General features: G+C 45.0%; 1 protein-coding gene and 1 pseudogene across 3 annotated transcripts; one reads left to right on the top strand and one right to left on the bottom strand.

The window, feature by feature from the left end:
* Positions 1-10,796: 10,796 nt before the first annotated feature.
* Positions 10,797-87,691, bottom strand: LOC118086970 (tetraspanin-15). Of its 3 annotated transcripts, none has more exons than XM_035119097.3 (9): positions 87,511-87,691; positions 85,966-86,013; positions 64,905-65,090; positions 52,685-52,759; positions 49,279-49,374; positions 37,156-37,269; positions 23,928-23,981; positions 22,795-22,911; positions 10,797-11,326 (listed from the first exon to the last, which is right to left on the bottom strand). In XM_035119097.3, the coding sequence occupies exons 1-9, from the start codon at positions 87,544-87,546 to the stop codon at positions 11,096-11,098; spliced, it is 957 nt and encodes a 318-aa protein (XP_034974988.1). In that variant the 5' UTR covers positions 87,547-87,691; the 3' UTR covers positions 10,797-11,095. The 3 variants fall into 3 exon arrangements, with proteins under 3 accessions (XP_034974988.1, XP_034974989.1, XP_088527571.1); XM_088671445.1 differs by lacking the exon at positions 10,797-11,326 and adding an exon at positions 20,526-21,136; XM_035119098.3 differs by lacking the exon at positions 52,685-52,759.
* LOC148685227 (importin subunit alpha-1-like) lies at positions 72,759-76,935 on the top strand (annotated as a pseudogene).
* Positions 87,692-131,094: the final 43,403 nt, after the last annotated feature.

The raw sequence follows: 131,094 nt of genomic DNA, 5'->3' as shown, positions 1-131,094 counted from the left end.
TTTGACACCCGTATCCTATTCCAAATGGGTGCCTGGAAACTTTTTATTCAGACAAGCTTTGGGTGTTTGTGTTTATTGTGTTCATTGAGATTGTGGTTTCTCCGCTGCTATTACTTGTTGTTCTTACCAAGATTTTGCATTACTACATGGTTTGTATTACTGCAAACACAACAGCAGCTTTTCCTGCACAGTCCCAAGGGCAACACTAGGGATACAGCAGGCACTTTCTCCGCCAACTTTTAAGTGCCTTCTGAAAACTATGCTATCCCATCAGTCTTATGCTGGCAATTAACAAGAAATCCTTCCACAGTATTTCCAATTTTAACTTTTTCATATGGTTTCCGATGTTTGGTATTACATACAGTTGTTGTGAACCACTTTGGATGGTTTCTTTGTGAATCCATGGTATATAGATATTATTATTATGCATTAATTATTAATTATTATTATTATTATTATTATTATTATTATTATTATTATGCATTTGTTGCAGTTATATCCCACCTTGCTTCAATGAGTTCTAGGTGGCATACAAAGGTCACCCAGTAAGCTTTGTGGCTGCGTAAGAATTTTTAAAATTAATAACAAACAAACAAACCTATCCACCAAATAGAGGGAAGAAGAGCTTTCATTCGGGTGCATTTACCTGGTCGTGGCAGCCCCAAATACCTAACAAAAAGTAAAGAAAAATCCTCCTGACTCCAGTCCAAACCAGCCACCACTTAGAAACTGTGCATTTACTCAAAAGCAATGCATCTAACTCTTCCTCTTTAAGGAGTTCAGCCCCTCTGCAGCAGCTAGAGCTGCTCCTTGAGCTCCTTGCTGCCTCAGCCTGGCTAAATGCAGCAGAGAAAAGCCACACCAACAGGAAAGCCATCTACACAGCAGTGGTGGATCTTGCGGTCTCAAATATCAGCGGCGCCCTGCACAACACCAAAATTCAGTGCCCCTCTGCCTCTAGCGCTCCACTATAAATCATAGTTGATAGTTGCAGTGTTCCCAGCGACATCCTCAAGGCTCTGCGCCCAGTGCGACTGAAATGGTTGGGCTCCCCAAAATCTGCCTCTGTGCACAGGCAGCACTCCTGGCCAGCTCACTTCATTTTGATGACTGGAGTTATGGTTATTTTGGGTATTTATTTCTCTGTAGAAGCAGGCTCTCCAGAAATCCACTGCCTATTAGTCATCATTCAGCTGTCATGCCCAGCCTACAGTGGGCTAATTTGTGAAAGGCCCAGTGATGTATATTCTAACCTTTCATGAACTTTTCCAACCAAAATTCTATTCTTGTTTCCCCAAAGGCACTTTCAAGCTTGCTGGGGTGCATTTGTGTTTACCGTTTTCCCCTCTTCATTCACTCTCCCTGTTTCTGAAGCTATTTCTTCTTGTGGCGATTGTGTAAGACGGAGCATCTTCACCATCTTGTAGGCAACTCAGCATCTTCTACCCATTCCTGCCCCAGTTCCAACCCCAAATCCTGTCTTAAAGACCTGATTCATGTAAGAACATAAGAAGATCCTGCTGGATCAGGCCAATGACTCGCCTAGTCCAGCATCCTGTTCTCACAGTGGCCAGTCAGATGCCCCCATGGGAAACCTGCAAACAGGAATTGAGCACAAGGAATGCTTCCCATCACACTCGGGGGCATTTCCAAGTGTGCAGAGTCTTGAATTCCCAAGACTCTGCAAATGAAGTTCAATCTGCCCCCCAGATGGAAATTAGTCTCCTGGCATGCCCCCTCCATGCACCACCATAGTGCTATGCATGTCCACAAATTCCAAACTACAGTGTTTGTACAATTAAACCTGGGTTGGGGGGGGGCTGTTTCAGCATTTGGCCACATTTCATGTGGCCCTAAGCATCATCCAGCTTCCTGGGACCACTCCTGCTCCTCTGGGCATCGCTTCCCCTGTGTGGGGAGCTTGGAATGCTGTAGATGTCCACCCAACATGGACTCTACCCTCCCCCAGCTCTGGGCTCTGCCCCATCTATTATGCTATCACCACTTGATTGTGGGCCAATGGCTCTTCATAGGGAAAACGTTCCCCACTCCTGAATTAAATAAAGTTCTGACTTCTAATCGGGTAATCAGCCCCAGAAAGAAAACACTAGAGACTGAGAATCTATTAACCCTGATTATAGAAGAGCTTTATGTTGCAGTCCTATATAGTTACCCATGTGAAAGTCTGCCCCACTGAATTCCTTGGGGCTTGCTTCTGATTATCTGGACACGCAAGGTATTTTATTCCATGTAACAGAATCAGGAGCTGTTTATTCTCTAGTCAACTACCTTCTGCCACCCCAAGCACCTCACCATCTCTTCATCCAACCAGTCCTTGAAAATACCTCAAGAACTGCCTCTCCCCATATGAACTGACCCGGACCCTGTGACAATCATCCAAGGCCCTTCTTCATGGGTTTCCTCTGCCAGAGGCCCAGAGGGTGGCAAGACAAGAACGGGCCTTTTCTGCGGTGCCTCCCCACTTGTGGAATGCTCTCCTCAGGGAGGCCTGTCTGGCTCCTTCATTAGATCTTTAGGCACCAGGAAAAAACATTTCTCTTCTCCCAGGCCTTTGGCTAAATAAGCAACCTATTTGTTATGAACTGACAGGACTTTGGAGAGGAGGAAGAGGATCCTGGCGAGGGGTGCAGCTGGGAGTGGGTCACACGGGAGCAAGCTGGGGGTGGGGAAGGAGAGGTTGTTGTAGACAATACTCACAGGGTGACGGAGGATAACGAGGGGCCAGGGGCCAGTGCACAGGAAGCCAAGCAGTAGGAGCCCTTGCCAGAGCCAGAGAGGCCCCCATTCCCACAAACACGGCGGGTCCTGAGATGTAGGGAACAGCAGGTGGGGAACTCTGGGAAACAGAGGCCAGGTGGGGAAGAAGGCATGTGATTCCCTTACCTGGGGAAAGCTGAGAGCAGGTGAGGGTCAGAGACCTCATCAAGCCCAGGTGCTGCAATCAGCAGGCAGAGTGTCAGAAGGCAGCAGAGCTGAGGGGCTGGGTCTGCTCAACTGCCCCATGTTGAGGAACCTCATTTTCAACACTCCTGGACCTCCACAAGTTTTACTTTGGGCATGACTCTAGACTGCATCCTGACTTTGGACTTGGAATGACCCTGAACCTCATTTCTTGACCTTCGACTTTGGATCTTGGACTGTGGACTTTGCAGATGCCGATTGACTCTCGGCTTTTGGACACGGTCTTGGCCCACTGTCTGTCTGGCCATGGGATCAGCGCACTATGGTCTTCTAAACCATGTGTGTGTTGTGGGGGATTGCTGGTTTTGTTTGTTACTATCGGTGCTCTCTCTCTCTCTCTCTCTCTCTCTCTCTCTCTCTCTCTCTCTCTCTCTCTCTAGAAAAAAAGGTGCTGGTACTCACCATAAAGTTGTTACAGTAAGTGCCACACTATTAACATTTGAAAAAAGGTGCCAGTACTGCGGACCCTTGAGTAACTCCAGAAAAAAGCACTGGTTACTATTATATGTATTTTTGGGTTTTTATATTGTAAACTACCCAGTGATCCTTGAAGGGCATTATAGAAATTTAATAACCTAATTTGATACTCAACCGGTTTCCCCCACCCTTGCACCTTATCTGGAGTTGTTTTCCACTCTTACAGTCTGCATTAGGCTCCTCCTAAACTGTTTCTTACCAGTTTTGGGGTTAGGCTGCACCCTTCCAAAGTGAAACTCACTGATAATAGGTTTTGCAGAATTCTGCCTTATCTGCCATTGGCTCTAATTTGAACTACTGTTGGCCTCCTAATTTTCTGCCCTTCCAGTCCCAATAGTCCCCAGCCAACACGCTCAGAGGGAATATCCAACTGTGTTCCACCCTGTTGTGCATTGACTGGTATTGCATGTGTATGGCTAACATGGTAGCAATACCAGGGCTGTCATGATTGGCGGCTGGCAAGAGAGAGTTGCCAGGGAGATTGTGGGCATGTCATCAGTTGCCCTGTTGCTTCTGCTAGTATTCTTCTGTTCTGCCTGGTCATGGTGATGGCTACCTTAGCTGGTCCCTAGCAGGGCTGCCTTAAGCCTATCCGGCGCCGTGGTTCAAAGATCCCTCCAGTGCCCCCCCTGTTTCCCAGAGTTGCTGACCTTTTTATACCACTGCTGGCGGCTTTGTGGGCTGGAGGAGGCGGGCAGCAGCTGGAGGGCGGCTCCTCTGGCGGGGATGAGGCGGAGGCTCCGGGCGCAGCACTGCTTCAGCGCGGCGGGCAAGGGCGTCGCGCCCAGCCTCCACCTCTTCCCTGGCGTCTGTACCGCGGTGGCCACAGCAGACAGAGGCTCTGGGCATGGCGCTGCTTTGGTGCAGCAGATGAGGGCAGTCCAGCCTCCGCCTTTTCCCAGGCACCCTCCAGAATTCAGCGCGAACTTGGCCCCCTGGTGCCCCGTGCCACTTGCCTCTATGGACAAGATGCCCCTGGTCCCTAGCCTTGTCCCTCCCACTGCTTCAGCCCAGCATTTAGATGAATGGGTCCAGCCTCACGTGTCAGAATCACTCCTGACTAGCTACCAGCAGTGCATTGCGGCAAAAGGGTGTCTTTATGGAGTTTGCCCTTGGATCATTGCTGAAATTCTGCCCTTTGCATTAATGGTTAGACATTACCATGCTTAGTATTAACCCAGAAATGGAAATACTCATTCAACCATCTGCCTTCGTCTCTCTAGCATTAGTGAAACCTGGCAGCTTAGTGGACAAAATATAAAACACTGTACTATAATTATCCTGTGCCATTTACAGAGTGGTATTTTTGCCTGGGGATGACAAATGCCTGCCATTTCTCAGCCAAACATGACACACAAATTAAAAGTGAAGGAGCAGTTTCCAACCTCAAAGACTGTAGAGTTTTGGAATGCAGAGGTTTGTGGAAGACAAAAGGGATTTTATTTCAGAGCCATCTGAATTTCTAGTCCCAGATCATAGCTCGTTTGCAAATGCATTCGTCCACCCTTGATTGCTGTTATTTTAAAGATGAAGCAAGGGTTGTTGAGGACAATCTGGTGAATCCACACAGGAGCTAAGAAGAGTAGGATTCAATTCCATGGTCTAAGAACAGACCTGGGTTCAATATGCTATTTGCAGATTGTTAATATTTTCTCTGAAGATATTCCAGAGGAGTAGCAGTGCTAGGCTATATTGCAGAAGAAGAAAAAACCCCAAAGAATTTTGCTGAATTGACTGGTGAATTTATTATGGCATGATCTGCAAAAGGTGATGCCATACTAAATTTGTTAAATATTTAAGGTTCCACAACTCTTTTTTTGTTTTCTCTGAAGAGCTTCACCTTGGGATTCTACAGGCTGAATTCATTCCTGTGCAGATTCATGTCCAGCTAGGTATGAAACGAGTGCTAAATGATTTATGCTGCTCTGCAACCATGCATTATACATCAAGGGGCCTGGCAATGGAGGAAATCAAAGCTCCATGAATGCTGATGTTTCAGCCTGACAAGGCAAAGCACCCACAGACGAGCCTTCATGCAAAACAAGGCGGAAACGACCAGTGGGAAACTGCCTCTGGAAATATCAGATGGAGAAAGGGTTGTGAATAAAAAGGAGGGTATTTTAAGAGCCCCTTTCATTTATTTATTTATTTTAAAAATAAAGTCTACTAAGGTGGAAGAAAGAGGATAGGACTTAATAATTTACATGTAAATCCATACACACCTATGCTTTAACATGTCTGCTTTACAGCCTTGTGTTTGCAATCCCAGAAAATCTACAATGTAGCTTAGTGGCTTGGTCTAAGACCCAGGGCTGTAGCTCAGTTGTTGTAATAATAATAATAATAATAATAAGAAGAAGAAGTAAAAAATATGGGATGCGGGTGGCGCTGTGGTCTAAACCAATGAGCCTCTTGGGCTTGCTGATTGGAAGGTCAGTGGTTCGAATCCCCACGACGGAGTGAGCTCCTGCTGCTCTGTCCCAGCTTCTGCCAACCTAGCAGTTTGAATGCATACCAATGCAAGTAGATAAATGGGTACCACTGTGGCAGGGAGGTAAATGGCATTTCTCTACGCTCTGGCTTCCATCATGGTGTTCCGTTGCGTCAGAAGCGGTTTATTCCTGCTGGCCACATGACCTGGAAAGCTGTCTGTGGACAAACGCTAGTTCCCTCAGCCTGAAATGAGATGCGCACTGCACCCCATAGTCACCTTGGACTGGACTTAACTGTCCAGGGGTCCTTTACCTTTTTAGTACTACTACTAATACATTGTTGTTGTTGTTAGAATTTATATACTGCCCTATACCCAGAGGTCTCAGAACAAAATCAAAATATAAAACCACAAGATATATAATCAAAATAAAAACAACCCAATAAGATCCCTCTAAAAGTTGTGTCGTTCTTTATCTCCTTGGCATCTGATGGTGGGTGGGTGCCACTACCGAGAAGGCCCTCTGCCTGGTTCCCTGTAACCTCGCATCTCACAGTGAGGGAACCACCAGAAGACCATTGGAGCTGGACCTCAGTGTCTGAGCTGAATGATGGGGGTGGGGACTCTCCTTCAGGTATACTGGGCCTCTGCTCTAGAGCATTTGTTGTACATGCACAAGATCCCATGTTTAGTTGCTGGCATATGTAGATAAAGGCCTTACCCCTCTGAAACCATGGAGAGCTGTTGCCAGTCATAATATAATAATTAATTATTTGTACCCCACCCATCTGGCTGGGTTTCTCCAGCCACTCTGGTCTGCTCCCAACAGAATATTAAAAATGCGATAAAACGTCAAACATTAAAAAAATTCTCGAAACAGGGCTACCTTCAGATGTCTTCTAACAGCAAGATACTTGTTTAATTCTTTGACATCAGATGGGAGGGTGTTCCACAGGGCGGGCACCACCACCAAGAAGGTCCTCTGCCTGGTTGCCTGTAACCTTACTTCTCGCAGTGAGGGAACTGCCAGAAGGCCCTCAGCGCTGGACCTCAGTCTGTAGACAATGCTGAGCTAGATGGACCAATGGCCTGATTTAATATGACCAGTGAGTGCCACTGCAGAGGTGGGATGAATCCAGAATTCCCCAGTCTGTGTTCAACTACTTACTCACTGGACCAGCATATAGCATCTGTTTAAAAGGGCCTATTTGCTTTATTGGGGGCTGATCAAATAACACCAGAGTGTTTGTTTAGCAGTGCTGTGTATGTTAGAACGTACCAGATGTTTTCCATAACTACAATAATTTGTTACTACAACTCGCTCAGAAAGCCCAAGGCAAAGCAGTTAGATCTGGGCAGGGATCCAAGATCTGGATCCAAGTGCAATTTAAATGAGCATTCCTGGTCTATTTAGACCCAGGGTTGTACTACTAGCCACCACTGCCCAGCCACTCATGCAGCTCCTGCTGCAACAAGGGAAGCTCCTCCTTTCTGTTCACTCCCATAGCCTGGTGGTTCTGAGGACTTCTAAGAATGTCAGGAGAACCCTGCTAGATTAGAACAAAGGTCCATCTAATCCTCCAGCCATTTCCGCAGATAATGCAAATAGATTCCCCAATGGGGAGCCCAAAGGCAGGGTGTGAGAGCGACTCTTGTGATTTCCAGAAACTGATATTCAGAGGCATACGGTTTCAAAATACAATGGTGCTTCGAGTTACAAACACTTCAGGTTATAAACGCTTCAGGTTTTAAACTCCGCTAACCTGTTAACCTCGAGTTGAGAACTTTGCCCCAGGATTAAACAAAAATCGTGTGCTGGTGGCGCAGCAGCAGCAAGAGGCCCCATTAGCGAAAGCACACCTCTAGTTAAGAACGGACGTCTGGAACAAATCAAGTTTGTAACTAGAGGTACCACGGTATGGCTGTAGAACATAGACCTATTTTCCAGGGATAGCCCCAGATTTATAGAAGCCATCCCATTTCTGATTTGTTCCCAGAATGTCCCTCTTTTCCTTAAGACGTACCTATTTTCATCATATAAATGTTGGAGGGTGTGGAGTTATGTGAACCCTGAACCAAGGAGATAAGTACTGTAACTATACAACCAGGGCTTTTTTTCACTGGAACTCAGTTCTGACATCTCTCAGCTGGGCTCCATTGTCATTATAAGAGAATGAAGGAAGTGTTCATGGTGATTTCTGGCATCTCTTTTTCTAGAAAAACAGCACTGTATACAACCTTTAGAAAACATCTGAAGGTGTTCCTGTAAAGGGAGGGTTTTTTAAAAAAAGTTTTTATATATGTTGGAAGCCAGAATGGCTGGGGCAGCATTTTATCATATAAATATTGGAGGGGGTACTGGTAGTCATTGCAGACCTACAGTAATCCTCTTGTGGAGCCATCGAAGTCTGTGACCATCACTACACCTTGTGGGAGCAAACTCCATCATTTAACTATGTGCTGTGTGAAGAAGGAGATCCTTTATGTCTGTTCTGAAGGCCCAACCGTGAAGGCAAACTCTTCCATTGCCTCCCAAGACAGATGGATGCGAATGTTCCAATAGTCAGCATCATTAGATAGCTCCGAATTCTAGTCATATGAGAGAATGAGAAAAACTGATTTCGACCCACTTTCCCCACACCATGCATATATTATGTGTCAAAGCTGTTACAGTTAGAGCTCCACAGCAGCCCATATCAATGCTAAACATAGATACACATTTGCCAACAACATTGCTGGTGGGTGGCAATATTCCTGGAAGGTGTACATCAGTGGTGGACTGGTTGTGGGTGAACAAATTTCAACTTGGTGCAGATGAGATGGAGCTGCTGATGCAAGGGGTCTCTCCACTCCACCAGCAAGCTGGAGAAATTCCTGCTCTGAATGAGGTCACACTCTCTTGTAAGGATGAGGTTTATAGTTCTGTTAGGTCTCGCCTTATATTATTATCAGGATATCTCTCTCTCATAAAATGGTAGAGTTGGAAGGGACCCCAAGGATTATCATGTTCAACCCCTTGCAAGGCAGGAATCCCTGACAGATGGCCACTGAACCTCTGCTTAGAAACCTCCAGTGAAGGAGAGGCCACCACCTTCTGAGGTAGCTCATTCCACTGTCAAGCAGCTCCTACCCTTGGAAAGTTCTTGTAATTTGAACCCATTAGTTTGGGTTATCGCATTATACATGATAAAGCTTTCTTCAGCTGGGCTGCATCAATAGGAGTATAGCGTCTAGATCAAGGGACGTAATAGTACCACTGTATTCTGCTCTGGTCAGACCTCACCTGGAGTACTGTGTCCAGTTCTGGGCACCACAGTTCTAGAAGGATACTGACAAGCTGGAACGTGTCCAGAAGAGGGCAACCCAAATGGTCAAAGGCCTGGAAACGATGCCTTATGAGGAACGGCTTAGGGAGCTGGGTATGTTTAGCCTGGAGAAGAGAAGGTTAAGGGGTGATATGATAGCCATGTTCAAATATATAAAAGGATGTCATATAGAGGAGGGTTGTTTTCTGCTGCTCCAGAGAAGCGGACATGGAGCAATGGATTCAAACTACAAGAAAGAAGATTCCACCTAAACATTAGGAAGAACTTCTTGACAGTAAGAGCTGTTCGACAGTGGAATTTGCTGCCAAGAAGTGTGGTGGAGTCTCCTTCTTTGGAGGTCTTTAAGCAGAGGCTTGACAGACATCTGTCAAGAATGCTTTGATGGTGTTTCCTGCTTGGCAGGGGGTTGGACTGGATGGCCCTTGTGGTCTCTTCCAACTCTATGATTCTATGAATCTCACCCCTTGCTTTTTCCTGCAAGACCAATTGCAGTACAGTCGTTAACAGTTGTCAACAGGTTCACCACTCCTATCAGCCAATCACCCATTCCTACCACCCTTCTGAGTAACACCCCTCCCCACCCTCTCACTATATATAAGGGTCTGGTAACTTCTGTTTCAGTGTATCTGAAGAAGTGTGCATGCACACGAAAGCTCATACCAAAATAAAAACTTAGTTGGTCTCTAAGGTGCTACTGGAAGGAATTTTTTTATCCATTAGTTTCCATTAGTTTGGGTCATACATACATATATATATATATATGATACACAAAATATATATGTGTACACAGTACACAGGTCAGATCTGTGCTTAATAGATAACTACTTTGCACCCATTTGGTGGTTTGGGAGTGTGCAGCTTGTGATTATTGCTGAGCTGAAACAGGGTCTTCGTTGCCAAGGCCGACACTCACCTTTTTGCAACACTTTGTTGTAGTGAAATTGCCGCAGTGCCACGAGGAAATGCCCTTGATGTTTTGGCAGCACAGTGACACCCATTTACATGAAGACATGCTTGTTCCTCAATGATGCCCACAAAGGCACACCTGACGACTAGACAGCTGTGGCACCATCATTATTCCCGGTTGACTGGGTTTATGTAGTGAAGATGAAAGAAGCCTTTAAAATGGTGTGAAGTTGGGGCTGCAGACAAATACAGTGGTACCTCGGTTAAAGAATGCCCTGCTTAACGAAATTTTCGCTTAACGAAAGGTTTTTTCTAGTGGAGGTTGCCTCGCTAGACGAATTCGTTTTACGAAAAATTCATCTAGCGAATCACAGTTTGCCATAGGAATGCATTGAAATTCAATTAATGCGTTCCTATGGGCAAAAAAAATTCCAAAAAAATTCAATGCATTCCTATGGGATTCGCTAGACGAATTTTTCGTTATAAGAAAAGACCTGTGGAACGAATTAAATTCATCTAGCGAGGCACCACTGTATAGGGGATTTCAGGGGACCAGATGCATCTGGGTGAGAAAAGAGGAGCATTTTGGTATTTTACATGGGATGCCAACATGTGCAACTTTCATGTTGTACCTGCTCCTACATTCTAGGATGCTTTCAGTGGAAGAGATCGGATGGAGGCAAGACCACATTTTATTTCCAAAAAAGACATACAAAAAATTTGTGGAAACATAAAATCATAAAAAATGCTATCTCAGGACACTCACTGAACCCAAATTAATCCACATTAACACCAACCAACCACACCCTTCTGAAGACTGTGTGGGATTTTAAAGATATAGCACCCTTTGTCATACCTACTTCTCGCTTTGCTAAATGAAACAAATCACAATGCTACCCTGCACCTACGGATGCACTAAGCCTTGACCAGGCTCTCTCAGAAGGCCGGTCTTTCAGACAGTCCCAGAATATAATCAAACTTTACTTTGGAAGATGTCATCATTTACTGTGTCATCCTCCTTGTCAAGGACTGGTAAGTAGCCACCTTCACGGGGCAAACACCAGCACCAGCCAGCACCAGTGAGGTCCAGAGAGGCAAAGTCGAAGTCAGTCATGTCTAGTGCCCTGAAATCCACAGTGTCCAGCCTGTAATGAATCTCGTTGAGCTTTTGCCAGTATAACCAGGTCATCACCAAACCTACTGCCTGCAAGAAAAGATGGAGACAAAATTACTTGTTAACATGCGTGCGCTTAAAATGCAATTATGATAGGGTATGTACGTGTATAGCCAGGGTTTCCCTAATACAACAGTGTGGGTATGCATAACCCAAGTGAAGCTGCTTTGATAGAAGAACCTGCAGGGAAAGTTCACAGCAAGTAAGAACCCTCCATCATCCAGCACAGCAGCCAACATGCAAAAGGCAATGGGTCCATTTGGGCTCTCTTGGAAGCTAACCTTATTAGCAGCAGAGGTACTTTTAGTCGGTCCATGCAAAAAAAACTAATGCAATTCTAGGCTGCATCAGCAGAAGTCAAGTGTCCAGGTCAAGGGAAGTCATGCTGTTGTTGTTGAGCCGTTTAGTCGTGTCCGACTCTTCGTGACCCCATGGACCAGAACATGCCAGGCACTCCTGTCTTCCACTGCCTCCTGCAGTTTGGTCAGACTCATGTTGGTGGCTTCGAGAACACTGTCCAACCATCTCGTCCTCTGTCATCCCCTTCTCCTTGTGCCCTCAATCTTTCCCAACATCAGGGTCTTTTCCAGGGACTCTTCTCTTCTCATGAGGTGGCCAAAGTATTGGAGCCTCAGCTTCAGGATCTGTCCTTCCAGTGAGCACTCAGGGCTGATTTCCTTAACAATGGATAGGTTTGATCTTCTTGCAGTCCATGGGACTCTCAAAAGTCTCCTCCAGCACCATAATTCAAAAGCATCAATTCTTCGGCGATCAGCCTTCTTTATGGTCCAGCTCTCACTTCCATACATCACTACTGGGAAAACCATAGCTTTAACTATACAGACCTTTGTAGGCAAGGTGATGTCTCTGCTTTTAAAGATGCTGTCTAGGTCTGTCATTGCTTTTCTCCCAAGAAGTCATAGTCCCACTCTATTATTCTGCCTTGGTCAGACCGCAACTGGAATACTGTGTCCAATTCTGGGCACCGCAATCTAAGGAGGATGTTGACAAGCTGGAACGTGTGCAGAGGAGGGCAACCAAGATGAGGAGGAACAGTTAAGGACTTTAAAAGTACAAACTTGAATGCCTGGTACAAGGGAGTGTGGTGTGTTGCCCTAGCAGAGAAAATGACTCTCAAATTAACAATGGCAAGAAGAACAAAGCATGAAGATACCTTTGTGGGAGAATTGTGGATCTTCATTTCATTCACAATTCCTCAAAAAACCAGAGACCAGTTTTGTTTATACTAGCTTGTAGATCCCTTAATAACATGTTTTATAGATGTGTAGTGTTATTAGTTGTGATGTATGTGTGAGAATGTAGGTTTTCAAAATGTATTATTATTTTTTTTGGGGGGGGGTGTCTTTGGGTTGTTGTTTTTTAAGTGAGGTCCCAGGAACTTCAGGTTTATTTTATTTAAATAAGGATCCCGCACAGTTAAAGAACTCCACTTGTGGAAGCTCATTTTTAAAAAGATTGCTTATATTGCTTAATCACTCTAAAACTTAAGAGAAGCCCGATGTATAATATTAGATTGAAAAAGAACTCCCTTTATAGCCTCTGGAAAGAACAGCCCAGTTTATGATTCAGTCTGTTAACCGTCCCTCTGATGTGATGGTGCACACATCCCAGCTCCCTGAGCAGTGAGGTCCAAAGGCAGCACAAGCCTGCTTATATTTACTCAGCAGTAAGTCCCAATGCATTTAATGCAAAACTATGGGTTTGTGCAGGTAGCACAAGCTGGAATGCGCCTGGGTGGGTGAGATTCTGGCTCACATGTCAACTTTAAACCATTGGGTTATGAAGCTGGCTTGTTCAACTAACTGCAGCTTGTAATAAATGGCAATCTCTAGTTTACATGAAGTAACAAGCCCGATTCCATGAAAGCAAAACTAACTTCTGTTGAACACTTTCCCCAAGGGGTAGGGGTGTGGAAGCTCAAGACTTGCTTGGGTTTGTAACAGCTCACAGACGTAGCATTTAACCATGGTTTACTATTACATGCGAATGCAACTACTTGCTTCACTGGGATTTATTTCTATGACATCACATCAATGGACTGCTGACATCACTTTGATGGACAGTTCTGCGGGCACAGTGGATCCCTGCACTCAGCAGAATTCAACACCTTCATTTCCCATCAGCTAATGAGCAGGGAGAGTGCAAATTCTACTTGCTTCAGATGTGCACACAGCCAATCCTGTGGGGAACCATGTGTGCACCATGTAGTCTATTCCTGCAGAAAGCTGTTCAAATCTGCTTGGTTTGGCTGTGTGCACCTGGCTGGACTGATCCCATGCGCTCATCAGCTGATGGATGGGGAGTTCAATCCTGCTCGGTCACTAACTCCCTTCACCCCCGCTAGCTAACTTTGACAGGTAGGTGGACTCGCCCACCTCTCAAATCTTGCCAGCCTGTCAAAGTTGGCCTAGGTGCAGGGGGGCAGGTAATTAAATATCTGGCCCATGGGGCCGAGAAGGTTTCCCATCCCTGTACTACAGTATACTGTCAGAATAACTGTAATAACTACACAAGTTATAATAGTAATATTTCCTGCCCACCCTTCACCATGTGATCCCAGGTTGAGCTGCAACAATTTAAAAATACAGTATTAAAATTAGGTAAAACTAAATGAGTAATAGTGCAATGCTATGCATAGGAGCCAGCTCCTAGAGGCCGAGGAGTCTTTGCCTTCCCCAATAAAATATTTGGGCATTGCCATTCAAATGGTGTGCATGCACTGCGTCATGTGATTGATTATGCAGGGTGGGGCTTACCGGCCTCCCCAATATTTTATTCCAGTTGGCACCCCTTATGCTATGCATGTATACTCTGAAGTAAACCTCCTTGTGTTCAGCAGGGCTTACTCACTGGTGTGCTTAGGATAGGACTGCAGCCTGTGGTATAATGCTTGGGTTGGATTATGGCCTGCTCAGCCATGAAGCTCACTTCACAGGGTTGTTGGGAGGATAAAATGGGGAGGAGAACCATGTACACTACCTTGAGGAAAAGGTGGTATATAAATGTGATTTTTTTTTTAAAAAAATTAAATTTAACAAAAGCTCCGCTTCAGTGTATAATATGCCAGACATTAAGAGCTGAGGCAGTGAGACAGCACCTACTGTTACTTATGACAGTAAAGAAGGATTAGACAAATTCATGGAGGATATATTATATATATTCGTGTGTATACACATGAAAGCTCATACCTAGAAAGTTTATACTTAGTTGGTCTTTGAGGTGCTACTAGAATTAATAAAAAAATAATATTTTTTGGGGAAAGATTCTTCTAAAGACTGTCTTAAGACAAAAAGACTTGATTCTCTTAAGGGAGTTCTTTTTGGATCATCTATTTTTTAAAAAAATCTTTCATCTTGTTATTTTTTATGACTATGACAGACCATCATGGCTACCTATCTGAATCATGGAGGATAAGTGTGCCATGATAGCTATGCTCCTGTTCTACTGCTGGAGGCATTACGTCTTCAAAGACAGTACAGTATCTGTTTCCAGGGATCACAAGTGAGCGCATGGTTGTAGTCAGGTCTTGCTGGTGGGCAAGTGAGCACAGGATGATGCATGAAATTGACCTTTGCCCAGATCCATCAGCCAGTCTCTTCTCGTGTTCCTGCATTCCAAGCCTAATAGGAGGATGCAGACTCCTGAAAACAGGTAGGTTCCTATTATGTGGGCTGCTATTCATAACATAGATAACCATCTGGAGAAGCGCCGACAGAGCCTGAGATTCCAGCAACTGCCAGATCACCCCAAAAAGCTATAAACTGGGCCTTTGTTATTTCAGATCGAGAGAGCGCTCAATATGGTATATTGTGAGCAAAAAAAATGCATTCATTAGTGACAAGTTTTCATTTTCATTTGCAAAGTGGGCTTATTTATAACTTTCTGCTTCCACCTGATATCTCCCTTGATAATGGTCCCAATGCAGCAATTGTAAGCAATATACTGAAACAAGAGAATGTGTTCTGTTCTTCAAAAAACAATCAGGTAGAAGCTGTTAGCTAGGAAACAGATGCTGATGATAAATAATGATTGTAAGAGCATTAATCAGCACCATCCTGTGTGCACTAGGAACAGCAGGCATTCAGGAAAAAATCAGTGAAGTTGCTTGATTTGCATTAACTCCTTGATCACTCCAATGGCAGCTTATTTGCAGGAAAACAGCTTGAACCAAATTCAATGAAACTATGGCATACAGCAGACACGTCTCTTCTCCCTCCCCCAGATATATTATTTAAGAGTCACTGCCACCCATTATATGTGTGCTCATAATTTTAGCCTATAAAATTTTAGCTTACAATTTTATGGTTCTGAGATCAGACAGGTGGTGTGCATGTTTGCATGTGTGTGCTTTAAAAATCTGCAGTGCCCCTTTGACTGCACAATCTTAGCCAGGGAAAAAATCACTAAGTGTTCGCAGCAGTCTATCATGCTGCCCTCAAGTCTCTTAAAAGTTGTCCTGTATCTCCAGGTAATGACAGTTTTTTGATGCCACCAGCTGTGATGAAGGGCAGCTGTGATGACAATTGTGTTTGGCCCAACTTCATTCAGCTTTTCAACCTAGTGAGGTTCACATAAAAGGCACCAACTATTTCTACTTACAAAGGGTAGTTGGGGATTTTATGGTAATTGTCCCTGGAAAATCACCCTGCCTGGTTTTCTTTTCTTTTTCTTTTGCCTTAAAAAAACCTTTGAAAATTGCAGTAAGTTGCACTGCTGCCATAATAAACATACCCCAAACTAAAGCCAATCCCTGCAGCCTCTCATTCTTATGAAATACTGCTCTACTTATAAGCCCTTCCAACTCTAAACCTCAGTGGGTAGCACCAGCAACCCGGACATTATTGGTGGTGGTACTCTGTGAATGCTGCCTTAGTAGGGTCTTTGATTTGAAAGATGGGATATAAAGAAACAAGCATCTGCAACATGATTTTGGAGTTATGGATGATGACATTGTATTGCTAGCACATCTATTTGCATACCTGCTGTTCTCCTAAGAAATTATTCCTGGTGTGGTAGGTCTTTGGAATCAGCAAGTTTGGTGCTGTGCTGAATTACCCAATAGGCAGACCACACATAACCTTAGGGATCCAGCAAAGCAAAAAAAGGAGAAAATTCTGAAAGAATTTGACCTATTATAAATAAAGCGGCATAGTATGAAGTAATCACCATGGGGAAAATCAGAACTCTGCTAGATTTCCTTATACTCCACACTCCTCCCACATTCTTTGGTCCTCTTTTTATTACTAATATCCACCTAAACCAGGGAGACATTAACAAAATAATGCAAATTGGATCCTGTCATGTGCTGCACATGACATACAAGCACGCACATTTCAGCACACATGTAAACTTTGTCATATATATATTACATACAGGGGTGGGGCACCATAATATTTTCAGTGCTTAGGACCTCTAAAGGTCTTTATAGAGATTCAGGGCAGATAAAATAAAGTCTTCATGAAGTGCATAGCTACCAGTAAATGGAACTTGCTCCCACAGAGGGCAGTGATGGCCACCAACCTCGATGTGTTTAAAAGATGATTCAACAAATTCATGGAGGAGGAGAGAGAGCTCTCGTTGGCTAATAGCAATTCTGCCTTCATAGTTGGAGGCAGCAATGCTTCTGAATATCAAGTGATTGAAACCACAGGTGGGGAGGGAGAGAGTGCTCTTGCCTTCCAATCCTGCTTGCAGGTTTGTCACGGGGGAATCTGGTTGGCTACTCTCGAGAACAGGATGTTGGGCTAGGTGGGCCACTGGCCTGATCCAGAAGACCCTCCTTAAGTTCTTATTTCTCAATTTGGCTCTGGTTTGGTGAGATGCTTTCAAGCAACAGTCCATTTTGAGATTAATACCATAGATGGCTCCCAGACAGGACGGTCACTGGTGAAGATAGATTTGTGCAATGCATACAAGCTCAATGTGCTAGCTCAGAAGTATCTACGTGTAACCGTGTTGGGTTGTTTTTTTAGCATAGCAATTCTCAAGGGTCTGAGTTGCCTAACTTTAGATTGAATAAAATAATTTGAATTAAATCGAATGAAGCTGTGAAGCTGTGACACACCGACTGCTAATTTGCTCCAGGTGCTGTAAGTACAGCTAGAAATTAGCATTTGGCTAGAAAACACAACTGTGTCTATAATGTGACCACCCATCTATGTGGAGATGTCACAGCAGAGGAGAAACACCCACAGTGTGGTCTAAACCAGTGTTTCCCAACCTTGGGTCCCCACCAGTGTTCGGACTACAATTCCCATCATCCCTGACCACTGGTCTTGCTAGCTAGGGATGATGGGAGTTGTAGTCCAAAAACAGCTAATGACCCAAGGTTGGGAACGCTGGGTCTAAACAGATGCATGCAAAATTGTAGTTTCTGCTTGAGGCATGTTATGTGCTCTCCATGAACAATGAGAAAATGCAGCTTCCCTACTCAGGCTCTTCTTAAGTCTTAATCTGGCTCTGGGTTGGTGGGATACTTTCAAGCAACAGCGTGTTGACAGATATTGCCATAGATTCTAATGGCTCAATTTAGCTACGTTTCATTTCTAAAGGGCTCTCACTGCTGTTTCTTCAGAGCTACTGAACTGTCACTTTCTTGAAAATTTGATTTATACCAATCACGATTAGTGTCAATATGAAGAGAACTAAGTGACAAGAGCAATATTTATTAAGTTAAGCTGAACAATTTCTGTTTCGTGTTGGCTTTGTTGTGTATAAGCAATACTAATGGCTTTCTTTAGTGCTAATCAATCTGGTAAACAGCCTTGTAAACTGCAATGGGCGAAGAGAAGAATTTATATGAAGTGCTCTATCAATTAGACAACACTGTCTCTGTTAATTGCAAAGGAATATATAGAAGTCAGGAGATGGGCTGAATAATTAGCTGCTGACAGGCATATCCACTTAACTATGGATTAACAGGTGAATGTTTTCACTGACAAATCAATTTACACCCGGGAGAAGCTGGGATACACTCTTATGATAGTCACTGAATTCTCTGTGATAGTTCAAGTCATAAAAATGGCATCTGGTTTTACATTACCCAGTTGAAAATAAACAATGGTGTGTCAAGATGAAAGCTCTTAAAGCTACCATGTGCTCCTCTGGTCCCATTTTGTAAAGCATATGTGTGAGACGACTGCAGTAGTGCTGTGCACTGGGCTTGTGTATTGCAGGACATAAGAGCGTCCTGGATCAGGCCAATGGCCCATCTGGTCCAGCATCCTGTTCTCACATGGGCCAACCAGATGCCCTTGGGAGCAGAACATGAGCAGAAGACCACTCTCCCCTCCTGCGGTTTCCAGCAACTGGCATTTGGAATCATTGCTGCCTCCAACTATGAAGGCAGAGCCGAGCCATTGTGGCGGAATTTATCACATCCTCTTTTAAAGCCATCCGAGTTGGTGGCCATCCCCGTGTCCATTTAGCTACACTGGATGTCCATGAGTTCGAGTGTTATGAGAGGGAGAAATAACTTTTCTCTGTCTACTTTCTCCATGCCAGGTAGCATTTTATAAACTTCTATCCTGTTGTATCCCTTATATCAAAGCGATACAAGGGAGCCATTATTGCCTGTCGTGTGCAATACGCCATGCTGCTGTCTCAGGTCAAACACTGGTGACAATGGTGAGAAAAAAAGGCGGTTTGGTGGGCCTAATCCAGCCCATTGGCTGTAGGTTCACCACCGCTATTTTAAGCTGTATGCAGTTGTGCACAGCATTTACCGAAGACATAAAACTGAAAATAAGGCAAGCTGCTGGGATTTTTAAAAAAATATATATAACTGTTTCCCCTTCATCCCTCTGCCCCACTGGTGGTAGCAACATGGGAAGTGCAGGGACTGGGGAAGGTTAGGGGGAAACTCGTAGGCAAGCTCAGTTTCTCTCCTCTTCTCTCCCCTATACTGTCCCCCACGATGGGGGAGCTCCAGGTGCCATCATAAGGCCCAACTGCTGGCTTGTAGCTGTGGTTGTTGTTGTTTAGTCGTTTCCGACTCTTCGTGACCCCATGGACCAGAGCACGCCAGGCACTCCTGTCTTGCACTGCCTCCCGCAGTTTGGTCAAACTCATGTTCGTAGCTTCGAGAACACCGTCCAACCATCTCGTCCTCTGTCGTCCCCTTCTCCTAGTGCCCTCCATCTTTCCCAACATCAGGGTCTTTTCCAAGGATTCTTCTATTCTCATGAGGTGGCCAAAGTATTGGAGCCTCAGCTTCATGATCTGTCCTTCCAGTGAGCACTCAGGGCTGATTTCCTTAAGAATGGATAGGTTTGATCTTCTTGCAGTCCATGGGACTCTCAAGAGTCTCCTCCAGCACTCTTACCAAAAGAGAACCATCTCCCTTGCAAAAAATTATGAAGGATGCCAGCATAATGGATGGGATCAGTTTGAGAGTAACCAGCAGAGGAACACTGGCAATTCAACAGACCGCTGTGGGGAACAGACACTGCCCCCCTTGTTTTCACCTCCCTAACCTGCTACCCAGTCTGCCCAGTTTGCATGAGTGTTACCCAGCAAGATGAACACTCTGCTTCACTTCCTCTAATTTTAGGGATGGATTTTGATGACTTGGAGAGAACACAGAGAAAAGCTTTTAAAACATTTTCTTCCTTTTTTTGTTTTGTTAACATTTATACAGTCAAAGTGCACTGAGTCTTCTGATGTGTGAAGACCAAAAGGCCAGAAATTGTTTTTACTGTCCTATAATATTAATAAAGCATCCAGAATATGCTTTTCTCTGAAGCCATGCAGATTCTGGCTAATGCAGTAAAGGTAAAGGGACCCCTGTCCATTAGGTCCAGTCACAGATGACTCTGGGGTTGCGATGCTCATCTCGCTTTATTGGCCGAGGGAGCCGGCGTACAGCTTCCAGGTCAAGTGGCCAGCATGACTAAACCACTACTGACAAACCAGAGCAGTGCACGGAAACACCATTTACCTTCCTGCCAGAGCGGTACCTATTTATCTACTTGCACTTTGACGTGCTTTCGAACTGCTAGGTTGGCAGGAGCAGGGACCAAGCAACGGGGGCTCACCCCATCATGGGGATTTGAACCGCCGACCTTCTGATCAGCTAGGCTCAGTGGTTTAGACCACAGCGCCACCCGTGTCCCTTGGCTAATGCAGTGTAAGTTATTATTGCTGCATCTGAATCATCTACTTAACAAAACTATATTGACATTTGAAGGAAGAAAGCTCAAGTTTGTGTATCTTGGCAAAACCATCACTCTTTATTTTTTTTGCTTAGTGTGAATAATGTGTTTATTGAAGCAATGGATGGTTTTCAGTTTTATTGGGTGCTAAAGAGCATTCATTTCCTTCTTTTAAAACACTTTGTTTTTGTAAATGATATGCTAAGTGCCTCCCTGTCACTTAGCAACCTTCCCTGATTTTCAGAAAGTCTTATTTGAGGATTATAAATGGATGTTAATCAGCTGGGGGGGGGTTGGGGGTTGCTATGGCTGGAGGGGGCTTTGTGTGCTTGGGGGGCAGCACTTCCTCTTCAGGCAAAGAGACATTTCACCTGCTTACATTAAAGGGAAGAGAAGCAGTGAATTGGAGGAGGATGACATTCCCCTGCTTGATCACAGCAGCCATTGCAAAGGGAGAGGGCAGCTCTCTTTTCAGCTCTGCCGAAAGACCCCCAACTCCTCCTCTCATTTCTGCTCCAGCTGGTCTTTGAAAGAATTCTGTTACTAGGAATCAGTGCCTGGGTTTTCTTTTTTCCTCTGCTCGCCCAGTCCCTTTTCCTTTCGCGGAAGTCCGAGCAGGGATTGTCCAGCACTGGCATCTGTACCCTGTCCTGGAGGCTCTTTCTGGCTGAAGAGTGGGATAGAAATAATTCAAAAAGTAGGAATTAAGGGGCACTCCACCAAGTAGGTTATGCTATCCAATGCGGCCAGGGAGTGGCCTCACTGATTAGCTTCCAGAAAAATGCCAGCTAGCATTATGGCTTCCGTTTCAAACCAGAGCTCAAAGCCAGTGCAGTCCATGGCTCTCTTCCCGAACTGCTCAATGCTTGGAGTTCCCTAGCTAGGCTGGAGCCCTGGCTTCCCTCAGCACTCTAGCTAGCCAACCTGCAAGGGCCAATCCTGGTGAACCCAGCTGCGCCTTTTACCAACTGCAACTGGTTTGACAGCTATGGCCATTCCTGGACTTGGAAAACTTCGGCCCTCCAGATGTTTTGGACTACAATTCCCATCATCCCTGACCACTGGTCCTGTTAGGTAGGGATCATGAGAGTTGTAGGCCAAAACATCTGGAGGGCCGCAGTTTGGGGATGCCTGCTCTAACCACTATGCCACAACTGGCTCTTTAGGATAGTTAACAACACACATGATATGCGTGCTTGTCACCAACATCATCATCATTCATCAGTGTGAAGAGCCTGCAGCCTCTGACTCTCGTGTCCCAATCCCTGTTGGATACAAAGGTTGTGGCACTAGCTCACTGGAAGGAGTCTGTGGACACATAAGAAAAGGTTGTAGGGCTCCAACCACATATAGGATTTCCCAAGGCAGAATAAAGCAGTATTATGACTTCTCTTATGTTAGTTTCCTAGAGATGAAGAGACAGAGCTGTTTTCTGATGTGTGTAACAGATTGGAAACACAACTGAAAGCTAATGAAATATGCCATGGCTGTTACAAATGGATAATTAATCATAAGTGGCTGTTAAACAGTAATGAGAGCTTTTTTGGGCACATGATTGAATAATTTTATGATATATGAACTAGAAGTATGATAAATTATCTGCATTGATCAATTATCTATGTATCTGAATACGCCTTTAAAATAAGTTTTACTAGATATGAAGGTTAGAATCTAGGAAACTTTATTTCCAGGAGCAATAAAACAGAAAGCAACAGCAGGAAGCTTTTGATTAAAGGTACAGGAGACCTGCAAAACCTCAGCTGTGCTTTGCCTACCCACTCTGGATAAATTAGAGTGCAATTGGGGTTTATTGCAACCCATTTTCAGTGCCACAAAAATCAAGTTGAAAAAACATGGAAGGAAACTCTGACAATTTTTCCATGTTGCTATCTGGAGTCTCTGAAAAAATGAGGTAAGGATCAGAATTCCAGAGGAAGAAACCAGCGTGTGTCAGTTAATGGAAATAGCCATACTGAATAATTTGGTGAGGGGCTGAGAGATTATAGTTATAATGATTTTTAAAAAATAAAATAAAATCAGAAGTGGTTGACCTGCATTGTCATATGGGTCAATTAAGTTAGATGTGGATGCTGATTTTTGGGAAGTAGTAGTAGTAGTAGTAATAATAATAATAATAATAATAATAATAATAATAATAATAATTTCATCAACACCCCAACCATCTGGCTTAATTAATGCAGAATTTTGTCGGAATGTAGTTTCATGGTGATCTATAGTAAAGAAGGAATATCTTCACCTCTGTTTGGGAGGAAAACACACACCTCTGAATAGCCATCCAGGAGCAACACAATGTTTATTACATACCTGTGGAAACAGCAGAGAGCAAACAATTCCAAAAGTGGCTTCAAAATTGTCTTTAAGCCACAATCCGACCGCATGGATGCAGCCACGTACATGAATCGTGGCCACCAGCTCCAGGCGCTACAAAGAGAACAAATCACATTAAAGGCAATATTTCGAGTCTGAGTAACTCCCTCAGCTCTCCTTGTAAATTACACGAGACTAACAGGGATCTCATGGGACTACCAAAAACCAATTGGTATTATGCGTTTTGATTCCAACATAGCAAGTCAAAAACAGTGTGCCTTGGAATCCCAGTTGCTGGGAATTGCAGGTGGGGAGAGAGCTGCTGTTGAGCTCCATTCCTGTTTGTGGGCTTCCGCTGGGGGCACCTGGTTGGCCACCATGAGAACAGGAGGCTGGACCAGAAGAGACTTTGGCCTGATCAAGCAAGGCTCCTCTTACATTTTATTTTATTATAATTTTATTTACAATTTTTAAACAATCCAACAACTTTTCAAATTTAGCAATCAGTCATTCCACCTACGACTTCCCCTCCCTCCCTCCCTCCCTCCCTCCCTCCCTGGTTCCCTCAAAATTTCAATTTATGCTGCATATTATAGTTACTCTATACCTTCACCTTATCTCCCAATAAAAACAAAAAGTTCGCCCCCACTGCTCTTCTTACTCAAATCCTATTTGCGTTCTAACTTTTCCTACACTGAGTTTTTCAGTATTCTGCAAACATTTTCCACGGCTCTTCTTACATTCTTATTCCAGATGCCACAATGGGAAGCTCACAAGTAAGACACGAGTTCCAGCTCATGATCCCTGGCACCTGGTACTCGAGACCTCCTAGTGGGGGGAGGCCACAGCCATTGGTAGCCTTGTCCCCCATGAATTTGTCTAGCTTGCATTCAATGCCAACCAAGATAGCTGCCCATCTTGTGGTAGCAAATTCCATACCTGAACTATGTGCTGTGTGAGGAAGCCTTGCCTGTCACCTGTCCTTAAGCTCTCTCTACTCGGCTTCATTGGGTGAGGACTCCCTTACTCCCCCCCTCGTCTGCCCCACAAAGGACAACCTCCTCCCTCCACAAATGTCTGCTACCCAATGCCTGGCTCAGCCCTCGGGTACCTTAAAAATTGTTTGTTACCTCTTTATTTAGAGTCTTGTATCCACACAGTGTGTTAATGACTTCTCCTGGGGCCTATTAAGAGAGGGAGAAGAAGATCCAAACTCAGTGCAAGTGGATAGTGGGTTTGTTGTTTTTAAAAGTCACAAGAAAGGTAAAAGAGGGTAGGATTCTCTCTCTTTCTCTTAAGACTTTTCACCAGACCACAAAAACTGTTGACAAACCAAGCCACAAAAGAGTTTAATATTGGCCACCCTCTGGCCTTTTGAACACTTGCATTTGGAGAGTCGGAACTTTGCACTGAAAGCACCTCAGACTCTGCAGCAGCTTTTAAGATGGCTGAAGTCTCCTTTAGATATATTTCAATCCCCTGACCCCCGGTTGTCACGGCGGTGGGGAAATGGGTATAACTGCCACTTTGCAAAATTCCAAGCAGTGAAGGGGGGTGGGGACAGACTCAAGGCACATCAAGTGTACATGGGGAAGGGTCTCATTTTTCAGCCTTTGCTCCATTTGCTAAGGTAGATCTATTCACTTCCAATATGCCAACTCCATTCACAGAATCATCAAACTCTATCTACTCCAAACTCCTTCTATTCATTCAAGGAGAAGGCTGACATATGGCCCGTCTGCATTAGAAATTTGAACTATTATAACAAAGAATCCTGGGAGCTATAGTTTGTTAAGAGTGCTGGGAGCATTTATTAGAGGTCTCCTAACAACTAAGATCATGGCCACTGGTCCCATCACCTCCTGGCAAATAGAAGGGGAAGAAATGGAGGCAGTGAGAGATTTTACTTTCTTGGGTTCCATGATCACTGCAGATGGTGACAGCAGTCGCGAAATTAAAAGACGCCTGCTTCTTGGGAGAAAAGCAATGACAAACCTAGACAGCATCTTAAAAAGCAGAGACATCACCTTGCCGACAAAGGTCCGTATAGTTAAAGCTATGGTTTTTCCAGTAGTGGTGTATGGAAGTGAGAGCTGGACCATAAAGAAGGCTGATCGCCAAAGAATTGATGCTTTTGAATTATGGTGCTGGAGGAGACTCTTGAGAGTCCCATGGACTGCAAGAAGATCAAACCTATCCATTCTGAAGGAAATCAGAACAGATCGTGAAGCTGAGGCTCCAATACTTTGGCCACCTCATGAGAAGAGAAGAGTCCCTGGAAAAGACCCTGATGTTGGGAAAGATTGAGGGCACTAGGAGAAGGGGACGACAGAGGACAAGATGGTTGGACAGTGTTCTCGAAGCTACGAACATGAGTTTGACCAAACTGCGGGAGGCAGTGGAAGACAGGAGTGCCTGGCGTGCTCTGGTTCATGGGGTTACGAAAAGTCGAACACGACTAAACAACAACAACAACAACTATTAGCATCCTTGACAAACAACAGCTCCAAGGATTCTTTGGGGGAAGCCCTTTAAATGTATAGTGTGGACCTAAGTAGCTGGGTAGGTGGTGAGTTGTGATTCTCTCTCTCTCTTTTATATAAAAAAACAATTTATATACCACTTAACCACAATAGTATCTAAGTGGGTTACAAAGATACTATACAAAAAAATAAAGATCAGTTAAAAATACAAATTCCAACTTCAATTAAAATGCCTGCTGGAATAAAAACAGTCTTCAGTAGGTGCCAGAACTTCTGTAGGGAGGGCCCTACTGAACCTCAGCTCTAAAGGAGAGCCATAAAATTGGGCCCACAAAGCTCCTAGAGTCTAGTGGATATGAGCTATACATCTGATCATCTACCATAATTCCTTATACCCCAGCCCAAAGAAATGCAAATTGCGTGTTTTGATCATTTTCTTTCTCCTCCATGCCTTCAAGGCAGACTTAATTTTCATTTGCAGACACTGTCATTCTGACTGAAAAGGTTTTCCATAAATAATGATGTGTGACGTCTTTGCATAATCCTGTATTCCTTTTGACTCTTGCGGAACACAAGGCCCAGGAACTGAAGACCCAAGTCATGACAGGGCCTCCAGAAGGCAAAGGAATCGCTTTCCATTGATTTCCTTTGTAGTAGAGCCAAACAGAGCAGTAATATCAGTCCTCCTCATAGTAAAACTGAGGAGTTCTGAAGAACAATAAGTCTAGAAGTGATTTTCCCCTTTTCCTTTTTACTTACCACCATAGAACACGATTGAAATGCTCTTGGGCCTAATGCATAAATGTGAAGTGACTGCAAATTCCTATCTGGGTTACATTTCAGGCAATTGTCCCCTCTCAATGGCATTTAACCTAGAGGCAAAGAAGGGAGGTGTGGATCCCAAGGCCAAAATGAAAGCAATTTCATTAAGGTTGTATCCTAGCAGGGGAAAGTTCAGGCATTGGTTCAGGGTAATTGTTACCCTGGCAATTGCAGTAACTGAAATGCTTTATTTACCATAAGCCACGGGTGATATTAAATATGAAAGGTAGCATTTGGTTGACTAAGAAGGTGGGAGGCAGCAACAGAAGAGAGGTTTATAAAATTATGAAATGTGTGGAGAGATCAATTCTTTCCTCGTGCTACAATTTGCCACAGATGAGAAGGGAGTGATGTGGGCCAGCCAGAGGGGCTAAGAAGGGGCTGAAGCAAGCATTTAGGGTTTAAGAGCTGTGTAAGGAATAGGCCTATGGTGTTCCACACAGCTGGCTGTGCTGTCATGCCCTTGTGGCAAGATGGTGAGGGAGGCACTCAAAAGCAATGACTTGTCTGATGGGAAGCTTGGAGAAGGAGACTGAAACCCTATAAAGCACAGTGGCTTCTCCTCTGCAATCCCTGAGTCTACGTCAGTGCCATATGAGATACCCTCTGAGAAAACAACTCTGGGTTCTTCACCCTCCAGAGTTAATGTAGATCAGCTCAGACTCCTTCACTCATGATCAAATTGTGGATGACTTGATTTCTGAGGCAAAGGACAAAATTCCACACCCCATTCAATATACAAAAGCTGAGCAGACTGGCAACTGAACCTTGGTGACAGGCACAAGGCAGGGCCCCCAAAGCAGGCCATCTTCTCCAACATCTTGTTGCTCTCCCCACACCCTGTCAGCATCTGACAACTGAGGTGCCCCCTCCCCGATTAGTGGCAGGTCCTGAAAACTGATGCCGTGATATATACTGACCAGCACCAAGTGTGGTGTAGTGGTTAGAGTGTCAGGCCCAGGACCTGGGAGCCCAGGGGTCAAATTCCTACTTAGCCAGTCTAACATACCTTGCAGGGATGTTGTGAGGATAAAATGGAGGGGGAGGAGAACCATACACTCCACTGTATGCTCCTTGGGGGAAAGGTGGGATATACGGTAATTGTAAAACAATAATAATATAGCACCTTAAGATCTGAAGGTAGGTTGGTGTGACTGCTTAGAACACTGTGGTTGAGCAAGGGACTGGAAGGTGGCACAGGCCACCACATCCAGATGCTTATAGCCACTGTAAGGGTGGCCCTCCATGCTCCCTGCTGCATTTTCCACATAGGATCTTAGGCACATAGTGCAAAACTAATCAAGCAGTTTATTTTACACAGAGAAAAATACCTATATAATCAATGTGGTCTCCTCCCTAGGTCTCATATGTCAACATGGTGACTTGCTGTCTCCTTCGGCCTCCACACTGTGCACTCTCAAATCTGTTGCAGCGCATGCAATGAATTGTTCAGAAAGTGTTCTAAGGAGCTTGTTTCTTGTGTGACACAACCAGCACATATACTTCTCCAACAATGCACCCACCCCAGGCTTTTCTGGGTTCGTGCCAGATGACAGACCTTCCAACTCCATTCTTTTAAGTATAGTGAAGAAGATGGAGTGACAATCAAACTTGCTTTTCAGTTCTATAGAAACCAGATGTCACACCTCAACCCAGCTCAGAATAGCATGAAATGGACCAAATGGTCTTTCTGCAAGACTTTTAACCAGTGCTATTTTCCTAGAAAAAGAGGTGCTGGAACTTACCATGAACACCTTCCTCATTCTCTTAGAATGGCAATGGTGTCCATCTGAAAGGTGTCGGAACTGAGTTCTGGCAAGTTGCAGCTGAAAAAAAAGCTCCGATTTGAACAATAGAATCCTTGGGCCTTAGCACTGCCAGGTAGCAATAGGAAGACCAGGAAGCCTGTACTGTTCCCTCATGATGCATATCATCAGATATCATTCCCTTGGACACAAGATGCATAGGAAACTAAGATTATTTCCATTCTAACAGCAGAAATGATGCTTCTTTGTTCTTTGGATTCCAAATGAGCATGTCCTTTTTCTTAATGAATCTCATTGCTCCAGAAAATTCAATAGTTCCAACCCTTTAGGCAAGCCAGTTATAGCCTCTGAAAACCAAAACCAAATCAAATTGCTTGTATATATATCACATAAGTTGTATACTGAATTTGCTTATCATGTTATATTTTTGCAGAAGCCAACCACTATCAGTCATGTATATGCATGAATGCAGACTGTGCTTAATGTTTGATGGATCAGTAATCTTCTAAATTGCATCTTCTAATGATGCTTTGCTCACCTGGTGAAACACTTGGACTGGAACAGAGCTAGGCAACTAACTCGTAAGCCACAATTTATTTGATCTCTCTGTGGGCATTCATTGCTAGTGATCACTGCCTAGTGCTGGAACAGGTCTTGGACAACATGTACTTCCTTGCCATCAATTTTCACTGCTTTCTCTGATCCCAGAGTCACAGCTCTATTCTTCTTTAAAAAGACACAAATATGGGCTAATTTCCCAGTCATGTTCCTCAGTATTCATGAATCAGTATCCTGGCTATATTACACCCATGCCACCCAGCACTTACTCTCACTCAAGTGACAATGTTGTTCTGGTTTTAGCATTGCAAGGATGGTCTGTGTAGCTGATACATCTTTGTCCATGCACAAACATGAGGTCTCAAACTGCAGTCCCCTTGCGGAGGCAATTTCATCCACAAGGGGGCTTGCCAGCAGCCACACTGCACCCAAAGCAGGGCTGGCCCAAGATAAAGTCCAGGCAAGTGGAGCACACAACAAAGAGTCAGGTGAGAGGCAAAGTCAGGGCAGTTCCGTGGTCAATTTTCACACAGGCAGGAGATTCAAAAGCAGGCAGAGCACAGAGCTGGTAAATATACATTGTTCCAGAAGTTATTCAAGTCCAGCACTGGGTTTTTTTAAAAGCTAGAGCTACTGGCTGAGTCATGACAGTAGGGGAGGCCACTAAAATTTTGCATGGACTCACTTAGGCACTGTCAATGACTAGATCAACCATAGAACTTTGTTCATACCACATCCTTATGCTAAGGCCCAGCTGTGCTGGACTCCCAAGATTCCCCCCAAAGTGATTATTTCTTCTGTCGACAAAGGGCCCTCCTGAAACACTGAGTAGAGTCATATTCCGGAGATGAACACATAACTGCTTTGGTGAATAGAGTTTCATTTGCTACTACTGTGTGTAAATACAGCTTAAGACCTTTAGGTGTGTTTTTCTGCCCTTGAATGCAGAATTTGCAAAATTCAGCACTGTAAAGGACATCTTTCTCTTTCTCTTAGCCTCTGTCCTATCCAGGGGATCCACTGGTCACCAATGGAGGTGGAGGCCAGACCAAAGTTGGGGAGACTCTTCACTGAGCAGCTGCAGTTGCATATATCACCACATGGGGCAATAGTCAGCAATTCCTGATACCTGCTTCTTAATGGTACCACTTGCAAAGCAAAGCAGTAAATTGGTATATGATTCACTTTTGTTAATAATTGAATTATTTACACACCCATTTTAAAATGGAACAACAAAAACCAAATTAACCAGAAGTGTACTTTTAGATTTTATTACTCCCCCCACCACAAACATAGTTGTATTCATATCACAAAATTAGCACCTTGGTATAATAATAATAATAATAATAATAATAATAATAATAATAATAATAATAATAAATTATTTATACCCTGCCCATCTGGCTGGGTTTTCCCAGTCACTCTGGGTGGTTTCCAACAAAAGATTAAAAATACATTAAAACATCAGTCATCAGTATTAAAAAATAAAACCAAAATATTATTTTTAAAATATATATAAATAAATCAAAGTTAGAATTTCTCCTTTGATATTACCCAAAAAAACAAAAACAAATGGGGCATAACATGCAGGCATAACAAATTAACCCCCAAAGCCTCATTTGACCCCATAACTTGGTGTTCAGGAGGTCAATGTTGAACAGCTCATTTTTCTGAACATTTTTGTTCAAGACACATTTGCACTTCTGCCCTGGACTACTGTGTTAAGGGCTAGTTCTGCTGTAGGGGTCTGATCTAGAGACAACACACTTCCCAGCCAGCTGCTATTGCAAGCCCATCAGTTGGAGATCTCAGAAGACAAACGGAAAAATGTTTGAATGTGCTACTGGTCTCAGGTGTTCTGTTTCCTCCAAAAAGATATTGCCTCTTTTCCCCATTGTTAGAATGATGCCTTTAGGTGTGAGAGTCACATTAAGCAATGAAGTCCCTTACCAATAATTCGCCATTCCTAAGTGCTTAAAGAAGAACACTCCAGAAAATAAGACTGAGCAGAACTAACACAGTTACAAATTCCCTCGGTGGTACTCTGCTGCCATTCTGAACATCAATGGGCATAGCAGAAAAAAATCAGATTTGCCTTCCATGAAGAGTTCCAATGCCTTTAAATATATAATGTATCAATGAGTTTTAGATGTTTTAATCTATGTGTAATTTATTGCTGTAAATAACTTCGAATTACTTTTCTTTTAAAAAAAGCAACTAAGTTTAATTATTACTAATACTAATAATGTGCAATGCAAAAAATTCTTAAAGGGCTGGCAGCAAAGTGGCAGGCAGTATATTTTTATTCACTGATTTTCCAAGTGTGTGATTCCAGACAGCTAGCCTTGGAGAAAGGCAGATTTCAATTCAGGGGGTGGTAGAAAGAATATTGGATTGTCAAACTGATTGTATTGGATATCTAAGACTTGTGGACAAATTATTCATTAAAAAACCCAATTAGTTGAGGTCCTCCAGGTTATATATTTCCCATGTGACCAATGGCTATGAACGTAATCCATCCCAGATCTGGTGAATACATTTCTGTCCCTAGGAAGTGACTATTGAATATGCTTAAAATATCTCATACTTCCTCACCTGACTAAAGCCAGATATCATAATCGTCATACCAATGACAAACTTAGTTAGTCTCTAAGGTGCTACTGGAAGGATTTTTTATATTTTGTTTCAACTGTTCTGTGAGTTAGGTTAGGCTAAGAGAACACAGTGACTGGCCCAAGATCAGCCAGTGAGTGTCGTGGCTAAGTGGGGTTTCAAACTCTGGTCTCTCAGATCATGGTCCAACACCCTAACCATTATGCAACACTGTGTCTCTGGAGTTGAGAGGGTGTGGGTAATGCCAGCCTCCCTAATGTAGCCCAATGTTGTTACACCAGATGGATGGGAGCTTATAGTGTATGACAACCTTACAGTAGAGTAACATGTTGTTTGGAGAACTCAGCAATGGCCAGAGGATTGGAGAAGATCAGTCTACATCCCTATCCCAAAGAAGGGCAGAGCCAAAGAATGCTCCAACTACTGCACAATTGCGCTCATTTCACACGCTAGCAAGGTTATGGTTAAAATTCTACAAGGCAGGCTTAGGCAGTATGTGGACCGAGAACTCCCAGAAGTGCAAACTACAATATTGTGCTAGATGGAAAACACAGAGTGCAACATAGGAAGGGGCAGCTGAGCCAGACTTGTGCAATTTTCCATCTAGCACAATATTGTAGTATTGTCAACATTGGCTGGCAATAGCTCTCCAGGATTTCAGATGCAAAAATCTTTTCCCAACCCTACCTTGAGATGCCAGGGATTGAACCCAATACCTTCTGCATGCAAAGCACTTGCTCTCTTTTATTCATTTGTTTGCATATATTATTGCATATACACCCCACCTTTTCCTCCAAGGATTTCATAATCAGTTATTATTATTTGTACCCCACCCATCTGACTGGGTTGCCCCAGCCACTCTGGGCAGCTTCCAGAATATATAAAAACATAGTAAAACATTAAATCTTAAAAAGCTTCCCTATACAGGGCTGCCTTCAGATGGCTCCTAGAAGTGATATAATTACTTTTCTCCTTGACATCTGATGGGATGTCATTCCACAAGGTGGGTGCCACTACTGAGAAGGCCCTCTGTCTGGTTCCCTGCCGCTTCACATCTCGCCGTGTGGGAACCACCAAAAGGCCCTCAGTGCTCGTTTTCAGTGTCCAGGCTGAACGATGAGGGTGGAGACATGGTTTGCCCCCTCTTCTGTTAATCCCCAAAACAACCCTATGAGGCAGAGGCTAGGCTCAACAGGCCCAAGGTCACCCAGTCAGCTTCATGGCTGAGTGGGGGATTTGAACCCTGGTCTCCCAGGTCTGGGTCTGACACTCTAACCATCACAACAGGCAGGCTCTCTGAAGGGAGCTTCCAAGTTCTTCTGAGGCCCATCTAAAAAATCCACTCCCCACCCTCATGAATGGAGAAAGCTGCCTTTGGTCTAGCATAGCATTGCCTGCACTGACTGGCAGCAGCTCTCCAGGGTATCAGGCAGGGAATCTCTTCCAGGCATATCTGAAGGTGCCGGGGATTGAACCCGAGGAAAAGCAGATGGCCTGCCACTGAGCTACAGGCCCTCTTCTTAAATGAACGGGAGCAAGAGTGCCATTCACAGCCCACAAGGGTGATCCAGTCCTGCAACTGTGATAAAGCTGAGTTTGGAAGCAGGATCCCACCCCCAAACCTAGAAGGAAGAGGCTCCCTCTGTCTTGCAATCTGTTACACCTCTACCACCACTAGCCTGCCTAATGTTTGCCAAGCACGTGGATCCTTGGACAAAAGGTCTTACTGAACTGTACACAGCAATTGTGTAGCAGGGATCACGTGCACCCAGAGAACTGCACATGGAGGGGACTGACAATGTGATTTAAAACCCCAGCAATACCTCCCCTCGTGTGCCTTTCATGCACCAGCTTGACATCCCGCAGCACTCTGAATCACAGAGGATAAAACCCAAGGAAACTCAAGTCAAAAGCAATGGCAGAGCTGTGCCGGCTCCCACAGAGAGGTGAAAAACACAGCACTTTCACTGGCTCCCACAGAGAGGTGAAAAAAACAGCCACATATTCAGAGCTCTTGCTACTTCTAACCTCCATGGGACTTGATCTTCATTACAAGCCCATGGAGTTTTAGCCTGCACTGAAAACAACTTTATCTTGGAGGCAGAGTGACCAAGCGATTTACTGATCACTTCAACTAGGCTTGGAGGATACCCCAATGGTCATCTAGTCCAGTGTTTCTCAACCTTTTTTGGGCCACGGCACACTTGTTCCGTGAAAAAAATCACGAGGCACACCACCTCCATAAGACATACCTCCATGCCCTGTAGAGCGAGACCACCGAGCGCCCCAGCCAGCCAGAGGGGCCTGGAACTGGCTGCTGTTGCTGCTGCTGTAGCAGCAGGGAGCGCGCGGAGCGCCCTGCAGCGCCTGGCCTCTTCTTTGGGGGGGGGCTGCCCGAGGCCTGCCGCCTCGGTGCCTGGAACCGGCGGCTGCAGAGCGGAGCGCTCCGAAACAGCGAGCGCTCTGAGCGCCCTGCAGCGCCTGGCCTCTTTTCTTTTCTTTTTTGCTGCCCAAGGCCGGCGGCTGCAGAACGGAGCGCTCCGAAACGGCGAGCGCTCTGAGCGCCCTGCAGCGCCTGGCCTCTTCTTCTTCTTCTTCTTCTTCTTCTTCTTCTTCTTCTTCTTCTTCTTCTTCTTCTTCTGGGGGGGGCTGCCCAAGGCCGGTGGCTGCAGAGCGGAGCGCTCCAAAGTGCCGAGCGCTCGGAGCGCCCTGCAGCGCCTGGCCTCTTCTCTCTCTCTCTTTTTTTTTGGGGGGGCTGCCCAAGGCCGGCGGCACGTGACAAGGCAGCAAATCGCCCTTCTCGCCGCGGCATGTCCCGGCACACCAGCCAGCGTCTGGCGGCACACTAGTGTACCGTGGAACAGCGGTTGAGAAACACTGATCTAGTCCAACCCCCTGCAAAGATGGACATCCAACCTCTGGTTAAAACCTTTCAATGAAGGAGAGTCCACCACCTTCCCAGGTAATCCATTCCACTGTCTAACAGCTCTTGCCCTCAAAAAGTTCTTCCTAATGCTTAGGTGGAATCTCCTTTCTTGTCATTTAAATCCATTGGTTCACTTCAAGCTTGCTCCATCCTCCATGTGGCAGCCTTCCAGTATTTGAAGATGGCTCTCATATCACCTCTCAGTCTTCTCTCCTCTGGGTTAAACATACCCAACTCTCTCCAGCACTCTGTGCAAGGCTCACTTCCCAGACCCTTTATCATCTTGGTTGTCCACCTCTAAACACATTCCAGCTCGTCACTGGATGCAATGAAGTTTATATATTTTGGAGCACGGGGGTGGGGTGGGGTGGGGACATATCTGCAGCCACATAGAAGTGCCAAAGATAAATAAGCAGGACTCCTAATACGTACAAAGAATTAAGGAATAGAAAATACCCACCAATAGAACATTATAGGGAGGGAAGTACAATGGTCCTGTGCTTTGAAAAACAACTTAAATCTATTTATGATGGGGCTGTCTACAATACTGAGTGGATTTCAGAAAGTCAGTGGGGAACGAGTACCACATGGTCCAGAGGGCGCAATCTTAACTGGTTAATTTTGAAGGCATTTCTTGAAACAAAAACATACCACTGAATTCTCTGTGGCTGGAAGTTTTGTTTTGTTTTTTGTTTTAAAGACCCAACCAATTCATGAAAGGTAACAATATCTGCAGGTATCTGGCAGGGTGGTCTGAACTCCAATAACCCCTTTGGTAGAAACTCTGCAGCAGCAACCCTCCCATCCTCCAAGTATATCTTGCCTTGCCCTCAGGCGCCTAAGATCAGTCATTATATTAAAAACACAGTCTTATAAACAGCAGATAAAAGCAGCCGAGAATCAATAGTCATTCAAGGGGAAAGACTAAAACTATTAAAACAATGAAATGTCATTAAAAGCTTATGTGGATCGCATCAAGTTCATATATATCAGCTTAGTGTGCTTCGTCCCCGCTTTGTCCCCCAAAGCCATCAGACGAAGGATTTGGAATTGTTTTCAGGAGGGTTTGGTGGCATGGTGTGACACAGAAGAAGGAGGCAATATTGAATATTGGATATAGAGGGACAGAGTGGCAGGAATCAGGTGGCTGCAGAGGAAGGAAAATGCCTCAGGCAATGTGAGATAGGTTGAGAATGTAGGGATCTTGGAGTTACTGGTTGCAGCATCCAGAGCTGGGCAATACTAGGAGCACCAGGATCCATCCCTTGTAAAAAACATATTTAATTCTGGAAGATCGGTGTCACAGTTCATGGGGAGAAATAAGTTATAAAGACCGGTGAAGAGGGAAGAGAGGGGGAAGAAAATACATCTGAACTACAAAAATCTATCTAGATGCTAGTCTTTTGGGGGCAACTCACATTCACCAAACATGCTAAAACTTGACAAAGTTGTAGCATGTGATAATCACGGTCACTATGCCTGTTTAACTTCTCTCTCTCGTGTATATATATTCTTTGTACTCTATATGTATTCTATGTTGTTGTTTAGTCGTTTAGTAGTGTTCGACTCTTTGTGACCCCATGGACCATAACACGCCAGGCACTCCTGTCTTCCACTGCCTCCCGCAGTTTGGACAAATTCATGTTCGTAGCTTTGAGAACACTGTCCAACCATCTCGTCCTCTGTCGTCCCCTTCTCCTAGTGCCCTCAATCTTTCCCAACATCAGGGTCTTTTCCAGGGAGTATTCTCTTCTCATGGTGTGGCCAAAGTATTGGAGCCTCACCTTCTGGATCTGTCCTTCCAGTGAGCACTCAGGGCTGATTTCCTTCAGAATGGATAGTTTTGATCTTCTTGCAGTCCATGGGACTCTCAAGAGTCTCCTCCAGCACCATAATTCAAAAGCATCAATTCTTTGGCGATCAGCCTATATACATAGAAATAAGGCTATTGTCATGCTGCAGTTCACATGGCTGCCAACAGGTGACCACACCAACTGCAGCATGACAAATGGCAAGCAGACAAGCAAGGAAGCAGCAGGGGGCGGGGCAGGCAGGAAGTTCAGGCAAGCTGTTTAATGGAGATGGGGATGCCCTTTGCACAGTGGTTTAGCAACCCGCTATGTGGCGCTGTGGGTTAAACCACAAAGCCTAGGGCTTGCCGATCAGAAGGTCGGCGGTTCAAATCCCCGTGATGGGGTGAGCTCCCATTGTTTGGTCCCTGCTCCTGCCAACCTAGCAGTTCGAAAGCACGTCAAAGTGCAAGTAGATAAATAGGTACCGCTGCAGCTGCAGTGGTAAGGTAAACGGTGTTTCCGTGCACTGCTCTGGTTCGGCAGAAGCGGCTTTGTCATGCTGGCCACATGACCCGGAAGCTGTACACCAGCTCCCTCAGCCAATAATGCGAGATGAACGCCGCAACCCGAGCGTGGGTCACGACTGGACGTAATGGCCATGGGTCCCTTTACCTTTACCTATGTGAAGCCTATCTTCCCTCCATTAAATGCTGGTGCAGTGAGGTTTAATGAAGAGGGTGGAGGCACCACATAAGGGCTAAGCCATTATGTGAAATGTCTCCTCTCTCTTTTAAAAGAATTGGGGTGAGCTGTGAGGAGAGGAGCAGGGAATAGGCAAGAAAGTGTAAAGAGAAAAGGGTTCGGCCAGTTGTGTGGGAAGGGCAAATGGCAAAGCTGTAGGTAGAGTTGGAAAGTGGAGCAAGCCACTGTAGTGTATCTGTACCTGTAGTACAATAATATACAGGTAAACTCCCCATCTGCGTGCAATCAACATGTGTGCACCATTTTTGGCACTGTAAGGGGGCGGGGTGGAACAGGCTGGTGCACATGGTGCCTTGGAATGCAACCCCTGCACAAATGGGGAGTTGCCTGTATTTATTAATCAATTGCCTCTCTCATCACCCCTATCAGATTGGCGATGCTTCTGTGGGCTGTGTGGTTAGTTGTGCATTGCTGGGGCTGTACAGAACCCAGGGCTTCTGCCTGAAGTGAAGCAATGCAAGAAAGCCACTGAGCTGCACCACCACCACCAGGAGTCTTCAGCAGGAGTGTTGGGTGCTTGCCAGTGACCCCCCAAAATTGCACCACTGCAGGAAGCCCATGACGTTGGAGAGAAGTCCACCTAACAACTTCCTTTTTCTTTTAGAAACTCACAGTTTGCACTTCTTTCATCTCACCTTCTTGATACAGCATGTGTAGGGCACCCCACAAGACAGAGGGCCAGTGCTGTTGCAGGAATGGTATGGATTCACATGCCAGTCTCTGAATTCATCGCCTCCGCAGCAGGAAAACTGGTGGGGGGGGGAGAGAGAGAGGGGGGGGGGAGGAGATAATTGATAAGAACATGTGAAGTGCTCTGGGTGGATCAGACCAAAGGCCCATCCTGCCCTTACAGTTGCCAACCAGGTGCCCATTTTGGGAAGCCCACAAGCAGGGCATAAACACAGTGCTCTCCTGACTCACAGAATTTTAGAACTGTGGAGTTGGGACACCAAGGGTCATCTATTCCAACCCTCTGCAATGCAGGAACCAAAGCTAAAGAATCCCCGATAGGTCGCTATCCAACCTTTGTTTAAAAACCTCCAATGAAGGAGAGCCCACTACCTTCCGAGGCAGCCTGTTCCACTGTCAAACAGCTCATGCTGCTAGAAAGTTATTTTTAATGTTTAATTGGAATCTCCCTTCTTGCAATTTGAATCCATTGGTTTGGGTCCTACCCTCCAGAGCAGCATAAAACTAGCTGGCTCTCTCAGGTAACAGCCCTTTAGATATTTGAAGAAGGTTCTCACATTACCTCTCAACCTCCTCTTTTTCAGGCTAAACATCCTCAAATCACTCAACCCTGTAAGGTCTGGTTTGTTTGCATGCTTGTTTTACATCTCAACAAGAAGCTTGGAGCCAGTGCTATTCCCTTGTATTTTACATCCATGCTCAGAGGCAGCTGGGGATTATGAGGAGAGCTTTGTTGCCTTCTCCCCCTGCTTGTAGGCTTCCTACCTGCATCTGGTGAGCAACTGTGGGAATCGGGATGCTGCCCTAGGTAAGCATTTGCATCCTTAAGCATCCCATCTCAGCTAACCTTTGGCACTGCTTATCTTATCATCATGGAGACCATAGTGGAATGAAGGGGGCTTTCTTTCTCTTTAGCAAATAGCTGCAAAAATGTGCAGAACTGAATTTAAAATGGGGGGAAGTGAGAAACTGAGAGAACTAAAACTACAAAATCCTTCTATTCCTGGTCTCCAGTGAGGTCTTCTCCAAAAGAAGTCTTCTCACTTGCCAAAAGTGGTGGGGAGCACATAACAGTATCATATATTTAGAATACCATGGGCATGGTGTTCCCAAGGAGAAATCCACAGCACTTATTTGACTTGTCTCTTTATCTGCGCTTCAGTGAGCATGGTTTGGATCAATTGTATTCTATACTGTACTGTTTCCCCCTCCCTCCAGTCTTCATATGGCCTGATCTGGGACCCAGTTAAAGCCATTATCTCCTTGCCATGTTCAAAAACTTTGCAGTGAGGTAGGTACAAGGGACCCAGAACTAGGGTTGCCACCTTTGCTCTGGCAAAATATAGGACAGGGCGGGACGGGTGTTGGGGTGATTTTTTTAAAAAAATCTGATGCTGAAATTACTTCAAAGCAATCCATTACAATCTATTGCTGCCTAACTGCATGGCCTCTCTAGAATTTGTCACATGCACACACAAATTTGTAAATCTGTTTGTGCTTCACCACCCAGAGCTTAAATGCACAATCTTTTCACACACATACAGTGGTACCTCTGGTTACAAACACTTCGGGTTACGAGCTCCACTAACCCGGAGGTAGCTGCTCCTGGTTGCGAACTTTGCCCCAGGATGTGAACGGAAATCTCACAGCAGGAGGTCCCATTAGCAAAAGCACGCCCCTTGTTAAGAATGGTTTCAGCTTAAGAACAGACCTCCGGAACGAATTAAGTTCGTAACCAGAGGGGCCACTGTACATTTGGAGAGGATCCCTAACTTGGCCTAGAAAGTGGGGGGGGGGAGAGCGGAAATACAGGACATACTGAATCAATACAGGATGTAGCATTTTACATTGAAACGAGGACGATTGAATACAGGACAGGTGGCAAGCCTAAATGGGCGATCATCATCTGAGGCCGTTCTCTGTGTGCCTGCTCCACAAGAGGTTCAGAGGGTGGCAACACAGGAACAGGCCTTTTCCTTGGCACTTTAGACTGATTAAACAATCTATGGCCTTTTAAATGTGTTTCTGGGAGAGAGCTTATTGGTTTGTTTTTGGTATTTTGCTATGTATTTTGTGTTCTCATTTTGTATTTTTATTTTGTAAACTGCCTTGTGATCTTTGGATAAAGGATGTTATACGAATAATAACCCCAACTTGGTCCCCTCCAGACAGCTGGGACTACAACCTCCTTCAGTCTCAAGATCATATAGCTGTGCTGCTTGGGGCTGATGGGAGTCATAGTCCAAAGTAATCTGGAGGGCACCAGGTTGGGGAAGGTTGCCTTGCGGCCTGATTTCCTCTTGCCACTCATCGTTATGTCCTCACATCTGCAAAAAGAGGAAAATGTTTGCGTTCTCCTTTCCCCTCTCAACCCATGAAAATCCACACAAGCTAATAGCATGCAAAATCATTCATACTATATTGGTTCTCTGATTCACAGGGCTGAAATTCAATCTGCTTCATTTGCTTTGAGAATACATTATTTCTGCAGGCAATCAAGATATTTCGATGCTGGATGCAGAGACTTATCGCCTTCCACCTGTCTCTGTTCTCATTGGCCAGCGCTTGGGTACAACATCCATCCTCCTTGCAACTCACCTGCTGGGCTGCGTTTAAACACCGGCAGTTTTATGGAGCTCATGTGTTCCTGCTGCAGCATTTAGTTGGGAAATTAGAGTGAACCAGAGGCCTCTAGGAAATATGTGGGAGATCAGCCACAGCTGTCACAGCAAATGAACAAAATGAGCATCCCTTTCTCCGGGAATGGTTTGTGGCAGGTAGATCCAGTTACCTGCTTCAATTCTCAAAGACAAACAGGTCACAACAGGCAGCAGACCTTGGTGGAGACCAGCCAGTCTCCAAGGTATGTTTCCATGAGTGGACAAAGGTGGTGAATTGGGGCAGCTATTTCAGCTCCATTTGGGGGGACGGGGACATGGTTCAACAGCTCTTGGGAAAGGACTGGCAGCTGTGGGCAGGTCTTCTCTATCCCCTTAAAAAAAACCAGCTGTGAAAGCTGCTACCTTCAGTGGTGCAACAGCATGAACAGTGCTATGGCCACAGCCAGCCAGCCCGCCCGCCTGCCTTCCTGAGCAGCTAGAGCTTTGCTGCCGCCACCACCATATCTCTGTGGCCAGTAAGCCCTGTTCCTGTCTCCATTGACATTGTTCCAAGGATGGAATTGCAACCCCTGAAACAGCCACCCCAAAATGCAAATAGGGTGGCAAATTGGGAAATGGCTTTCTCAGTCCACTCCATCCTCTGGTCTTAACTCAAGGTGCCAGTGCTGACCTTTTCAACCCCTTCACAGCCTGGGTCCCACTTAGAGGCGCCTTTCCCTTTGCTCTGATGCTCTTCTAACTTTGTGCAAGGGGAAAATTGTCCCAGAGAGAAGCTGGACCTTCATGCCAATTGCCCCAAGGCAGTGAACTGCTTCCTGGAGCACATTCTCTTTCTCATTGGACTTCCACAAGTGTGTGTGTGTGTGTGTAAAACACATCTCTTCTGTTTGGTTTTTGGTTTGGCAGGATGGTTTGCTTAGGTTTTTGTCACTGGTGGTAGTGGTGCTGGGTTTTTTTTTTGCTGTTTTTCATTAGTCTGTTGAATTTATTAAAAAAAACATTTTTATTTATTTTGGCACACCATCACCAGTGCTGAAAAGTGGTTGATAAATGCTTTAAATAAATAAAAGGGCTGCAGGCTGGTCATCAGGGGTCTGTTATATTGCCCTCTCCCTCAGACTGCACAGCCAAGGAGACATCCCCAAAGCGCTCTGAAAGAGATGCAGGAGAATTATACGGCACAAACCAGAAAAGCATCACAAGATGGATTTGGGGGTGGAATGAGGAGGGATGCATTTGACACCTCAATCCTTGCCTCTCAATAAGGGAAGACATTTCAAATTCAGCCTGCTATGGGCATGCACTGTGGAGTCTGCTTGATATGCAGATAAGAAGTCAGTCATCAAGGGAGACATAATAATAATAATAATAATAATAATAATAATAATAATAATAATAATAATAATAATTTATTATTTATACCCCGCCCATCTGGCCAGGTTCCCCCAGCCACTCTGGGCGGCTTCCAAAAAAACAGAAATTCTAAAATACCAAAATTGTAGCCATTAAGCTGTCTGGATAAAATAAGCAGAAATCAAGAAGATCTATGGACTCAGACAACCACTCTCTCATTGGACCATAATTTGTACTATTTATTGCTTTTGAAACTGGTCTTTCCCTTTCATACTTGGCTCCTCAGTCAAAGGAACTGAAGATGCCCAAGATCCTTTGCAAAAGAATGATCTTAAGAACTGCAAGAACCTGAGAATTTTGGTTCCAGATCTGCACTTTATTTTCCTGGTCTTCCAAAGACCCAAATAAACTTTGATCCCTGACCAGTTTTTCTAAATATTAAGTCTCAACAGGAAAGCAAATATCATTTTGTTGACATAAATCTGCTCACCCCAACCTGTAGCCTTTCAGATATTTCTAACTACAACTCTCATCTTGGTATATCCTTTGTACAAAGACCTGCAAAAATTGATTTTAAACCTATGAGACTGAACTCCTGCATCTTGTGTTTCAAATCAGGGTATGTTTTCCGATTGATATAAGAAAAAGAATCTTGATTTATCTTACAAGTAAGCTTGTAAAATGATCTCTCTTCCATAGATGAAAGGATCTATTCAAGCAGAGTAAGCCGAAATGAATATCAATTGTAAAGGTATTAGCCTTTTAACAGAAAACTAATCAAAGGCTTAAGCTGTTCCATATGCACTAAACGCAATTAAAAAGTCCCCAAATCTCCAGTTCTCCCAAATGTTCATTTTCTAAGCTTGAATTAGGAAGTCTGCTCTGCCTCAGAGTTTCTGCATTACTCCTGTGATCCCCACATATCTGGTACCAAAACCAATCTGGTGCCCTGTGATTAATTCCCAGTGTTCCTGGACGTGCGGAGTGAGTGCTGCTAAACCACAGGAGGTCTTCTTTTAAAAAGCGTATCACCCAGATCCAACTTGCAGCATTTCCTAGCCAACAGCAACTCACACACCTCCAAGAAGTAGCTGCCACTTTCACAATGTCCAAAAGACAAGAAGTGGTCTGGAACATATCCCAGAAAAACCAGCTAGCTGGGAAGCTTAAGAAGATAAGAGCTACCCTGCTGGATAAGACTGGGTGGGTATCCTTCATGTCCAACAAGGGCCTGCCAGATTCCTCTAGGGAGCTTATAATATGGACATAAAGGCAAGTACCCTTCCTGTTAGTTCTCTACACAGCATCTAATGCTCACTGCCTCTGAATGTGGAGGGCTGCCATGAGTGGTATCAGCCCATACTATGAAGCCCATGAATTGTGGGGGCCAAGGGAGAAAGACGCCCAAGGTAAACAAGACAGCCAGAGGCAACTTCTACCCCAGTTCTCCAAGTCATCTCTCAGCAAGGAGTTTCCCATGATGAACAATGCGATTCCAATTTCCAGTGCAGTCTTGGGGCAATAGCAGGGTCCTCTCCAGCCAGGAGCAGCCGGGATTCATGGCAGTGGCATTGCTTCTTCTTCTTACCTGGATGGGGCAGGGCTGGGGTTGGGCACTTCTGCGGGAGCACCAGATTGTCTCCACCATTGTCCTGTCTCCCAGTTGCCGAAGAACAAAGACTGGACAAAAAGTTCTTTCCCAAACCCTTAATGCTTATATTACTGTGGTACATGCAAATGGTTGGTTTAAGGCAGGGGTCCCCAGACTTACCCGGCTTTGGGCCGGTGCCTGCCACGCTGATCGCGCAGCAGGCCGGAGGGCAGGGGAGTGCGCACCCATGCACATGCGCACACACACACTTACTGGCGCGGTGGCATGCTTCCAGGTCGGAAAAATCGTCGAAAATCGTTTGTGCGCATGCGTATGGGCCTCCCCCGACCCGGAAGTGCACCGGAAATGACCTCTTCTGGGTCGGGAGAGGCCCATACGCGTGCACACAAACGATTTTCGGTGCTTTTTTCTGATCTGGAAGCGCGCCACCGTGTTGCGCGCCGTAAGAGCGGGCGGGCGGCAGGGGTTGTCGTGGGCCGGATTGGGAGGCCAATTGGGCCGCATCTGACCCGCGGGCCGTAGTTTGGGGACCCCTGGTTTAAGGCCCTTCAGAGGTAATCCTAAATACAGCTACAAGAAAGGCAGGTGCCCTAGCTGGCAAGCTCTGAAAGTTGATATGGCACTGTCACAATCTTTGGCTTTCCTATAGATAGGGACAAGAAGGACTCTTCTTAAGGCTGTAAGCATTTCTACAATCTCCTGCTATGTTTCTGTTCCCTTCTCTTTCGACTCCTTCTCGACCTAGGTGACAGGACAGGTGTCTCCCCCCCCCCCCCGAGGTGGCTGGGACCATTGAAACATCCCTCTGGGCAGGCAGAGCTACTCCCAGTATAATGATGGTGTTGGAGTGGGCATGTCAGAGAGGGGCTCTGCCAAGTTTGGAGGGGGTGGCGGGAACACAGGGGGAGGTGACACTCATGGCTCCCATTGTGGGGATGGAGGAGACAAGAGAGCAGTTGAGGAAGGATCCTGCCGTGGGATCCTAGCAGATTCCTCTACATCCCTACTCTTGGCCAAATCTCCCTCCGCAGTGTTCCGACTTGGCCAGCCCCTGTCATGACTGCCAAGGTAAATACCGGTGGTGCTGTTGTCACCAGCCACCCCCCACTCCGGCCTGCCTCCAGCTCCTGTCTCCATTTACATGTGCATGTCCTGTTAAAATATCATAGAATCATATCAAACTCTGCTCACTTCTGGATTCTGTTTCACGGACATGCCAGGGTGCTGGAGTTGGCTTTTATAAATAGGTTGTCATTGTCAAATTGCTGCACTGAGTTTTCAATGGCTGCCATGGCTGTGACCAGCTGTTTGGAAGATGGAGATAAAACAGAACGAGCCACAAGGGGGGAGAGAGGGAGCCACGCATCCTGCTAGCTGGACCGTAAGAGAATCATCTGGGATGTGTGTTAAGGATGCATTTCAATTATGTTCCCAAGGATGATCCTCCTGTAAAATGCAGAGCTCCAGAGGTGAACCTATTGTCAAAGCAGTTTATATTTATGAGATACAGCGAAATAGTTTACTCAATTCAAAGGGTGGAATTGAATGTTGTTCTATTACCATTGTTCCATTACTGAAAGAATGTCAGTTTTCCAGACTGAATCAACTCCTCTCTCCTCCCCCTGTCCACTATTCTGATGATTCTCCCACCCACCACCACCAATGGGGGTGCAGGAGGAGGAGGAGGAGGAGCAGTGGCGTACCAAGCCCAGGTGGTACTCAGTATGGCATGTGTGCAGCACCCCGTACGGACTGCGCATGTGTGGCATCCCACGCGTGCGCACTCCGTACGGGGTGCCGCTGGTGCACGGCGGTCTTATGGGCGGCTGCTCATGCACCGTGGCCGAAAAGGCTGCCGCGCGAGCGGCACCCCGAGTGTCACCCACCTCCGGGGCGGCCCACTCCCATCGCACCCCTTGCCCCCGAGGAGGAGGAAAGGAGAAGAATCTGACCCAAAGTTTTTTAAATAATGGGTGGTATTTAATAGGTTTTACTCCAGGTAGACCCACTGAAATGAATATGACTAAATTAGGTCAATTCATTTCAATGGGTCTACTCTGAGTAAAACTTCATCGACTACCACTCATTATTATTATTATTTTGCAATGAGGCATTCCCCCTCCTTTGATTTGTTAAGAAATGAGTTTTGGAATGCAAAGTAACAAATAAGCATCATAAACGGAAAATGTGTGTGTGTGAAATAAAATTTATTTCATTTCATTTATGAATCTCTTCCCATGAAGCATCCTGAACTGGTTTAACAATAAAAACCATCAAAACAAAAACAATTTCAAATCCAATACAGATACACACTGGAATACAGTGGTACCTCTACTTACAAATAACTCTACTTACGAATTTTTCTACTTACAAATGGAGCTCCGTCCGCCATTTTGGATGCGGTTTAGATAGGATTTTTTCTACTTACGAATTTTTAGATAGGGTTGCTTCGACTTACAATTTTTTTCAACTTACAAATGTGTGTTCAGAACGCATTAAATTCGTAAGTAGAGGTACCACTGTAATAAAATCTCCCCTTAAAAAACACACAACAAAAGTCTTCAAGAGTGTCTGAAAAGATAACAGAGCACCTGTCTGATATATATAACGAGAGGGAGTTTCAAGATGGTGTATACATCCATTCAAGGAGCAACCTGGCATGTCTCCACATCAAGACAAAACTGTGGCAGATCCTTATCGAAGAGATATCATTTGCAGATGACGCAGCCGTAGCAGCGCACTCTGAGGAAGCTCTACAGAGACTCGCCAACCATTTTGCCCAAGCCTGCATGGAGTTCAGCCTTACAATCTGCCTGACGAAGAGCAACATCCTGGGTCAGAACATCGCCAGAACTCCGGGCATCAGCACTGGTGACCCCATGCTTGAGGTGGTAGCTCCACCATAACCAGCAACTTCTCCATCGATACTGAGCTGGACAAGCATATTAGCAAGGCTGCTATGGCAATGGCTTGCCTCTCCAAAAGGGAGAATCTGATGCTAGTGTCCCATACCAAGATGAAGGTCTTGCTGGCTTACTTGATGAGCACACTGCTTTATGGAAGTGAGTCTTGGGCAACTTCCAACCCTCAGGAGTGACACCTCAATGTCTTCTACATGTGCTGCGTCAGGAAGAATTTGGGTATCACATGGCAGGACAGAGTTTCAAACAAAGATGTGCTCTCCCAAGCCCACATTCCCAGCACGTTCACACTCTTGCCTCAGTGATGTCTACTCTGGCTTGGTCATGTCTACAGAATGGAAGATGGTAGGATTCCCTAGGATGTGCTTTACAGGGAGATGGTTTCAGGCGCGGACCAACTCTGACTTATAAAGATGTCTGCAAATGTGACATGAAGGTTGGCAACATAACCCCCTTGCAGACAACTGCAGCACCTGGAGACAATCAGTCAGGTTGTGTATCCACAGCAGTGACCAGAGAAGGAATGACTGTTGGGAGAAGTGCGGAAAGAAGAAATGCCATGGTGCACCTGTAACAGCAAAACTGGATCCCTTCACCTACCCCAGGTGTGACAAAACATGTCTCTCCCACATCAGTCTCTGGAGCCACAGCAGGCGCAGTTAACTCTCCAATGGTTTGACTTCACCCCCTAAGGCACAGTCCTCCATTGTCTCTCAAGACAGACAGATGCCACTGATAATACGGTATAACATGATGGCCTTCTTGATGAGATGTTATTTGCAGGGCCTTTTCTTCTGCAGAGTACAGTGACCAGTTGGGTATATAAGGGGTTATTCCTACCTCGCAGGGGATGGACTAGATGACCCTTTGGGTCTCTTCCAACTCTGCAATCCTATTATTCTATGAGAATCTTCTAGGTATCCTGGTAACAAGCTGCATAGGGCTTTGTACAGCAGCACCTTGAACTTAAGCCCAATAGCTAACAGGTAGCCTGTGCACGTTTTTCAGTATTGGTGTGACACTTAAAGGATTACTGAGAAGCAAACTGAGACTTCTAGTAAATGGCCTTGTTTTAGGAAGGCAGAATACCTCATCATCATCATCATCACTTTTAATTTGTATACCATCTTTCTATTTCACAATACCCCAGGCAGTTTACCAGCTGAAGAAACAAAGAATGTACACCTTATAACAATCTAATCCAATAAAAAAGGTAATAAAACATAACTTTAAAATAAGCAACTTCTATCAAATAAAGTAATATTCAACAATCCATTAGAATAGTATAGAATATTAAATATCAGCATATAAAAATTAAACAGAAATCTACTCTTAACAATTATAATAAATAATTTCTAAACTATAATCAATAAAACAATGGCAAGTCATAGTGCGTAAAATAATACAATGCAAATTGAGAAGCAGAGACTGGAGGGTGGGGCAAGGCAGGTGGAAGAATTCAAATTCTGCTCATTTGAAAAGCAGAAACTCCTCACACTGCACGAAGATCAAACCTATCCATTCTGAAGGAAATCAGCCCTGAGTGCTCACTGGAAGGACAGATCCTGAAGCTGAGGCTCCAGTACTTTGGCCACCTCATGAGAAGAGAAGACTCCCTGGAAAAGACCCTGATGTTGGGAAAGTAGAAGGGGACGACAGAGGACGAGATGGTTGGACAGTGTTCTCGAAGGGGTTGGACTGGATGGCCCTTGTGGTCTCTTCCAACTCTATGATTCTTTGAACATGAGTCTGACCAAACTGTGGGAGGTTGTGGAAGACAGGAGTGTCTGGTGTGCTCTGGTCCATGAAGAGTCGGACAGGACTAAACACCACCACCACCACCACACACTTGTATTGGCAATCACAGGACTTTGTTTTTCCACAATATTTGCTCTACTGATGAAAGATGAAGATGTCAAACTTTATAATGTATTCAAGTGGTAATTAATGATATACACAAGAGCAAAACAAAGCATAATGTTTGCTTAGTTTTGTTGGCCAGTTTTGAACACAGCAGCAATTTGCAGCTGCAAAAAGCACTGTTGGAGTAATCTGGAACATTTCCTCCCAAAATGCTTGATTGACTTACCTCTTTGCAAAAGAGTGAAGGAATAGCCACTGGGAGTTGGGATGGAGAAATTGGTCAATTTCGGTTTCTCTTGGTTTCTACTTCCCCCAGTTTTTAAGTCTGCTCCCTGAATTTCCATGTCAGCTTTCAATTTATGCCTTTGGAAATATTTGTCAGCATTCTAGTGGGCATCTTTCCTACTGTACACATTTTTGTGGACAATCCTGCAAGCAATTCCCCCTAACATAATGTTTTTGTATGTTATTTGGATGCAGAGTGTAAGGCAGGGCTTAGCATGGGCCCGGAGAAGTCCCCAGCTCACCTAATACACCCCTGGTGTATGCACAGTTGACTACAACAACCTGGCCCTGGGCTTAGAGGCCTCTAAGCATGAGTGGAAAACTGGGCACATCCCTGCCTCACCACACATCATTTGACGCCACCTCTGCTATACCTGTGCTGGATCCTCTACATGTGCAGAAACCATTTCAGAGCCCGGAATGGACCTCAGAATCCACCCTAGATTGTACAGTCCACTCTAGAGGAACCAGCAGGCCAATCTCCATTTGCTCTGAGGTCAGTCAAAACATTTTGTACACAGCCTGCTAATAACAGAATTGTTATTAGTCATCTATTCTAACCTCCTGTGATGCAGGAATCATAGCTAAGTATAATGGGAGTTGAGGTGGTTACTCACGAGTAACGACGCTGGAATCCAACCTGGCTTTTTACAGGTTTATTGTGCATACTATGTACAGTGCAGAACTAACTAAAACACGTCCATCTCAGTCACTCGCAGAATCTGGGAGTGGCCCCTTCCTGTTACGAGCCCAACAGAAGAACTTGGACACCCCCATTCTCCGCCTACCCTCTTTGCGCTTGACCCCTCTGCGCAGATAGGAAGCAACGTCTCCCCTTCTGAACCCTCCTGTTGAAGGCAGTGCAAGGGCTCTTTGCTAACATCACTGAGCCTTCTCCCCACCTGTCTGACCATCCCCTCTTCCTCCCCATTGGACGACTCGCTGCTATCCCAGCTGGAAGAAGGGATGCTGGAGAGGAGGGGCCGGGGATCCCTGTAACCCGATCTGGCATCCCATGGACCCTCTGGGAGCTCCCTGACACTAAGGTTGGCAGATGGCCTTCCAACCTCTGTTAAAAAACTTCTGATGGAGGATAGTCCATCACCTTCCCAGGTCATCTGTTCCACTGTTGAACAGTTCTTACTGTCAGAAAGTTCCTCCTAATGTTTAGTTGGAATCTCCTTTCTTGCAACTTAAATCCAGTTGTTCAGGCCCTACCCTCTGGGGAGCAGCAGAAAACAAGCTTGCTCCTTCAATGTGACAGCCCTTTAGATATCAGAGGATGGCTCTCATATCACCTCCCAGTTTCCTCTTTACCAGCTAAACATACCTAACTCCCTCATCGGCCTTGGTTCCCAACCTACCCAGCCCCACAAATACTTTATGCTCATACTGAGTAAAACAAAAACTTACCTTTTGTTGGACAAAGTCCAAAATATTCTTGAAGTCCAAATCATCATAGTAGTGTCTTATCCCATCTTGCACAGTGGAATGGAAAACTGCATTCATCTGGAAAGAAGCAGAGTCCCAAATGTGAGAGAAATGCTCTCCAACAGCAGATATGAGGTTAGCAAGGGAAGGCCTTCACACAACATTGCAAGATTTGGTGCAATCTCCCTTGCAGGGACAACAAATGATGTGTTGTCAGAGCATCAGTTGCTAAACAACTCCCACCCTCAGAAAGCAATAGTACAGTGGTACCTTGGTTTAAGAGCAGCCCTGTTTACGAACGATTCGGTTTACAAACTCTGCAAAATCAGAAGTAGTGTCCTGTTTGCGAACTTTATCTTGGTCTAAGAACGGAATCTGGATCTAAAAGATCTGTATTTTAGATCTAGAAGGATTTGACAACAGATTCAGATGGCAAGCATATCTATGGTGTGGCAAAGTAAAAGTTCATAAAGGATTTGGAAACCACGTATAACCATGTTTATACAAACTGGTGGGCTTACTGTCTTACACCCATGCTATTCTGCCATGTATACGAGGGCTCAGTGCACAAGCTCAGCAGCACATAGTGTTCAGAGAGTGGGAGTCTGGATTTATTGCCTAGATACCCTGTCCCAAACCAAGTTTCTAGAGTTCCCATATTTGGTTTTAAAATATTCTAACACCTTTGGTACAGTTCCTGAGCCTCTGCCTATGATCAACATTTCCCCTTCAAAAACAGAAAGACCTGAAAGCTTTTCCTTTTTGAAGGGGTCTCCTTTGTGTTTGAAAAAATGGGTCACGGGGCACAGTGGCTCTGAAGAAAGCAAAGGGTCTCTCCTGTAACTGGGCACAACTACCGGTAAGCAACTAAAACTTAGTCCCTCTGAATACAAAGAAAGTTCCCATGTGAAGGACAGCATCTTTTTTTAAAAAAAAGACACCCCCGTTCTTTCAACAGCCTTGATTCTGCAAAAGAGCCCCCCCCCCATGACATCCATTAACACATTTGTAAGAACCTACATAGTGTAGGTCCTGTGCTGCATTTTGTGTCCTGAATCCAACCATGGAACTTAAGAAAAATATGCAAATGAATAAGCAAAGTGATGGTTGGGGGGGGCGAGGCTGCTCTGCATGGGGCACTGGCATTGCTTTTCAATTTTTAAGCAGTTGCTTTTGATAAATTTAATTAAATTATGCACATAGCAAAGTTTACTAAAATAATAATAATACATATATAGAGAAAAACCCAAGATGGGTGCAATCCATAGCTGCCAAGTTATCCCTTTTTTAAAGGGAAATTCCCTTAAGCTGAATAGGCTTCCTCGCGAGAAAAGGGAAAACTTGGCAGCTATGGTGCAATCAAAGATTCTTCCCATAAATTCCTATAGAACATACCCTTGGGGTTATTTTTGACATGGCAGATGCTTCAAATTAAGCAATAATTGAATCTAAAATGCATTTCACAAATACTTCAGAAGGTTCCTGCATCCCTTAAAGCTGAGCTCCTAATGTCTGAGGAATTACCTTCCGAAGGAGCATTTGCCATCTGACTTCTGACAAAGCCCCACCAGACACAAACCCCGAGAAATATTAACGAAAAGAAGCTGTTTGGGGTTTTTTTGCTTAAACACACAAACTCACCAACTTACTTGGCCTAATTAATTCTGACATGAAAATTACAGAGGTTGGGTGAGCTGAAGAATAAATGTGAATACAAAGAAGAGGATTCTGACAGAGCAGGGAAGGCAGAGCCAGGGAGAAGAGAAGGCATGTCAAGGTGGAAAACAAAGAATATTTTTAATGAACCCCCCCCCCCAAAAAAACCTGTATCCCAAACACAAAACACAAAATGTCAGTTTCAACACTTCCACACTTAAGATGAGGCTGACAGGCATTTTTTCCCCTTAAATCCCCAACATTAACTTAAAGGAAAAACCACATACAAAAAAATTCAATTGTCTCATAGCTGACAACCTTGCCAACCTTCTAAAAAGTCAGTCAATCTCCTGCCCAAGCAGTTGACTCCCCCAGGGCAGTTCCAACATTCATCTGGAGAACAGAGCCATCACACATTTTGTTTCCTAGTCAGGCATGAACAGTGGGCAGCACAAAATCTCAGTTGCAAATACAGGTTAGAAATCTGGACGGATGAGATTTAAAAACATAAGAACCTAAGTTGAGTCTGCTGAATCGGGACAGTGGCCAATCTAGTCCAGCATCCTCTTCTCACAGCAGCCAAACAGATGCCTGTGGGAAACCAGCAAGCAGGATCTGAGCACAAGAGCATCACTCTCCCCTCCTGGGGTTTCCAGCAATTGGTATTCAGAAGCATTGCTGCCTCCAACCATAGAGGCAGATCACAGCCATTGTAGCTAGTAGCTACCAATACCGTGTTTCTCCAAAAATAAGACACTGTCTTATATTTATTTTTCCTTAAAAAAAACACCACTATGTCTTATTTTCAGGGGATGTCTTATTTTCCCCCCTCCTCCTTCTGCCATGGCCGGCATTGCTGCTGTGCCTATCACTATGTCTTATTTTCGGGGTATGGCTTATCTTGAATGCTTAAAAATCCTGCTACGGCTTATTTTATGGCTATGTCTTTTTTTAGGAGAAACAGGGTCCTCTCCTCTGTGAATTTGTATTATCTTCTTTTAAAGCCATTCAAATTGATGGCTCTCACTGTCTCCTGGGGAAGCCAGTTCCATGGCTTAACTCTGCATTGTATGAAGGAGGCCTTTCTTTTATCTGTTTTGGATCTTCCAACATTCAGCTTCATTGGATGTCCATGACCTCTCATGTTATGGAGAGAGATTAAATTTTTTATCTGTCCTGCTGTTTAGTGCTCACCTCTTCCCTAAGCAAACAGATGGAAAACAATCAATGTAACTTATGGAGTCATTTTGAGCTTGGGAGTGATTTTGGGAGTCACAGCATTTGTGACACACTTTGCATCCATGAGGACTGGGAGCTCCTTGTTCTTTTTGTTGCTTTTAAGAAGGAAGATGGATTTCCATGGGCAGGGCAGGTGCTGTGCTATGGAGCAGGATCTGTGCACTCCTGGTACCTTCTGCTCCTGTCTATATCCTGGTGCCACCTTGAAACAATGCAGAAATGATTTCTCCAAGTTCTGCAGTTTCATAGGGCAGAGATAAATGTCAGTCTGAAAGAAGAGGAGAACCAAGTGTGGAGAAAAGAGCTCAGCATTCAATCATATACCTAATCACTCCGGCAGGGCTGTTAAGTTATGCACACGCTGAAAAATTACTTGGGTAAAAAAACAAACCTGCCAGTCCTTCACATTCACAGCCCACTGAACAAGATGATCTCCAGTCTCTCCCCAAAGGGGTCAAAACGCACACTGTAATTACTCATGTGGGAGGCTCACCTGCTTTTCAAAGATTATTTCGATAAACAGCAGCAGCAGCTCAGTAATAAAGATGGCCAGCAGGACCCAGAAGAACTAGGCAGAAAAGAGAAAAGGGTGGGGAAGAGAAGTGGATTTTGTATTTCTTTAAGAGGTCACAAAAAAACATGAATAACTCTCCACCCCTGATACTATAAGTCAGGTCAACATCAAACTGGATGCCCATCAGTCCTAGCTGGCATAGCTGTGCTCTCCCACCTGACATCCTATGGCTGTGCTGAAATATGAACTAGACACAGAACATTCTCCCCCTCCACCCTGGGCAGTTCAGCTCCACACATTTCCCCTCCTATCCACCCTTGGCTTTTAAATCAGGTGACTGCAGAATAAGATAAAAAAAATTAGTACAGCCCCCCACAAGGTCTGAGGGACAGTAGACCGGTCCCCTGCTGAAAAAGTTTGCTGACCCCTGGACTAGATGATCATCAGGCTTCTTTCCAACCCTACCATTCTATGATTCAAATGTTGTTTTAAACTGCCTTTGCCTGAGGAAACCTTTTACTCTACACTAGCTGAATTCATTCTTGCCTTGATAAGGCCATAGCCATAACTTGGGCTCCAGCTTCCTCCTGGTCTTGACATAGTTTACAAACTGAGAGCTAGTCTTGAAAGCAGACTCCCTCATCCTTTTCCTTTCCTTCCTCTGGCACTGAATCACATTACAGTACATGATGTGCACTGATCACAAATCACAGCTCCCTTCAAAACCACAGATCCGAACCATGTTTTGAAGAGTTTGCAAACTATGGTTATGAGGAAACAAGGTATCTGTAGCAAAATAGCTTGTTAACATGTACAGTCATACCTTGGTTTTCGAACAGCTTAGTTCTCGAACGTTTTGGCTCCTGAACGCCACAAACCCGGAAGTGACTGTTCCTGTTTGTGAACTATTTTTGGAAGCTGAATGTCTGACGGGGCTTCCGCGGCTTCTGATTGGATACAGGAGCTTCATGCAGCCAATCAGAAGCCACGCTCTGGTTTCCAAATGTTTTGGAAGTCAAACAGACTTCCGGAACGGATTCCTTTCAACTTCCAAGTACGACTGTACTGGAAAGCTGTACTTAACCAAGAAAGAGGGTGCAGAGGGTACATGTTCATTAGGCTGATTCTTAATTGTTGTTCGCTTCAACCCCACTTGACAGTGATCCTGCGTGACCTTCATAATAGGCTGGAACCCTCTAATCTTTGCATTATTTTGTAACAAGAAACGTCATCTTCTGTTTGCTAAGGGGGCCAAATTCAGCAGAGCTTCTTGAAGGATTAATTTGGCTCAAGTGCCTGGCAATAATGTTACCTGCTAAGTAAGGAAAAGAAATTTGGCTCAAGTTCAAAATAGACGAGATAGTTAATAAAGGGTTCAGTACCAATTCATCACATTCTCAATGGGACAGGAGAACAGGAACAAATCCCTCATTCCATTAAACACCAACTGCAATCAGCCATCCTTAAGAAACCCATCAGTTCTAGCTTCAACAATAAATTACAGACTGTTCCAGCACCAAGTTCGGGGCCAAAATTAATCACTTTGCGGTGCCTGCTTCCGCAATAACCCAGGGAGAGTATTTAACTGCTTGCTTTTAATTTCATTTAACTTGGCTGGGTTTACCACAGGAGAAAAGAATTCCGCAACGGGGAGAGAAGCTTGCTGTCAGACAGAGTTGCAACTGAACATGGCTCAAATAGCATTTTGATATGAGAGTAGATGCTGTTGCTTAGCCTTGGAAAAGCTTTTGTGTAAAGAACAGCAGGGGGATGGTCCCTTTACAGAACCTTCAGCTAGAAGCAAACTGGATGAAGGGCCTTGGAAGTCCCCAGTTCACCTCCAGCCTCCATTGGAGGAAGTTGCTTACTGTGGAGCTGCAATCACCAGCCTGCCTTGCTGTGATAGGCGCATGCAAAAGCCAAATAAGAACAGCACATTCCTTTGTGGGTGAAGTTTGATACCATGGAAGCAAAGGTGGGTGGGCGGGGACTGATTCTGATACAGGGGACTTCAAAGTCATTCCGAAGATACATTTTATTAAAACAAGGAAAACAGACACGAGTCTGGAGGAGGGTTTAGCTGTTGGCAGCTCAATACCTTTTTAGTGGTGTTGCATACAAGATGCTCTACATCCAGCAGACACAATGTCACACTGTGTTGCAGCTGTTGGTGCTTGATTAGAACTGGTGTTCTTTTAAAGTAAATATTGAAAGTTTTCTAGTTCAGTTTGTCCCATTAAATAGGCTCTGCTATTTTGTTCTTTTTGGATCTTCATGAAGGCTTCTGACACTATCATTTAAAGTGGTCTTTTCAACTTATTAAATGGATTCTGTCAATTTTTTTACAGTGTCCCTGCAGAGTCCTCGACTCAGAATGTGTGCATCTGGGACCCTTAAAAGCATCTTCAGAACCAAGACCAAACTCCTCTCCCTATTTAAAACCCGTTGCACCCATGGACTTTTTCCTTGCACCCATTCCACAGCCTTCCCCAATCCTGAAGCCCTTCGGGTGTTTTGTGCTATGACTGCCAGCATCAGCCAGCTAGAGATCTGCAGAGCAAACAGAAGGCAATAAGGGGAGGGCAGCCAATGCAATGCTTTGGGGTGCATTTTCTAGCCCTCTCAAGTCACAGGCACCAAAGGCTCTGTGCCAGTAAGGCAGACCCACAGCCATGGATTGCCCTCTTCAGTTCCACCCACTGCTTTCAAGAGGAGAGCTGGACTGCCCAGTCTTCATTCAGCTGGAGGGAATCAGACATGCTGCTGCCACTTTGGCTGTGGGAACTCACATAGGAAGCTGCCATTGGTCCATCTTGCTGAGCACGGCCTCCACTGATGGAAAGGAATTCTCCAGGGTCTCAGGAAGGGATCGCAGATACATAAACAAAGGGCAGCCTAACTCATGGGTCACCCATGTGGCCCTTGCATGCACACATGCACCCTCAGGGACCTGCACTGGTGCAATTGACATACAGCATTTTTCAAGTCTGTGATGGGTGTGTGAGAGATTGATTTATTGGGGGGGGCGGTGGGGGGGGGGAGAGAGAGACTCTCTGTGCTTGTTGGTTGTATGGTACTTGTGTGTATGATACCCACAACAGCTCCTTCAGTTTGCAAATGTGCCATAGAAGGTTGACCTCTGAGATTGCAAACCTCACTCTGTACTGACTTCAGGCCCTTAACCTTGGCACTTCTCACTTATTATTTGCCCCCTGCAACCACTTGTATGTTAAACGATTATATGTGTACTCAATTTGCATTGCTTTATTCTAGCTTCTTTGCTAAACAGATACAGATCCTATCTTTTTTCAAAAGTGGTGGAGTACTTGTTTTGTACACAAAGGTGCCAATCCCCAAAATCTCCAGATATGGGTCAAATTCAAGGGCAGGCTGTTTCACCCTGCTGAAAATTGGGGCATAATTTCAGGAGGGTTGACTCCACGAACTATTTCAGGATGCCTCCTTGGAAAGAAGTGCTTATAGCAGTGACAGGGGCCACTATTTCCCCACCTGGCATGTTCTCTGGCCTCAGAAGGGGGGGGGGGAGGTTTTGCCTGGTGAGCCATCATCCCTCATCCCTGGACCATCTAGGTCAGAAGTTGGTCCTGGGTGATACCTGGTTTTCAACATCATGATTTTTCACCAGCAAACCATCATGATATACCAGCAGTATATCTTGATGTCTGAAATAAGGGCTGTGTCCTTCCCAGCAACATCCCAGGGGGGCTATCCTTCCCAGCAACATGCAGGATTGCAGTGCCTCAGCTGAGGAGGGAGGGAGAGAAGGAGCAACCAGGAGAGAGAAAGAAAGAAGAAGAAGGGAGGGAGGGAGGGAGGGAGGGAGGGAGGGAGGGAGGCACAGGCAGAGAGGCAGTACTCTTTCTTAAAGCACCAATACTGTGGTTAAGGGGAGGTGCTAAGGCTGGCACTGTTCTGCCATAGGAGGGATTGGGTAGAGGAAATGCAGCTGGGCCAGCCAACCAGCGGGAGCCAGCTGTGACAGAGCATGGTCCATCTCAGCACTTCCCGCTCTCCTTTCCTTCCTGCCGCTTGGAAGGAAGCAGCCAGCCAATCTCACTTTGGGGGAGGCAAAATGGTTTTTGGAAGGTGGCAGCCAGCAATCAGCAACACACAGGGACAGGACTTCTCAAATTGCTTGCAATTATACCGCCCCATGGCGTTTTGAAGGCTGTTTGCAATTTATTGCCAGTTAAATATAATGAAACGGTTATCATGATGTGGGCTTCAAACTGGTTTTGAATGATGCCTACACAGGCCTAGTTGGGGTTTTGCTCGAGTCCTCCGACCATGCACTCCTCACTGCCCCCATGCCACAAGAATGAATGGCTGCAGACCTGAGCAATGTCCCTTGAAAAAACAGGCAGTTTCTCCCCAGGGGCAGGTGTAACAACAGGTCCAGACCAGCCAGCCTTCAGAAGGCCTCAGGTTGCTTCATGGTGCCCCTTGGGTGAGTACCAGCAGCATCTGCCAGAGTGCCCAATGCCTGCTGTTATCTGGCATGACCTACATTGACGTAACATTAGAGGCTCAAACTAAAGCCACGTTCACACCATACATATATGGTGCCACTTTAAATAGTCATGCCTGCACCCAAAGCTGTAGTTTAAAGGTGCTGAGAGTCATCAGGAGACCCCTATTTCCCTCCCAGAGCTATGGTTCCCAGAGTTTCCTTTGATGTACAGTTAGTTGTTAAATGCTGGGAACTGTAGCTCGGGGAGTGGAATTAGGAGTTTCCTAATAACTCTCAGCATTCTTAACACACTACAGCTCCCAGAATTCTTTGAGGGAAGCCATGACTGTTTAAAGCAGTATTATAGCAGGAGTGCTGGAATGGCTCTGCTGGTGTGTTTGCACAGAGCCAGCCTCAGCCTGCCTTAAGCAGGAGTTGCATTTCTTGTGGGAGACTACTGATGTGGCTCCATCACACCAGATGAGCCACTCTTGCCATTTCCGCCAGCAACATGGTAAGCACATCCTTACAATTTGGGGCGAAAACAGTGGGCTGACTTGAAGCACGCACACACTTTCTCAATTCACCACTGAAGAACTGGGTAGCAATTTGGGCAGGTTCTTCTCTCAAATGCACATCCCTTTCATGCCCTCCGTAGAAGCACACAGCAACACTCACTTCATGACAAAACTTCATTCCAAAGAAACTGAACCTGAGTAAATTCCTGTAACCCCTGGAGTCTCTCACTGCTTGGAGGTTGACGTGTAATAACACTAATATAAGCAGCCCCAAGAGACATCATCTGAAAATGATGACAATAAGGTACAAATTCAAATGTAAATGTGCAAAGGGGAGTGAGATCTTTCCACAACCAAGCAGAGAATGATGGGTGTTTATACTTTCAACTGCCTTGAAGGATCACAATCCTGTCTCCGTTATATGCCACTACTTCCAAACACGGCCTCCAGATGTGCTTTAGGTTTGAAAAGGAGCCTATCACCAGCTCGTTTCTGTCAGGCTTGTCTGTTGCTACACTTGACTTGGCTGTTGCAGCCTTTAGAAGGCATATTTTAGAGCAAAGGGAGGCAGGCATCTCACAGATCTCCACACTGAAATAACGAGCGAGGAACACTTTTCTCCCTCATTACACATTTGCAGCTGGAAGCCAACTAGAATGAAGGAGGCGGGCAGAACCACACCAAGGACAAGCAATGTAACTCTAAAATCCATTATTTATGAACAAGACACCATGCTACGGTACTTGCAGAAGCCAGATTCTCACAAGGGAGGAGCAATCCCACGACTTTACAAAGATCAACCATCTCTGAGATTTAACTACAAGAGTAAAGAGTAAAGTACACAAAGTAAGAGCCAACTCTAAAGAAGGAGTGGAAAAACTTGGGGCCCTCTGGGTATCGCTGGACTACAATTCCCATCACCTCTGAGCGCAGGCCATGCTAGCTGGGGCTGGTGGGAGCTGGAGTCAAAATCAACCGACCTGGTTGTTGAAGGCTGTTGCCCTGCATCATAAATCAAGAGACCCAAGGAAGCTGAGGCCGCCTTGACACGTCCCCAGAGAGATGGAAGTTACTTAAGAACATAAGAAGAGCCTGTTGGTTTCGGCCATCTTGTTCAGCACCCTGTTCTCTTAGCAGCCAGTCAGATGCCTGTGGGAAACTCCCAAGCAAAGCCTGAGAACAAGAGCACTTTCCCCTCTTGTGGCTTCCAGTTATTGCCTCTAACTGCGGGGCAGAGCACAGTCATCCTGGTTAGCAACAACCAATAGCCCTTTCCTCCATGAATTTGTCTACCGTAATTTTTTTTTAATTCCAAGCTGAAGGCCATCACTGCCTCCTGTGGAAGTAGCACCTTAGAGACCAACTCAGTTTGTTCTTGGTACAGTATAAGCTTTCGTGTGCATGCACACTTCTTCAGAAACACTGAAAATGATTGGCTGCATGAAGAAGTACTTTATTTTATCTCTCCAGAATCTTCCAACATTCAGTTTCATTGCATGCCCACGAGTTTTAGCATTATGAGAGACACAGAACAACTATTCTCTATCCACTTTTCTCATTACAGGTAGGTAGCCGTGTTGGTCTGAGTCGAAACAAAATAAAAAAAATTCCTTCAGTAGCACCTTAAAGACCAACTAAGTTTTTATTTTGGTATGAGTTTTCGTGTGCATGGACACTTCGTCAGATGCCTTTTCCCATGTCATTGATAATTATCTAAACTTCTATCATGTTGCCTCTTACTAACCTTTCCTCTAAACAAAAAAGTCTCAAATGCTGCAACCTTTCTTCATAGGGGAGTTGCTCTTTATCATTTTGGTTGCCCTTTTCTGAACACTTTCCCAAATCTACAATAGCCTTTTTCTGAGGTGAGATGACCAGAACTGCCATCCAAATGCAGCTACAGCACAGATTTGTACAATGGCATTATGATACTGGCAGTACCTTTCCTCATGATCCCTAGCACAGAATTTGCTCCCCCTCACTTCTTCTCACTGACAAAATTTCCACCCAACCCCAAACTCTCATCCTTTGTTACATTAAACAGCCCCTCCTGCTTCCCTTTAACATGGCACACACCAAACTACCCCTTTCCTCCCAAATCTGGTTCACTCCAACTGGACTGCAAGGGGCACAAGAGAAAGCTCACCTGGAGGCAAGCAAGGCCATCACAAGGCAGCTCCTGAAGCCTGCCAGCTGCTAAACAGCAAGAGCATCTTCCATCTCATCAGTTCATCAGAAGAACACAGTGACAAAACATGCCACACACAGCTCTCCTGCGGCTGCCGGGAGAGGCAGTCACACAATCTCCACAGCATGTCAACAAAACCAACTCAAGGAACCCAGTTCCCCCCCCCCCAGCCAACACAATTGAAAGCAGAGATTTGCAGTGTATACAAACACAGCTCAGCTTGCAGTGGAACAGGGATGCTAGCAGACAGGTGGTGAAGCAACCTGTTAATATTGCTTACAGAAAATGGAAAAAGCAACAGCACAGAAATTGAAAAGCACAAAACACATTTTCAGCATTTTTTAAACCTGGGTTCTGGTGCTGGTCACTTTTCACTAGCATTGCTGAAAATCTCTCCTTGTTTCCTTCCCCCACCCCTGACCATTCTCCATCATTTAATGAGAACGTAAATTTAATTCAAAAATAATCAACGGGGAGAGAGATAATTAATACATATTCTCATGGGTAGGTTGCGGTGTTTTTGTTCTGAGGTGGTCAAGAACTGTAGAGTTGGAAGGGACCCCAAGGGTCATTTAGTCCAACCCCCTGCAATGCAGAAATCACAGCTAGATGTTTTTCTAGAAGTGAAGCAAGTCCCCAAAGTGTTATGTCTCCAATATTCTCCCCACCACCACCCCAGGGCCTTCTCAAATCGGTCCATTTCAATGCTGCAGCTTTTAATTATTGTTGGCTTCATGTTTTTAACACTGTTTATGATTTGTAGTATGATTTATACCCAATTTTTGTACACTCGGCAGGTATTTTTTAAATGCTAAGTGATTCATAAATTCTGAAATCAACAGACTCTCTCACACTCTGGCTTTTTTTGCTGCTGCAGAGACTGGGCGGTCTTGAGGACTTCCTAAGGCAGAGCAAGGATGTTGCAAGTGGAGACAGACAGCAACTGTTTCCCAAAGAATGCAAAATACTTCACCTAATTACAAGTAGGTGGTGCTGCTGAGGTTGGGGGGGGGGGAATCTGCACCTTTTCTCACATCTATTGTAACATGGGGGGGGTCCCTGCACCTGCCCACAAAAGAAAATCAGGCTGCAACTATCTGTCTGAGTTCACTCACCAGTTCCCAAACTGTGTCAAAACAGCCCAGAATTCTGCCACTTAGCCCTGGAGCAGTATCTTTCATCACCCGCTATCTTGGTTATGAAACAGTTTTATTAAACCATAGACCTCCCACAAAGGCCACTGAGAAATGCTACCCTTCCATCCTCAGCCACAAAAATGCTTTTGTCCCTGCTGTTTAACTACGAAGCATCTGCCAGCTGTTTCATTCAACACCCTGTTACACAGAGCAGACAGGAGCCAAACCAAAGGGAGGGGTGTGTGTGCCAGTTGTTCTGAAATGCCTGCATGCAGAACAAAGACACCATGAGAATGGGAAGAGGGAGGCAGGTGATGGAATTGGGGGGGGGGGACAAGAAAAGTCAATGTTGGGGGTTGAGTGCTTCCTGGTAAACGTGGGGGCACCCTCCCACTTCTCACTTTAAAGCATAATCCATCCCCCCCGGCTCACGTGGGCAGGAGGCACTAAGTTCCCTCACAATGCCTCACCTGCCTCACCTGAACAGCACTACAACATGGAACAGCCATGCTCCAGCCGAGACTTTGCAGGGGGAATATGGCAGCCTGCCTGGTTTCCAGTTGTAGCAGCTCCCAGCCCATTGAAAGGGTTGGGGGAACTTTGTTGTAAAGCAAACAGGGGCCAGAAAAGAGTTTGTAGGATGAGTGAGAAGATGGAGCCACTCCAGACTGGGTGTGTGTGTGTGTGTGTGTGTGTGTGAGCATTCTGCAATATTTTACTGATGTAGTTATTGATGCAGTGCAATAGAGCTGGATGTATACTGAACAGCTCAGACATATTGACTAATTGTTTTGTCCCTAATGCATTATTATTGCATCAACAAGAAGTGCAGAATATACCCGCAAAAAACCTCCCAACACTCTGAAGGCGGTTCTTGTTCTTCCTGAAAAATTATAAGAATAGAATAGAATAGGAAGGGACCATCTAGTCTAACCCCATACAATGCGGGAATTTTTTTGCCCAAAGTGGGGCTCGAACCCACACCCTGAGATTGAGTTTCTTCTTTTATCAGCTTCAGTCTCTCTCTCTCCTCCACTTCAAACCACCCCCATCTTCCTGAGGAGTCAGAAAACAGTTCTGAAGGATGAGAAGGGAGAAGATGGAGAAAGAAGCCCTCATTCTGTCCAATTCTTGAAATTAAATTTCTTTAGAATTAAAATATTTTTCTCTGCACTTCATATGCAAAAATCATTTAAGAAACCCCACAGATGTTTATCCAAGAGTCATCCCTTGCAGCCAAAAAGCAATTTGGAGTGAAAATAAGTTAAGATTCACATCAAATGAGGTTTACGTGGGCAATGAAGCAAACCCCTGTAGATGCTTCCCATCTTTTAGAGGTGCTTCTGTTGTGAGGCAATTTAGCAGCACATTAGGGCTCTCAAAATAACTATCTGATCACACAAACTCTTTCCCTGAAGCAAACATAATAGGATGGCATGCATATTCCACAGCACCTGGGGCAGCTTACAGGTCCACCATATCAAATCAATCATACAAGTTACTTAAGTCCACCCATTTCAGTGGATCTACTTGGACTGTCCTCTGAAAATTGGCTGCCCAGATAAATTTGTAAACACCATTTGGCTCCTCCATGACAATATGACAGCCACAATCGCAGATAACAATGGCTCTCAAAGTGAACCATTCACAGTAGGATCAGGAGTTAAACAGGGTTGTGTTATTGCCCCAATTTTATTCATTATTTTCATTGCCATGATCCTACAGTTTGTCGAAGGGGAACTCCCCACCAGAGTAGAAATCATATATCTTCAATCTGAGCAGGCTGAAAGCAAAAAGTAAGGTTACTGTGACATCTGTCATAGAGCTTCAGTATGCTGATGACAACGTAGTGTGCGCATGCTCAGAGGATGACCTCCAAACTATCCTAAATATCTTTGCAGAAGCTTATGAAAAGCTTGGCCTATCACTCAACATCCAAAAAACCAAAGTGCTGCCCCAACAAGTACAAAATAACCTCTCTGCAGCGCCACAACTCCAACTCAGTGGTGTAACATTGGAAAATGTTGACCACTTCTCCTACCTAGGCAGTTACCTTTCCGCAAGAGCCAACGTTGATGCCGAAATCCAGCATCGCCTGAGCTCTGCGAGTGCGGCTTTCTCCCGATTGAAGTGCAAATGCTTGTTTACAAAATGCTTGTTTACAAAGCTATTGTACTACCAACCTTACTATATGCTTGTGAAACATGGACCACTTATAAATGCCATCCCCAACTCCTCGAAATATTCCATCAACGGTGTCTCCGAAAATTTTTACACATCAGTTGGGAAGACAGGCGAACTAATATCAGTGTACTGGAAGAAGCAAAGATCACCAGTGTTGAAGCAATGATTCTTCAACATCAACTTCGTTGAACTGGTCATGTTGTGGATGCCTGATGATCGTCTTCCAAAGCAACTACTCTATTCCAAATTTAAAAATGGAAAGTGTATTGCTGGTGGTCAACAAAAGAGGTTTAAAGACTGTCTCAAGGCAAATCTTTAAAAAATGTAGTATAAACACCGACAACTGGGAAACACTGGCCTGTGAGTGCTCCAGTTGGAGAACAGCCTTTACCAAAGGTATCATGGGCTTCAAAGACACTTGATCTCAGGACGCAAGGGAGAAACGTGCTAAGAGGAAGGCATGCTTGGCAAATCCACACCATGATCAACTCCCACCCGGAAACCAATGTTCCCACTGTGGAAGGATGTGCAGATCCAGAATTGGCCTCCACAGTCACTTATGGACTCATTGTTAAAACCGTGTTTATGGAAGACAATCTTACTCGGCTACGAGTGATCGCCAAAGAAGAAGAAGACTTGGAGTATGACATGTCACCCCAAATCTTCCCATGTATAAAACCACATAAAATATCAACCAACACAATAAAATAGCAACAGTAAAACATTTCACTTCCAAAACCTAGTTCCATCACCCTGTCTGCCTAATAAAGAGAGGAATCTTTTCCCACACCTTTGCTAAAAGCAGTAATGAATAGAAACATTGTTAGAGCCCACCTAAACAACAGCAAGGAGGAGCCAAGGAGCTCCACAGCCATGGGGCTACCACGGAAAAGGCTGAATCTCTCGTGCTCAACAGCCTGACTTCTCCCTCCCTTCCCACATCACCATCTTGGCAGGTTTAACATGGGTGAAGGGGGTCCTTCAAGTAACTTGACTCCAAACTGTTAGGGGCCATAAATGTAACCAGCAGCAGTATGTATTGGACCTGGTAGGATACAGATAGCCTCTTATACAAACAGAATTGGTGCAATATTGCCTGAGCATATGGCGCCTGTCAACACCTGGGCCATGCAGCCCCTCTCTGTGCCCACAGAACTGTCTTATATCAGAGGGAAGGAGCAGTAGTAAATTCTCAACTCGAGAACTACTTACTGTTGAGGGAGTTGGAAATGTTTAGTCTGGAGAAGAGAAGTCTGAGATGACAGCCACCATGAAATCTCTGAAGGGCTATCACGCAAAAGGTGGAGCAAGCTTGCTTTCTTCTGCTCCAGAGGGGAGGACCCAAACCAATGGATTCAAATGACAAGAAAGGAGATTCTGACTGAACCTTAGGAAGAAGTTTCTGATGGCAATAGCTGTTTGGCAGTGGAACAGAATCCCATGGAAGGTGGTGGGTTCTCGTTCATTGGGGGTTTTTAAGCAGAGGTTGGATGGCAATCAGGAATTATTTAGCTGTGACTCCTGCATTGCAGTGGGTTGGACTGGATGACCCTTGGGGTCCCTTCCAACTCTGCAATTCTATGGCTCTACAATCCCCAAAGTTGCTTTCTGGGCTGCTATGGTAGCCTCTTATTCATCAGCACCATGAACCTTTGGAGCTGGAAGAGTTCTAGGAATGGAGGAAGGGGGGAAGCAGCCTTACTGTTTTCAGCAGCGTCCGGTTGTCTCGGAGGGAGCCCACCATCCCAATGAAGGAAACGGCAAACATTGTTATGCCGAGGAGAAGAAGAATCAGTGCTGGTGCAAGGAAGATCCCTTCCAGGGTCCGGTGCTTCTGCCTTTCCACTTCGGCATAGATGCCAATGCACAGAATCACGAGGCCAATAATCTGCAAAAAGGAGGAAGGGGAAACATCCGTCACAAGACTGCAGGTCACTCAAAATAGGACAGGACTTCAGGAGTGAATGCCATTAAGAACATCAGAAGAGTCTGCAGGATCAGGCCAATGGCCCATCTAGTCCAGCATCCTACGCTCGCAGTGGACAACCAGATGCCCCAAAGGAAAGCCTTCAAGCAGGACCCAAGTGCAGGCGCCCTCACCCTCCTGTAGTTTCCAACAACAGGTATTCAGAAACATGGTTGCGTTTGACTATGGAGGCAAAGCAGAGCCACTGTGGCTAGCAGCCATCGATAGCTTTGCACTCCATGGGTTTGCCTAATCCTCTTTTGAAGTTGGTGGTCAAAAGGGATGTGGGTGGCGCTGTGGTCTAAACTACAGAGCCTAGGGTTTGCCGATCAGAAGGTCAGCGGTTCGAATCCCCACGACAGGGTGAGCTCCCGTTGTTCGGTCCCAGCTCCTGCCAACCTAGCAGTTCGAAAGCACGTCAAGTGCAAGTAGATAAATAGGGATCGCTCCGGCGGGAAGGTAAATAGCATTTCCATGCGCAGTTCTGGTTCGCCAGAAGCGGCTTAGTCATGCTGGCCACATGACACGGAAATGTATCAGCCCTGCAAGGGAGGTTCCAGGAAGCGACTGTTTAAGGCGAGGCAGCAGAGGGGGAGAGACTTCATTCAATGCAATTTGCACTGGGACGTTTTCCTGTAAAACCTGAATCACACTGCACAGCAATAACCTACCCACCCGCCCAAACAACCCTGCAGCCTTAATGTGCATCTGTGCTAGCTTTTTGTTCAACACTTTGCATGACCTATTGGAGCTTCAACATTGAGCAGGGAAGAGTTCCAGCAAGGTTGGAAACAAAATATTTTAAAAGGATGAACCAGAAGGTTAATGAAGCAATTGTTTTGATAAAAAAAATGGGATGAAAAAAGAACAGTTAATTAGCTTCCCAAAGGCTACAGCCGTTACTCTTATTAATGGCATATTCACAGCTTGCTTGCTGCCCAGTTCTCAAAAGCAAAGCAAAAATTATCGCCCAGTTTAAGAGATGGCAGGACATCCCCAGCTCCTGGATATTGCAACTGGCACTCAGGACAGTCATCAGCTTCATCAGCAATGTGTGACACATTTTTCATTCCATCCCTTTTTCTGGCTTATTCTGTCTCCCTGAAATTTGTTGTGGCTTTAAGCCTGGAGTGCTAGAGTTGCAAAGGCAGTGCTGGAACACCCTCAGTCACTCACAGCAATGAGAGAACTTTTTGAATTTGGGAAATATTAAGTGGAGTGCAAACAATGTGAGGTGCTTGCAAAACACTCACACAGCATGCTTGGGATGGGCACCTTGGAGAGAGTTCTATGATAAGTTCTGCATTGGGAACACCAACATTATCACATTTCAATTAAAGGCATTAAACTACAATTGTTCTTTAGCAAGAATACAAAAGGTAGATTGTTTGAAAACTTGGAATGGATGGAACTGAGATGTTCCATCCATGTTTATCTGATGATATATCTGAGATCATACACATCAAGCTGGTCTTTGAGAAAATGCAGGAATGGCGGACCTGTTTTCCATCTCTCTGACCTTCGTAAGGAATTTGGCGGTTGCTAGGGGAGTAAATGGCAACCCCCTACCCTCTCCGGGGGTTACGGAGAGGGGCCGCTGGCCCGCGATGCCCCCAGACCCACTCCGACTGTTTTTGGAGTGGGGGGAGCTTGGGCTGAGCACTTACGAGGGCCAGGACTCCCGGACGCTAATCTGCATGGCGGGGATTTCCATGGTTAAAGAAGATAATTAGGCTTAAATCTATGGACATACTTCAGAAGGAGGGGAAGAAGCGCTGTTTACTGCTGAGAAATTTATGCTGCTGAAAGGAGAGGAGTCAAAGATTGTACTGCATCTGGAAGAAGGATTGATGGGGACGGAGCGATAAGGGAAGCGAGTTTTTATTTTTTTTCCCCTTCATATTGTTGCCTCGTACCTTCCCGGACGCGATGTCCTGGCTTGTTTGGAGTGAAAGAGAAGCAAAAGACTGTGTGAGTTGAACTTTATAACTGTTGTTACTGAGCATATTTTTTTTAAAGATGTGGAGTTGCCGATGAGAAAAGCCTCCCCCTAGTTGGGCGGAAGGAGTTCTGGACGCGCTCGGAGGATTTATGAGTTGTGACGCACTTTAAATTGGAGCAGCGACCTGAAGCTAAGTTCAGCTATAGGGCAAGGAGATCCATTAATTTACCAAGAGTTTATGGTTTGATGTGGGTCTCCTGCCTGAAAAAGCTGTAAATTCTATAATGATCGTGAATCTTCATGGCTATGAGAGAAAGCGAAAGTGATTTGAGCTTTTTGAGATGGCGCTGCTTCGGGCTGCTTCGACGCAACAAGGAGCTCCATTAAGAAGATTTATGGGGAGGCTGGACTGATTAACTCACACAGGAGAAAGAACATCTGTGAAACGTTGTTTGATATTTATCTCAGCGGCTGGGAAACAATCGGATGAAAGTGGAAAACATCTATGTGACTGTAAGGGGAAGATCTGGATTATTATGAACTTGGAGGACGATTTGAACTTTAGAAAAAAGACGGCAGTGGACAGTTGCGAGGAATTCCCAATTTCTTGAAGCATGGGAACCCAAATAAAAAATTTTTTAGATGATTTGGCATAACATTCGGTTTGATTGATATATATATGTGTATAATTTGAAATATTGAATGTGATATAATTGGTTTTAATTGGAAAATTAATAAAAATATTTTTTTTTTAAAAAAAAAGAGAAAATGTTCTTTACAAGAATAATTCTACCATAGCCACCATTAAAGGAATAACATGCCTCCCTTGACATGAATAAGGCATATTTTGAAGCAATTTGTTACAATCTGATGTGTTGCCTGCACATCTGTCAAGTCTGCTTAAATCTACCCCTGTATGTTGGCACCAACTGAAGCTGAAAAAAAATTGTCTCTCACATGCCTTACCCATGTGTCCTAGCCTATCAGGAAGATGCTCTAAAGCAGCCTTCCCTGGGGCCCTCCAGATGCTGACTGGGGCAGATGGGAAGAGAGAGTCCAAAACTTCTGGAGGGCACCAGGTTGGGGAAGGCTATTCTGCACAGTCACCCTCAAAGATACATTTGATCCAACACTCTGCTTCTCACAGCAGTGAATCAGATGCACACCCAGGAAGTAGATGGTGGCTTGCCTGGTTTGTACCCATCACCTGGCTTCCAGATGTTAGGGAGGTTGCATGCCATAGCTGCCAAGATTTATTTATTTTTTCATACCCAATGTTGAGTAGGATCTGCGGGGTGAAGCCTAGAGTTGTCATTATGTTTATCACTGTGCATTTACATGTCACTTGGAAACCGTCCTTAATAGTTAAGGGAGCAAGGCCACACGGGAGGAAGCTTAATCTTAGCCAGTAATTTAGTGTGGTGATCCATACTCTGGCCTCAATTCTTATAAGTCCAGTTTTGAGACGTATGGTAGCATTGGGGACGTGTTTAGGCACTTCAGATATTTGCCCACTTTTCTCAAAGGCCTAGTAGACAAAAAGAAATGCAATTTCCACAAATTTCTGTGCAAGAAGTAGGTCTCAAAGCAGTTCACATAGGAAAATTGAGCATCAATTAAAACCTCTAAGTTTCCACCCCAGTGCCCTCTGAACTCTTCCTTGAGTGTTTAGCAGTGGAACTAGCAGCTGCTCCACAGAGCTTGGCTTTTGGATCTTTTTGTGGCTGGCTGTTGAAGCCCTGGGAGGAATGCTGGGATGCACAATACCCCCCCACCCCCTCCTGTTGCTCTGCTAGGCTCATAGTGCTCACAGACGAGTAGCTCTGTAGGTACACTCATGAGCACCAAGCCCATATAAGAAGACTATGGTGCCATCAGAGGACAAGGGGATTTTCTTCCGGTGGGCAAATACTATCAATTGATTTTGGATCTCAGAAGGCAACGTGTGGGGTGTTCTTGAGATGGCCAGGAAGCTAGAAGAGCAACTGGGCTCGGGGTGTCTAGACTGAATACCAGACCTTCATGGATAAGCTAGAACTCTCTTCCCACCTCTCTCTCTTCCTCATTATACCTTCTGAAATGTCACTGCTTCCTTGATTTCTTTAGCTCAACCTTAACTACACTTTTCTTCTCATCTTCAGTTGAAATGCAGCTCAAGTAGGTACAAATTGATTAATTCATCACATTCACACAGAGAGAGAGAGAAAGAGAGAAAGAGAGAGAGAGAAGTTTGGATAAAAAGATTATCAAGTCTTTTCTCCATTTGCTACATCTATAGCATTTGCTCTCGACTCTCATCCCAATAGCGATTAAGTTGATGGACGACAATTGGCCTCCTTCACTTGCATACATCTGACTGAAACTGGCAATTTGCTCTGAAGTGCCGTGCACTGTCAAAAAACCATGTACTTTATGCCTATCATCTCTGAACTGTGGTAATGAAGAAGGGCAAATGGGTTGCCTTTCAGCCATCTTAATCCAGCAAAGAAACAAACAAAGCAATGGAGCTGTGGACAAACAGCCTTCTAAAGCTTCCACAAGCACTGCAAGGAAGAACCTCAAAGTAAATCCCAACACTCCTTCAGCATCTCGTATACGATTTGGCTAGTATTTCTAACAAACCTGTTCTATTTCACAAGCCCTGGAACATCATCTGCTCCAGGAAGGTCAACACCAATAAAGTATTTGTGAACATCTGTCTGCCACCAGATTAGCTATCAGAGGCTCACAGGACACTTGTAGGCCGTCAGTATTTGCAGAGTGGACCCACAAATGCACATTGTGCAATTTAAGTGGATTTGAACTTGCACAACAAACCTGCTTCCAAAAGCAAACGAAACAAAACATTTTGCAGGAGGGAGAGTGACAGAAAAGTGTACAGGAAAGTGTGGAGTGATAATGGCTGGACATGAAGCTCACCATGAAACAAACCAGAATGTATACTCAATAAAACAGTGGATGTCCTTTAACCTCTTCAGACATTTTGTGCAAACAAAAGTGGATGAATCAGTTGACTGGATGCAACCACAGAGGCAAGTAGCCAAGTAGGACTAGTCCCACCTCACTATCAGTTCAGCCTCTCAAGAAGAAACAGTTTGACAATGGAATTCTGGCCAGTGAAGAAATAAGAGGGTGTTTTTCTACAAGCAGTGTCTGCAGTGTCAGTGTCAAGCATCTGTTCTGCCTACGAAAGGCCCTAGATTTAACCCCCGGCATCTCCAGGTGGGGCTGGGAGAAACCAGGAGAACTCCAGCCATCCAGTGCAGATCCTCCAGGTGTCCCTATTTTCCAGGAACAGTCCCAGATTTACAGAAGCCATCCCAGAATGTCCCGCTTTTTCTTCGGACGTCCCTATTTTCATCGGAGAAATGTTGGAAGCTTTGCGCTGTGTAGACAATACTGAGATTGACTAAGGCAGCTTCCTGTGTTCCTAAGAATAAGGTGTGAGGCTCCTGATGGCAAACTTACTCAATGCATCTGCTGGCAAATGAAAAGGGTAACACCACAAATCTCTGGTATTCTCTGCTCACAAGAAACTGAACCAGCAGAGCAGCCTTTGCCAATGTGGTGCCCTCTGGACGTTGTTGGACTACAATTCCCATCAGGCCCAGCCAGCACATAGCCCAGGCCTTCTCCTAGCACCCCCCAGGCAATCCCAATGCTCCCCAGAGGGCGCTACAAGCCGCTACAGCCCACTTTCAGAACCACTGCAATAAATGCAAAGAGGATGTTTACCACAAGCATAGCCAGGATTTTTGTGGGGGGGGGCAGAAGCTCAGTTTTGTATTGATTTTGATTGATATAGAGGGGCAACTGCCCCCTGCCCCCCTTGGCTACACCCACCTGGCTAGAAAGACAGACACCAGATGTTTACCCACCTGGCTAGAAAGACAGACACCAGACGAGCTGGGATTCTTCAGAAGAATCTTTTGGAGACATTAGGTGCCAGAAAATGACAGCATTCACGGCCATGATTGTACTCTAAGTCAGCCTTGCCAAGGCTAATACAAGAGCATGAGAACATCCATCCCTGCGTAGCACATTCTGAAGAGAGATGTGCCTTACTCTGCTGCACTGCACACGTCTGCTGTGTTTTAATTCAAGTACAAGCCAGCTAAGTAAATCATAGTTAGCAATTAGCGACATAACATACCACAGGGAAGGATGAAATGGTCCTCTGCCCAGCAGATGCCAGATTAATTCCATTTTTAAAAGGTCAGTTATTTTGACCAAGCAGCAGCAATTAACTGGCCATGCCTAATTAAATGGACAGCTTTCTCTCTCTCTCTCCCTCCCTCCCTCCCTCATTTTGGTTACCAGACACCATGCTCTGCATCTCTCACAACATTTTCTCTAGACTAAAACACCTTGGGGTGTGGTGTGAGACTCATGTCTCTGCAATGACTGTGGCTGCACAGAAACTCCATCCCATTTCAGCCTTGCTGCTGCTCGTGCAAATTTTATTTTAAAGGACAAGAAAGAAAGAAAGAAAGAAAGAAAGAAAGAACAGAAAAAGGAGAGAAAGAAAGTCTACATCTAACTTGTATGCACTTTGAATACACACACCCCCAGCCTATTTTACATTTCACATAGAAGTGTATGTGAAATATACATTTGTGTGCACCCTTTTTGAACACCAAAAGTGCACAGCAAATCCAGGTAAATGCACAATCTGGCTGGGAGCTGCTTTCTAGTCTGCAAGCAAGTTCAGAAGCATTGGATCGGCTTGGTCTGCTGAAAGAAGTAAGCCCAAAAATGTCTCCTTCAGAACTCTGAGCCCTCATCCACATGAATTGCAGCACAATATGCTCTAAAAAGTTGCACCAATTAAATCTGAAGGTGGAAGATGGGCAAAGTTACATTTTTTTTTACATTCACCTTAAGAACAAGAATATATGAGTTACCTGCAAGTAGAGATCTAACACAGAATGGAAGAGGCTGGGTTAAAAACTACCTTTCTACCTGCAAAGCTTTTTAAAAAAACAACAACCAAACAAACATGTATGGCAAAAGTTTATTCTCCCTTCTCACCTGACACAGACCATCCTAGCACCCTAGTCTGCTGTATGTGTAAACCAGGCACGTCCAACTCCCAAGAGACTGTGATCTACTCCCAGTATAAAGAAACTGGCAGTGATCTACCCATTGTCATTGGAGGGAGGAGGAGTTTGCGTGGGGTGGGTGGAAGGAAGGAAGGGGAGAATTGAGCAGAGTTGTTGAGCTTTTTGTGCAGAGGATTGCCCTGCACAGAGCTGTTGAGCTTTTTTTTGGGGGGGTGATCCCATGATCTACCAGGATCAACCAGGGATCTACCGGTAGATCGTGATCTACTGGTTGGACATGCCTGGTGTAAACCAATTCTGAGCTCCTACAGAACTGTTAAAGGTAAATAAAAAACTATCAGTTTTAGTTATACCCGTAGCAGTTGCCAGGGCATTACCACATTCACCTCTACATAGTTCCAGCCTTATTTCAAACATCATGATATATCGAAATATTGCCATGTTTATCTGGTGATATATAGTGATACTGAAAACCAGATATCACCCAGCCCTATAAGGTGACCAAGTTGATGAAGGGTCTGGAAACCAAGCCTCATGAGGAGTGACTGAGGGAGTTAGGGATGTTTAGCCTAGAGAAGACGGAGTATGATGGCCTGCTTCAAATATCTCTCTGCTGCTACAGATGGTAGGACCCAAACCAATGGATACAAATTACAAGAAAGGAGATTCCTACCAAATATTAGGAAGAACTTTCTGATCATAAAAGCTGTTTGACCCTTGGAAGGTAGTGGATTCTCCTTCATTGGAGGTTTTCAAGCAGAAATTGGATGGCCATCTGTCTGCAGGGGGTTGGACTAAATGGCCCTTGTGGTCTCCACAATTCTATGATTCAAATTTCCTTGTGCATGGAAATATCTCTTCACCTGTTCAGCACAAAATGAACCATGAAGCCTCTTCAACGTCAGGAACCACAGGGAAGCTTCTACATGCCAAATGTGCCTAGAAGCCCCTGCAGACTTCTGTGCTAAATATGCAAAGGTCTGAAGATGACTCTTCACATGCAGAGGTGTTGGGGAGACATGGCCCCAAACCGTCACCCCACTTTAAGCTGCCAGATATTCAGGCAAACACCTGAACAAGGCTACAATGGCTGTAACTCAGACCCAGGCTAGGCTTGAGGGTGGGTGCTGCCAGGATGCCACCTATCTGCCACATCTCCACTAAGCGTCCAATGTGGTGGCTGCTTTGGGTTGGACGAGGAAAAGCAAATGGAAAAACTTCATGGCTCAGTCCAGAGTCAGACCAAATGGCATGGGGCTCTGGTGACCTTGGGGCAAGGCAGCCTCCACTTCCAATTGTGGATGTCTAGGCTGGGGTATGCAACGAGGGCCAGGGGGGTCGAAGGATCACATCTCACCTCAGCCACGAAGCTCAATATGTGGCCTTGGGACAGACAGGCCCCCTCAGCCACGTCTTCCGCACAGGATCATTGTGAAGGCAAGACTGATGGGAAGAGGAGCTCCAAGCCATCCACTCTGAAGCACCTTGGATGGAGGGCAGAATGAAAACACGAGAAAGAAAATGACTCTGAAGCTCATAGTTGGGGCTCGCCTGCTTCGTTTCCCACAAACCTCCTCCCTGCCTTAGATTTTCCACAGCGGAACTTTTCTACTATGTGAATTTAATTAGTGCTCAGCTGTCAGAAGAACGATTTGGAAGATGTTGCTTCTCCCGGCACACACTCCATTATACTACTCCTCATAAAAGTTTGCCAGTAAACCCCCCATAATTGCACAGCAGTTGCACAGAGATCTTCTTTTATGTATTGCAAGCAGAAGTTGCAGCAGCCTTCCAAGGCGGAAGATATACCACATTCATGACAAGATGCAGGCCTGCAGAAGGTTTCAATTTCCCTTGTTGCAAAATGGCAACGTCTACGAAATTAACCAATCAACCAATTACCTGGTTCTGGAGAGCCATTTTCTCCATCCTGTTTAGCAACCAGAGCTGTTGATGTTGCTGCTTGTTGTTGTCAAGTTTTGATTGTATCTACTGTGTTTCTATGATATTGACAGCCATCTTAGGAGGCCCATGCCCACCCAATGGTGGCACATAAATAATTTTATAAATAAAAATAAAGCACAACTGTAAGGCTTATCCAAAAGCCCAGAATTCAGAATCATATGAACATTTTTTTAAAAACCCACTGTTAAAGCCACCAAAAAGTTGACTAACCCAAACTTCACAGTTGCTATTGAAAATCACTCAAGTAAAATTAAACTGTATGTACAATTTTAAATGCATTATAACCAAGCATTGTGTGCCAGGGGTGGTGAAGAGGAGTAAAGAGGAGAAGATAAGATGGAGTCCTTGCTCTTAGCTAGGTGCATGGCAGGCAGCTGATTCAGCAGGTGAAGCTTTTCTGCCTCAAGGTTAGAAAAAAGAGCTGTATCTGCTGAATTTCTGCCTGCCTCATAGGTCAGTGGGGAAACAATAGCTTGATGGGTTCTGACCATTAATATCAGCAGAGCTAACATAATACGGTAGCTCATATGTAGCCGATACAGCTGTTAAGAGCAGAATTATGTTCAAATGCCTTTTGCTTGAGTTACCTTCTATTCCAAGCAACTTCCTGGTTCACAGTTCAATCTCTAGGCCACAACACAACACATTTGCAGCCTCTATAGATACTTTGCTGCATTCCTGAAGGAAATGCAAACCAACCTTGCAGAGCTCTGTACAGATGAGATGTATTTAACTCTGGCAATCTCAAATGTTTTTTTTTTAAAAAAGCCTTTCCTGTCAACCACTCACAAGCTCTTTAGCCACGCTCCTTGCTTTCAAGCAGCAGCAATTAAGACACAGGGCGAGAGGGTTTTCTCTCCAGACTCCTCCACTCATCGGAAATGCTGCAGCTTAAAGTTGCCAGCAAGCTCAAGTGGATCCATTGCCTTACAGGAAATTCCTCTTCTCGAATGCTACAGGCCTGCCCAAAGGTTTCCTCAGAGGTCTTCCCCAAGAATTATTAAGCATTACATTATAATCAGCAGCAGTCATCTGTGAACTGGAGAAAGCAAGCAAGTTCCCCCACACAGCACCTGCATGGCGTCATTCCTCTCCTCCTTAAAAATAACAATAAAACCAGGGTGGATTTGATTTAAATCAAATCGATTTAAATCACAATTTAAATCACTAGTCAGTAAGAATTGGTTTAAATCTCTCTCTTTTTTTACAGAAAGACTCACTCTTGCTGGTATAATCTTAATATTTACAACCAGATCAAGGTTTCATTTTTGGAATAATAAATTTTCAGAGTAGTTTTTACAGTTATATCAAAAATTACTGATTTGATTATACTGTTAGAAATACATAGACAAATAATTATGAAATTATTGCGAGGTTTAATAAGTTAACTGTTTATATTTGGACAACTTTTCTGCTGTTGGAAGGAGGAAAATAAGCATTTCCTTAATAATAATTTAAACAATTTACTTAACTAAAGCAATAACTTTATAGCATATGTATCCATGTTTGTTAACTGATGTGGTTAAATGGGTTTTTTTTATAAAAAAAACAAAACAGACAGAGTTTTAGCACACATGAAAAACGTAAAACAAATCCTTATTTCCTGACGAATAGCCTTTGGACTACAATGTAACTTAAATAGAAAACTATCTTTAGAAATATTTTTCCTCCAGAAGCATTTTATTTTAAAAATCCGATTTACATTTTAAAAATCCGTTTTTTAATTTATTTTTAAAAAATCATTTATTTTTATTCACCCTAAATAAAACTTTACCCCTCCCTAGGGATGAGCAAACATGTCAGCTTCAATTTCCCATTCTTCCAGTCTTAAGTTCAGCCTTCCACATTGCCACACCAGCTAGCAATCATACAGCACAGTCACATCTTAGGCAACGGTTCTGTCCAAGAACCATATATGCCGTATATGTAGAGACGGATATACATATACACAAACTGCCTCTTTGGAACTGCCCCTGCATGAGCATCTCCAGCCTTCCAGAGCCAGCGTGCTGAGTGGGACACCCACCCCCGCAAGGCAGACAGCTTAAAAGCATTTTTCACGGTGGGTTTGCTGGGATAGAGAATCAATATGAATCTGCTTGGGCACTAGCCAGCATTGCCTCTGGCACATCTGAACAGACATCAGCTGTAGGAGATAGTGGAACAGTAACTGCTGGCTTCTCCACAGGTACACTTCCGTGAGCAAGCTGTGTGGGTTTTAGGTAATATCGCAGCTACAGAGACTTGCTTCTTAAATATGGTGCACTTGACCAACTTCTGACTCTGCTTGATGTTCCCGATCCCTTATCTGTGGCTCCTGGTTACCTCCACATTGTAACCTGGACCCTGGCAAACCACTGTTATAACCAGAATCTTGCACCACCCACAGAAGCTGCTGAGCAGATCTTCCCCACCTTGCTTTGCCTACTGCGCTACCATGGTTGTGAAGTTTTGTCTAACAAACACTTGGCTATTTCTTGACTGGTGGTTTGAATGACGAAGTTGAAACAGAGGTAAAAACAGAGGTGGTGCCACAGCTAGGAAAGCTCCTGAGCTGTTGAGAAATTCTAGTTGTGAGTTATATGAAACAAATGGACTCGGCCTGTAATAGATTCTTGAGCATCCCCCAGCCTGCTTACTCACCACAAAAATACCCAGAAAGAAACAGCACAGGCCATGTCTAGCATTACTGTGGGCCCTGCAGCACCAGTTCCAGAAGGTTGTGGACCAGTGGTTTGTCCCGTATCTTGTTACCATCTTCAAAAGGGGCAACAACTTCCAAAAAGAAGCTGCATGAGCTGCAACCAACTAGTCATACCTCGGTTTAAGTACGCTTCGGTTTGAGTGCTTTCAGTTTAAGTACTCGGCGGACCTGTCTGGAACAGATTAATCCACTTTCCATTACTTTCAATGGGAACGTTCGCTTCAGGTTAAGTACAGACTTCCGGAACCAATTGTGTACTTAAACCAAGGGACCACTGTACACAGTCGTGGAGCAACCGGCCAGGTCACGTACTTTGTTCAGACTGAGGCAATGCAACCACTTTTGAACCTGCTGATGGTTAAAGACAGCAAAATCGTCCTCATGATTCTTGATGCTATTAATGACATATTTGTGGCAGCTGACCTGAGAAAACAGGGGAGACTGAAAAGCTTTGCATTATGACTGAAGAGCGTGGTGGCTTAGACAAAATTGCAGCTCTACAACCCCACAAAAATAAGCAGGTTTACAAGTCTGATTGAGAAGTATCTCCTGGCAGAGGAAGAAGATGATGGTGCTATTCTGGAGTCTACTACTGGTGCACATACTTTCCAGGTTCAGAACAGTTCCAATGGCTTCAGCTTCTAGGTATTCTGTATGACACATCATCCTGTATGTCTTGCCTGTCTCCTCCACTTTTTTAAAAAAATAAAAAAATGCCTCCCCACCCCATTGTGAAATGTGAAGTAGCAATTTGTTGCAACTGGGAACTTCTTGAATATTCGGTGGCAAGGATGGATGCCCTACAAAGTAGCCTTCAATGATGAAAGGTTTAGGTTGTGCATGCAAAATTTGGAAAGCTAAACACTGTGGTGAAGCCAGTGTGGAGCAGAGTGTTGGACTGACCTATGAGACCAGGGTTCAAATCCCCACTCAGCCATGACTTTGGACCAGACTTTGGACCAAGTCACTCACTGGGTGACTTTGGACTAGTGACTGCCTCTCAGACTAATCTACCTCACTGGGTTGTTGTGGGGGTAAAGTGGGGAGGAAAATTGTGTATACCTCCTTGAAGGAAAGGAGGGATAAATACCACGTGGGCTTGGATGTCTCAATACCTATTGGACTTGCTAAATGCACACATTGGCTTGCAGAGCAGAATGGATGTAGTGACATCCTGGAAATATCCCCCCATCTCAAATGAATTCCTACCTTTGAGGATTTGCTTGGCTTTCAAGACAAAACTTTCAAATTGGTTTGAAAGAGTACTTGTTCAAACTTATAACCTAAAAACATTTTTTCCAAAAAATGTGCCAATGGGTATACATGCACATGCACACACGAATGCACATGCACACACACAAGTCCATTCACTGGTGGTCTCAAGCACAGTAAACCATCTCGGCCTCAACTCTTCAGAGGTAACAAGAGGGTGGTGATGATGCAGACCTACAGGCTTGCTGGATGGATAAGCATCTTAAGTACATAGAGTTCTTAGGGGGAAAGCCATTACTGAAAGTACCTATGATAATTAGGGTGATTCTATGAGATGTAAACAAGCTCACGTCTTCACAATGTTCATGTCTGTTGGGATTGCTGCCATTATAGGCATTATAGACTCAATGTTTCAGAATGCTAAATTATATTTTGCCCAATATGCTTTACTAATTGATTAAATTTATATAGTGTAGATATTTCACTTTCTGCTGGTAGTGTTTATTATATTTAAACAGAAGAGGGAAGCAAAAAAAATTTCATCTTCCGAAAAGATCCTTTTCACTGACCCCATGGACCATAGCACGCCAGGCACTCTTGTCTTGCACTGCCTCCCGCAGTTTGGTCAAATTCATGTTCCAAGGTAACAGGATGCAAATGGAGTTCACTGTACAACCGTGCCCCACCGACCATGGTGAACTGCTCAAAACCACTATGCAAACCACCTGCAGAACAGAGAGCATGTTTACATGATCAGAGGCTTATGTGGAACTTTCTTCCCTTAATGCTATTCCATGCCAGTGTTTGATAGTCTGCAGTAAAACAGATGTTTGTTCAATTGGCATCTCTGTTTTCTGTGAGAGCTAATACAGCATCCTGCCATTATGTGCTGAGCATGTGCGTGCACACACGTGTGGGGTTTGTGCCTAGTACATGTGTGGATGCAAGAGACAGTGGACACAGGGTGGACAAAGATGCTTTGGTGATGCCCACTTTTAGATTGTTGCTTTTTGAACACTGGCCAGCAGCAGTTAGCCACCTCGGCTCTAAATACTTCTCTGTTGCAGTTTCTCACCACACTGAATCCTCAGTATCACTTTGTCCAATAAAGCAGGTGCATGCCATTATTCACGCGAAGTCATAGAATGTGAATGTTACAAAGTCAGCTGAGAGAGAAAAGGCACCTTGACACATTCCGAATTACAGATAGCTTCTGCAGGTAACCAATCACGCAGTGAAGTGGGCCCATGTATCCGTGGTACAGCATCTTTCTCATTTACTTCTACTAAAGAATTCAATAAGATTGAATGGGACCTGAATAGAAATTTCTTTTGAGGCAATACATTCCTCATGGAGCAGATTTCAACATTCAACTAAAGCTCAAGGAACAAGTAGAATTATTAGGAACGATCACAAAGAAGTACAGCATTTACTCAAAGGCTTCTGTTCCACTCCTTACACACATCCTTTCACGAAGTTCATGCAGACAAGCCTGTCATACTATTAAGCTTTGTACTATTAACAAAAGCTTCTTTGCCACCCATCCATATCAAGCAGTGACATGAATAATGGCATACAGCTGGTTTTACTGAACAGCGAGCTTCCGAAGAATACCTCACTCTTCCAAGAAACAAGAGACTTGCAATTTACAGAGAAATGTTCAGAGGCGGCCTTCCTGACAAGGAGGGCACAACATCAGTTACTCTACACACCACCACCAGCTCACCTCCCAAGTTTTTTACAGTCTCAACCAGCAGTGGACTGATTTATAACTGATGTTTGTGATCAGCCAGCAGGCATGAAGCCGCCTCTGTGCCTGGACTGAACCACTTCAGTTTGCAGGGGAACAAATGCGTGTTTGGATACATTCTGCTTGTGGGCATCCCATGGGCATCTGGTTGACTGTGGGAACAGAGCATTGGCCTCAGTGGGCGCTTCTAGTGCTCTTATGCTCATCTGCATGAGACAAGCAGGTCAGGGAGAAAGACTAGCCTATCCACCTTCCAAAATGCTCACTTTTGTACCCATGGTGGCTGGAGCTAATGGGAGTCATAATCCAAAGCATCTTTTGGGAGGGGGGGGGGACCAGGCTGCCTGGATTACACCAACCTTGCAAATGTAAGGCAGTTAAACTAGCAGGAAAAAAGCAGGGAGGGCAGGTCCACCTTCCAGTCCAGAAGCCAAGGAGGTGATGAGCCTCAACAGCTTCTGAAGGAAACAAGCTTTCTCAGCACCTCTTGACAGATTCACCTCCCTGCCTCCCTGCCTCCCTACCAGACCCATCATACAAAGGAAGAGGTGATGTCCCCACTGTGGAAGGACGTGTGGATCCAGAATTGGCCTCCACAGTCACTTACAGACTCATTGTTAAAACCGTGTTTATGGAAGACAATCTTACTCGGCTACGAGGGATCACAGAAGAAGAAGAAGAAGAAGAAGAAGAAGAAGAAGAAGAAGAAGAAGAAGAAGAAGAAGAAGAAGAAGAAGTGGCCAAGTGCTTTGCCCAGTGCTGCCCTGTTAATTTATGGAATAATCCAGATTACTTCTTGATTTCTTGAAGAACAGCTGCAGGGGCTCAAACCTATGTGGAGCCATGACCCTTCTCCATCTGTAATCCCTGATGTGCAGCCCTTATTCTTAGGGCCATCAGCAAAGGGCAACCAAAAGGGAAGAGAGGGTGGAAAGACTCCCCGATGAAGAAAGGTTGAAGCATTCTGGACATTTTAGAGAAAAGGTGAGTAAGAGGCAACATGAAATACGTTTTTGAAATTATGCATGGCATGGAGAAAGTGGAGAGAGCAAAGTTCTGCTCCCACTCTTGCAGCACTAGAAACTGTGGACGAAGCTGAATGTTGGGAATTTCAGGGCGGATACAACCAAGTCCTCCTTCACACAACACAGAGTTAAACTATAGAACTCACTCCCACAGGAGGCAGTGATGGCCACCAACTTAAATGGCTTTAAAAGAGGATTAGATAAATCCATGGAGGAGAGGGCTATCCATGGCTATTAGCCAGGATGACTATGCTCTGTTCCCACAGTTGGAGGAAGTAATGCTTCCAAATACCAGTTGCTGAAAACCACAAGAGGGGACAGTGCTTGGATCCTGCATGTGGGTTTCCCACAGGTATCTGGTAAGCCACCACGAGAACAGGATGCTGGACTAGATTGGCTGTTAGCTTGATCCAACAGGCTCTCCTTACATTCTTACGTTCAGTGAGGAGGAAAATGCACTCCACACCTGATCAGAGGCCATTTATCCTTACATCATGCCTTTCTGGGCCTTTGCCCTGGCACTGAAACTGACACCAGGGGGAAGCCTTGGTAAAATTCGAGTACATATTAGATCCTGGACTTTCTTTACCAAAATCTTTGGCAAAGAAAACCCCCCTCCTTTGATAGCTCCAGTTGCAGTCGGCACTTCCGGGGGCAAAGGCAAACTGCTGGAGAATCACAGTGCCCACCGTGGTTGCAGATACTGGTAACTCATGACTGCTGCCTCCCATGGTGTTTTTGCTGCATTATCAGCACCAAGGTGACCTCCCCAGGGGCTCCAGGGCTGCCCAGACAACAAGACCCACCTCTCAGCCTCACTGATGTGGTCCAAAGGAAAGCAGAGCAATATATTTGGCACCAGATTGGCTGCAGCAGTTGCCAGAAGGTGGTGTACAAGACACCATTCCACCGCCTCAGGGACTCTGATTTGCATTATATGAAGCAAAACTCAAATGTTGCAATAGGGTTTGAACATACACAAAGTTAGGCATGATTGTCTCAGCCAGTCTGTCGTTGTTCCCCAACAGGTACTCAGGATACTGCCCCTGTACACAGTTCCTTTTAGCAAAAAGCACCATGAATTTTAAATCTTTTTCAAGCTCTCTAAGACAAACACTCTCTTCCAACAACACAAGAGACGACTCTACACATGGATATCACCAAATGAGCAGCATCGAAATCAGATTGATTATATTCTCTGCAGCCAAAGATGGAGAAGCTCTATACAGTCAGCAAAAACAAGACCTGGAGCTGACTGTAACTCAGATCATCAGCTTCTTGTAGCAAAATTCCAGCTTAAACTGCAGAAAGTAGGAAAAACCACAGGGCCAGTAAGATACAATCTAAATCAAATCCCTTATGAATACACAGTGGAAGTGAGGAACAGGTTTAAGGATTTAGATTTGGTGGACAGAGTGCCTGAAGAACTATGGATGGAGGCTCGTAACATTATACAGGAGGCAGCAACGAAAACCATCCCAAGGAAAAGGGAGGAGGCAAGCAAAATGCAAGGGAGATAGGGAAAGATACAGGAAACTGAATGCAGATTTCCAAAAAACAGCAAGGAGAGACAAGAGGGTCTTCTTAAATGAGCAATGCAAAGAAATATAGTAAAACAATAGAATGGGAAAAACCAGAGATCTGTTCAAGAAAATTGGAGATATGAAAGGAACATTTCATACAAAGATTACCATAATCAAGGACAAAAGTGGTAAGGACCTAACAGAAGCAGAAGACATCAAGAAAAGGTGGCAAGAATACACAGAGGAATTATACCAGAAAGATATGGAGGTTTCATACACCCCAGGTAGTGTGGTTGCTGACCTTGAGCCAGACATCTTGGAGAGTGAAGTCAAATGGGCCTTAGAAAGCACTGCTAATAACAAGGCCAGTGGAAGTGATGATATTCCATCTGAACTATTTAAAATTTTAAAGGATGATGCTGTGAAGGTGCTACACCCAATATGCCAGCAAGTTTGGAAAACTCAGCAATGGCCAGAGGATTGAAGATCAATCTACATCCCAATTCCAAAGAAGGGCAGTGCCAAAGAATGCTCCAACTACCGCACAATTGGGCTCATTTCACACGCTAGCAAGGTTATGCTTAAAATTCTACAAGGCAGGCTTAGGCAGTATGTGGACTGAGAACTCCCAGAAATGCAAGCTGGATTTCGAAAGGGCAGAGGAACCAGAGACCAAATAGCAAGCATGCGCTGGGTTATGGAGAAAGCTAGAGAGTTCCAGAAAAACGTCTACTTCTGCTTCATTGACTATGCAAAAGCCTTTGACTGTGTTGACCACAGCAAACTATGGCAAGTTCTTAAAGAAATGGGAGTGCCTGATCACCTCATCTGTCTCCTGAGAAATCTCTATGTGGGACAAGAAGCTACAGTTAGAACTGGCTATGGAACAACTGATTGGTTCAAAATTGGGAAAGGAGTACGACAAGGTTGTATATTGTCTCCCTGCTTATTTAACTTATATGCAGAATTCATCATGCGAAAGGCTGGACTAGATGAATCCCAAGCCGGAATTAAGATTGCTGGAAGAAATATCAACAACCTCAGGTATGCAGATGACACAACCTTGATGGCAGAAAGCGAGGAGGAATTAAAGAACCTTTTAATGAGGGTGAAAGAGGAGAGCGCAAAATATGGTCTGAATCTCAACATCAAAAAAACCAAGATCATGGCCACTGGTCCCATCACCTTCTGGCAAATAGAAGGGGAAGAAATGGAGGCAGTGAGAGATTTTACTTTCTTGGGTTCCATGATCACTGCAGATGGTGACAGCAGTCACGAAATTAAAAGACGCCTGCTTCTTGGGAGAAAAGCAATGGCAAACCTAGACAGCATCTTAAAAAGCAGAGACATCACCTTGCCGACAAAGGTCCGTATAGTTAAAGCTATGGTTTTCCCAGTAGTGATGTATGGAAGTGAGAGCTGGACCATAAAGAAGGCTGATCGCCGAAGAATTGATGCTTTTGAATTATGGTGCTGGAGGAGACTCTTGAGAGTCCCATGGACTGCAAGAAGATCAAACCTATCCATTCTTAAGGAAATCAGCCCTGAGTGCTCCCTGGAAGGACAGATCGTGAAGCTGAGGCTCCAATACTTTGGCCACCTCATGAGAAGAGAAGAATCCTTGGAAAAGACCCTGATGTTGGGAAAGATTGAGGGCACTAGGAAAAGGGGACGACAGAGGACAAGATGGTTAGACAGTGTTCTTGAAGCTACGAACATGAGTTTGAACAAACTGTGGGAGGCAGTGCAAGACAGGAGTGCCTGGCGTGCTATGGTCCATGGGGTCACGAAGAGTCGGACACGACTAAACGACTAAACAACAACAAGAACAAGCCAGTGGCCATCAACACAGCTTACGACGGCAAATTCCACAAGTTAATTACGTATTGTCTGAAGAGGGGCTGGTAGCTACACCACTGTTTTAATTACAGTTCCCTAGGCAAGGTGGGGCTGTTCTCCCACAAGCGCACACACATTCAGTAGGAGGAGGCACAACTCCCTAAGAATCAGTCTAAACTTTTTCCTGCCAGCCTTCACTGGGGTTTTTTGTTTACCTGTGTGGGGGCCTGGAGATCTGAGCCATGACCAAACTGCATTTTTATTGGAGATTACATTGGTGCATTTTATTATGGTACCCTCTCTGATATCACATGGTGATGTAAGGTGAATTAGAAAATACATTAAACAAATAAAAATAAGAAAGAGCAGTTTTCCTTATAATGAGCTGGGAAAAGGTGTAAGTGGAGGGGGCATAACTGTGGCCAGCAGATCAAAGAGTAACTCATTTATTACAAAATACATTTTCTGTGGAAATGCAGGGTTATCCTGAGCTGCAGGAATATATACACACACCTGTATATGTGTATAATAAAGGAAGGGCCAAAACACAGAGGCAGAAGGTGCCTACACTTCACAGGGAGGGCTGGAATAGAATCCTACATTAAACCAGCCCTGGTGCGCCACTTCCAGCAAGTGTGGACAGTGCTGTGCTAAACACATCCAATGGCCAACTTCGGGGTGTTCATATCAGCATCTTGCAGTGAGCTTATTTCCTCCTGCTGTGCTTCAAGCAACATCTGCATGGCACTGTTCACATCAGAGAAAGGGTGGGCAAGTATTCACTGGATGCACATGAGCTTTTAACTCCCCTCCTGCCCCATCCTATTCAATAAGCTATCATCTGCATAAGGAGGACAGCTGTTAAGGTATGTTCAGATTACAGCTTATTCCACATACAGTTTTCTAGTTAGATTGCACCTGGTTTTTCTGGGAGGGGGGGGGGGTGTTTGAGGAGAAACCACATCAGACAGCAGTATTTTCCAAGAAGGAACAGGGTGCTTCTGGATTGCGGCTAATATCATGTAAATGCAGCCGCCCAAAACATTCCTGCTTACCTATAACTTTCTCATAAAGAGCTCAAACTGGTGATACATAGTTCTCCTCCTCCCCATTTTATCCTCACAACAACCCTGTGAAGAAGGTGAGGTGGAAAGGGAGTGACTGGCCCAAGGTGACTCAGTGAGTTTCATGGTAGGAGGAGATCTAGCCAATAACGCAGAACGTTAACATATTTCTGCTTGTTTATTGCTGATTTTGATTTTTAAAAAATGTTTCAAATGGTTAACTGTTTCTACCAATAATTTTATCGTTTTATTCTTGTCTGCAAAACAACCCAACAACTGAGAAAACAAACGCGGCTTCCAAGCCAGCCGTGGGAACGCACTGGCTGCGCGCGGAATAAGGCCGCTTCTTTTCTTCTGCTCCCGTACGATAGGGGCAGAGGGGGAAGCGGCGGCGCCAGAGGCCCACAAACACGATGCTCGAAGGTGCAGAGTCCAGAAACAAAACCCCAGGGGGCTGAGAGGCGGCAGAAGAGGTGGCGGCGGGGGCGCTTAGACAGCAACAGCCCCCCGCCCCGCCCCGCGCTGCAGGCTGCAATGGAGGAGCGGCCTGCCCAAGACAAAGGGCTGGATGCCGTCCACGCCCGGCGCGGTCTGGAGCGGCGCTGAGAGGCCCTCGGGAGCCACGAGGCGGAGGAGGAGGAGGAGAGAGAGACGCGGCGGTCCCGGAGAGAAGAGGCTCGCCGGCCGGAGCCTGGCGCCCAGTCACCTACCGAGAAGAGGGTGGCGTACGCCGAGAGCGCGAACTTGAGGCAGTAGTACCGTGTTTCCCCCTTTTTAAGGCGTAGTCATAAAATAAGCCATAGCAGCATTTCTAAGCATTTGAGAAATATAAGCCGTACCCTGAAAATAAGCCATAGTGATAGGCGCTGTGCGGAATAGAGCACTGAGCTCCCCGAGTCAGCAGCAGCAACGCCGGCCGCAGCAGTGTTTGCTGAGTCCTTTCTTGCTTTTGGGACTTGGTTACTGTGCTGGCTTGGGATGGTGTGTGTGCAATTGCTGTTGCTGCTTCGTGTTTTTCAGCCAGATTCTCTGGGTTCTAAGCACTTTCCCCCGTTTGTTTGTGAAGCAGCACTCGGCTGCAGCCCTTGCCTCTCCCGGCGGCTGCATGAATGCTCGATCCCCAGGAGGCTGCAGTTGATCGCTATCTCCTTTTCCATTTCTTTTGTCTTTGAGCACCCGGCCCCACCCCCTCTCCCCTTCGTGGAATGAAGAACGGAGTTTTAGAAGCATTTCCTCATTATAAAAAAAGGTCAGGAACTTTTACTTTAACCTCAAAAATGGGATATTTCCTCTCTCTAAAAACAACTCTGACCTGAACACCAATAAAACGGGGGTAGATCACTTCCAGTTTATAAATCCGCAAGTAGATCGCAGTCTCCTGGAAGTTGGGCTCTATACTTTGGCTGATTGCAAGCCTTTGCATCTTTAAAAAACAAAAACCATGCGCTTCTCAGTCTTAATTTTCCTTTAATTCACCCCCCTATACCCTCCTCCAACCATTGCCTCCTTCCATTCCTTACCCCCCTCCCTCTCTCCCCACTTCCCTCACTCCTGTGCGATCTCATTTAGTCATATACTTGCTTTTTCTGTTGTGTTGTCTATTTTATATTTAATATTATTACCCTTTATGATGTTACTTTTTCCCTTGCGATAATTATTATTTTTTATCTTTAACTTTCCTTTCCATATTTTTCCATATATAACTCAACACTTTCCCATTCCTTCTTAACTCTTTGGATAGAGTGCCCCCCCCCTATTATTGTTGTTAATTTTACAATTCCTGGATTTTTTATGCTACAGGGCTATGGGGCTTCACTATTTGACCCCCCCCCCAGGTTGGGATTTTTAAAATAGTTCTGTGGGTCCCAGGGCGCAGAATCACCCCCGATCCTTTCCTTTGTCTAAACAGACCTCTTCCCCCCTGACTTTGGAAGGCTGTGCTTCAAGGGTGATACCAGGGGTTTTTTAAGACCTGCACCTCTTAAGGATTGTTACGGTCCATAACTTCCATTGCTTTCTACAGGGTTGGGGGTTTAAAGCACTGCCACCCCACCCCACCCTGCAGGCGCTCGGAACTGGCAGCGCCAACAACGCGCCCAGCAGCGCGCAGAAGAGAGCACCGAGCGTCCTGAGCCAGTGGGTCCCAGTTGTACCAGCACTTTAAAAAAAAGACACCCCCTGAAAATAAGCCACTGCGTGTTTTTTTGAGGGAAAAAAGTTATAAGACGGTGTCTTAAAAAAGGGGAAACACGGTAGTAGACGAGCGAGTCTCGCCAGCCCTCGCCGCCCATGGCTCCGCCGGCGCGCCTTTCCTGGAGATGCCGGCCAGCGGCGCGCCTCCATCCAGCCGGGAAAGTGACCCAGGTCGCGGCCGCCGCCGCCGCAACCTCGCCCCCTCCAGCAGCTGCTGCGACTCCACTTTCTCTTTAGCCTCAGCAGCGCACCGGTGCGCCCCTCCCACTTCCGCCCCACAAAAGTGAAAGCAATTAAAGGGCCCGGCGCAGCGGGTCCCTGGGCTTCCTTGCGCCCTTGACCCTTAAGGAGCTGTATCGGCGCTACCCCACCCCCACCCATATGCCTTTGTGGCGCAGTGTGAGAAGGACCAGAAGCTTCTCTCCCCATGAAGCACACACACAAAAAATCAAGTTGTATTTTGTGCCCTCCTCTGTAACTTTGAAGGGTTGCCTGCTTTTAGCATTTCACTTTTGATACCAAGGATCGTTGTGCGTGTTCTGTGTTGCACCCACCACCATGTTTCAGCTACATTTTTATGCAGGTCCTGTTGGCAGGCGCGAATTTGTGACACACTCTGCACTTCACGTAGGTGTAGAATATGTCCAGAGAAAAATGCCTCAATGTGAATGGCTCCATGGAGCAAAGGGCCTTTGTGTTGGAGGCTGTCAGGGATGGTCCTGTATTAGCTATGTTCCTTCCTGATGGGAAAAGTCCCACTAGAAAGCCACAGAATTATTTTCAAGCAGCAGGTGAATACAATATATCAGCTGGAAATGGTTGCAAAAAGTCTGTGCTAGAACAGCCACATCTTCCTATCTGCACTTTTGTCTCTCCTGTTTTGCCCATGATTGCATCTTTTCTGGAATGAGCTTGGTAATTTGTTAAGGGCCTCCCAACAGCTTGGTGTAATAAGTCAAGGTGTGGATGTGACCCTAGAAAAAGCAACTCCCCTGACTTTCTAAATGGTTAAATGCCATGCCAAAATTCAAAATGAGAGGATTCCTGCCCAATGATTAGAAGTGCTCTCCTTACATTAGTCTTCATTGCAGAAAGCAGAAAGAGAAGAACCATAGCTTCAAATTTTTTAAATGGCTTCCCATTAATTCCACTTTTATTGCTTTTAAACCTCTGATGGCAGAAACACGACCACTTTTGTGCTAACTGAGTTTGGTAAAGTTGTTTCCAATCCAATGATCTTAAAAAATTAGTTATTCTAGGTATTTTTTTTAATAAAAAAATATTGTTGGAGTATGAGCTTTATTGGCTTGCACATTTTGGTCAGGGTAATATGAAGCTTTGGAAGATAAAATCTGAATACTTCTGATCCATTAAAGCTCAGTTATCATATTAAACTGTGAGACAGGGTAACTATTGTCTGACTTGAATAGTGCATATTGAGTTTTCGTAAGCTCTCTAGTGGAATACAAACGCAAAACAGCTTCAAAGGTGTAATTATATGCAAGTCTCCTCTTGTGTTCAGGCAGTGAGCTGTGTTCCAAGCATCTTCTTTGGACTTACAAAAGGTTGAAGGTGCTTCTTGCTCAATGGTTATGCTTCGCCTATTAAAAATGGTGATGAGTCATTGATAGGGAGAAAGTTTCAGAGCCTCAGCGTGGCCATGCAGAATGGTCCCTCCAAAAATGACTGGAGCCACTCATTGTGCCATGCCCACCCCCCAGCCCCATTTCCCTACAAGATGGTTCAAAAGGGCACCATGGTTTATGTATTGAAGGTGCTCAGAAATCCATATGTTCCTGGCCTAGATCATCTACCAGAGTGACTAAGGTGCTGTTTCATAACTGGGCCTGGAGCCAGATTAAAATGGATAAAATTTTAATTCATGTAGGAGAAGGCTATCAATGGCTACTAGCCATGATGGCGATATTCTGCCTGCACAGTTGGAGGCAGCCATGCTTCTGAATACCAGTTGCTGAAAACTGCAGACTCTCACAGTCTTCCAGTCACTGCCCCATCCACTCTGTGACTTTTTCTCCATCTCTCCTCCCTACTGCCTTGCTCTCTCCACAGCTTCCTTACCTGCATTCCATCTTGACTTCTGACTCCTTGGCTTTCAAGTCTGGGATGGCTCACATGCTGGTGTCAGGTTTCCCAAAGGCATCTGGTTGGCTGCTATGAAAATAGCATGCTGGATGAGACGGGCCTCTGGTCTGATCCAGAAGGCTTTTCTTACATTAGTATGTTCACTGATGAATAGGACCACCACCATTACAGCCCCACCTCCAACTCCCCAGAAAGTTCCTACTGCTTTCTCATTACAAGAATTGAAGTTGAATCCTGACAAGACAGAAGTACTGTTTTGGGGGGACAGGAGGTGGGCAGGTGTGGAGGACTCCCTGGTCTTGAATGGGGTAACTGTGCCCCTGAAGGACCAGGTGCGCAGCCTGGGAGTCATTTTGGACTCACAGCTGTCCATGGAGGCCCAGGTTAATTCTGTGTCCAGGGCGGCTGTCTACCAGCTCCATCTGGTACACAGGCTGAGACCCTACCTGCCCGCAGACTGTCTCGCCAGAGTGGTGCATGCTCTGGTTATCTCCCGCTTGGACTACTGCAATGTGCTCTACGTGGGGCTACCTTTGAAGGTGACCCGGAAACTGCAATTAATCCAGAATGCGGCAGCTAGACTAGTGACTGGGAGTGGCCTCTGGGACCACATAACACTGGTCCTGAGAGATCTACACTGGCTCTCAGTACGTTTCCGAGCACAATTCAAAGTGTTACTGACCTTTAAAGCCCTAAACAGCCTCGGTCCTGTATACCTGAAGGAGCGTCTCCACCCCCACCATTCAGCCCGGACACTGAGATCCAGCACCGAGGGCCTTCTGGCGGTTCCCTCATTGCGAGAAGTGAGGTTACAGGGAACCAGACAGAGGGCCTTCTTGGTAGTGGCACCCGGCCTGTGGAACACCCTCCCAGCAGATGTCAAGGCAATAAGTAACTATTTTACTTTTAGAAGACAACTGAAGGCGGCCCTGTTTAGGGAAGTTTTTTTATGTTTGATGCTGTATTGTTTTTAATATTCAGTTGGAAGCCGCCCAGAGTGGCTGGGGAAACCCAGCCAGATGGGCAGGGTATAAATAATAAATTATTATTATAAGGAAAAATAAAACCCTGTAGTAGCTGTGCATTAGATGATTGCTGAAAAGAGCACAAAACATAATGTTCCTATGGGTGAAAATCTCCTCCAGTTAAATAGTAGCAGTGAGAGGAAATATTTGCTCTTCTAGGTTCCTGAAAGGGGGGGGGAGTGAGATGAGAAAAAGGGGTATTTTGGATCTAGGCAGGTTTGCTGCTCTAATTAACAAGAGTGCTGAGCGAAAGCATTTAGTGTTTCTAGCTGTCATCTGGAAGTATTTATGAGTAGGAAATTTGAGATTGCTTTTTTTCCACAAGATGCAACTTACTAAAACCTAATGGCTCCTGCTGATACAGAGTGAACAACTGCAGAGAACAGGTAACTAATCACTCCATTCCCTTGACCATTTTGGTTGCTCTTTCTGAGATATTGCATATATGATAGTGTTATGCTTTTCCTAATTCTCCGAGTGGTGAAACAATCCAACAACCCTTACCCAGGTTTGGTTTCCTGTGGAATTAGGTATTTGGAGGTTTATTGGCATTTTATAACAATGTATATACAGATGGGAGGCACACAGCTTTATCAGGCCTCCAAAATCCTTTGTCTCAGCATTAGAATGAGACCCTGGGGTTGTAAAGGACAGCTCAATGAAGATGTTGACCTACTGGGTAGCAGCTGTGAAAAAGGCAGATTCCATGCCAGGCTTCATTAAGAAAGGAATTATAAAACTGCCTTCCAACTTTTGCAGAATAAGCTAGGTGCTCTCCATGGTGCTGCAATGACCAACATGAACTTGCTTCCTTGCTCTGTGGATTCCTGTGCAGATCAGAGCAGGACAAACCCTAAGGCCCCTCAGCTGATATAACTTCATCAGAGGTTTGCACCCAAAACAACTTAAAATGCATTGATTCGGCTGTCAGCATTCTGAATCCCTATCCATTTAGCACAACATTTCTCAAGATCAGTCTCTGATTGGCTCAGCCCCTTCCGGCAAAGATCCCAGAAGTCCTTGCTACATGGACACAAAGATGGATGCTCTACTAGAATGGAATGTTCAAAAGATATTATACATCAAAAGTAAAAACACAGAGGGCAACTTTAAGGATTTATATTATTGGCCACACTTTGTTAATTCATCATCTGGCTAACAGCTATCTGTCATTCCCATAATTTGTGTGTCCCTTTATCACAAAAGTGACATTTTACCTCTAGTCTGCCTCCTAAACCAAGCACACACCACCAGCATCTGTAAGTGGTTTTTCCCCTCACCACACTTACAACAGAGCAGACACGAAGCCCAAATGTCCTCAGTATAGTCTCTTTCCTGCAGGATGTTTTCTTCCATAACAAATATTGTTTTGACATGAGTGGTCATGCTGTCAAGAGCCCTTGACAAAGTCTTCCTGATATTCTAATTTAATTTCTAACATTAAGAGTAACAATGTAACTGGTTAGCCATCAGCTAAGACAACAGCTCAGGGATATATACTGCTGCCAGCCCTCTTTGTATCAATTTTGTTTCCAAATAACTAATTTCCCTTCCATTACATTTTTGGCACTTGATTGCTATATTAGTGGATGCGGTGGGTGTTAGCAGTACATGCAAATACAACAGACAATTTCAACACCCTGGTCAGGCTACTGAGTCTACTCCTCCCTTTCCCTCCCCAGGGGAAAACAAAAACCACTGAAATATGAAATAAGCAAAGGAATTTAAAGCAAAACAAAAACAAGAACCCAAGTAAAAAGCCCATGTATGGCTAGTGGAGAAATTTGGTTCAGGTTGGATTTTAATGCAAACCCTTAAGATGACATCAAAACTATATCCCCCCCCCAACTTGCAACAATGCATAATATGATGCCAATTTTTAACCCTGCCAAGGTAGCTACTGGGCAGATGCCCCCACCATCCCATTTTTGTTACTTCTTGGCCAATCTCAGCCCCAGATGGGCAATATTAGGATGGCAAGGGCAATAACCTCTTGTCCATCATGTCAAGGCAGTAATGTAACAAAAGTGCTATGATCCCACTGTAGTATCTGGCCTGGAGGTTGGATCGAAGTAGATTGAATAACATTTTTTATTATTCCTTTCCAAAACATTATGTAAATTACAATCCTTTTAGAGGTCTGTAGGTGGTGCTGTGGTTAAACCACTGAGCCTAGGGCTTGCTGATCAGAAGGTCGGAGGTTCGAATCCCTGTGACGGGGTGAGCTCCCGTTGCTTGGTCCCAGCTCCTGCCAACCTAGCAGTTTGAAAGCACATCAAAATGCAAGTAGATAAATAGGGACTGCTCTGGCGGGAAGGTAAACGGCGTTTCCGTGTGCTGCTCTGGTTTGCCAGAAGCAGCTTTGTCATGCTGGCCACATGACCCGGAAGCTGTCTGCGGACAAACGCTGGCTCTCTCGGCCTATAGAGCGAGATGAGCGCCGCAACCCCAGAGTCGGACACGACTGGACCTTTACCTTTTTTTTTACAATGAGGTGAACCCGAACTGGAGACACACAGTGAAAATGGTTCTTCTGTGTATCAAAGGAGCCTGTTCAGGGCCTGAGCAGTAGCTGGCCAGCCCCCACCCCAAGACAGGCCTCTGTGAAGAAAACCCCAGCCCACTGTAGAAACATGTTCTGCCTAATGCCTTCAATCATTTAGCTTTCATACACAATGGGACAGGCTAGACATAAATTCTTTCAAGGAGCTGGAGGTCCTGGCTTCTCTTATCTACAGATCAATCTGGCCCAGTGTGGGGCCCTGCCTGTGTACTGACAACAGCTGAGTTAAATGAAGTGATTAGGAAGAAGGAAGGGCCCATCAGCCAGGCAGTTCTTCTGGCTGAATTTGAAAGATTTCTGAGTGCTTTGCAGGCAGAATGAGTCACTTCAGGAGGGCTCCCCTCACGCTGTGCTCAGGAAAGCATTAATACCAGTCATTCAGATGCTTAGAAGAGATGCCACAGGGCCAAAAAGCTCTGTTATCTTGCAGAGGGAAAACAGTGGCATTACTGTGCAATGATCAGAGACAGGGGTGCCAACATGAATAAAATTTTGGGGGGACAGATATGCTCCACCCTGCATAATCGATCACGTGATGCACATGCACCATTTGAATGGCAATACCCATCAACTTGGGGGGCCTGCCCCCCTAAAATATTTTCTGGGGGAGCTGGAGACCCCTCTGCCCTAGGAGTTGGGCACACCAAGGAAGGCTCTCTGCTGGAGGCCACCCCCTCCTTCCACAATGATAACACATTGCAGAAAGCACTTCATAGGCCACAATCACACCATACATTTAAAGCACTATCATACCACTTTAAACAGTCATCGCTTTCCCCAGTGAATTCTGGGAACTGTAGTTTGTTTAAGGTTGTTGTTTAGTTGTTTAGTCATGTCAGACTCTTTGTGACTCCATGGACCAGAGCACACCAGGCACTCCTGTCTTCCACTGCCTCCCGCAGTTTGGACAGACTCATGTTGGTGGCTTTGAGAACACTATCCAACCATCTCATCCTCTGTCGTCCCCTTCTCCTTGTGCCCTCAATCTTTCCCAACATCAGGGTCTTTTCCAGGGAGCCTTCTCTTTTCATGAGGTGGCCAAAGTATTGGAGCCTCAACTTCAGGATCTGTCCTTCCAGTGAGCACTCCGGGCTGATTTCCTTCAGAATGGATAGGTTTGATCTTCTTCCAGTCCATGGGACTCTCAAGAGTCTCCTCCAGCACCATAATTCAAAAGCATGAAATTCTTAGGCGATCAGCCTTCTTTATGGTCCAGCTCTCACTTCCATACATCAGTACTGGGAAAACCATAGCTTTAACTATACGGACCTTTGTTGGCAAGATGATGTCTCTGCTTTTTAAGATGCTGTCTAGGTTTGTCATTGCTTTTCTCCCAAGAAGCAGGTGTCTTTAAATTTCATGACTGCTGTCACCTTCTGCAGTGATCATGGAACCCAAGAAAGTAAAATCTCTCACTGCCTCCATTTCGTCCCCTTCTATTTGCCAGGAGGTGATGGGACCAGTGGCCATGATCTTAGTTTTTTTGATGCTGAGCTTCAGACCATATTTTGTGCTCTCCTCTTTCACCCTCATTAAAAGGTTATTTAATTCCTCCTCACTTTCTGCCATCAAGGTTGTGTCATCTGCATACCTGAGGTTGTTGATATTTCTTCCGGCAATCTTAATTCCGGCTTGGGATTCATCTAGTCCAGCCTTTCGCATGATGAATTCTGCATATAAGTTAAATAAGCAGGGAGACAATATACAGCCTTGTCGTACTCCTTTCCCAATTTTGAACCGATCAGTTATTCCATATCCAGTTCTAACTGTAACTTCTTGTCCCACATAGAGATTTCTCAGGAGACAGATGAGGTGATCAGGCACTCCCATTTCTTTAAGAACTTGCCATAGTTTGCTGTGGTCGACACAGTCAAATGCTTTTGTGTAGTCAATGAAGCAGAAGTAGATGTTTTTCTGGAACTCTCTAGTTTTCTCCATAATCCAGTGCATGTTTGCTATTTGGTCTCTGGTTCCTCTGCCCCTTTGAAATCCGGCTTGCACTTCTAGGAGTTCTCGGTCCACATACTGCCTAAGCCTGCCTTGTAGAATTTTAAGCATAACCTTGCTAGCGTGTGAAATGAGCGCAATTGTGCGATAGTTGGAGCATTCTTTGGCACTGCGCTTCTTTGGCATTGGGATGTAGACTGATCTTCTCCAATCCTCTGGCCACTCCAAACTTGCTGGCATATTGAGTGTAGCACCTTAACAGCGTCATCTTTTAAAATTTTAAATAGTTCAGCTGTTTAGGGTGCTGAGAGTTATATGGAAACCCCTGTTCCCTTCTCAGAGCTGCAATTCACAGAATTCCCTGGGAAGAGGGATTGCTTGTTAAACCATTCTTTAATGGTTATACCAGAAGGGACATGCCCCCCCCCTGGTTTCACACCATCCAGGTCAAGTAACAACTGGTCCTTTGTAAATCATTTTCCTATACCTCGAACTTAATTAGCAGGATAGTTATTTCATTACCAGGAGAGGTATTTCCTCTGCTCACCAAAGGAGCAGGAAAAGATGTGGGCTGCGGTTTTCTTTATTTTGCATATATATACAAAATGCATATACCTTTATCCCACCCTTCCTCCAAGGAACTCAGGGCACCAGCTAGTGCCCTAACCCATTTGCCCTCACAACAACCTTGTGAGGTTGGCTATGCTGAGAGACAATAACTGGCCCAAGGCCACCTGGTGAGCTTTATGGCTGATGAACTTCCCTTTGGGGGTTTACTCTACCGTAGGGGCACCAAAGTTGGACATCAAGGACCTGAATGCAAACCAGATCTAAATTGTCTCAGTGGGCCTGGGGACCGCTGCCCTGGACCCAAACAATGCAGAAAAATGCAAGGATCTGTGATGGTTGGTTTCACCTGGCACTACAAGGTAATGCACATTTCTGAACTCATCTGAAAGAAACAGGGAATTTTAGTAATTTCTGTAGGCACACAGAATGCCACCAGTTCCTGCTTCTGCTTCCTTTACGCCAAATTAACTTTTGGGGGGCAGAAGAGATGGAGGACTGGAATGAAGGCAAGAGAGGCTTCCAGAAACATCAGAAGCAGGCTGAGTTAACAGAGGTCAGCCAAATGCAAGTGTAAGGTGACCAAAAGAATCTCTCCTAACTGGGTGTGTGGGCAATAAAAGGGCAAATGGAATGCAATACAAGCAAGCAATGCTCATTGGGCCAAATATATACCCCAATTTCACATATACACTCATGAGGTCTGAACTGAAAGGAATGATGGCCCCCAGCTCGGATGGCTTTGAAGCAGGATTTGACTAATTCATGGAGGAAAAAGCTATCCAGTGGCCTCTAACCATAATGGCTGTGTGTACCATCTCCAGCACCAGAGGCAGTAGACCCCTGAATGCCAGTTTCTGGAGGTCGCAAGTGGGAAGAGGGCTGTGGCACTCCATTGTTGCTTTTGGGCTTCCCATAAGTATCTAGTTAGCCACTGATTCAAAGATCCCTTTTGATAAAGAATGGCTTTGCTCAATTCTTGCTCACAAAACCACACTGAACATTTTTTATAAAATTAATATAGAATTCACAGCAGTGTGTGTGTGTGTGCCTTGGTTCTGCAGGGGGAGTAACAAAAAATGATTAGAGGTGGGGTTGTATTAAGGTAACACAATTGTAGGACAGTTTTTTCAGAGATTGCTAAAATCACGGGCCAAAGTCAGAGCAACTGGTGTCACTAAATTTATTTTGTAGAGAGAAAAAGACCTTAAATCTTTAATTGGACTTTTATTGGTGCCAGTGAGATTGCTAATTGCTAGATTTTGGAGGGGTGTGTGTCATTGATGGTGTAGGACCGGAAAATCTGGCTAATTGCCCTAAATTAAAAGCTTAATGAAAACTGTGAAAGCGGGCGTGTGTGAGATGTAAGGATACATTTGCTATGAATAGCATTATTGCTTACATGATATCTAAATGAAGCAGGGAACCCCACTCCTTGCAGGATTTTTTTTTGTTGGTTCATATGTGATGTTGTAATCTCTCCTTTTTCTTGTTTTTGTATAATCTGGAAAGGAATTTAAGACATATATATATTATTGTTTGCACCCTATTGCATCCTGGGTTTTGTGGTTTTGTGGTGGAGGTGGGCTATTTGGTTGTAAATATTGAAAACTTCAATAAAAAGATGCTTATTAAAATAATAATAATTCATAGACGTGTGGGTGTGTATCTTCATTCCAACTATAAAATGTTGCCTGATTTATTATACCATTTCATTAGCCCTGCTTGAAATGCAGCGCTGGGACTTTGAAGTCAGCATGTGGACTTAAAAGTTTCATTTTATTAAAAGGGTTTAAAAACAAAATTGAAGTGACTTCTGCTGTTACATTCACAAGGCACTAAATTTTCTTTTAAAGAAAAGACTTAACTACTGTGTCAGAGTATTGTGTTAAGTTAAGCAGTAACACAGCATATATTCATTTGCTCCTTATCATTTGTAACAAAGGAGAAGTTATGTCCACATTCAGACAAAGAGCTGAAACTGAGACCCAACCTGCTCAGGGGTGCATTCTGCCCATGGACAGGTAGCTAACACTCCTTGCAAGGCAAAGGTCTTTGGGCAGTAGGTTGTCCAAGTGGGATGTTTGACTTGCTTCCATTTGAACAGTAGACCCTCCACTACCACTCCACAAACGGCTCTGGGAAATCTCTTGAGTACCATATGGTTTATCAACAAGGGATGGCTGCTGACAATGGCAACTGTGTGTTGAGGCCATCCCTCCTCTCCCTTCTGAACACTGGCACCAACTCCAAGGGGCCCTGGGTACCCACAAAAAAATTGTTGTGGGTGCTCAACACCCATACCACAGGGCCTACAATGTGACTTCCGTTCCGGGGCTTCCAGGTGCCGCTGTGGCATCCGCGATGTAACGTCACGTCACGACATCACATTATGTTGCGCATGCCACTGGGCACCCATAATCTGGGAACCAAGTCAACTCTACTGCTTCTGAATGCCAATTGTTGGGGATCACAAGTGATGAGAGGGTTTTTGTGCTCAGGTCCTGCTTGCACATGGTTGGCCACTATGAGAACAGGATGCTGAACTGCATGGTCCGATCCAACAGGGTCCTTCCTCTTTTCTTAACCCCTTGATGTGAAGGGTTTCCTCAGTAGCTCTATATTAATGGATGTGAGAACTATTTGGTTTAAAAAAATAAAAAAGTGGTTGATAGCAGAGTTAAAAGTGCTTCGAATCTGGAGCTACCCAGTCTCACTACCACTCATTCTGTCTCATTTGCACATCACTAGCACTGCTTAGGAGGGACGCAGGTGGTGCTGTGGTCTAAACCACATCATTCTGTCCGGACACTGAGGTCCAGTGCTGCGAGCCTTCTGGCGGTTCCCTCGCTGCGAGAAGTCAAGTTACAGGAAACCAGGCACAGGGCCTTCGCAATAGTAACACCCGCCCCTGTGGAACGCCCTCCCACCAGATGTCAAAGAGAAAAACAGCTACCAGATTTTTAGAAGACATCTGAAGGCAGCCCTGTTTAGGGAAGCTTTTAATGTTTAATAGATTATTGTATTTTAATAGCCTTCTGGAAGCCGCCCAAAGTGGCTGAGGAAACCGAGCCAGATGGGCGGGGTATAAAGAATAAATTATTATTATTATTATTATTATTATTTTATTATTATTATTATTATAGGCCTTGCCAATCAGAAGGTCGGCAGTTCGAATCCCCGCAACGGGGTGAGCTCCTGTTGCTTGGTCCATGCTTCTGCCAACCTAGCAGTTCGAAAGCACGTCAAAGTGCAAGTAGATAAATAGGTACCTCTCCAGTGGGAAGGTAAACGGTGTTTCCGTGTGCTGCTCTGGTTTTGCCAGAAGCGGCTTAGTCATGCTGGCCACATAACCCAGAAAAACTGTCTGCAGACAAACGTCAGCTCCCTTGGCCAGTAAAGCGAGATGAGCGCCGCAACCTGAGAGTTGTCCGTGACTGGACCTAACAGTCAGGGGTCCCTTTACCTTTACATACCTAGCATTGCTTAAAAGAGTAAATAAAATGCACAGAAGTTGCATTTGTTGTTACAGTTTCTTCATATTTATAAGGATGACTTCAGATTCTAAGGCTACATAGTACAAGCTAGTTTCATGGTTGCTTCATGCAGGAAGAGAGGTATGGGGGGCAAGATAAAGTGCAGGAGCTTGGGATTTTGGAGGGAAAACACTTTGTCCTGACTATCTTTTAGTCCCAACGCTGATGACTGCTCACTGGAGGCATGCAAAGCTGCTTATACCCAACAAGAACCAGTCCTATTGAAACTGTTTTTGATTAAATTCTTCAGATGTTCTGCCCAGGAATAGGTCTCCAAATTCCCTCAATATTTCACTTTAGGTGAAAGGTGATAGCAGCTGTAATAAAAACAGAATAGCAAAGAATTTCAAACAATGAGTAGATGGCTAGACGATGAAATGGAAACTAGGAAGATGAAATATTGATGTCTTCTCCACTCAGTCCTACTAACAGTTATCTAATTACAATACTACAACACATCCTCCCCAAATCTTTGAGGTGGGCTTCTATTACAATCTATAGGTTTTTGAAGCCAGTGCAAATATTGGCAGAAAAAGCAATCTTCTCCACTGTGTTGTTCAGCTTGCTTTCCCACTTGCTCTGGATATTTAATAATCTTGATTGCTTCCTTCTAAATAGATTTGGTGCATTAAAAACCTTGCCTCTTTAACCATTGCCAAGCTAAAATGATTAAACAAAGTTAGTTAACGGTCTCATTACTGGATACAAAGTCGATGATCTACCAGTAATTAATGTGTGCAAATTAATGAGAAGAGGAAATGGCAAGGGTCAGAGAGAAGGATTTATTATTATTATTATTATTATTATTATTATTATTATTATTAGACCAGACAGTGCCATATTGACAGCCCAGTGTGGTCAAATTAGGAATGGGGAGAAATTAGCTTCAGTTCAATTTGGATGTGATTCTAACTCCCTCACACAATACATGAATCCAAATGCAGCTGTCTTTCAAAACACACACATTTGTTCAAATTTTGAAGTGCAGTTCTACCACCAAATAACACATTCGAAAATGCATACTTTAGGAGAAAGTAAGGTAATGCTTCAGAAGGCAATATGAGACTAGGACATGAACCACACCCATTCCATCTGGATTTGGGCCTGAAAGGCCAAGAAAAAATGTGGGTGCAAAGGGGCTAAGTCCTAAGCAAGTACAATTAGTGACATTGCGCAAGATCAGCAATGGTTCTTGCTTACAATCAGCCTTAACCTCCAGTTGCCAAATTTGTGGAATGCAAGTCAATGTGAGATAGCCTTAACGCTTATCTTGAACTAGGTTAGGTTACTGAATAATAGTGAGGAGCGCCTAGGGCTGTCCAGGAATTTGTGGAAACCAAAAATTGTTGCGATTTTTAAATGGATGCAATTGGTGAGTTTGCACGTGTCACACTAAAAATCAGGCGAAGTCAAACCAAGTCAGGTTTCAGCCTGCTATTTTGATTCAGAAAGATGCCCTGCATTCTACTGTTGCCAAAGACTGCTTTCCCCACCTTGGGAACCTCCGTGCTGAGTTTGAAATTGATGCAGTTCAGGGATGTCATGCCCAAAATCAGGTGAAGTTATACCGAAGTCACATTTTGGTCTACCATCTTTATTCAAAATTGGAGCCTGCCTCCCAACATTAACCAAAACAGCCTATCCTAGCACAGGAACCTTCGTGCCAAGCTTAGTGTTCCTAGTTTGAGAGGCAGTCAAGCTTTTCAAGTCCGAAGGGAAGGACTAACCACTTCCCAAAATGTACTGTAATAGATACGTGGGTGTTAAATGTCTGGGTTCAGTAAACATTAGAATTTAATTGAATCTTATGTGTTAAATACACCTGAGTCTAGTTATTTCCCAGTTCTAAGATAGATCCAGGTGTGTATTTAAGTTGTTGGAGTGTAATTCTCATGTGTGATGGCTAATTAATTCAGACCCGTGTGCTGGTCTGTGTGCCAGGTGTCCTTAATCCTGTGAAATCAACATGGGTTCAAAGGTAATGGATTCAGCCTAATTTCCTTTGAGATGAAAGCCTGGGGGTAATGAACCATCAGTACAACAAAACTTCAAAGTACTAGATGTGCGGATGCAGTTGAATGAGGCCTCTCTCTGGGTTAGAAAAGGGCTTAGGTTAGCAAGGTTAGAACAGGCGGTATGTGACTGTGATTGGGGAAAGCTAAGCTGCAGGGGAGGGATGCTGCTGCCTTTGGAAGAAGCTGGCATTGCTTTGGATGTAATACTTGGAAGCCCCTCCACAGCAGGCTCAGGTTGTAAATGTGTGTAAAGAAACCATATATCATAGAGACACCACTGTCTTCGCTGTGCCGCATTTGTCCAAAAAGGCGCAGACCACAGGGTAAGGCATGCTGGCAACAGCTGGAATCTCACACCACTCATAGAGATTGGGGAGGTCTGGAAGGGGTTGGTGTGCAACAAGATAGCAGTCTAATACTGATTTGAGACTTACCACCTGCCCAGTTCCATGAGAACTTGAAACTCAGAGGGGGACAGGGTTGTGTGCAAGTCTAGGACCTTGGACAGTTCCAAGATGGTCCTGTGGGCTGAGGCATTCTCCTCTGAAGGCAGCTGCAGAATATGTTGTCTCCAAAAGGAGCCAGAGTCATGTGAAGAGTCAAGTAGGTGGACAAGATCTGGAGTAGTGTAGGCTCCACCATCCTGGCTCACAGGCTAGTTAAAGGTCCTCACCTTATTTTCTAGTCTTTTTGTTCTGCAGTGCTAAGGAAATCATTATTTCAGGGACGCATCCTCTGGTGGCAAAGCTGTGTCTTCTGGCTGGGAGGAGCTAAAAAAAATTACAAATACAAATGGTTCTCCCCCTGAGGAAGCATTGAAGTCCTCATGATACCCCTATGCACACAAGAGAGGGGTACACTCAAGTACAAAAATGTGCAAAGGAAAAGCCTATGGAGAGGACCTCTAAAATGGCCTCATAGTATTTCAATAGCATGGACATGGAGTGTTAACGAGTAAGCGGGGAGTGTTTGTGACATTGACAACTAGGTTGTGGAGGAGAATAGGATTGAGCGGTTGGAACTGGGGGACACATGAATACATTTCTAAAGCAGAAAGAGCCATATGATTGTCTGGATACATCAATTTATGGTTCACACCAAGAAACAATTTTTTAATGTTCCCACAGCTGGAAGAGAGAGTTGTTCATAGACATATGTGTCAAATTAAAGAATTTTTAGCTCGCTGGGAATGGGCAGCCCATTCTCACCCCCACAAAAACCCCCAACAACCCCAACATGAGAGAGGAAAAGCACTACAGCCAATGGAGGACTGAGCATGCTCATTGCATGCCACATGGAAGAATGTTTCAGGTACTGCTTGCAATTCTTTATTTTCATGTTATTCCCCTATACTGAGGTTGAAATGATGATAAAATGTGGGAGGTGTGTGAGCAATTTCCAATATTTCCCCCCTCACCCTGAAAAACAGAACACAGAGAGCTGTGAATATGACAAGCTTTACACATCAATCTTCTGGCCGCTTATCCCCCTGCAGGGTTTAAAGTCAAGAGTATCTCATTTATTTCCACCTCTGTGAAAGCTTGGGAAGTGGCTTTGATCCAAGAAAAACTGCAGGAAAAGGTCAAGCATCCTCTCCCTGCTGCTGCTGTTACTGTGCCAATGAAATTTTCATCTTCTCCCTCCTGTGACTTCACTCCAATTAAAAGGGGGGGGACTCCCTAGTGGAGATGGATTGTGGTTCTCCTCTGCTTAGTTTGGTCCTGGATCACTTGCTTTCCCTGTTGCAGGGTTGGAGGTGGAGGCAAGCGGATCCCATTTTCGCCGATTTTTCACAAAAGCCTGTAAGATTGCTGGCTCCCATCTTACCTTTGCATTCAGTCTAATGAACTGAGGCGAACCATTTCCCAAAGCTGAAAAGGAGCTGCAGATGCTGCGCTCGGTTTGTGCCTTTTGAAGAAGTGACAACCCAGGTGTGTGTTACAATGCTACTTGATTGAAGTATGACAGCTGAATGGCCAGAAATCAATGTCTTGATTGGGATATAACTGCCTTTCAAGAGCAGAAACTTCCAAGCAACGGTAGAGGCAAAGTGTTCAAAATATATTGCGGGAGATGCCCTGCTCTGTGTGAGGCCCAGGTGGTTTTGTGGGCCTTTGCAGGAATAAAGATGAATGCTACTCCATATGCTTGTGTGACTGGGGGTGCCAGTTCATTCAGGTCTCATTGCCTGTGTAGCAAAGGCAGAGCAGTAGTGAAAGAAAGGTGGAAGCATCCTAGACATTGTGACCTGGCATGTGATCTTCGGATGAAGGCTGGTATACAAATTTTAATCATCATCATCAACCCAGGCATGTGTCTTTATGTAGGAGATGAATTGAGGATTAAATCTGCAGATTAAAATTTAAGCCTCCTATCCCATGTATGTGAGAGAAATACAAAAAGCAGTGCTGTAGCTACAGGGGCGGGGGGCGGGGAGAGGACAGGCTAGCCAGGTTTTTTGACCCAGATGAAGCCTACAGAGGGGCACCATTGAGGCTCCCAGCCTCTTTCTCTGTGTGTATGCAAATGTGTGGGGGTCTTCGTGTGCCAAACTGGGACTTTGACCCGGGTGAAATAAAGCCTAGTTTCACTCCTGCAAAAAGGAAGTGGGCAGTGAAGCCTTTATAGAAGAATAAAACACTGATGTGTTTTGCAGCTTGCTAAAGCTTAGGAATGCGGGACCCAGGTGGCGCTGTGGGTTAAACCACTGAGCCTAGGGCTTGCCAATCAGAAGGTCAGCGGTTCGAATCCCTGTGACGGGGTGAGCTCCCGTTGCTTGGTCCCAGCTCCTGCCAACCTAGCAGTTCGAAAGCACGTCAAAATGCAAGTAGATAAATAGGAACCGCTACAGCGGGAAGGTAAACGGCGTTTCCGTGTGCTGCTCTGGTTCGCCAGAAGCAGCTTTGTCATGCTGGCCACATGACCTGGAAGCTATACGCCGGCTCCCTCGGCCAATAAGGCGAGATGAGTGTGCAACCCCAGAGTCGGTCACGACTGGACCTAATGGTCAGGGGTCCCTTTACCTTTACCTTTTAAAGCTTAGGAATATGGCAATTATACCTTTTTATCCCTTTTATTTGTGGTCTGCTGACTTCTCCTCTTCACACCCATTGCAGAGAATAAACCACAATTTTTAGTAAGCTTTTAAAAATAGGTCTATTTACACTTCAGTGCAGGCAGCAAATATAATACAGGTAAGAAAACTTCTCAGATACAATATACAAAAGGTGGCTTCAGAACAGGCTGCATGTGCTTGGGGAGGCAAGGTTCTGAGAGAGCTGGATTTCATGCCCTTATCCTGTGCTTGCTTGCTTTTTTTTAGGGGGATTGGCGTGGGATTGTAGAATCCACACAGACCATGCCCAGCCTAGCATTTGAACAGTCCTACTTCCTATACTGACCAGGTCTGAACCTGTAAAATAGCACGATGCAGTGCATTACTAAAGAAGAAACTCATTCTAGCCTTTGATTCATTTACCTTCAGTTATTAAAATGTACTCTTCTACGGGTGTAACCTGAATGGCCCTCAAATTTGAAAATTGCTCTCTTATCCACTGGCACTTTCAATCCCTGCTCATAGCTTCCCAAACCCCACTCTCAACCAGTTGCTGGTCTCCTGCTGCAAAGTCTTCTCCCATCCATACTCATGTGGCCTTTGCAGCCACTACATTTGCAAGCTGGTTGCTAACAGCTGTTCAATCATTTGCACTATTGCAGGCAAACATTCAGAATTTTAATCAGTGCTTGCCTCTAAAGCTCCAGGCAGCCATCTCAGAACACCAGTATAATTGCCTCTCCAAAGTCTCTTTCATTCAGCTGTGCACTAAATGCCCTAATTCATTCATTAAACTTGCATGGCAAAGAATGTCAGGTTTGGAAAACATTGTGGAAGAAAAATAAAAAAATTCCTTCAGTAGCACCTTAAAGACCAACTAAGTTTATATTTTGGTATGAGCTTTCGTGTGCATGCACACTTCTTCAGATACATTGTGGAAGAGTCTGTGTTTATGTGGGGACCTGCTTTAAAACACACAGAGTCACGATCTGCAGTATAAGAACCAACTCATTCAGTTGCTTCCATTCCAGTTTGGAATGACTTGGGCAACAAATGGAAGAACATGGTGCTTGGTCAAAAGGAAGATTAGGTGGTGTTAGGTACCAATGAGAAGAATGGTCTAAGGAAGAAAGTACCATACTTTTCCATGTATAAGACTATATATTTTAACTCTAAAATAATGTTCAAAATCAGGGCTCATCTTATACACGGATAGTATCTCCTCCCATTTTCTTAAATTGGAGTCCGCAAAAATAGGGGGCATCTTATACATGTAGCCATCTTATAGATGGAAAAATACGGTACTTCTTCACACAGTGCATAGTAAAACTGTGGAAATTGCTCCCATAGGACACAGTGATGGCCACCAACTTGGATGGCTTTAAAAGAGGATTAGACAAATTCATGGAGGGGGGGCAAAGTTTCCTCTTGTACACAAACATTCCAGGCACAGGGTAGAGGCGAGTCCTTATTTGCATCTGATCCCCAAGAACACACAAGAAGAGCCTGCTGGACCAAGATAATGGCCCATCTTGTCCAGCATCCTGTTCTCACAGCAGACAACCATATGCATGTAGGAAACCTGCAAGCAGGACCTGAACACAAGAGTGCTCTTCCCTCCTGAACTGGTATTCAACAACATTCCTGCCTCCAATTGCAGAGGCACCAAATCGCTACCGGTGGTAGCCATCAAGAGCTCACTCCTCCATGTATTCGTCTAATCATCTTTTAAAGCAATTCATCTTGCTGACCCCAATGCCTTCTGTGGGAGTCCACGTTTTAACTATGTACCATGTGAAGAAGCACTTTCTTTTATTTGTCCTAAAGCAGTGATCCATCTTTACAAAAAGACCACTTGCTGTAGTTTATTTAAACACGATGAATTCATGTACAGTGTATGTTAAATATGATAAGATTAACAAAGAACAACATGCAAGCTGGTGGCCTGTGCCTTTTTTCCTGTGTGTCTCCCTCCACTTTGCCAGACTAGCTAAGCCTGAATTGCATCATAAGCCAGGGAGGCTATCTCAGAGTCAGGGATACTGAAGATTTGATAGCTGAACCACATTTGACACATAGCCAATCCACAGCGCAAGAGATAATCAGTTTTGCTCAGGTGGCATGTCAGGAGTTGGGAGCTGTAACTGATTTAAAAAATCTTTAAAGAAATAAGGTAATGACTGCTAAATACATGAAGGACTTGATGTTGCTCTTTTGCCATTAGAGTTATTGGAGTGTTGAAATAAGTCAGGGCTTCAAATCTGTATCTTAGACACACAGGCATCGCCTTCAGCCAAGCCAACATATTTGATGCCAACACAGCCTTGATGTTTGAAGTTTACAGATGGATTTAATGTAGCTTTGGGTGGGCAAAAGCAAGAGGGAAGTGACTTGATCTCTATCTATACCATCTGCAGTGCTGGTGGATTAACAAAGGGGTTGCCAAAACTGTGCAAGATGAGGCATGAGTGGTGAAGGGGGAAATGTAGATGGGGCAGGCTTTGATTGAGGACAAAATTTGGCACCCTCTCCTAAATATTTCTTATTTTCACAATAATTCATTTTGGTAAAGTTGCTTTTTATGGCTCCTATCAGGAGGAACCCATATAAATACAGATATTATTATTATTATTATTATTATTATTATTATTATTATTATTTAGTCTCCTTGGCTCGGCACCCCGTGCAGAAGAATTTGGCACTGATTAGATTGATTCCAAAACTGAAAATAAACTCAAGCAAGAGCCAGTATGCACAAGTGGGTGAGAGAGGAGGGGTGAGAGAAGGCAGATTCTAAGGTTGTATTGCATTGCATGCTTAGAACACAGCTAGGTCATTCCTTTTTCTCAATTCAGTTCAAATCTAGTTCAAATCAAACCCAGTATTTCATCGGAAATGACAGGGTGACTATGGATTGTATTTCACATCACATGTACACTGCTTCCTGAATCTGTGGTAGGAATGCACTGGATGCAGAGAAAAAGAGTGTGTGTGTATTCTCTCTCTCTCTCTCTCTCTCTCTCTCTCTCTCTCTCTCTCTCTCTCTCTCTCTCTCAGCATACAGGCAATATCTGCTCTCCTGTCAGGGCTGAACCACAAGCTGCTGTGCTTCCAGGATTACCTATGTTTGAATTGCCTGTGCTCACAGAAACATTATTTGGGAGGTACTTAATTTGGAGACAATTGCAAACCAAAGTTTCCCAATGTCAATACAGTCAAACCTCAGTTTGCTACCACCTCCGTTTGCGACTGCTTCGGTTTCTGACCACCATGGACCCGGAAGTGTTTACATCTGGGTTCCGAGGCGCTCGGATGCACAGAAGTGACCTGCGCAGCATGTGTGTGTGCAGAAGTGCTCTATCGGTGCTTCACGCATGCACAGAAGCATGCCTTCAGGGAGCGACCGGCTCCATGGAACGGATTGCGGTTGCAAACCAAGGTACCACTGTATACTATTGTTTTCTTGGGGGGATTTGCTAGAAATGCCAAGAAAAATGCAGGCACAATATTTATTTATCTAAGGAACAGACGTGAGCAGAAAACCCTCCTTAGGGAGTCCCCAGGTCCATAGGGAGTCCCCAGTCAGGTCCGCCCCCCCTCCCCACAACTGGTTGAATTTGCAGGTGCGCCCCAATTCAAACCCCATGGATGGCAGGAGAGGACATGGCACCTCCTGCTGGCCATTGAGGCACTGGGGCAGAAGAGCCCTGACAATGGCAGTGAGTCATGTTGTGTGTCCAGGAGCTGTAAACGAACCAGGTCAGCCACAGGGCAGGCGCACACATGAAAGGCATGATGTGCAGTTATGGTAGCTTTTTATTAGCAGAAAACAACACAGCAATGTCGTTTGTTCATCTTTACGAAGGCATTGCTGAAACTAAGCTCTAGACATGCCCTCCCCACTCTGGATCCCTCCCAAGCAGACAAAGGCTCTATCAAGGCCTGTTGGGTTGTTGCTCAGCAATGTGCAGGACCCTCCTTGAGCAGGGGGTCAGAGGGGGAGTAGAGCAAGCACGAGTGGGACTGTCTGCAAACATGCAGTGACTCTCAGCTTCTAATCCTGTCCCAGAAGGCCCTCCTTCTCCTGACCTTCAAGTCTCATCTATGAGCTCCCGGCTCATCCCTTCTGTTGACTGCAGGGTCGTCTTAAGCCCATCCAGCGCCCTGGCGCTAAGGTCCCTCTAGCGCCCCCCTCCAGAGCCCCTCCAAGGACCCAGGAGTGGCAAGCGGACCGCGGCAGCAGCGGGAGGCAATCTCCGAGGACTCCGTGCTGTGCCTCCTTCTTGTTTCCCCAGCGCTGGGTTTCGCTCAGTCAAGCTTCGCCACCAGCGCGTGCACCGCGGGACCAGCAAGAGCTGCTTGGGCACTGGGCACGCGCTGGTGGCAAAGTTCGACTGAGCGGAACCCAGAGCTGGGGAAACAAGAAGGAGGCGCAGCGCGGAGTTCTCAGAGAAGGAGAGAGACACGGTGCAGCCTCTCAGCTCGTGGAGCGCAGTCCTGGCCAGATAGCAGGAACCCTGCGCTCACTTGGCGCCCTTCCAGCGGCCGGCGCCATGGTTCTTCGCGCCACTAGCCTCTATGGCTAGGACGGGCCTGGTTGACTGCTCCTCAGTTGTCCCACCATCAGCCTCCAGGCCCTTAGGTGTCATCTTTGGTGCACTCCCTGGGGGGCTCTTGGAAGGCAAGCTCCCACCACTCTTATTCATTCAGCTAGTCTGAGCATTCCCTGGGGGGGTCTTGGACTGGCAGCTCCTAGCTCTCCTCCACATTCAACTAGGCCCTGACACTGCGCCACAACTATCACATGACTCTGGGATGAGATGCATAAGATTTACAGAGCTCTGAGATGATTAGACTACCCAAACCCACATTGCTTGAACTGACAGCTGACTTAAATTGTTTCTGTCACAGGGATGGACAGAAACTGTCAGTGGAGAGTTTGCAAAATATTTTTTGCAATTAAACAAAATGTTTAATTATTTTATTTCATATTTCTGGGAAACCCAGCCAGATGGGTGGGGTATAAATAATAAATTATTATTATTTATTATTTATTATTATTTATTATTATTATTATTATTATTATTATTATTATTATTATTATTATTTGCCCTTCATGGAGAAGGGTGGCCCCAGTGGCCTGGGAGTGCTGACCTGGACTCAGAGGAGAGGCCAAGCCCTGCCCCAGTGGCAGAGGATGCCCCATGGAGAGGATGCCCCACCTCTTCCTAGCCACACACATTCTTCCTCTGAGCCAAGGCTGGACAGTGACAAGATGACATTGACTTTGCTTCCATCTCCACGGACATGGCATTTGTTGCCAGAGGCTGGCCAACCATCCCCCCAGGGGTGCTGCAATTGCATCCTGCAGAGAAGACCACCAAAGTATATTTCCAGTTACACGATTTTATGCTTGTATATGTGAAGTTGATGTTTTAAAGTGGTTTATTTGCCATTTTAAAGCGCATTTCCCCGGTTTGAAGAGATCACTTTGGAGCACCTTGCAATCCCTTAAATGATGTGATGTCTTGGTCATCTCACTGCCTCATCCCCAACTGCAGATCATTTATGAACAAGCTCCAATGGATTTCAGAAAGGATCCCCATGCAGAACTTCCATGTTCAGAGGCAAACAGGAGGATTTGAAAAAGAAGCTCGACTGGCATTTAAGAATGCAACTGTGGCTTTGTTTGTTCTTTGTTTACACAGGTGATAAAATTGACCCACCTGCTTCTCTATGTTCTTTAAATTTTGATGTGACTGAGAAATTGTCTACTGCAGAACAGGGAATTTGAGGGCTGCCTCCAAGTTCTGAGTTGTTAACTTCTGGATAAATATCCACTCTGTACCTTCAGCCCTAAAGACATTTATGGCATGTTCATTCACATCTCCATCTGCCATTGACCTGCAATCGCCTGCTCTGGGTCCAAGCCAGCTCAGATCAATTAAATCCTCTTCTATTCATCCTAATGCGTTAATTACATTACTGCAGTAACTTGGGACACAAACGAACATTACTGTGGAAATGTGGGATATGGGCCTCCACCATTTCCTTTCAACACATTAATTGTAGCAGGAAATTGTTGCATACAGCAGAATAAATTTTCAGATTAATTATCCTGCTCATTGTCAAAGAGTAATGAGCTGTGTGTAAATCTGTCTTGCTGTTCCTCTGTCGCTTACCAAGCCACTGTTAAAGCAAAAGGCCGCCTGCCTCTTGCAGAACAGCTCTTATTAGCTTCCCAGTTTGGGATTGCTATTGTACAAATCTATGGTACAACTACATTCCAAATAATGTTTACAGTTCTGGTTGCCTCACCTCAAAAAGGATATTGTAGAGTTGGAAAAAGTTCAAAAATGGGCAACTGAAGTGATCAAAGGTGTGGAGTGACTTCCCTGTGAGGAAAGGATGCAGAGCTCACACTCAGAAAGAGCTCAGAAAGTGAGAGGTGACATGATATAAGTTTATAAGATTATGCATGACATGGATAAAGTGGATAAAGGTTTCTCTGTCTCTAGTGGTGTAGTGGTTAAGAGCGGTAGACTCGTAATCTGGGGAACCGGGTTCGTGTCTCCGCTCCTCCACATGCAGCTGCTGGGTGACCTTGGGCTAGTCACACTTCTTTGAAGTCTCTCAGCCCCACTCACCTCACAGAGTGTTTGTTGTGGGGGAGGAAGGGAAAGGAGAATGTTAGCCGCCTTGAGACTCCTTCGGGTAGTGATAAAGCGGGATATCAAATCCAAACTCTTCTTCTTCTTCTTCTTCTTCTTCTTCTTCTTCTTCTTCTTCTTCTTCTTCTTCTTCTTCTTCTTCTTCTTCTTCTTTTTCTTTCTCTCTCTCTCTCTCTCTCTCTCTCTCTCTCTCTCTCTCTCTCTCTCTCTCTCTCTCATATAACATATAACTCTCTCTCATGGACATGCAAGGAAGCTGAATGTTGTAAGATTCAGAGCAGATAAAGGAAAGGACTTCTTCACACAGAGCCTGGTTAAACTATGGAACTCCCTCTCATGGGAGGCCGTGGTGGCCACCAGCCTGGATGGGTTTAAAAGAGGACTGGACAAATTCATGGAGGAGGAGGGGGGGGGGCTATCGCCCAGCCTCTTTTTTGCCTTCACAATTTTCAAGAGTGAGAATTAAGTGCAGCTCTAATGTTCCAAATTATCTGTATCTCTCTGTGATTAGATTTGCCTGCTCTTCAGAGAAGGGTCAAATGTTTCAGATTTCAGAGAATGCTTGCCGGTTTCAGAAGGGAGGCAGTGACACATTGGCCAAAGTGCAGAAAATATGGTGAGGAGAATCATTAGGCAAGCGTTCCAGCTCCTCCCTCAGGTATGAGTTAGTTTGTATTCACTTACCACATAGAGGATGTATACGTAACTTGGTTTCCAAGAGAACCCGAAGAAGTGAGAATTGGGCTCTCTGTTTGTAGAGCATTTCAAACAAGCAGTTCATCTACTCAGTCAAGGCAAAACATAATCTTTTTTAGTTCCTTCACAAAATAAGAAAATATACTGGTATTTTTACTGAAGTGTTTGTTATTTTGAAAAGAGCTAACAAACATGCACTTCCTCTTACAAAGAAATACATCTACAGCTGCAGATCAATGCAGCAGACAAAGCGAGTCTCTTTCCTGGAGTGCTACGTAGGATTTCAAAATATCTTAGGTTGTTGCTAAATAATTAAACTATCAAGTGCTCAAGAGACTGAGGAGTTTTCAAAAACCTCATATGACAACTCAAGGAAAAAGCAGCCCGTCACGATGCCTTAGACAGAAGAGTGCAAAGAGCTCTCCCTGTGCGGTGATAACAAAAGCTCAGGTCAGGTGTAATGCTGAACCATTATTTGACACTAATTGGCTGAGCCTGCTCAAGCCTTGGACTTGGGCACTTCCTGTTCTGCACTCCTCTGTAGCAGCTGCAAGGAAAATATCAGAAATGCCAGGTTCTGTTTTCCAATGAACTTGAGCTTGTGATTTCATCTGTACTGGAAACTGTACTGTACCGGAAACACAGGTTAGTTTTAAAGGGTTAAAAGAAGCCAGGATCAGAAACTAACCATAGTTTGGCTCTGGGTTATTTCAACAAAATGACGCCTGTTTCTTGGGAGAAAAGCAATGACAAACCTAGACAGCATCTTAAAAAGCAGAGACATCACCTTGCCTACAAAGGTTCGTATAGTTAAAGCTATGGTTTTCCTAGTAGTGATGTATGGAAGTGAGAGCTGGACCTTAAAGAAGGCTGATCGCCGAAGAATTGATGCTTTTGAATTATGGTGCTGGAGGAGACTCTTGAGAGTCCCATGGACTGCAAGAAGATCAAACCTATCCATTCTTAAGGAAATAAGCCCTGAGTGCTCACTGGAAGGACAGATCGTGAAGCTGAGGCTCCAATACTTTGGCCACCTCATGAGAAGAGAAGAATCCTTGGAAAAGACCCTGATGTTGGGAAAGATTGAGGGCACTAGGAGAAGGGGACGACAGAGGACGAGATGGTTGGACAGTGTTCTCGAAGCTACGAACATGAGTTTGACCAAACTGCGGGAGGCAGTGGAAGACAGGAGTGCCTGGCGTGCTATGGTCCATGGGGTCACGAAGAGTCGGACACGACTAAATGACTAAACAACAACAAAAAATAGTTTACACCAGGAGTGGCCAACCTGTGGGTCATGGACAACCTTCAGCCCAATTTCAGGCATCACTTAGCTTGATATCAATAGCTCTCTCCAAGCAAGCAACTCAGCCCTCTCTGTTGGTGGAGAGGGGTGAGAAGGAGAGAGAAGGGCTGTCCGAAAAAGAGAGAATATTTGGCAACTTAATGGGCTGGGCCAATGGTGTGACTTTACATCATGCATCTTCAGATGTTTGCATAATTCATAACACATTATTAACGGACCTATGAAAGGAAGCACCATATTTGGAACAAAGGAATGTGCTGGGAGATGTGGATATTCCCCTATTCAGTTATGCAGTCTTATTTAACATTCTGGTTAAGCAAACAGCAAATAAAATGACCACCTCACCAAGGCTCTAATATGCCATGAAGATGGAGGTTTTTTTGTTTGATCAATGTTTTCTATGCAAGGTTGTTACAGAGACGGAACAAGCCGGGCTGCTTTTATTAAAGCTTCAAGAAGCCAGTTCATTTCTATCCGTGTCTCTGGGGTGAGCACATCCTTTGAGCTTGGATTGTTTTCTTCCTCGGCTGCTAAGGAAGGATTCCTTTTTTAGTGTGTGCTTTTTGTATGTTTCTCTTTCCACATGCATTTCTCTATATTAAATTTTCATTATGTCTTTTATCAGAGGCATCTGACTTCCAGCTGCTGCTATCAGGGTGGCTTTTCATTTCTGAACTAATGGTGGAATGAGCCTTTATTGTTCTCCTCCTCCTTAGACTTCTCCCCAATTCATTTCTCACTTAGATGAGAGCAAAATATGGCTGAAAGAGGGATGAAGAATGAGGATGACTGCAAGAAGGCACAGAAAGCTTAGGCTTCTCCAGAAGAGTAGAAATTAATTATCTGAGTGGTCCGATATCTGAGTGGTGATACATTACAGGGGTTCCGAGAACTTACTCAAAGTTTGGTTTCCTTGAAATGAAGGTCAGCAGAGACTATGGTGTCTTTAAGGTATATGGTTTTATTTACACAATATATACAACGTGAGCCTAAGATGGAGGGGCTCGCAGCGTTAACGCCCCAAGAAATCTTGCTTCTCCATTAGTCACAGCTTGGATTCTGCACAAATGAAGCATGGGTTTCTCTCTCCAGCTTCTCAACCTGCAGCCTGCTTTTAGCTCAGCTCTTACACAACGACGACAACAAACAACAACAACAACAACAACAACAACAACAATTTATTTATACCTCGCCCACCCTGGCCAAGACCGGGCTCAGGGTGGCTCATACTGAATAAACAGCAAAAACGTTTAAAACAAAACAAAACAAAAAACAAAAACAGTTGATTAAAATGTAAGTTAGAATACAGTTTAAAATGCAGCTTAAAATGCAGCCTCGTTTTAGTGGTAGCCTATAGAGCAAAGCCATAAGGGGAGAAAACGTCGAAGATTCACCAGGGCCAACTATCCACGCTGGTCCTACATGGGCCAGCAAAAAGAGCCGAGGGAAAATTTATATACAAATCCCATATAAGGGGTTCCATAAAAAATAAATAAATAAATGAGAGGGGGTTAGACTGAGTCCAGCCCAAAGGCCAGGTAGAACAGCTCTGTCTTGCAGGCCCTGTGGAAAGATGTCAAATCCCGCAGGGCCCTGATCTCCTGTGGTAGTTCCACCAGGCCGGGGCCAGAGCTGAAAAGGCCCTGGCCCTGGTTGAGGCCAATCTAACCTCTTTGGGGCTTGGGTCTTCCGAAGTGTTGCTATTTATGGACCTTAAGGTCCTCCACGGGGCATATCAGGAGAGGCGGTCCCGTAGGTATGAGGGTCCTAGGCCGCATAGGGCTTTAAAGGTCAAAACCAGAACCTTAAACCTGAACTTGTACTCTACTGGGAGCCAGTGCAGCTGGTAAAGCACTGGATGAATGTGGTCCCATGGCAAGGGCCCCATAAGGAGTCTCGCCGCAGCATTCTGCACCCGCTGGAGTTTCTGAGTCAACTTCAAGGGCAGCCCCCCGTAGAGCAAATTACAGTAATCAAGCCTGGAGGTGAACGTCGCATGGATCACTGTGGCCAGATCAGGGTGAGAAAGGTAAGGGACCAACTGCTTAATACGGCAGAGATGGAAAAATGCTGCCTTTGCTGTAGCTGCAACCTGTGCCTCCATAGAGAGCCTATCATGTGGGATGGTGCTTTCTAAGCCCTAAGGACCACTTCCCTTAAGCTCAGATCTATACATGATCCTTTATAGAAAGAAGGGAGCTTTAAATTGACTTTCTCAAAGCACAATGGAGACAGAGTTTAACAAAACCTTGTGGGAGACTCTTACAGCACATAGTGACAATTTCTTGAGAAATAACATTTTTAAACCAATTAAACCACCAATGTATAAATGGGTTTATTTGAGAAAAGAAGGGGAAAGGGAGAACAGCAGATCATATACAGGCGTTCCAATAAACAATAAAGAGCCAATTAACTTAGGTAGCTCTATTTTACCTACTTGAGTAGACTCTAGGGTTTCAGAGCATGTGCAGTGTTCCTTGTAGAAAAGATGTTCAAGCAGAGCATAAGCCTTCGCAAGGCATCATGGTCACCTGATTTGAATCGTTCCAAGGAGATAAGGGAATGTAGGTGAATTTGAAACCAATAAAAGCTGACCTCATTTCTTGGATGGAATCTCTGCTGTCACTGGTCTAAGTAGCCAGTCAGAGATTTACTTTGGAGTCTGATTCAACCTTCTGAACTTCTGTTATGAAGGACTAGCCAGTTCTGACCAGACAAGCTCTTTTTTAAAATTAAGAATTAAACTGGGGGAACGGATTGGGAATAAAAACTCAGGATGGTTATCAATACAGGAATGGCGTGCCAAGTCCCAGGTGCTCTATATGGCACTGTTGGTCTGCAGAGGAATATTTGGGCAGGGTGATGTTGTCAAGGGTGCAGTCGGCATACCAGCCTAAGCTGGTAAAGGCACAACACCTAAGTACTACTGCCAACTGTTTTTCCACAGATAGCACCAAATGACCAGAGTTGTTTCTGTCCCATAACCAGATGGAAAATGATACAAATACTCAGTTTCCTCCAAGAAAACCTGCAGTTGAAGGGCCCCATAACCACATGACCAGATAGTGTCCTAGCCACACCCATCTCTAACTAACAAAACTATACTATCCAAATCAGCATGAATGCAAGCCATCTTACCCACACAGTGCCATGCAAGCGGGTCACACCCAGCCTTTGAGGGATCAAGCACATCCACATCCACATTAAGGAGTCCAGAAGAAGCCTCACAACAACAGAAGCAATGAAAAACAATAATCATCATACAGTAAATATAAATTAATTTCAGTTTATGATTTCAGCAGCAACACCAAGAAATCCAACAGCTAAGGGGTAATTAGGGACCCAGGTGGCACTGTGGGTTAAACCACAGAGTCTAGGGCTTGCTGATCAGAAGGTCGGCGGTTCGAATCCCTGCAACGGGGTGAGCTCCCGTTGCTCGGTCCCAGCTCCTGCCCACCTAGCAGTTCAAAAGCACATCAAAGTGCAAGTAGATAAATAGGGACTGCTCTGGCGGGAAGGTAAACGGTGTTTCCGTGCGCTGCTCTGGTTCGCCAGAAGCAGCTTTGTCATGCTGGCCACATGACCCGGAAGCTGTCTGCGGACAAACGCTGGCTCCCTCGGCATATAGAGTGAGATGAGCGCCGCAACCCCAGAGTCGGACACGACTGGACCTGATGGTCAGGGGCCCATTTAAGGGGTAATTAATTACCTTAATTACCTTTAAGGGGTAATTAGCATAGAGGAAAGGGCAGCATCTCTAAAAGTGTACATACAAAGGATTAAAAATTCAGGGGATTCAGACATTCACCAGGCAAATAAAAAAGCCATTTTGGCTGGCACCAGAGAAGGTGCCAGGCAACCTTTTTTGGGAAGGGCATTGCATCCTCAGAGCAAAGGGTTTCGAGGGCTTTGAGATGTCACTGTCCGTGGTGCTGCATTTGGAGGATTTCATAGGATGCCCCTTGCTTCCTCAAATGCAGAGGATTGGGGGGGCTTCTGGGGAAATGAAGCAGAGCTTCCAGACTCCTTTAATGTGATATTGAAAGCCCCAGTCCCAGATACAGTGTAGCAGTGGGCAACTTGTTGTCTTCCTCCTCCTTCAGTGGGATTCATCCTCAGAGTCTGTTTCAGGTGGGCTCCGAGGTTCCCAGGATGTGTCACTCTGGCTCAGTGTCTTTATTAAAGAGGTCCAGGCACTGGTGTATGGAGGGGGGGCAGGGTGTGTGTGCGCTGCACCAGGTACCATTTGGGGAAAGGGTTTTCTCGGCTCCAGGGGCTGTGAGCCACAAACTTTGCCTTGCTTGGAAGAGGATTTCTGAATGGCTGTGTCTGCCTGCCAGTGAGCGTGAGGCAAAATACTTTCTGGGCCCTGTTTTTCAGCCTAAAACAGGCCCCTCAGGAACAACATCACTTTGGAGAAATGTGTTTAAAGTATGCACAGCCAAAAGGGGACATTAACACCATGCGCATTAGCTTATTTGGGAGACAGCACAGGTCAGCTCTTTATCCAGACTGTCAAGGCTCCTTTGCAGTCAAGGAGATTTGATTGCACATACGCTGCATCACACCAAGCGTCTTATTATACTTAACTGCAGTGTGATTTTGTACCTTGATTTCTTCCTGTTGGTATATTAAACATTATTCCAATCTTGGCTCAGAGCCATATGTTCTAAATTATCAAGTGATCTGTGATGCTAAGATAATTTCCTCTGACACTCAGATAATGTTGTTGTTGCCAAGGTGTTTGGTGGATTTCCCACCTAGTAGGCAGCACAAGTTGTTTGATTAGACCTTCCTCCACCACCCCCCATCCAGGTGCACTTGTCACAATGTTATGTTTCGTTTAACTTTTAATCAAAGGGGCAGGTAAAGCCAAGAGAGGGAGGTTGCATATTCCTGGGTTTGTAAATACTATTTCTAGAATTTCTGGAAACTTCTCTGTATGCACATTCCCATTGACATCCAATGTGTTCCATGCACTGGTTTGGAAAGCAGTGATCACATGATGTTAGCCACAATCCATATCTATCCTGCATCTATCTATCATATTCCTTAGGAAATATTGTGTTTTGATGCATTTCCTCCCCAATCAGCTTCAATCCAAATGGAGGAAAAGAGTGACTAGGCTGTGTTTTAAGTTGGCAATATGTACACAGCTATTGTTTCCATAACTCAGGGGTGGGGAACAGGATCTAATGGGAAGGGTGGATCTCTAACTCCCCCCCCCCCAAAAAAACACCCATGGACCAATTTTGACAGAGGATGGGGCTAACTCCTGCCAATCAATGGGCATCATAATAATATCAACTGATCAATTGTGTCAGCTGATAATTCACTGTGGATAAGTGTCAGGAGTGAGGCAGAAGTAAATCACACCATGCAAGTTGGAGTTGACTTTTTATTAGCAAAAACATGATCTGTGCAGGAGTGTCAGGCTAATGAGCACAGCAACTCATCTCTGGTAGGTTTTGGTCCCATGAAGCAGTTGCTGAGACTGAAGGTCCCTGCCTCTCCACAACTGCTTAAGTCCCCTCCTGGAGAGCCAGTGTGGTGTAGTGGTTAAGAGCGGTAGACTCATAATCCGGGGAACCGGGTTCGCATCTCCGCTCCTCCACATGCAGCTGCTGGGTGACCTTGGGCTAGTCACACTTCTTTGAAGTCTCTCAGCCCCACTCACCTCACAGGGTGTCTGTTGTGGGCGAGGAGGGGAAAGGAGATTGTTAGCCGCTTTGAGACTCCTTCGGGTAGTGACAAAGCGGGATATCAAATCCAAACTCTTCTTCTTCTTCTTCTCCTCTCCAGGATTTTTTCCAAGCAATCAGAGGCTTTATCTGCATGCCACTAATCTCTCCTCCGCCCTTTTCATGCCACTCCTGGTTCTGGTGGGGAGGGGAGCTGGTTGCAGCAAGTGGTCATTGAGAGCCTTCTCCTCAATGAATTTGTCTGGTCCAAGTTGGTGGCCACCACTGCTTCCTGTGAGTGAAAGTTCCATCATTTAACTTTGCCCTGCATGAAGGAGGACTTCCTTTTATATGTCCCGAATTTTCCAGCCTTCAGCTTCATTGGATGTCTACAAGTTCTGTGTTATGAGGGAGGGAGAAAAACTTCACAGATTACCAGTTGCTGGAAACTACAGGAGGGAACAGAGCTCCTGAGCTCAGATTCTGCTTGCAAGCTTCCCACAGGCACCTGGTTGTCCACTGTGAGAACAGGATGCTGGACTATAAGGGCCATTGGCCTGATCCAGCAGGCTCTAATGTTCTTAATGATGTCAGCTGATTGGTGGTTGCAGTAACCTCCTTTGAAAATACACTGGAAGCACACCTTTGAAGTGGTTAAGTATAATTTACATCTGACTGCTAGCCCAGTGCTACCCAGATATTTTGGGCTACAAATTCCATCAGTTCTCACTGGGGCTGATGGAAGCTTTGGTCCAAAATACTGTATCTGGAGAGCACCAAGTTGGTGAAGGCTGATTTAAGTTATATGATACATCTAATTTACTTATTTTTCTCAGTTGGGGATAATTTTGTATTCTGCCCAGAAGATAGATGAAAACTGTAAGCAGGTCAGTAAGCAAATTATAGAATAGAGCTTGGAAGCAATTGATCCTGCTGTGGCAGAATTATCTACAACTTTTGCACTGTGGAAAGGAAGAGAGTCATCTCCTTACACAAACCCCTGTAGCACAGAAGAGGGTGGCAGTTTCTACAGTAAAAATGTGGAAGAAGAAATGTAATTCCTTCCAGATGCCCCATTTCACCATGGGATCAGTCTCGTCCCAGCATTCAAAGGCTTTCATTGTGTTTTCACAATGTTTTTTGGCACCCAAATACCAGGCTGTGCTCCTCCCCCCTTTAATCTGGGTTTATCCTTTCTGCAGAAAATTTTATAAGTTATACAAACAAAGCCTGCTGCCAACAATTCATTTGTGATATCTGAATGACTCACTTGCAGTCTTAAGTCTCCCTCTGGAAGCATCCCAAGAGCCAGACTGCAAATCCTCAAACCTAGTTCTGCCCTCTCACAACTGATTGGTCAATTGGCCAAAATGTGTTGACGCAAAGTTGAACAGCTTCTGTCTGCTTCTGTGACTGTTCATACAATCATTTATCCTGTGATAACAGTTTATATATATATATATATATATATATATATATATATATATATATGAGAGAGAGAGAGAGAGAGATATTGGAAAGTGGTGGAAACGAGTTGCACAACACCCAGAAAGACTGGAGGAAATCAAGGAAATGAGTTTTTGCTGCCAAACTTGTTTTTATTATCTAAATGCCCAACAACAAAGCAAAAAAAAAGCACTTGCAAAATCAGAAATGGGCATCTTTTTGATGGCTTGGTCCCCATAGTTTGGTTGTATAAATAGGGAAAGCCATATAAGCAGTGCTGGGTTTACATATAAACTAAACAAGCTATAGCTTAGGGCCCCACTCTCTTGGGGCCCCCCAAAAAAATTAAAGGAAAAAAACTGGATGTACATTTCCAAAATATAAGAAAAAACAAATAAAATAAAACCTACATATAGTTAGAGCTTAATAATTATTTCACTATGAATATACTTCTTAATTGTATTTCAGTTCAACAATTACTTTGATAAAATACATATTTTGTTATGTGCAAATGGCTTTAGATGCCTATTAGGTCCATAAATGACCATATAGCATATATTCAACACAAAAACAGTGACAATTTGTTGTTGACAAATGACAGCTGGACATATAAAGGTCCCCGTTACCTTCAGGAGCTTAGGGCCTCATCAAAGCTAAATCTGGTCTTGCATATAAGCACTTCTCCCATGACTCTTGTTAGTGGTTGGTTCTATAGTCTCCTTTTAAGAATTTAGCGACATGTAACTGTATCTCTGTAATTTTTTTTTTTTTACTGAATATGCTCCATGTATGGTTCTGTTATTGTTTGTATGGTTATGTGTTAGTGTGTACATAGGAATGGGCATCATTTGCATGACATCTGTGTGCCCTTTGAGAAGCCTTCATTGCTGGGTCCATTGCTTCCTCTGCTGCAGGGTGTTTGTTACATTTGAGGCATAGTAGCGAATGCCCTGCAGTATCAGAGTTTTGCCTTTTTTGATTGAATCCTTCTTGTGAGTTTCCCACAGGCGTTTGGCTTGCCACTGTGAGAACAGGATGCTTGGCTATGGGCCAGTGGCGGGTTCCAGCAGACTCTTATTATGTTCCTATCAGTCTGCTGAGATGCACAGAGGAACCCTCAGTTGCAGGATTCTATCTAAGTGGGAGAACAGGGTCCCCAAACTATAGAGGAATAGGAAGTTAGCCCCGGAAGGGCGGGTTGGGAGCCCTGTGGAGCAGGGCTGCTCTGAGCTGGGAGCAGGGAGGATCCGAACCTTCCTGCTATTCCTTCTCCCCACCTGCCAACTTTGGCAGGCATTTCCCTAGCAAGCCATGAATTAAGAATAAATTATTGTATCAACTGGAAGGCTTCCCATGACTCCAAAAGTATCTTGGATCACTAGAAAATACTTTGGCTGAAATACAGTATGTTTGTGACTGCAGCTCAGATGGCTATAAAAATGGCACATGCATAGGAACACTGAGCACTGAGCTGAAAATACCTAGAAATATATTGATTAAACAATTAGTAATTACAACACCAGAGATATTTACAGTCTTACCTGAACAGTTTGTCCAGGTTAGTCATGTATGGATAGGGCCCATTTTTTCACCATCATTTACCAGTCTTGTTTCTTTGATGGTCCTTGAATCTTCCTGCCACACCAGGCTGGCACACCCTCTGAGAACCACTGGCTTGAAACATTATCAATCTTCCAGATCTTAGTTCAACACTCGAATCACTCTACCACATTGCTTTTGGCACCATTCTGAGGCAAAGCAGTGTACAAGTAAATGAATAATGTTGCTTAGCCTGACACAGATCTTCCACATCTTATCTGCCTGGGCTTATTTGTTTTACCAGTGTGTGGTGTGGGAGGGGGAGGGGGGGTGCAAAGGCAGAACTTCTTCAATTCACTTTTTAAAAATCTACCGTAAACTGAATCCAAACCAGTATGTTTCACCCAGGTGTCAAAGTGGAGGACTGCTTATTCGCCCATAGTTCAAGTACGAGGTTGTCCAACGGTGTCCTCCTAAGTGTAAATAAGGTTAAAGCAGCCCACTGAATAGAAAACAACCTGGAAAAATGTATTTGATTAGAAAAGGGCGATTAAACTGGAGAAGCTCCAGGAGATTAGGTGATAAATCAAACAGCAAGGCCTACATGAAGGACAAACACGTAGACCAACACTTGAGGAGTGGAAACCGGAAGACAAAGGGGAAATATCTTGCACCACAGCTTAACAGAACGTTTCCGTGCAGACTGTTCAAAAAGAAAAATGGGAGGATGTCACAACTTGGGTGCCAACTTTTAAATTAAAACTCCTGCTGCCATTTGGAGGTGGAGGCAGGGTTATTGTTTAGTCGTTTAGTCATGTCCGACTCTTCGTGTCCCCATGGACCAGAGCACGCCAGGCACTCCTGTCTTGCATTGCCTCCCGCAGTTTGGTCAGACTCATGTTGGTAGCTTCAAGAACACTGTCCAACCATCTTGTCCTCTGTTGTCCCCTTCTCCTTGTGCCCTCATCAAGCAAATTCCAGCTAAAGTTGGGGCATAATCCCAACCAATGCCTGGCAGAATCTGGATTTCACAGGCTTCCTGGTACTTGTTTCCTGGTACTTGTTACCCCAGCATTTCCTATTCCTACCGGGGAAACAGAAACAAAGCAATAGGGTTGAGTGGCTTCAGGAACTGGGCAACCATTAAAGTTGAAGTAAGAAGATGCATTTTACAAGGGAGAAAAACATAAGCACGCATTGGGGCAGGGGTCAGCAAACTTTTTCAGCAGGGGGCCGGTCCACTGTCCCTCAGACCTTGTGGGGGGCCAGACTATATTTTGGAAAAAACTATGAATGAATTCCTATGCCCCACAAATAACCCAGAGATGCATTTTAAATAAAAGGACACATTCTACTCATGTAAAAACATGCTGATTCCCGGACCGTCTGAGGGCCGGATTTAGGAGGTGATTGGGCCGCATCCGGGCCCCTGGGCCTTAGTTTGGGGACCCCTGCCTTGGGGGTTCAGCTTGGTGTTACAATCTGTAACCCATCCCCCTTGAGTATTTTTTATCTGGTAGGTCAACACCAGCTAAGGACCTAAGCAGGGCCGTCTCAAGTAGGTCAGGCGCCCTGGCGCTGAGGCGCAGAGATCACTCCGGTGCCCTGCCCTTGCAGCGTGCAGTGCAGCTTCGCCGTGCAGCGCCCCCCTGCTGGCCTGGCGCCCCACGCCACCGGGACTACACCTAGAGCCGGCCCTGGACCTAAGCAACCCAGAATATGGCGGCCTTATCTCAAGACAGCAGACTCTCTGGCAAGAGTGTAATCCTATGAAGCTGTCTTATTCAGAGTCACCGTGACAGAACATATATTCCACTACTGTTTGTGCCAGACTCCCTCAACCTGGTTGGACTTATCAGCTCCAGTTAGCATGATGTCTTGCTAGGACTCATGGGAGCACAGCTATGTAGTCCAAAACATCTGGAGAGCACCAGGTTGGAGAAGATTGAGGTGCCAGACAAGAATTACCGGTATCTGCATTATAGGAGCAGGCGGAAGTCTGTTGGCTCCTGACCCCTGCTAAGACAGTATCTGCACCACAACCTGCAATACCCCCTCTGGCCTTCTGCTGTGGTGGCAATGAAGAGCAGCAAACAGCCTCCCATCAGCTCCTTCTTCTGGAAAGCTGCCACGTTGAGTCTAATTCAAGTCTGCTGGTACCTTGTAGCAGGAATAATTGGAGGCAATAAGAATGCCTAGAAGCAAGAATTTCTGGTTCTCTTTCTCTAAGTATTGCAAGCATGATAATTCCAAAAGCAAGGTCCCAGGAGAGGAAGCTCTCATGTCAGCTGTGTGCCATCTCCCTAATACTTCTCTTATTGCTTCAATTCTTTTCTTCCCCTCCTCTTTGATGAACATGACCTCAATTTCCTCTTCTCACCTCTCCAAGAAATCATTTTTCAAGTGCTCATTTTCATCTTCAGTAGCGAAATTCCACTTGATGTAGCTTTCTTCCTTTCATTTTTTCCCCAGAGACAAGGGAGGGGGGGAGTATCTTTATTGTTTTGCCCTGCAGGTGCTCTTTAGCTTTCACATTGCAAATTCAAATATTATTTTGTCTCTCACCTTGCTCTTCATCAGTTGTTGCTGGAATTAATTCATGCCTAGAGTTCTCTCCCCTACAGTCAGGGAGCCAATGGGGGCAGGTTGCTTAAAAATATGATTGGAATGCATTTCATAAAGGAGGCCCTGGGGTTGACATGCAAATCTAAAAATTAATTTCACTGGTTGCTAAGGATAAACTGGGCAGAGATGCAGCACATTGTTTATTTGTCAGTTTGGCTTTAGGTGAAGTTAGATACCCCCAAAGGTATCTTCCCATTCCACTTGCCACAGTTGTTCAATTGGATTTTTTTTCCTGAACTTCACGTTAAAATTAAAGGTAAAGGTACCCCTGACCATTAGGTCCAGTCGCGGATTACTCTGGGGTTGCGCGCTCATCTCGCTCTATAGGCCGAGGGAGTGGGCGTTTGTCCACAGACAGCTTCCGGGTCATGTGGCCAGCATGACTAAATAACTTCTGGTGAACCAGAGCAGCGCACGGAAATGCCGTTTGCCTTCCCACCAGAGCGGTACCTATTTATCTACTTGCACTTTGACGTGCTTTCGAACAGCTGGGACTGAACAATGGGAGCTCACCCCGTCACAAGGATTCAAACAGCCAACCTTCTGATCGGCAAACCCTAAGCTCTGTCCCTCTCACGTAAAAATTTGTTGTCGTTGTTTAGTCGTTTAGTCGTGTCCGACTCTTTGTGACCCCATGGACCATAGCACACCAGGCACCCCTGTCTTGCACTGCCTCCTGCAGTTTGGTCAAACTCATGTTCGTAGCTTCAAGAACAATGTCCAACCATCTCGTCCTCTGTCATCCCCTTCTCCTAGTGCCCTCAATCTTTCCCAACATCAGGGTCTTTTCCAAGGATTCTTCTCTTCTCATGAGGTGGCCAAAGTATTGGAGCCTCAGCTTCAGGATCTGCCCTTCCAGTTTAGCACTCAGGGCTGATTTCCTTCAGAATGCATAGGTTTGATCTTCTTGCAGTCCATGGGACTCTCAAGAGTCTCCTCCAGCACCATAATTCAAAAGCATCAATTCTTTGGCGATCAGCCTTCTTTATGGTCCAGCTCTATACGGTCTATACGGACCTTTGTAGGCAAGGTGATGTCTCTGCTTTTTAAAAATTAGTGATGGGCAAATTCTCTTCAGAGCAGGATTTAGAAGCAAGTCCACAAATTATGGGTGTCTTTGGAGAACTGCAGGGGGGTGGGGGGGTGGGAGTTCAGTTCTTTACCATTATGATCACAGATCAGCTACTAAATTATAGTGAAACAGATACAATTTGCAGGCCAACAGAAGACTATTAAAAACTGACCATTGCTGCAAAATATTAGGCTATGACCCTGTTCTCCCAGTCCTGCTTAGGAGAGATCACTGAATGCTGGTATAGTTCCTATTCCTTTTTAACTACACAACTGAGCTGAGCCTCCAAGGGCAGCCCTCAACAGTCTAAACGTTATTGGGATGAGCAAAGATTTCCAAGGCATTAAGGAAGGTTGTTGGTTTTTTTCCAAAAAAAGAAACTAATAAAAGGAAGTGAAAGGAAAGATCCCTCTGGTGAAATGTACTTGATTTCGTAGAGTTGAACATGAACACAAGCTCCACATCCTTGAGTTCCATAATGCCAGACTGACAATTAAAATGAAAAGAATTGTAAGCGTTCCTTTCTCTGGGGTGAGTCTTCCTCAGCAACCCCCCTGCCCCCCCCCCGGTCTCCTGCACTGAAAGTGGAAATGAATGATAACCAGAAAAGGGTGGGTGGCTGAGCAGCAGTAGATTTCTTGGGAACAAAGAGCGCTTTGCCTTCCTGAGGTTCCCAGCAACTGGAACTGAGAAGCCTTACTTCCTCCAGCAATGAGGGCAGAGAACAGCCATTGTGGCTACTAGTCTTGATAGCCCTCTCCTCCATGAATCTGAAGCCATTTTTGAAGCCATCCAAGTGGGTGGCCATGACTGCCTCTTGTGGGAGTGAGTTCCGTGGTTTAACTCTGCACTGCATGAAGAAGTCCTTTCTTTTATCTGTCCTTAATTGTCCAACATTCAGCTTCATTGGATGCCCACATTGATTTGGACTACAGATCTCATCAGCCCCCCTGCAGGGCTCTATGTTACTGAAACAGATGGAACTATGGTCCTGCTGGCTGGCCTTGATGGAAGTCCAAACATCTAGGGTCACTAGGTTGGCAAAGACTGCCTTGCTGCGTTAGATATACCAATCCTATATAATAAAAAAGTGAAATAGGCATGCCAGCCTGAATGTTGGACGTTTCCGGACTGATAAAAGGAAGGACTTCTTCATGCCATGCAGAATTAAACTATGGAACTCCCTCCCACAGGAGGAAGTGATGACCACCAACATGGATGGCTTTAAAATAGGATTGGTCAAATTCATGGGGGAGAATAATATAATTGTAGAGTTGGAAAGGATCGCTTGTGCGCATGCGTATGGGCCTCCCCCGACCCGGAAGTGCATCGGAAATGACCTCTTCTGGGTCGGGAGAGGCCCATACGCATGCACACAAAGGATTTTCGGCAAATTTTTGCCGATTTTGAAGCGCACCGCGCGCCGTAAGAGCGGGCGGCGGCAGCGGGCGGCGGGGGTCGCCGCGGGCCGGATTGGGAGGCTAATTGGGCTGCATCCGGCCCGGGGGCCGTAGTCTGGGGACCCCTGATCTAGTCCAACCCCCCAGAATGGCTATGCTCTGCCTTAGGCAGCAATGCTTCTGAAGACCCATTGCTGGAAGCTATAGAAGGAGAGAGTGCTATTGTGCCTGGGTCCTGTGTTTCCCAGAAGAAGCACCTTTGAAAACAGGATGCTAGGCTAGCCGCTAGATGGTCCACTGGCCTGATCCAGCAAGCCTGTTCCTATGTCCTTACACTCTACTTTCCAGCGCATTTGTTGCAATCTGAGGGGACTTCAGTGCCCAGAGGTGGTCATTGTGAGTAAATCTGTGAGTCACACAGGACGCAAAAAGCAGCCTGACTGAAGAGTTAACACTAATTGACCGGGAACCCTGGAGATGTTCTCTTGAAGCCAGAAAATGCTCTGCTGTTGTGCTGCCCACTCTTTGTTTTCTAAGGTGTCTATTGCCTTTTAGAGAAAAACCCTCTTGTTCTAATGAACTTGCTCTGTCCCAAGAGGAATTTCCCTTTGCTTACAAAATCAGTGCTCATTGTAAAGAACCAGTCAGGGCTTGATGTTGTATGGGGCAAGGGAAAACACCAGTGGGCAATGTAGACGCTGGCGGACTCACTCAGCAAGGCTCCACCTTACTCCAGACAGCAGGCAGCAGCATCAGAGCACCAAGGTCTGAGCAGCAGGAAGGTGCTGGAGTTTGGCTGCAAAAGCATCCAATTCTATTATCATTGAATTATAGAATTGTAAAATTGGAAGGGATTCCAAGAGTCATCTAGTCCAACCCACTGCAATGCAGGAAGCACAGCTAAAGACTCTCTGGCAGGTGGCCATCCAACCTTCTGTTAAAAAACCTCCAACAGAGGAGAGTCCACTGCCTTCGAGGGTACTCAGTTCCACAGTCAAACACCTTTTGCCATCAGAAAGTTATTCCTAATGGACAGCGCAATCAGATAATTTTGCAAGTGCAATTGTGTGTGTGGCTCCTAGCACAACTTCACACTCTAATTAGAAAAAAGACCAAACACATATATTTCTCCCTAATATAGAGATTATTTTCACAAACAGTTCTCAAATCAAAAATCGTAGAATGTTGGAATATTCAGAACAGACAGAAGAAAGTATGTCTTCATGCAAGACATATTTAAGATTTGGAATTCACTCCCGCAAGAAGGATTGATGGCCGCCAGCTTTAAAAATGAATTAGACAAATTGATGGAGGATAAGGCTACTGAAAGCCTGCCAGCCATGATGGCTATGTTTCACCTCCCCTGTTGGAGGCAGTATGCATCTGAATGCCATTGGTTGGTACTGCAAATGAGGAGATTGCTATTGCACTCAGGTCCTACATGCTGGTTTCCCACAGGCATCTCGTTGGCCACCATGAGAACAGGAGACGGGGCTAGATAGACCTTTGGCCTGATCCAGTGGGGCTTTTCTTCTACTGTATTCTTAAAACATAGCACAGGTTTCTTCCAGCACTGAAAATGAGAGGAGGGAGGAATGACCTAAAGTCTACCCACGATCATTTTGGCCATGCAGGAGTCTCAGGGTGGGGGTGAGGTGGGGGTGTTAGTTTAGATCACCAAGTTCAAGAGGTATATAAGTTAATGGAAACATAAATGATAGCTTAGGTGAGCCAGTTGCTGTTTGTTGCCCACTTACTGTCAGGTGGGGAGGGACCCAGGTGGCGCTGTGGTTAAACCACTGAGCCTAGGGCTTGCTGATCAGGTGGTCGGCGGTTCGAATCCCTGTGACGGGGTGAGCTCCCGTTGCTTGGTCCCAGCTCCTGCCAACCTAGCAGTTCGAAAGCACGTCAAGTGCAAGTAGATAAATAGGAACCGCTACAGCGGGAAGGTAAACGCCGTTTCCATGTGCTGCTCTGGTTTGCCAGAAGTGGCTTTGTCATGCTGGCCACATGACCTGGAAGCTATACGCTGGCTCCCTCGGCCAATAATGCGAGATGAGCGCGCAACCCCAGAGTCGGTCACGACTGGACCTAATGGTCAGGGGTCCCTTTACCTTTACCTTTTACTGTCAGGTGGAAGAGTTGCAATATTGCAAGTTGACTAAATAAATAATAACAATCAAGGTTCTTGGCAAATGTTGCTGATGTATACAAGAATTTGAGCCACCTTGTTCAATCGTTCTATTTTGCTTATCTATGCTACCTTTTAACGGAATAGAAAGAGAAGCATTAAAAGCTCTTTGCCAGCCTTCCCCAACCTGGAGCCCTGTAGGCATTTGGGCCAGCACAGCTGTAGGATTCTGAGGATTCTTATGGGAGGACAGCCAAACAGGGACTATGTTGACCAGGACCTCGTTGGGCAGGCTTTGCTTTTGCTTTCTGCTGCTCCCCCACCCCCTCCTCAAAGACCTTCAGTGGGCTACAAAGATGATCAAAGGTTTGGAAGCCAAGCCTTCGAGGAATTGTGGAGGGAGTTGGGCATGCTTAGCCTGGGGAAGAATCCTGTGATTCTATGAAATTAAAGAAGATGGGAAGGAGAACTGTGGAAACTGCCAAAGGAAGATCCAACTCCTTTTCTTTCCAACATGTGCCTGAAGGATTGCCAAGTTTTGGATCACTCTCTCTTCCTCGGTTGTAATGAGCAGCTTGATCTGCTGACATGAGGAGATGGGGATAATGCTTCTCTCTGTATCTTGCATGGTTCCTGCAGAGCAAGCTGCTTTTAACAGCACACTAAAAGTCAGCCAACCATACCGCTTCCTTCCTTCCTTCCTTCCTTCCTTCCTTCCTTCCTTCCTTCCTTCCTTCCTTCCTTCCTTCCTTCCTTCCTTCCCTCCTTCCTTCGTGTCAGTTGGCATTGTTAGCCACAAGCAACATAGCTTCCCTGTGTGTCTGTGTAATTGGAGAACCTCTCAGCAGATCGAACTATGGACCGTAGCTGTCTGTCGGCTGCTCTGGAATCTTCAATACTGACTGAAGTCCATTGCTTGAAGTAGTTATCTCACCTCACCTGGGGTTTCCTGCAGACGATTTCTTCAAAATGGGAGAGGCAGAGAGTGCAGGTGTTTAGGAGGACAGAACATGGAAATGGATAATGAATTCCAGCTTATCAATCAAGTTTTGCACAATGACAAATATTCAGTTACAGTGTTAGCAGCAAAGTGTTGATTACTTTAAGGAATTACTTCCATGAGTAATACAAGCTAGCTGTACTAATGAGAGATTACAGTATTTAAAATAGGATTTTATTTAAACAGTGGCTGTGTGACTAGAGTGTCAGCCACCGTTACTAACCATCAGTGTTTGAGCCAGATATAACAATTGAACCGGTGCAGAGACTTTGTAAAGGCCCATCACTGATGGACTCAAACTAATGCCTTGAAAAGTTCAAAGCACCAGCAGTTACCGGTAATATAAGAAGGATCTTGAATCTGGTGGATTGGCTCCAGAATGAAATGTCACTTTAGATGCAATCTGGCAGCAAATGTGTGCCTTCAGGTCTTATCTTCAGGTCTTAACTAGACGTGGAGTAAGTGAGAAGTGGACAATAAACCCAGAACATGGCTTAACTCATAAATCTGAGCCACGTTCAGGGTTTTATTGTTGACATTTAAGACCTAAACAGCTTGGGACCAGCATGCCTCATAGACTGCTTCTCCTGGGACATGCAAGGCTGAACTTTAAGCATTTTTGATGAGAAGTAATTTCATTGACGGTCGTTTGCATTTCATTGCCATTATTGTACTTTTGCTGTAAGCCATTTAAAGGTTTTTATTGCACTAAGTGACATAAAACTAACAAACACGCACAGACACTTTCTGTGGATTCCCAGTCTGCACTGAGAAATTGTTCTCATTCTTCAAACATTTTAACCCCCCCCCCCATATGTCTTTCAATGTCAATAGTAGGTGAGAGAGAAAATTTAGTAGTAGGTTCCTGGTGCATTTTTGCAAGTTGTTATGAAGGCCATGTTCCTGTAGCCGCTCCTTCCATCTTCAAAAGTATGTCCTGTTTTGGATAGCGCCCTGTCTCTTTTGGGGATAGGCGTCAATGGGAACTCTCTTAACTAATTGCCTTTGCTTCCAGTCTTGAATCGACAAAGGTTTGATGTTACCCTTGGCATATAAATGGAATATCTTTGCTTTATCTTCCTGGGGAATACTCTTAGCTGGAAACAGGCAGAGTATGGTGGTCTCCTAGGGCTGCAAGACATCCTCCGTTGGCATTGGCCCAGAAAGTAGGCTTCCTGTTTGGGATCTTTTCTACATAGCAAGGCAATGGGCGGGCAGATCAAAGGTCAGTCCTCAAATGGATGCTGGCTGCTTTCCAATATTTTGCC

This window comes from Zootoca vivipara, chromosome 6 (assembly GCF_965207765.1).
Source record: "Zootoca vivipara chromosome 6, rZooViv2.hap1.1, whole genome shotgun sequence".
Taxonomy (NCBI): domain Eukaryota; kingdom Metazoa; phylum Chordata; class Lepidosauria; order Squamata; family Lacertidae; genus Zootoca; species Zootoca vivipara.
This window is presented reverse-complemented; position numbering and strand designations above follow the sequence as displayed.

Coding starts and splice junctions, on each gene's coding strand:
- LOC118086970 (XM_035119097.3), bottom strand. CDS start 87,546: ATGGGCGGCGAGGGCTGGCGAGACTCGCTCGTCTAC. Junction 49,375..52,684: donor AAATAATCTTTGAAAAGCAG/GTGAGCCTCCCA, acceptor GCTTCTTTCCAG/ATGAATGCAGTTTTCCATTC. Junction 23,982..37,155: donor ACACATGCTGTATCAAGAAG/GTGAGATGAAAG, acceptor CTCTCTTAATAG/GCCCCAGGAGAAGTCATTAA.